The sequence below is a fragment of the Desmodus rotundus genome, chromosome 7 (genome assembly GCF_022682495.2).
Source record: "Desmodus rotundus isolate HL8 chromosome 7, HLdesRot8A.1, whole genome shotgun sequence".
Classification (NCBI taxonomy): domain Eukaryota; kingdom Metazoa; phylum Chordata; class Mammalia; order Chiroptera; family Phyllostomidae; genus Desmodus; species Desmodus rotundus.
The window spans coordinates 12,512,413-12,652,685 of record NC_071393.1 but is presented as its reverse complement, the minus strand read 5'-3'; the positions used below and the strand labels follow the sequence as shown (position 1 = coordinate 12,652,685).

The window sequence follows — 140,273 nt, the reverse complement described above, 5'->3', positions numbered from 1 at the left end:
AGGGTAGAGTGGGGATCACACACTGGTGGCCTGGAGGCCAGTGTTGAGCTAATGACATTCCTTTGGCTAAAGAATGTCTAAATATATGGATCAGCTGTTGACATTGAAAAATGGAGACATTTCCTATAGAAGTCCAGATTTCCAGCTTCTTTTTAACAAAAAGGGAGCTGGCCACACGGGGTCACAGTTGCTACCTGGTAACCCTTTTCAGCATCTAAGGCTGATGCGGGGAGAAGCTGCTCCTTCAGGAGGGCACCTGCGCTCTCAGTCTGCTGGACCCCACCGAGCCCTCCTCCCTCGTTTATTTACCTGCCTGTGTAGCACTTGCAAGAGACGGTCCCCACTTTCCTTCTGTTCCTATTTGGTGCTTCCAAAGTTCTTAGGGTTTTAAAAAGTGTTTTTGTTCCTCTTTATATATAAAAGACCATAAGAGGGTAATAAATTCTGACTTATTCTCATGATGAAATACTATAGAACAGTTAAAAATTAATAAATTGTAGCCACTCATAGCAATACAAAAAAAATGCAAGTTGCAGAGTGGTATGAGAGCATTTATATAAACTTTTAAACACTCAAAGCAAAAGTGTATTTTGCTTATAGCTACACATACATGCAGTAATGGATAAAATCATGTATTGGAAAGACTTGCACCGGATCCCAGAGCGGGGTGGCTCTCAAGAAGGACTGAGGACAACAAAGAGGTCTTCTGACTTTTGTTCTCTAATGTTTATTTCTATTTTTTATAAACATTTTTAAATGCTTCTTGCTTTTATTTTTTAAAAGATTTTATTTATTTATTTTTAGAGAGAGAAGAAAGAGAAGGAGAGAAACATCAATATGTGGTTGCCTCTCGGGTGCTCCCTGCTGGGGATCTGGGCCAAAATCCAGGCTCGTGCCCCGACTGGGAATGGAACCCGTGACCCTTCGATTCGCAGACTGGCACTCAGTCCTCTGAGCCACACCAGCCAGGTCCTCTAATGTTTTTTTCTTATATAAAAAAGTATATGAGTCAGGACAATAAAACTCATGATTCAGAATTAGCCACACATTTTTTTTTAAATGAAGAGTTCTACCAGAAGTAGGATATCTAATCAGAAATTAGGGTATCAACAGTTACAAAAAAAAACCCCATCAGTCCCACCACAACCATCCTGGAAAGCAAACAAAGTTATTTTTCTTTAAAGTCACCTAAGAACTTTTATAAAAAGGAAGGAAAAGAACAAAGAAAGAAAGAAAAAAGCCTAAACTTGCACTATAGCCACTAGACTCAAGTGGCTATTGAGCCCTTGAAGTGTGACTGGTCTTGGATGTGTTATCCATGTGAAATACATACCAGATTCTGAGAACTTAGTGCCAAAAAAGGAAGAAAAAAGAATGCAAGATATTTTATCAATAAACTTTCTACTGATTACATTTTAAAATAACACTTAAAATTCTTAATTTTTTTTATTTATTGACTTTGGAGAGAGGAAGGAAGAGAAAGAGGGGAAGAGAAAGAGAAACATCGACTTGTTGTCTCACTGACTAATGCACTCACTGGTTGTTTCTTGTTATGTATGCACCCTGACTGGGGATTGAACCTGCAACCTTCGGGTCTGAGGACAACGCTCTCACCAGCTGAGCTCCCCAGCCAGAGCTAAAATATTCTAATTATGGTAACACATGTCATAAATATCACCATTTTAACCAATGTTAAGTGTTCGGTTGAGCGGTATTAAGTCCTTCACATTTGGGGGCAACCATCGCCATCACCCCTTCCCAGAACCCTTTTCATCTTGCAAAGCCAAAACTTTGTCTCCATCAAACTCTATACTCACTCTTCCCTCTTCAGTGGCCATGGGCAACCATTATCCTAGTTTCTCTCTCTATGAATTTGACTACTCTAGGGTACCTCATATAAGTGGAATCATACACCATTTATCCTTTTCTGTCTGGCTTATTTATTTCACATAGCATATTTTCAGGGCTCATCCATGTTCAGCATGAGTCAAAATTTCCTTCCTTCTTAAGACTGAATAATATCTCATTTTATGTTTGTAGCACATTTTGTTCATCCATTCGTTTACCAATGAACACAGAGACTGCATCTACCTTTTGGCTATTGTGAATGAATGATGTTGTTCAGAACGTGAGTGTAGCAATACCTCTTCCAGACCCTGCTTTCAATTATTTTGGGTTTATACCCAGAAGTGGAATTGCTGGACCATTTGGTAATTGAATTTTTTTTTTTTACTTTTTTTTTGTTAATTTTTTTTAAAAAATTTATTTATTTATTTTTAGAGGGGGAGGAAGGGAAGGAGAAAGAGGGAGAGAAACATCAATGTGTGGTTGCGTCTCACACGCCTCCTGCTGGGGACCTGATGTGCAACCCAGGCACGTTCCCTGAACTGGGAATCAAACCGGCGACCTTTTGGTTTGCAGGCCGGCACTCGATCCACTGAGCCACGCCAGCCAGGCCTTTTTTTTTTTTTTTTTTTTACTTTTTTATAGAATTTATTGGGGTGACCTTGGTTAATGAAATGATATAGGTTTCAGGGGTACAATTCTATAATACATCATCTGTATATTGTATTGTGTGTCCACCACCCCAAGCCAAACCTCCTTCCATCTCCATTTATGCAGCTTTTTAGTTTTTGAGGATCTGCCATGTTGATTTCCACAGCTGCACCACTTTATCTTCCCAACAACGGTACCCAAGAGTTCCAGTTTCCTCACGTCCTGACCGACACAACCCTTATTATTTCCTGGTGCATATCATCTCAACGAGTGGGAGGTGGTACCTCATTGTAGCTTTAATTTTCATTTCCCTAGTACTAATGGTGCTGAGCATCTTTTCATGTGTTTATAAGTAATTTCACCTGTTTCCTGTGTTTATATTAATTTCACCTGTTTCTTTTTACTTTCTAAATGTGGCTACTAAAAAATGTAAAACTACCTATGTGGCTCACTGTGTGGTTCCATTGTGCAGCACTGAACCAATGAACTAAATTCCAGAGGGTCACGAGCCCTTCCTTGATAAGCCACTCCCTTCCCTGGGGACTAAGCAGGCAGGATTCAAGCTTGCCACCTTCGTGGGATTTTTCTGAGAAGCCATGTGGGGAACTGAGGGTAGGGAGGAAAAGTAGACAGATGTCAGGGCTGTGGTTGGTGCTTAGGTTCCAAATCCCTGCTGGGGCAATCAAGGAACCTGACCCCACCCTCAGGACACCTAAAACCAGAGATGAATGGAAACTAAAACTGCGAAACAGCCCCGTCCTGATTGGCGGGAGGAGATTAACCTCCACCCAGGCTCCCTGTCAACAGTGCAGGCTCCTTCTTGGAGTATTATTATGTACTTCAACCTCTAGCCTTATACACAATGTCTTGCACACAATAATGAATAATAAAACATGCAAAGAAAGAGGAAAATGCGACTCATATTCAAAAGGATAAAAAAAAACTAAGAGAAACAGACCCGCCGAGAACCCAGGTGTTGAAATTAGCTGACAAAGACTTTAAAGTAATCATTATAAATGTATTTAAGTACTTAGAAGAAAAGATGAACCAAACAAATGAGCAGATGGTGAATTTCAGCAGAGCAAAGGGAACTCTAAAAAAAAGAACCAAATGGAATTTCTGGAAATGAAAAAATACTATCGCAAATGAACAATGTATTCGATGGGCTGAGGAGCACCCTGAGCACAACAGATCAAAGAACCAGTGAAGCGAAAGTCAGGGCGGTGGAACCCATCCAAACTGGAAAGAATGCGAGGGCCCCTGAGCCTCTTGGGCGTGATGCCCTCACTGCCCCTCTCTCAGGGCCTCACCTTATGCCGCGGGGCCTGGAGGCAATTTCTCCGCAGAGTCATGTGCTGTCACGCCAGGTGCTCATCCACATGGGCACGAGCCTGCAGGTCCTGCGGGTACCAGTGGTCAGAGACTTATCCTTGCTGAGAGGCTGAGGCTAACGCCCAAGCTCATCCTACCACGAGGCAAAATCCTACAGCACAGTGCCCTGCCCTGTGCTCAGAGACAGTTTCTGATGGGAAGGCCAGAGAGAGCTTCCTGAGTGTCAAAGCTGGACCGGAAGAGCTCTTTCCAGTCTGCATTTACTGTCATTATCTGGCGTTCAGACCAGCCTCGGGTGGCCTGATTGTTCACAAAGTCTTTCCCGCCGTCCCTTTTCTTTCCTTGTCATCCCTCTGTGTTCCTGGAGGAAACGCTGGGGCTGCTGCAGGATCATGGAGCCGCAGAACAGCGGGGCCCCTGGGGCTCTCCTCCCGCCCTGGGCTTCGGGGAGCTGCCATGGGATTGGGACAGGGATGTACTGAGAAGGGCACAGAGGATGTGTGAATCCGGGGCTACAGGAAGGCTTTCAGGAACTTGGGGTACCCCAAGGGCTGGGCACCCCAGCCAAAAGAGCAGAAAAACCTCTGTATCTGCCACTGGCCCATCTTCCTACCAGGAATCCTGCCCCCACACCCCAGCTTAACCACTCACCTGTCTTGCACTCACCTGTGCAAGACAGGTGAGTGGTTAAGAGCTCCTTTTGTGCCCAGCTAATTGTTCAAGCCACTCTCAGGAAGGTAGAGGTCCCTGGGAGCCACAGACCCCCCGAGGGGAACAGAAGAGACAGAGAAATACAGATACTGCACGCTACCCCTGGCAGATGACCGTAGGTGCTCAACACCTGGCGACCCAAGGACTCAGGAGAGATGGGGCCCCTGGAGGGGAAACCAGCACTGGCAGACTGTCTGAGGAATTCTCTGGGGCTGCACACACCTCCATATTGCAGAGATGAGTTCCAAAGCTCTGGGTTCTCCTTGTGGGAGGGTGATGTAGGTGACGAAAGGGACAGAACAAAAAGATTTGGCCTCCCCTGAAGAGGTTCCCACTCCATGGGATCTGTCGTAATAAAAAATGTCCACATATGTAGTGGGTCCTCCCATGAGTGAGGCCCACTCAGGGAAGCTGCAGCTGGGAGCTAAAGCCATTGAGTAGCCAGACATCCCTGGGCCACCTCGATACAAGTTTGGCCAGAGAGCTGTCTTCCTGGGGTTGATGCTGCGGCCTCCTGCCCTGACTGCCTCTCCCGGGTGCTCCCATCAACAATCACATGATTAGTGTGGAAGTAAAATACATCCCTGTGGCTGGTCCAGCAAATAGGCGGGGGCTTGGGGTCCAGCCTTGACTCTCTGTGGCATGCTGGGTAAAAGGGCTTTTCACCTCTGGGGATGTTAGGGGTTTTTTTGTCTATAAAGTAGAGTGTCAGGACAAGATGGTTCCAGCGAGGTCCGAGAGCAGCCCAGGGCTCCAGTTACCTCTCTGTCAAGGTGAAGTCCCCGTCCTTTAAGACAGGCACCTTCTTTAGGGGATTCACCTGGGCAGAGGCATCGCTGAGGTGCTGACCTGCAGAGAGCGCGTCATTGTGGATGGTAAGAGGAAAACGCTGAGTCCTGGGTGGTCTGCGCCCACTCCCTGCAATGCCCAGTCCCCGATTTCATAGCTCTTTCCCAGCCCGCAGCTGCTTTCCTGCATGGCAAAGGCTGGTGGAGGCCGCTGTGGGAAAAGCAGGAAGCTGCTCTGCCAGGTGGTGCAAAATAGGCCTGGACACCCTTTGGCAAGTCCCAGGGGGCATGACATCCCCTCACAGCACACCCCTCTGCAACACAGCTCAGGGTGCAGGGCATGGTGCTGCAGGCAGGCCTTCATACACACCCCACCCGCTGTCTCTGCAACCCTACCAGCTTCATGAACTCACATCTGGGGTGTCAAGTCCAGAGTGGCTGAGCTCAGACTTCCTATGATACCCTTAGTAGGGCCACCAAACATGGAGAAATAGCCTTTTCCTGATACCAGTTTAACTGCACCCAACTTCTACTGGCCCTTCTGTGTTCTCTTGCTCACCTTTCCCTGGGCACTGGTGTCACAGAGCCGGCCCTGCCTTTACGGTCTGCTGGAGCTGGAGCTGGAGCAGTAGCATGCTGGTCCTCCCCACAGCACCCAAACTTACAGCACAGTGCCCCATCCCCCACTCCCCACAGGACTTTGGCCTCTGCTTGAGTTTATCTGAGAGGTTTCTGCTCCTACAGATGCACCCAGAGAGAAGTTTCTGAGTGGCACTCAAGTCGCATCAGTACCCCGCTCAACAGCCTTCTGTGGCTCCCCATTACCCAGGATCCGGGGAAGCTCCTCAAAACCACACACGATTGCCTCAACCCTCCAGCCTCATCCACACCCACAATCCTCCCTTTCCCCTCCCTTCAAACTGTGCCTTCACCAAAGGCACCCTTCCTCCTCTCCTGGTGAAGCACATCTCCCTGTGCACACCTCTGTTTGACATCCCTTTGTCCTCATGCACTCTCTCCTGCCCCACACTCTGCAGAGGAAACCCTTGGGCATGACAAGTGGCCATCCACAGAGGATGCTGGGAAGGGATCATGATTCAGGCAGAAGGGCCAGTGCAAATGCACAAAGGTGTGGTGGGGCAGCGCTGGGTGGAAGGCTTGGCCAAGTAGAGTCACCCTACTTTCTCCTCAAGCAATATGTGGGTTCTACACCCAGATGCCAGGAGCTCAGCATGCCTGTTGTGTCCTTGGGGCTTTGGGGACCTGACAGAGAAACAAATCCTCCCATTCAGGTATAGGGTTCACCAAGCCCCCACAACCCCCTCCTGCTCCCAGTATACCCCATGGAGTGTCCTCTCTCTATCAGGAATAAGAGAAACAGAGGGCAGGGTGAATACTGGCAACGCTTGAGAAGGAGGTGGAAGAAAGGGTAGAAGGGGACTCCTGTGCAGACGAGGCGGGGCAGAGGGCAGGGCTAGACAGTTGGGGCAGTGCCTGCTGTTGTGAAATTTCAGCATTTGGAGACCACAAAGGAGGGACTGCACTCTGTCCCAGTCTCTACACTTGGGTGCCTTAACCCCTTTCTTCCCGGCCTCCTCTCCTTTCCAGCGATCCCCCGTCCCTAGGGCCAGGTGCCTCCCTTTCTCCGCCAGGTCTCTCCTTCTTTCTCTATGACCTCCCCCACTCCGCCCCTTTATGTAGCCTCAGCTGAGCCCTGTCTTCTCTTCTGTGGGACCAAGCAGAGTTTGGAGGATTACCAGAATCTCGGATCTTCCTCGTGGTTCACCTTTTTCGGCAATGGCTCCAGGAAGGAGGTGGCGCAGGGAAGGGTCCCCCTAAGCGATGTTTGGCTTCCCGGTTCCTCCCCGACCTCTCGGTTCCCGAAACCTCCCCCGACCCACCTTTGAGCAGCTCCATGGTGCGCAGCTCAAAGGGGTTGCCGTTCTTCTTGGCGAAGATGTAGATGGTGCGGCAGGGCTGGGACAGTGGGTCCAGGTAGAGCTCCAGGCCCGTGGTGGGGAAAGTGGGACCAAATTCGCGACACAGCAAACTGAGCACTGGGACGCTGGTTGTGATTTGGTGGCGTGGCAACGCCCCCTTGTGGCCGTTCCCCTTGGGACAGCTCCAGGAGCCTGGGCGCTTTGGTCCTACCGCTGGTGCTGCCCGGCCAGACGGGTGGCGAAGGAGTGGTCACCCCTCCAGTGGTCGCGCTGAGGGCCCCACTCCTAGCCCTTTGTGACTGGCTCATTGAATTTAGAATAATGGCTTCAAGTTTTCATCTATTAACATGTATGAGAATTTCCTATCATCCCCATTTTACAGATGAGGAAATTACAGCACTTGGAGTGAATACAGACCCAGAAAGTTTTCAGATATCCTGTATTTATTTCTTTGGGCTATATCCCCAGAAGTTGGATTGCTGGATGTCTCCTCATCATTTTAAAGATGGGCAAACGGAGGCCCAAAGAAGGAAAAAAAACCAGCCCAGGGAAAGCGCTGACAGAGCAGGAACACCGAAGCTGTCAAACCCCCAGTGTGCGGTTGGAGTGAAGAGAGCTGTCACAAAGTGCTCACCATAGTCCCAAGGCTTTGACACCTGCTAGAACCAGCACCTCTGGGGTGTGGAGCTGAGAGCACGGAGTCTGGAGCCAGACTCTCTGGTTTATTCCAGGTGTTCAGAGAATATACGTTGTTTAAACAGATTTCAATCGGTTTAAACACATTGAGATTTTATGGCTTAACTTATGGTCTGTCATGGAGACTATTACACATGCCTTTGAAAGTAATGTTTATTCTGCTATTTTGGGGTTGTTTTTCAAGATTTTATTTATTTATTTTTAGAGAAGGGAAGGGAGGGAGAAAGAGAGGGAGAGAAACGTCAATGTGTGGTTGCATCTCGAGCGCCCCCTAGTGGGGACCCGGCCCACGCATGTGCCCTGGCATGTGCCTGGGTCCTGACTTGGAACTGGACCTGTGACCCTTTGGTGTGCAGGCTGGTGCTCAGTGCACTGAGCCACACCAGCCAGGGCCATTCGGCTGTTCTTGGGTGGAGTGTTCCGTGTATACATGTAGTAGATCCAATGGGTTTATAATGTTCACGTCTTCTATTTCCCTGATGATCTTCTCTCTTGTTATTCTATATATTACTGATAGTGGAGTATTGAAATCATCAATTATTATTACTGAGAGTTTGGTCATATTTAACCCTTAATTTTTTAATTCTTTTGGGAGCTGGGAGGACCCACTGCTGCCCACTCCCACGTCAGACCCTCCGTTCACACCAGCCGTTGCAGGCTCACCAGCCAGGGTGGTGGTTCAGTTCTTTATTAGGCAGAGACACGGAGCTGTGTTCAGCATCTCTCCCAAGGAAAGGGCACCAGAGGGCTGAGCCAACCAGGCCCTGAGGGGTGAGTTGCTCTACTTGAACTTCTGCAGCAACTCACAGATCCTCTCCTTGACTGTTGGATCCAGCGCTGAACAGTCCCACTCATCCAGCTTCACCAGCCGGTTATGGGCCTCATAGAAGAGGTTGGAGCCAATGGTGAGCTCCACCCTCATGCGCCACTCAGCCAGCTTGGAGCTGTTGAGGAAGACATTGTGGTTGCCCCCCATGGGCTGTGGACAGACAAAATAGAAGGCATGGTCAGCCTGGAGACCAGCCTCCCCCCACCCCCACTGTCCTCCTGCAGCCTCAGTCACTCTGCGGATCCCCGAGGACTGGGCAAGGGGTCACAGGCTCTGTAATAGATGTGGGATGGGGAGGGAAGACCCAGAATCCACCAGGGTTCTTGGTCACTGGTCTTGCTCTAAGTCAGTCCCCTGAATCCCTCTCTGGCCCAATTGGCTCCTACTTTTCCAGTGTAAAGCCTCCCATGGGTCCTGCCTTCTTCCAGAGAAACCCCTTGTCCCTAGATAAGGGTGGGAGGAATCACTTCTTCCCCCACCCCCTGCCATTGACCCTCCCTCTGTGGTCAAGCAAAGGTGCTGGAATGGGAGACCCAGCAGGTAGCCTAAGAAACATGCATCCAAGATGCTCAGAAGACCCATAAGAGGGTGGAGTGGGAGAAATGTAAGGGGTGGGGATGAAACGCAGGGGCTACACCACTTGAGACAGAAAATCTGGAATGATTTTTCCTGGTGTTGATCTGCACTGCACGTTGACCAAGGACCAGGTGGCCAGAGATTATGCTGGCCTTGCAAGACACCAGACAGGGTCTAGGTTAGAACTGGCCACACCTCCCTGCATGAAGAAGCTACATGAATGACCCCCATCCAGGTATGCCCCAAAATGCACAATGGATGCTTGTCAGACCTAGAGCCAAAGGAGCTGCTCTGTGCAGCTATCTGGAGCTCTAGAAAAGAGGCACTTCAGCCAGAAGGACATTCTGGAAGCTTCTGGGCACTGCCTGGAGAGTCCATCAGAAGGCTGAGGCATCCAGGATCCTGGCTGACTGACCAAGAAATGCGGTGTTCTTCTCCCTGTTCCAGGCTTGCCCTCCTCCTATTCCCTATTAAGGGATTGTTGTGAAGCATGGATGATAGTGACCCTCCCTGGTTCGAAACTCTGAGTTTCCTGTGGTCCTCGGTTCAAGTCCTGCCACCTAGGCTTAGCTGCCATGGTTCCATGTCTCCCTCTTCACCAGCCTGTTTTGAAGTTATGGCCCCAGTGGTCACAAGGGTGTCCCCCTCTGCCTGGACTCTGTCTCCCCACCACCAAACTCCACACCTGCATCATCTCCACCAGGGCCACCAGGTCTGCCAGTGAGATGCTGTTCCCAGTGATGAACATCTGGTCCTGCAGAAACTTCTCCTCGAAGAGCTGCAGGTTTTTCTTCACCTCCGCCAGCATCTCCTGTGTCTTCTCAGCTGGAACCTCCTCCCCTGTGATCTTTGGGATCAGCATCTGGCCGGGGTTGGGGAGAGGGGGGAAGAGGAGGCTGCACCCTGGTGCCTCAGGCCTGACCCTCCAGGCCTCAGTACCCTTGTCTGCTAGAGAGATGTTGGACAGAACCAAGAATGAAAGTGGTTTCACCTCTTTCAGGAGTTCTGGTTGGTATAAGTTACCTGGGGCCATTGTTCAGAAGAATTTTGAGATCCTGGCAGGAAAGAATCCTGTGATTGATTAGTGGGTGTGTCACAGGTGTAGGATAAGAAAGGACTGGCACATGTACTCGTTACAGACACGCACCGTGATGGAGCACATGTATGACGGTGATCCCATATTATCATCGTGGAGTTGGAAAGTTCCAATTGCCTGGTGATCTCACGGCTGGCTAACGTAGCACAACGCATGACTCACCTGTCTGGGTAATGCCGTGTAAACGAGCCTACCGTGCTGCCAGGTGTATGAACATATAGAACATACAACTATGTATAGGATACAATACTTGATAATTACAATAAATGACTCTCTTTCTGGTTTATGTATTTACTATGCTATACTCTTATCATTTTTTAGAGCGTATTCTTTCTACTTATAAAAAAAGTTGGCTGTAAAACAGTAGGCTGCGTTACACCAGCAATAGCCTCTTGCATCTTGCGTTTATCGTATCTCATGGCTGCATCATTTTTTCTTGTGCTTGATCTAATGTTGCGCTGTTTCACACAGTAACGAGCTGTGCAGGCTTGCATGCAGCCTTGCAGCAGTAGGCTGCACCATGCAGCCTGAGTAAGTAGTCGGCTACACCATGCAGGTTTGTTTAGGTGTACTGTTTGGTGTTCACACAACAAAGTCGCCTAACGATGAATTTGTCAGAACACATCCCTGCCGTTAAGTGGCCCATATCCATGTTCGTCATCTTCACGTCGGTGGGCTGCATGGGCCCTTGCACTCTGATGTCCCCTAGTTCAGAATGAAATTCCTTGAGCCCTCTCCCAGTGTGAGTGAGACGAGCCCCTCCCGGGTGCACTTCCCCTTGTCCCTGTGGTTCACTCCACATTCCTACGAGCTCTGGAAGGCTCTGGAAAGCAGGGGGCACGGAAGCTGAGGAAATGCAGCTCAGGGAGGAAGGGACCCTTGCTCAAGCTCCTGGCCGTGAGCCCCCGCCGTGACCCACTCACCTTGACCCAGAGGATCTTGCTCATGGGCACCTGAATGGCCGTGTGCTGCCAGGCCATGAACTCGTCCACGCGAGCACGCGTGTGCAGGTCTGGCGGGTACCAGTGCGAGGGCGTGCTGTACTTGCGGCACAGGTAGAGGAGGATGGCCACACTGCAGAAAGGGCAGGTCAGGGCACAGCTCTTGCCTTCCCCGGCTCTGCTACGCTGCCTCCCACCCCAGAGTGGCCTGGACCCAATGCAGGGCTTCCAGCCACTGGTGAGCTGTAGGCACTGACATTCTTCCAGGGAAAGGATGAGCCCAAAGGCTCCAGGAAAGGCCATGAGCCCACTAGTCAGCAAGGGAAGGAAGGAGGACCTGCGGGGTGAGCGGGGTTGGCAGATGGCATCAGGAAGGGCAGTCCAGACAGCGGACAGGTGCGGAAATATGGGAGTAGAAAGGAGCATGGTAAACTTGGAGAAAGGAGTCAGAAAGCGTGACTGGGAGAAGGGTGGGGGACATGAATTTGGGTGGGCCAGAGGCAGACTCTCATTGTGTCCCCTCCGAAAAGATTCATTCAAGTCCTAAAGAACAGGACCTCAGAGTGTGGCTGTATTTGGAAGTAGGGTCTTTATAGAGGTAATCAAGTTGAAATGAGGCCTTTAGTGTGGACTCTAATTGAATATGACTGGTGTCCTTACAGAAAGAAGACTTTTGGACACAAAGACACACTCGGAGGGAAGGCAGTGTGAAGAGACACCGGGAGACGGTGGCAATCCACCAGTGCAGGAACTCCTGAGGCTGCCGGAATCTAGGGGAGAGGCCAGGCACAGGTCCTTACCAACCCTTGCAGGGGCATATGCCCCTGCCAATGCCTTGCTTTCAGACTTATAGCCCCCCCAAAACTGTGAGGCAATACATTTCTGCTATTCTACGCCACCCAGCTAGTGGTACTTTGCTATAGCAGCCTTAGGAAAGTAGCAGGCCCTGGTCTGCGGTCAGCTTGGGAGATACACTTTAAAATTATGAGACCACCTGTGAAGGAGTCTCAAAATCAATCAACCCTAAATCTTACCAAAACTCTAGATCCAGCTACCCATTTACAGGAAATGAAGGGACAGAAAAACATGTTCCACGACGCCATGAGAAGGCAACGAGCAAAACTCAGGCTGTGGAAACAGCACAGAACGAAGGACCTGGTTTCTTCAGCCACAACAAAAATGCAGAGGCAAAGGCGGGGCGTGGAGGGCTGTAGATTAAAGGAGGTTTAAGAGACAGATCGACCAGCTGCCGTGCCTGCAGGTTATCTGGACCCTGATTCAAACACACGGACTGCAAAGGGGATAATGAGATAATCAGAGGCTTTGGAATGTGAACTGGATATTGGGTGAAACCTAAGGAGTATTGTTCATTTTATTGTGGTGGTGTAGTGGTCTGGGGTTCTTGTTTTTTGTTTTTCTTTTCAAGGGCCCTCTCTCTTAGAAGTACATTCCTAACTTTACGGATGAGATAGTGGGGTGGCCAGGAGGCAGGGAAATAGAGTGGGGTACAGACGATGTGAAATGGGCCCCTGAGTGGATACCTGCTGGCGCTGGGTGATGGGTACCTGGGGTCACTGGACTCCTCATTAGTTGGTATTCTGTCTACTTCAGTGCACGTGTGAAATTTCCCACAGGAAAAGAAGTAAGCAAGCACTAGCCGGTCCGCTCCAGGTTAACCTCCCAGGAAGAACAGAGACGGATGGCGGAAGGGCCCCCAGAAGACTGTTTCTGATGGGGAACTTGAGTGTTAAAAAGTGTTTAGCTTTAGTTATATAGTTAGTAGGCTTGGTGGTGAATGCATGCAGAAAGCTGTTGTTCCTGGAACTGAAACATACACGGGCCCCACCTTGACTCCAGGACACCTCTGCACCCCAGGAGGGCTGCCAGACGTCACGGTGGTGTCTAAGCCACAGTGCTCCAGGGAGGGACCGGGACACAGATAAAAAGTCACCGGTCAGCAGATGAAAGGATGCTAGAGAAATTGCTAGACTGCCACTTTTGTCTGATTAACTTTTTCCTGAATTCCAAACCCCTTAGTGACCCGCTCCTGCTCTGTATAAAAAATGTCGGTTTGAGATAAGATGTGACGGGCTGTGAGGGCACATAACCGGCTGTGTCCTCAGATCGACGGCCCTCTGAGTGAAGATTCAACCCCTGTCTCTGCCTATTGGTTCTGGTGGTGACAGGCAGCAGCACGAACGCCCACTTCTCTGGTCTCATTACCTTTCGGATAAGATAAACTTTCCATCTTTGAGGCCGGGCAGCTTCCTCAGGGGGTTCATCTCCACGTACTCCTTGCTGTGGTGGTGACCTGGGAGAGGCAGGGAAGGGCTGGGGCTGCTGGCACCCCAGGGAAGAGAGAGCCAGGCCTCCCAGAGGACAGAAATGCCTCCTTCTCCATTTGCTCAAAAGGGGAAACTGAGGCCCAGAAGACATCATTCCTCAACCCAGGTCAGGGCAGGTCAGTGCCGTGGCAGAAGAGGGAGCGGGACCACAACCCCTGCCCCCATCCGAGGCCCTGCCACCCGGATAACCCCTTGGCTCACAGGAGCTGGAGGGTGCCAATCCCACCCCCATGTCTGGGCCTGAAGCCATAGCCCGCTGCTGGCAGCCCCAGCCCTAGCACAGCTGGAGTTCAAAACAGAGCCTTTCACAGGCAACCAGCCCAGGATGGGGCAGAAGTTCTAACTCTCCCTCGACCAGATGTCTCTGGTTGGAGGCATTTCCGGGGCTCTGCACACCCCTTGTTCATTTCTGGAGCTCCTGTATACCCCCCTCTAGGTTCTAGAGCAGTGATTTTCAACCTTTTCCACTTCATGCCACACAGAAACTAATTACTAAAGTTCTGCAGCACACCAAAAAATCTTTTTTTTTTGCCAATCTGACCAAAAAATAGGTATAATTTTGATTTATTTCCACTGGACGGCTATTGTTGTGTTGGCTGTTGTCACTGTTTCTTTTGACAATCTAAGAAAAAAGAGGTCAGCGCCCCGACTACATAGTCAAGTATTGCATTTGAAAAAATTCTGTGGCACGCCGGTTGAAAATCGCTGTTCTAGAAGCTCCTGCAGGTTGAGCTGCTCGAGCCAGCTCTGTGCTGGGGGTGGGAGCTGCTGGAGACCAGGACCCTGAGCCTCAATAGGGTCTGCGTCACCCTGGGTGGGTCTGAATACTGGCGGGGGAGGGGTGCGCACCAAAGCAACATCTGGGCTCTCAGGTGCGGGACGACAAGACAGCTCTGTGACCTTTACCAACCTCAACAGTGGGTGCTGCCGCCAACAAGATTCTAGACTCCCACAAGGAGAAGGTGAGGGCACTGGGTGGGAGCCCATGGGCCCCTCCACAGCTCTTTCTCCCACTCTACCTTCTAAGAGCCTGTTGTTCATCAGAGTAGGGCAGAATCTGTGGGGACTGGTGAAGGCAGGCTGGGCAGGTGGTGCTCAGCCTGCCGTTCCCTTGGGAACCTTTTCTTTCCCTGTGGAGTTTGGAAGAAGGCCATCTCCCTGATCTCTGTCTCCACTTTTCAGAAACACCCCAACCTCAAGTCCTGCCTACTCCTGGCACCAAGCCTGCCCCCGGGGAAGCGGTGGGTCCCAACCTTTCAGCAGGTCCACAAACTGGAATTCGAAGGGGATGCCGTTCTTCTTGGCAAAGATGTAGACGGCGCGGCAGGACGCTGACAGCAGGTCCAGGTAGAGCTCCAGCCCCATGCTGAGACACGTACTGGGTCCCCGCCCCCCAGCCCCAGCCAGCAGGCCCTGAGCCTATATGCAGCCTGAGCCCCTGGTCCTGGGCCCCCCAGGCCTCTCCAACCCAGGCCCAAGACCCTGCATTCTGGAACTTTTTGTTTCACTTGGGGTTGTCATGAGGCCACGAAGCCCGGAATTCTCATAGCAGCAAGGGTTCTGAGGAGGCCTGGAAGTAGTCTGGGGAGAGGCCCTGGCTCAGGAATGGGAGGGGGAGAGTAGAGGGCTGGGGGCAGCTGTCATTCTGCCCTTCCCCTCCCTCGGGGACCTGTGTGTGCCCACGGCCAGTGTCAGAAAAGGACTCACTCGAGGGGATTCCCAGGGCCAGGCCTTCACTGTGGAACGTGACCAGGAGGGCTCTGCAGGGTCCAGACGGAGCACGGGTAATGAGATCTACTCCTGGAAGGGTCCAGAGGTAGAGAGTGGGAGAGGGGAACAGCAGCTGTCAGAACACTGGGGACAATGCCACAGGGGAGTCGAGGGCCAGCCGGTTAGGCTATGCCATGCACAGGAGCCCAGAAACTTCTTGCCTGGGTTGGGACTGGCAGTGGCCAGGCCATGCACCTGGAACTTTGTGCCTGGTGGCTGAAGAATGTGGACACTGTGGGAAGACCCACATTCTCACTCTGCTGTGTGATCTTGGGAGATTCCCTGTCTGTTCAGAAATAGAGAAACCCCACTTCCTAGGTCAGGTGTGAGGCTAAAGACAAGTAGAGGGTACACCACGTGTTTATTGCAGGTAGCAGGGTGCAGGGCAATAGGCAGCGCCTGCACCAGCTCCTGGGCCAGCCAGGCCTCTTTAATGGGGGAGGGGGTTCCCGAGGCTGGAGCACAAGCCCGAGGGCCTACTGAACAAGCTCAGAGCTTAAGGCGGCTTCCACAAAGGCTACCACGCTGCCATCTGGGGCCAGTCTTGGAAGAAGTCACAGTGGACAGCAGTGGGGTGGGAAGACCTGGCAGCTGGCACTGAAGCCTCTGCCCAGTTCAGTGAGACCCCCAGCATGTGAGCAGACAGGAGAAACTAAGCTGCATCAGCTCTGTAAGCGCCATCAGTTCTGCCAGAGACCTATACAGTTGCTAGGAAGGACCTCCCCATTCCAGGTGTTTCAGAGTAGACATCAGCCTCCCCCGACAGCCGCTCCAGCTGTGCAGCATCCACAGGTTGCCTGGGATAGTGGGGCAGGAGAGACTGGGCCGGGAAGAGAGGGCGCAACTTATCTTGTGCTCCTCCAAGCTCCTCGGCCTCCTCTCCCCTCCTCCCCAGCCACTATCCATCAGTGAAGCCCTCTGGGGCTCCATGTGCAGACGGATTCCGAGGTTTCTTTCAGGCTCGGGGGAAAGAGTGCTGTGATGGATTAGCAATGTCTGCCCTGGGTGGTGGAGGGACAGCAGTATATGGGCCAACTGGTCCTTCCCAGCTCTGGGCATCCTGGCTCCTGCCCAATCCTGCACAGTAGGGCAGGTAGGCTCGCCTTGCACAGGTAGACATTGGTGGCGGGCAGATGGCTGGCAGCGTGCTGGCATGCCAAGTACGTGTCAATGTGACATGGGCCTGCAGCCCCAGTGGGTACCAGTGCACCTCCATCTGATACGTACGACTCAGGTATAAGAAGCATGTCATGCTGAGGACAGGGGTGTCAGAGATATCCCCACCCTGCCAGGACTGGGCGGCTCCATCTCTTACAAGTGGGGTGATTTGATGGGGTTTCTCTCCAACTTCACCTCCAGGGGAGGACCTCCTCATTCCCACACCCTCTTCCAGGTGGCATCTCTCCCCCTCCCCCTCAGCCACACTGCTCCGTTCCTCCTCCCTGGGTCCCGTTTCAACCTCTCCTCCTGGCTACTACCTCAACCTGCCCTCTGGCGCCAGGCCCAGCTCTCTGGCATCAGGCTCCCCCCTCAGGGGGAGAAAGGCAGGCCTGCCAAGAACACCTTCCCCAAGGGATCTCCATGTTCTTTTCCCGTGCCAGTTCTCCCTGGGCCCAGGGTCTGGGATAGGGGCTCAGAGGGTCCCCTTGTTTTGACCCCCCTTGGGCTGCTGGCTCTCAGAGCCCAGTTTCCACCCTCAGGCAAGACTCATTTTACATAAAATGGGGCCTGTGGTCTGTGCCCTTCCTTAAAGCCTAGTCCCTCCATGACTGGCTGGGTGCCCTGCCAAGTGCCACCCCTTCTGGCCTCTCAAGAGTGGCAGCAGGTTGGGCTGTGGCCCTGTTGGGGCTTAGTCATGGGTTTTCTAAAAGCCCTGGCCCTCCTCCTCCTTCTCAGGGTGTTGAGGGCCCTCAGACCCTCCCACCGTCTGCTCCTCCCACTGGATGGGGCCAAACACCTGCCATCCTGGGCCACCCTGATCTTTGCTTGGGCCAGCCAGGGCGGCTTCCACCAGCCTTTAAGGAAGGACGACACAGGCTGGGAGAAGCTGGCAGGTACACAGTTCAGGTCCTCAAGGTCTGCTGTCTTCCCTCCCACTATGCCACACACAGACACATCACACATTCACATAGGCATGTGCCCCACCCACCCCCAGCCCAGGCCTCTCCTCTCTCCATACCAGGTAACCATCCTGACATCTTAAAGGCACCTCCCTCTTGACTACCCTCCTCTAGAGCTCCCCACCTCAAGTGTGCCCCCCCACCCTCTGGGGATCAGGCCAGACCCCTAGGAGGCTTTCCTCTTCCTCATTCCAACCCCACCCCTATATCGCCAGGCACTGTTAGGCTATCACTCTACGTTCTGCATTTCTTATCACCCCTAAGCCTCTGGATGGCCTGGCCAAGCTCACCAGCTCCCAGAGCCCTCTACCTCTACCCTGGGCCCTTGGTCCTGGTCCACACAGCAACAGAGGGGATTTCTCAAGTCCAAGTCTGATCCCATGCTCCCTGTGCAGCAGCCTCCTGTGGTGGGAGCGCCACCTCACCCAGTGTGGCCGCACTCCCAGCTCCATCCGTTTGCCTCGAGCCCACACAGGCCTTTCCTTGGACTGCCCTTTGAGCTCCTCTTCTGTCAGGACCCAGGTCTGGGATGCTGAGGGCCGGGTTGCAGACAGGGCCTCCATGGAGCTGGAGGCCAGCCCACAGGGACCTGTGCGGGCTGGGTGGGCCATGGAGTGAGTAGCAGCCAAAGTGGCCCTGGCGCTCCTAGGCACCCAGCCAAGGCCTCCTGGGAAACTGTCCTGGCCCCATTCCGGGACCCAGGAAGATTGGAGCCATTCTCTGGCCTTCCTGACCTCTGCAAGGGGGCCATTGTGCCTTCCCATTCTCTCCACAGGAACTGACATCTGCCAGTGGACAGGACTTTGGGGGACACCCTCTGACACATGCACACGCACGGACTTGCAGGCCCTGTGGCTTGGGCAGGACTGACTTCACCCTCGGTTCCGGGGACAGCACAGAGCCCAGCCTGGCCAGTGATGTTCTTGAGGGGTTGGGAGAACAGGCCAAACCACAGGTACCATTGAACCTGCCATCACACTAAGTTACTTCAGTTAACTACGATGAAGTTTCCTGGGACATATTTCAGTCCATGCATATCATACAACAATGTAATAAAACTGTAGGGTAAGTGGAGGCAGTCTGACTTCCTCACCTAGGTGTCTCGGTACCTAAGGGAAGCGGTGTTCCCATAGCCTTGGAGGGTCTGATAAGTAGTGTTCTCATAGCCTTGAGCCTGGGTCCGATAAACTCTTCCCATAACGTGAAGTGGACTCACATGCGCAGACTTATGTTGCTATGTAACGTTCTGGCATTTTTCTAGCTTTGTTCCCCTCTAGTACTTAAACACATGAGGGCTTCTCACTAGAGAGACATGCAGAGAGACGTGCGAGGGGACAGGTGCCACGATGGGTGCCATGCTGGGGAGCAAGGGCCGCAACGTGTGATATGCAGGGAGACACGCAGCTTGCAGCCAGTCCCTGGCTGCCCCGAGCGGGCTTGCCCACCCATGAGTAAAGGCATGCCAGACATCCCAACAGCTTTGTGAATATTGTTCCATCTGCGCGTATACTATGGACCTGCACGCCCTTGAACATCCGCAACACAAAAACCAAGAATTCGGGACTTCTGGCCAAGATGGAGGCGTAGATGGACACACTGTGCCTCCTCGCACAACCAAAAGAAGGACAACAACAATTAGAACAAAAAACAACCAGAACTGACAGAAAATCGAACTATATGGAAGTCCGACAACCAAGGAGATAAAGAAGAAACATTCATCCAGACCTGTAGGAGGGCGGAGATGGGCAGCCAGGCGGAGAGGACTCGCAGCAAGGTGGCAGCTGGCAGACCCAACGAGGTGGCGGATTGTGGAGCGGGGCAGGCCAGGCTGCAGCTGGCCAGTGAGGCAGCAGCTGGTGGACCAGGTGACAGACTGCACAACCCAGGGCTTCAGCGCGGGGAAATAAAGCCTCAAACCTCTGAGTGAAAACACCCATGGGGGTTGAGGTGGCAGCAGGAGAAACTCCCAGCCTCACAGGACAGTTCATTGGAGAGACCCACAGGGGCCTAGAGTGTGCACAAGCCCACGCACCCGGGAATCAGCACCAGAGGGGCCCAATTTGATTGTGGGTAGCGGAGTGAGTGACTGAAATCCGGCAGAGTGGAGCAGGTGCTGTTGCTCCCTCTCGGCCCCTCCCCCACATACAGCATCACAGCAGAGCAACCAGTGTTACCCCCCACCCCGGGGAACACCTAAGGCTCTGCCCCTTTACGTACAGGCGTGCCAAAACAAAAGAAAGGCCCAAATGAAAGAACAGATCAAAGCTCCAGAAAAAATACAACTAAGCGACGAAGAGATAGCCAACCTATCAGATGTACAGTTCAAAACACTGGTAATCAGGATGCTCACAGAATTGGTTGAATTTGGTTGCAAATTAGATGAAAAAATGAAGGCTATCCTAAGAGAAACAAAGGAATGTACAGGGAACCAATAGTAATGGGAAGGAAACTAGAACTCAAATCAATGGTGTGGACCAGAAGGAAGAAAGAAACATCCAACCAGAAAAGAATGAAGAAACAAGAATTCAAAAAATTGAGGAGAGGCTTAGGAACCTCCAGGACATCTTTAAACATTCCAACATCCGAATCATAGGGGTACCAGAAGAAGAAGAAGAGCAGAAAATTGAAAACTTATTTGAATAAATAATTAAGGAGAATTTCCCTAATCCGGCAAAGGAAATAGACTTCCAGGAAGTCCAGGAAGCTCAGAGAGTCCCAAAGAAGCTGAACCTAAGGACAAACACACCAAGGCACATCATCATTACATTACCCAAGATGAAAGATAAGGAGAGAATCTTAGAAGCAGCAAGAGAAAAGGACACAGTTACCTACAAAGGAGTTCCCATAAGACTGTCAGCTGATTCTCAAAAGAGACCTTACAGGCAAGAAGGGGCTGGAGAGAAGTATTCAAAGTCATGAAAGGCAAGGACCTACATCTAAGATTGCTCTATCCAGCAAAGCTATATTTAGAATGGAAGGGAAGATAAAGTGCTTCTCAGATAAGGTCAAGTTAAAGCAGTTCATCATCACCAAACCCTTATTATATGAAATGTTAAAGGGAGTTACCTAAGAAAAAGATTAAAAATATGAACAGTAAAAATGACAGCAAAATCACAGTTATTAACAACCACACCTAAAACAAAACCAAAAGCAAACTAAGCAAACAACTAGAACAGGAACTGAGTCACAGAAATGGAGATCACATGGAGGGTTATCAACAGGGGAGTGGGAGGGGGAGAGAGGGGGGGAAGGTACAGAGAATAAGTAGCATAAATGGTAGGTAGAAAATAGACAGGGGGAGGGTAAGAATAGTGTAGGAAATGTAGAAGCCAAAGAACTTATAAGTATGACCCATGGACATGAACTATAGGGGGGGAATGTGGGAGAGAGGGGATGGGCAGGATGGAGTGGAGTGAAGGGGGGGAAATGGGACAACTGTAATAGCATAATCAATAAAATATATTTAAAAAAAACAAGAATTCTTTTTTTAAAGATTTTATTTATTTATTTTTTTAGAGAGGGGGAGGGAGAAAGAGGGAGATAAACATCAGTGTGTGGTTGCCTCTCAAGTGCCCACAACCCAGTCATGTGCCCTGATGGGGAATTGAACTGGCAACTCTTTGGTTCGCAGGCCTGCACCCAATCCACTGAGCCACACCAGCCAGGGCTTTTTTTTTTTTTTTTTTTTTTTTTAGAGAGAGAGAAGGGAAAGGAGGGAGAAAGAGAGGGAGAGAAACGTCGATGTGAGAGAAACAGCGATTGGCTGCCTTCCATAGATGCTCCGACTGGGGTCCAAACCTGCAACCCAAGCATGTGCCCTGACCAGGAATCGAACAAGCAACCTTTCAGTTTACAGGATGGCACTCAACCAACTGAGCCACACCAGCCAGGGCACACCAAGAATTCCTGGTTCTGTATCAAAGTGTCAGAATCTTCACTATATGTAAAAGACCGATGATGGCATTTGCTGATTTTCAGTTGCTTTCTTTTTCTTCATGTTATTGAATTTTAGGAGCTCTTTATATACATATGGTCACTTTAAATTTTCTATTGATTACATCTGGTGCACCTGAGGAGCAGCACTGCCCAGGACATTCAATGTCCCACCTGTGAAGAGTTCCTCCAGGAGTCGAAGAGACTGTGACAACACGGAAAGCGGGAGAAGGGGCAAGCAGATGAAAGGGACAAAAGATGAAAAGTAAGAAACAGAATGAATACTACCAATCCTCTGACCCCAATCAACCTTATCCCAGGCCCTTCAGGGGATCCTGGATAAACGAAGCAGCATCTTTGAGTACATCTCTGGGGGAGGATCCAGGATTTTTTTGTTGGCTGCCTGCTCCCGAATGCTCGAGATGAGGCTGTGGGTCTCCCGGCACAGATCAGCACCCAGGAAAGCTTCCACTCGCTGGTGCCAGGCAGCCAGTCGCGGCCGTCCCTCAAACAGGTCACAGCCAAGAGCCACAACCTGCAAGGACAAGGACGGGGAAGTTAGTACGATGCCAGAAGCACTGGTAAAGGCGTCATGCCCATTTCCCAACTTCCATGAGCAGCCCAGGGCAGCATGGCCAACCTCAGGGCTCGAGAGCGCCAGGATGAAACCCCACCAAGAAGGGAAGTAGCGGGTCCTGGCTCCAGCGTCAGTTCAGCCAGAAACTCGCTCTGGATGCTGGGCAAACTCTAGCTTTCCCTAGCCGTCAGCATTGCTGTCTAAGAGGGTGGCAATAAGAGGGATGCTGCCCACAAATGCTGCTCCACCAGCCAAGCTCACACCTGCATCAGCTCCTCCAGCGCCATGATGTCTGCCAGCGTCACCTGCTGGCTAGTGAGGAAGGCCTTGTCCCCCAGGAACTTGTCCTCCAGGCACTGCAGGGCCCGGTCCATGGCAGCCCTGTTGTGCTTCAGCTTCTCCTCAGGCACCTGAGCCCCGATGAGCGGTGCCAGCACCTGACAAAGTACAGGCTCAGTCTGTAGCCCCCGCCCCCTCCCCGACCCCTGACAGCCAATCAATCCCCAGATGGCTCTCCTTACCTGGGCCCACAGGGACACACCAAAGTTGTTACGGATGCAGTCACCATGCCAGCCCAGGTACTCATGGACGCGCATGCGGGCCTGCAGGTCTGATGGGTACCAGTGATCCGCTGTCTGATACTTACTGCTCAGGTAAATGAGGATAGCCACGCTGGGGACAGAGGTAGGAGCAACGGCTGTGAAGACCCTGGCTTGTGGCCTTTATCCCCGGCTGCTCCCCTCCCGCTGTGGGGCCCTGGGCTTCTCTGCATCTGATGGCCTCCCCTCCCCTCCCCAGCTCCCTGGACCCTGCCTCCTCTCTTCCCTGACTGTATCCTCCTGAGCCTCCTCTCTTCTCTGTCTTGGGCACAGACTCTCGACCAGACCTTCCACTTTGTACTTTAAGAACCTCACCTCTGTGATATTCCAGCAGCTGCCCTATGAGGTAGAGACTCCTGTTACCTCTTTCGCACATGAGGAAACTAAGGCTCAGAATACTTAAGTGACTTGTCCGAGGCTGCACAACTCAGAAAAGGCCCCTGGAACTCTGGAAGCCTGCATAGGGCTGGCACACAGTGGGTTCACCTCGCATGCTTGAGTGCACGGGTTAGGTACCAAGAGGGAAAGCATGTCCTCAGATCTGCTGCAGGTCCCCTCTGCCAGGCCCCCAGCCATCACCGCTGTCGTGCCTGACCTCATGTCCTCTTCCTGCCCGGTCTGAGTTCCACCAGGAACTCGGTGCTCAGGCCTAGGCAGACTCTGGGGAGTGTCAGGAGACACCCTTTCGGATTGTATTTGTTCAGCCTCATCTCTGTCCCATGCTGGACAAAGGTCCCATATCCTCTCTTCTAGTGCCCCTGCTTGTGGGGGTAGAGAGGCCCTGGGGAGAAGCAGAGTCTGAGGACAAGAGAGGAGCAGTGACGTGCTACGCCAGCCCCTGGTCGCCCTGGGCTCACTCCAGGCCCCCTGCTCCCATCACACCCTTCTTCACCTTGGCCCGCGGTGCTCGTGGGGTCTGGGAGGGCCTGCAGTGGGAGAGCCAGGGGCCAGTGGGCTGGGGGCTTGGGAGGTGGGGGGTAAGGAGAGTACCTTTCACTCAAGACGAAGTCACCGTCCTTGAGGACCGGTACCCTCTGCAGGCTGTTAGCTGGGAGGAACTCCTTGTTCAGGTGCTGACCTAAGGAGAAAGAGGTCAGAAAAGGCCCGCAGGGCGAGGGGCACACCTGCTCCTGCTCCCTCCCCCCCTCCCCCCTTCCCCTCCCTCTCTCCCTCCCCAGAACAGACCAGAGCCCCCTGAGTGGGCTGGTCTGAGAAACAGCAGGGGGCAGGGAGCGCCAGGTCTGCTCCACTCCCTCCAGGGCCTCCCAGGCTGGGCCTCCTGACTGGGGAGGGGCTGGTCTCCTGCCCTGCTACCTCCCAGACCAGCAGAGGGGCTGGTGGGTGCAGGCAGGTGCTTTGGGTGGATGAAGAGAAGTATTTAGTTAGACAGGACTGGGGTGGGCAAGGGGAGAGTTGGCTCAGCTCTTCCCACCCCTTAATTCTCACCACTGCATGGTGGTCTCCCCAAGGTCTTTAGGGCTTTATGAATTTAAATTCATGCAACTCTGAAAATTCAAGTTTTCTCCCCACCCCACAGAGTAGAAGGTAACATTATCCCCCCTTTCAGAGGGGAAAGCTAAGGTTCAGAGAAGGCCTCTCCAAGGCCACACAGCCCAGGACATCCTCTAGTGGGGACACTCAGGGAGTTGCCAGTCCAGGAGCCTGCGGGTGCAGAGGCCGGTGGGCACCTGGGGAGCACGCCTGGGCCCACCTTTGAGCAGCTCCACGGTGCGAAGCTGGAAGGGGATGCCGTTCTTCTTGGCGAAGATGTAGACGGCGCGGCAGGGCTGGGACAGCAGGTCCAGGTAGAGCTCCAGACCCATGGTGGCCAGGGTGGCAGAGGTCGAAGGCAGCAAGGACTGCAGCGGTGGCAGGAACAGGGTATCTCCAGGAAACAGGGGTTTATTGGCTCCGCCCCAAAAAAGCCAGCGAGAGGCGTGCCCCACCCCTTTCGATTTCTCTGTGGTGTCCGTCCTTCTCTGCCCCTGTTGGTTAAAATACAAAAAAATATTTTTATGTACCTCACCCCGGCTCCGGGTCCCCAGGTCACGAACGGGAGACGCGTGTACACCCACGTGCGATTGCTGGTGGTTAGGTGGCTGGTCGCCTGCCAATGCCTCTCACCAGGTCCGCTTGCAATGCGCGGAGGGGCGCGCGGGTCGGGGGAGGCGCACGGCGGGACCGGGAGCAGGAGATCCTCAGCTAAGTCAAGCTGCCAGCCTCGGAATCACCGGAACCTCCTTTCTTCTCCGCATCTTCCCACTCTCCAGCCCCTCCCCCCACCACTCTCTCCCTCCCCCGACATCTTCCCTGGGGCCACAGTGACGGTGGGGGGCTGGGCACCTGGCAACAGCGGTAGTCCAGCCTTCTGGCCGGTGACTCAAGTGGGCAAATCAGAATGCTTTTCTGGGATTTCTGAACTTGGAACCTAGGAAAGAGGGGGGCCTTTGGGAAGGTAAAGGTGGGCTCAGTGAACTGGGACCACCGCTGGTCACGGTTCAGAGTTCACTTAAGCATCAGGCTGTCCTGAGAAAGGGGGAGTTGGGGAGAGAAGCAGGTTCTGATCCCAGTTCCCTCCCCCCACGGGTGGGGTGGGGGGAGCAGCTACACCTCCCCGTACAGGTGGAGTGGTGCTCTGGGAGACCGCTCGTGGCCTAAACCAGTCGGCATTGAATCTCTGACCAGTAACAAAGAAGCCCCGGAGGACCCAGTCACACAGTGGTAGAAACTTAACTAAACTGAAGCGTACAGATGTGTGGGGGGCAGAGCTCCTAAACCCTGAACTTGGATGTTTAGTTGAGATTTATTTCCAAGCAAAGTGTTGAAGGCGTGACTTGGTTCCTTCTTCCTGCTTATTGTAAAATACGTGAGGACAGAGGGAATATAGGGAAGGACTGTCAGGCAAAAATGAGGCAGGACTTGCTGCTTTGGGAAATCCTCTGCCTATCCTGGACTTAGCCAGTCAGAACAAAGCCCGTCTTACAAAGTCGGGTGGTTTCTTCCTTCAGTTTCTCTATAAGCCTTTTAAACTTTGGCCCAAGGCACAGCTCCAGCCGGTAAATTGAAGCTAATCTGCGTGCTTTCTAGGGATGTCATTAAAGTCGGGGTGTTACTGGGAAGGGACTGGGTGGAGGCAGGCAGGTCTGCCCCAACACGCTTTGGAAAGTGTGGGTTCTTGACTTCACGCAGGACAGATTTCCAGATACGAGTGCAGGTGAATTTTAGGGTATGTTTAGTAAAGCTTGGGACACTAAGACAAAGGAAGGGCTTAGGACGGAAGAAGCCAGATCACAACAACAGGGGCATGAGACAGGGCGGGGCTGCTTTGGCTCTCTGGAAAGTCAGGCAAGAGGAGGGAGGGCCTTCTGAGCTTACGAGAAAGTAAAAGTGAAACCAGAAAAGACACCGACGTCACCACAAAACCCAATAAGCAATGACAGTGATTGAATCTTTTTGGGTGCTTTACTCAGATGGCCAGTTCATACCCTAACAGACCATCTTTCCTTCTCTTTCCAGGCCAGACTTTTTGTAACGGAATAAACAAGGTGCCGTGAGGGCTTTGAAATTCAGGGAGGATTAGGTGAAAGAAGCTGCAACATTCCTGTCCTGGGCAGGTAGCTGTTCCCAGGCGTGGGTGGTCATCTGTCTCTCCCTGGAACACAAAGACCTGGATGCCTCCACTTGTCCCCAGGGGATAATCTTTAGCAGTGTCCCAGGAGATCGGCCTTATCTCTAGTTTCTGAAACAAAAGCTTTAAGACATACATTACTTACCAGGCTTATAACCTTTTACCTTCTAAAATTTTCCAACTCCTGAGTGCCCTAACAAAAGTACACATCTGGCTGCTGTGGCTCAGTGGACTGAGTGCCGGCCCGTGAATCAAAGAGGCGCTGGTGCGATTCCTAGTCAGGGCACATGCCTGGGTTGCGGGCCAGTTCCTCAGTAAGGGGCACTGGAGAGGCAACCACCCCTTGATGTTTCTCTCCTTCTCTTTCTCCCTCCCTTCCCCTCTAAAAATAAATGAATAAAATTAAAAAAAAAAAAAGTACACACCTAGGAAAAGCAGGGTTGGGGGATGTGGATGTGCTCCAGAGAGTGTGCACTGGGTCCTTTGTCTTCAGAGTTTTTATCTGTTTTCTGCAGGTGGCAATTTTAGGGGGGGTCTCAATCAGAATACTCACTAGCTTTCCAGGCATGTCCTTCAATATGCATCAAAGTGAGTGTATAGTGAGGTTTGGGGTCATTCCCTGGTCAGCTTCTCCTTTAATTTGTCTGGCTGTGATTGGGTTTTTTGTTATTCCCGTTTGGCTGGTATTAACTGGGTCTCTGTTATCTATCTCCCTGACGCTACCTGCTCTCTGTTCGGGGAGGTGAGATGTCAACCATCTGCTCCTAAGTGTCTTTGGTTCGCGAGGGTAGGGTCTTGTGATTTATTAGTTGGCTGCTAATTACTCGGCCATTTGTTTAACTGTTTTGTCCCTGTTTCTCATTGCAGCTGTAAGGAATTTTCCTAGTTTAGTAACTTGCCTCCAGGGCACACACAGAAGTCCCAGACGCACACGGTGGTCCCACGGGAAGCTAACGGCTGACAGTGTGAGGGGTCCCCAAACAGGGGCCTGCGTTAGTCAGGCAGGATGGTTGGCAGGTTCCCCTCAGGGCCTTCCCCCCAGTGGGGCTCGCAGTCCCTTCCTCAGGGTTCAGTTGGGCAGGTTTCCAAGACACTGCCTGAGGCAGTCAGCTCCTGATAGTTTTGTTCGTCTGTGACCCCAGTTTATCCACTCAGGAGTGTGGGCGACATCTGGGGGTGCTCCATGTGGAAAGTGCAGGAGCTGGGGCCCCGCTGATCCCTCGTGTCACTGCTCGTCGGGTGTGATCCTAAGCTCACACTCTTGGGCCGTTTTCCTTCAGGAAGAGGGGAAACCTTCCGGAACGAAGATCATGAATGCCCTCCCCTCCCCCATCTCCACACCCTCACCCTCACTTCCTCAGGTGCCTGGGGTTTCCCCCCCTATTATAAAATGGAGGTGGCCTGCCGGGGTCCAGCCTCGGCGGGTCTCAGGGTCCCCGAAGGATGGACAGCGCAGGCGAAGAATGAGGGGTCAGACACCAAGTTTGATGCCGGAGAATGGCCAGCCCTTGTGGGTCTGACTGAACTCCAAGAGTTTAATCAAGCTTTGTTTTTATAGGGATTTGTTATATAACATCAAAGGAACAGGTGCATGGCATGATTTCTCAAGCAGAAAAAGTCTATACAGAAATACCAAGGAAATGTACAGGAAGTTCTACAGATTTGTTCATACTAAACAAAAGTTATTTTGACCAGGAGGGTTATCAATCAGACAACTACAAGTAACTACATGTACAAAGTTTCAAATGGCTATTGATCATTTGATGTCTAACAAAGTTTCCAGAATTTGGCACAGGTCAAAACGATACGCTAGAGTAGTCAGCGATTATATGTGAACTATTAAAGGGTCTATCTATGTGGTTAGGCTTTCTCACTCAGCCATCTATCTTCCCGTCTAGGTTCTTTCTTTATGCACTTTGCAGGGGATGATCTTTGTATTTGTTCCCTTGTGCTTAAATCATAATAGTTCACCTATTTTCCTTGCTTTTTTGCCCATCTAGTTCCGACAATTATTATCCCTATCCAAGGTATAGGGGGGGTTGTCCTAATGTTACAGAACAGGCGGGGGGTGGTTCACGATAAATTATTACAGAAAGGATTCCCCCATTCTGTCTCTGGAGGTTCCCCCCCCCCCACACACACACCTACTAGGTTCGAAATGCCTGACGCCAGAGGAAAGACGTCTCTCAATGCCAGAGACTGGTGAAAAGGAAAGGAACTGTTTATTTAAAAGTTACACAAACTTAGAGCAATGACTTAATGTCTTCAATAAAATACTGAAGTCCTCTAGAATACCCACAGATGCACAGTCCTTCCCTCTCCCTGTGCCCAGTCCGGGGTACTGTGTCTCAGGAAAGGAAGTAGAAGTCCGTGGTTCAGGCTCCCGGCACCATCAGCTGTGTGGCTGCTGCGATCTCCAGTTAATCCAAAACCATGTGGCACCTTCTCATGGCCCAACAGCAAGAGTCCTTCCTCCCCTTTTCTTCCTGGCAGAGTCTCTCCTGCTACCTAAGCCGCGTGGCAAAAAGAAGCACTCCAAAACCTCGTGGTCCTCTTCCTTTCCCTTCAGAACCGCATGGTCCTCTCTTTACTTCACCTAAGCTGCCTGATCCTGGCCCTCTTCCTTTCCCCTCAGAACCTCGTGGTACTCTCCTCTTTTACTTCAGAACCACATGGACCTCTATCTATCTACTTGCTTCAGAACCTCGTGGGTCTACTCTTTCCTTCAGAGCCGCATGGTCTCCTCCTTTCTCCCCCAAAACCTTGTGGTCCTCTCCAGTCAGCTCCACCTGCCAGCATCCCCGTATTCTTCCAGCTTTACTGGGCTGCCATAGTAAGTCCGGGCAGGTGCGGCCCCATCGCGTGGAGCCAATCCTCTCCACGCTCTCACGCAGGCGCTGTAACCAGGGGGAGTTGCTTCCCAGTCCCATCATGGGTGGAAGTCACTCCCATCTCCCTGGCTCAAAGCAGGGCCACAGCTATTTAACATATCTATGAAACCAGTTAAAGGTTATAGATATGTTAAATGACTGTGCCAGGGGTTAGCTGCAAAGCTGTTGCTACCCAAAACAGCTCTGAATGGCCCTGTTCCATGTGCCCCATCCCCTCTGGCTCAGGCTTGTGGGGGTGAGGACATGCTACATACATTTTTCTAATATTGCCTGGGCACCCCGAGTCCTGGACCCCATTACAAATCCCTTCCTGGGGCCCTCCTCTTGGCTGCACCCTGCTTCACAGTCAGTCTACTCATTAGGCATGAGGTCCTCACAGTTTAGGGCCCTGCAGAGGGGTCCTGCACCTGCAGTGTTCCGGAGTCTGTGCTCTGTTCTTGCTCACAGGCATCCGGCCTGCCCCTGTACACAGCAGGGCGTACCTTGTGCTGAGGCTCGATCTGCCCATAGTCAACAGCATCAGATCTCAGCCAAGTTGGCCAGCTAAGATCGGATCTGTAAAATGAGGATTCCAAAAAAGCCAGCAGTTTTCTTTAAGAGACTGCAGCGCCGGACAGCTGAGTTCCAAGTCCAAGTGGCCGGCAAGGTTTTCTTGAGTCCTTTTCACTTTGTCCAACTCATCCAATTGGCCCCATCAAAAATAGACCCACTAGGCCTGAAAATTACTGACCTCAAAAGATCGGACTTCCAAATCGCAAGAGCTCTCGGGCAAACCAGCACTTCCATTTTAAACTCCAAATGCGTGTCTCCCTCCACTTAGAGGTCGCCTCTCTTTTACACGTCATCTTCCCTTTCCCAGCAGCTCTCACGGGCAAAAATCATCAGCTCTGGAGGCTTGTTCTGTTTTCAGTACTCACATAATTTAATTTTAATTAACCCAAAAGCAAGGCACTTGTGTGCCACTAGTACCTTTTCTTTGCACCTTTCCTTTATAGCATTTGTGAGATTAAAGTACAGAAAATTTTGTATCAATTTCGCCAGAGATTTACATGTAATAGCCAAAAATACAAAGCCATTGTAAAAAAAAAGAAAATCTGTCCTTTGGTTCTCATTGCTGATTGCTCAGACCTCTGGCAGTAAATGCAGCACTGACTGAGCTAGCATCATGGGCTCCAGGGAAACACCAGGCTGGAATTTGGGGGGCTAGGGGACTGGAGCTTGGCTGCAGAAGGTTGGAGTGTTTTTCTCCCATTTGCCCCCCAACTTTCCTAAAATTTTGCATCAGCCCTGTGATTCCCTTTTTATTTTTCCCTCGGACTTCAAGGAATGAACGAAGCACACTTATAAACATGTCTGGCCCCTCCAAAGCTTATCTTTGAGAGTTTTGTGGGTGCTTTCTCCTCCCACCTGGAGAAGAAAATAAAAGCAAACATATCAGCTGGGCTGCACTTCCCCGCTTTGCTCTACCCAGCAGAGCCCAGCGCAGCCGGGCCCAGCCAGCCCTCTCTGCTGGGGGCTGGGTCTATCATTCCCCGATTCCACAGGTAACACCGAGCTCTCACGGCAGACCGCTCAGCGGCTGCTCCACACCAGGGAGGATCCCATGGCCACCCCGGCACCAAAAGCCTTCCACACTCGGCTCCCTCAGCCTTCCTTTGCTCAAACAGTATTCCAAGGAGTCCGGATTGTTCTTGCACTTCCCGCTTCGTCTCCCGCTTCTGGGCAACTGAGTAAAAAACTTCTTCCTTCATCACGGTCATTTCCGTGTCTGCGTGTCTTACCATACCTGATTCCAGCAAATCCTGGGTACATTTGTAAACAATATGTGCGTGTATATATGTAAATGTGTGAGTGCATATGTACATACATGCGTGTGAACATGAGTAAGTGTGTGAACTGGTAGGTAAGAGTGGATACGTGTATGCATATTGGGGAGTATCTGTGTGTGTATGTGACAGTGTGTGCTTGAGTGTGTAAGAAGAGCATAGGTGTACATTTGTCCTTTGTGCGGGTAGGTGACTGTCTCTTTTTCCTCGAACTTGCCTGACCCCAAGTGCCTGGGACTCCCCACAGAGACTGTCACTATTTTTTAAATGTTCCAATTACAGTTGACATGCGGTATTGTTAGTTTCCTGTGTATAACATGGCGATCAGACGTTTGTATGACTTACGAAGTGATCACCCCCATAAGGGCCCCGCTGACCCCATACACAGTTATTGCCACATTACTGACTCTGTGCCCTGTGCTGTGCGTCACATCCCGTGACTATGCTTGTGACTAGCAATCAGTACTCCTCCACCCCTCCCCCTCTTTCACACATCCCCCTGCCCTCCCTCCCTTCTGGCAACCGCCAATTTGTTCTCTGTATCTTTAAGTTCGTTTCTGTTTTGTTTGTTCATTTACTTCGTTTTTTTAGATTCCACACAAAAGTGAAACCATACGGCATTTGTCTTTCTCAGCCTGACTTATGTCACTTAGCGTACTAGCTCCTCCGTCCAGCCATGCTGTCACAAGTAGCAAGATTTCACCTTTTTTATGGCCAAGTTACAGTCCATCGTGTGTATGTATGTGAGAGAGGGCCGTTCTTCACCCCTCTGAAGAACGGAGGCAAATGCCCCAAATATTTCCTGACATCTCCCTGGATGCTCCACAGCCCTCTGTGGAGCTGGGGGCAATTTATGTACTTGCCTTCTCAGAGTCCTCTGTGAAAATTCTCATCTTTGCCCAGGAGGCTGTTCCCCCCCACCAATCTGAGGAGATCTGTCAGAAGAAGCCCAGGGTGCTGACCGGGGCAAGGGCCCTGGGGGGCAGGGGCTTTGGAAGTTTATTTTGACCAAGAATATTGGAATCTTAGAGCTGGTTGGGAATGTCAGAGAGAACCTAGTGTGACCCCACAATACAGTCTTTAAAAACCCACAGCCATACTGAGGGACACGGGGAGCCTGACGCATCCTGCTGCTGTGAATCACTGCAAAATGCTGATGCAATACTATACACAGCCCTTTAAAGGCATAGCTGAGGTCATAAAAAGTAAGCAAACCCTCCAGGGGTAAAAATGAAGAGGGAGTGGAAAATCGTGTGGTCTGAATGGAGAAGCGGAGGCTGAGGCTGCAGCTGCCCTGGGGGTACCTGTTCTTCAAGACCTGGAACCTTAGGGCCTTGTTGGGAAGTGGGAGTGAGACCCCACACAGAGCCCTGGCCTCAGGACCCTGCTCGATGGCATAGCAGATGACCAAGAAGTTATGTGTCCTGGCCTAGACTTTTTGTGGGAACAAACAACTCCTGAGAACTTGTAACCAAAGCCTGGGATACAGGTTTGGGCTTATTTATAACTACTTGAACAGCCCAAGTTACTTTTCTGTGGTCTCAAGTTGAGAACACTTTCAAGGCATTTTCAGAGGCCAGCAAAAGTCCTTTTGAGAGGGAACTCCCCCTTTTCCAACCAGGCCTCACAGGATTCCTCCCCTCCTATCAAATCCAGATGCTTCTACACCTCATTACCATGTCACAGGCCAGTGGAGAAGCTAGCCAGCATGACTGAGAGTCCAATGGTAAGGCAAAGGATTCCTCCAGTGACTTCCGATGTTGGAATTATAAAATACGTTAGAATACATAATGACTATGCTGAAATATTTGACAAAATAAAATGTGGAGTTTAAATCACGGGCAAAGAATAAAAGACTATCAAAATGACACAGCAATTTCATCTCTTGCTTTTAAGAAAAAGAAGGAAAGTTGGAGTGTTTTTCTTGCATTCGCTGTTTTCCAGTATCTTTAACTCAAAACAATCAGTATGTCAAAGCGGCCTATTTTAGGGGCGACGCGTTCTAAACTCCTTCGGTTAGGAACATATCGACAATGCAAACACCAGATCCCGGAGGGCGGTTCCCTCTGCGGAGGCTGAGGTCAAAGTGCCGGGAGGCTTCATTTCAGCCTGCCCAAGTGCTAATTCACAAGTGTTTGTACTAATACATTATTCTTTACAATAACAAGTGAAAAACACCATACTAACAAAAAGGTCATTGCAAAAATAAAAACCAAGCCACATACTGTCCTCTTGGATGCGCGCCTCATGCCAGACCCCAGGCACGGCGTTTTGCGAGCCCTCTGTTTGCCCTAGGATCGGGCCCTGCCAGGACTCGCGTCCCGGGACCGCTGGGACGCCAATCACGCCCGGTCGGCCCCGCCCCGCCCCTGACCCCGCCCCTAGCCCCGCCCCACGCGGGGCATGCTGGGGATGGACAGCCGCACCCACCTTGCCAGGCCCGTCCTCAGCCAGTTCCCCGGGTGTGGAGCTGGCTGGGAGAAGGTGGGAAGTAGCGGGCAGGTTGTCCTGGCAACGGACGCAGCAGGCAGCGGGTGTCTGGGCACGCGCTGGTCCGTTAGGCTCGCGCCGCCGGTGACCACAGCGGCCGCTGTGCCCAGGACCTGTGACGGTCCCACTACCGGGCGGCCTCCGAAGCTGAAGGAAAGGGGTGGAGAAACCTCCCGGGATGGGGAGCGTAGGCAGTGCTGGGGCAGCCGAGGCGGAAAGGGAAGGGTCTCGGTGGGGGTGGGGGGAGTCTCAGATTGTTTCCGATCCTGGGCAGAAGGCAAGGGTCGGAGACTCCGGCTGTGCCCACCGGGCCAGGGAAAGAAGCCCTGTGGAGTGGAAAGAACTGTGCAGAGCCCCAGAGGGCGAGCAGGGAAAGGGAGGACAGGAAAGGATGAAGAAAAGAGGGATGAACTCAAAGAAAAAGAAAAAATGGAGACGGAAGGGAGAGCCAGGAGGCCTCCCACACAGCTGACTACGGCACCGCTCCCCAGCCTTACAAACCAGATCACTGAGCAAATCGTGACCCATTTTAGGGAAGTCAATGTGTTTCACGTACAAGATAGGGCAGGGAAGGAACTGCCAGGGGAAAGGAGGGTGGGGGCCTACAGAGGGAAAAGGAACAAAAGCTCTTTTGACCTGAGTCAAGAGCCCCTGAGAGGCTACTTTTGCTTGTAGTAGGAAGTCCAACCAGAGCTCTGCTCCTCCTGGTGCCTAAGGCTCTGTCTTAGCCTGAGACTTACCTTTGGGTTAAGGACGGGAATGGGGCAGAAGGACAGTGGCGATGCCAGGAAGGAATGGCAGTGGGAGGAGAGGAGGGAACAGCGCAGTGGGGGGCCCAGCCGGCTGAGAACTAGACCCTGGTTTTAAGAGAAGTATGTGTCATAAGCACACCAGTTCCCTTGCAGGGCTTCTGAGTGTGGGGGACCACGTGTGAGACTAGGGGGTGTGGAGAAGACCCCTCTCAGTAATCCTTGTCAATTGGGAGACTACCTGTGGGACCCACTTCATGGGCTTGCCCCCCCCCCCCCCCCCCCCCCCGCCGCCCATCTTGTTCATGCTTTGTTCATCCTTTGCCGCAGGGCAACTTGGGGTCTCAACCCACATCCTTTGGGAGGAGCTTGGCGGTCTTGCCCTCTGATGTAAGGCAAATGGTCCCTGGGCCTTTAGTGGCCACTAATGCTGATGGGGAGGTTACTGAGCTCCCAAAGTTTTCCGAGGCTGTTTTGTCCTCTTATGTAATCACTGCTCTGCCCCTTTCTGAGTGTGATAAAGACAATTAGTGAGGCACAAAATGGTTTAAAAGGGTATGGGGCCCTCACATGCAGGGACATGTGATCAGAAAGCCCAATCCACATGGCTTGGGGAATCACTTGGGGAAGATGGGGCTGGAGCCAACCTGTTCAGGCCACAGCCTACTACTGCCACGTTCTTGCCACCCCATTTGCCAAGAGAGCCAGGTCAGCTTAATTGGCTCCCAGGGTGTTTGGCCTCATTCTCCTTGACCCTACTCTGAATCCAGAGACCTTCATTTGAAACCTGGATCTGTCACTTACTAGCTGAGTGATCTCGGACAAGTCATTTCAGCTTTCCTGCTTAAGCAGAAAGAAGGTCTGTAAATGAAACTGTATAAAAACCAAGGCACTTCTAGCTCCGAAGGGAGGCTGCTGCTGTGGGGGAGGAGCCCTGGCTGGGAATCTGATACAGTTCTTTGGTCCCCAACTGGAATGGCCTTGGGACAAAGCATTGTGGGAATCTTGGCCTCGTCAATTGCCTTGACTTCGTCTCTTATGTTACGCTATCACCATCAACACCGTCACCCCCTTCAGCCTTAGGATTGGCCTTGGCCTCAGTTTCCTCATGGGTACGCTGGGGATGATGGTTCCTGTAGGAATCGGTGAGCTTGGGATAAGGACGCCATTAGGTTAGATTACGGTTGAAATGCATGAAGGGGGGGCGTTCGGATCTAGAGAGCAGCAGATGGCTGGCCTGAGAAAAGAGCCGTGGAGGACGTGGGACCCCGTCAACCGACGATAAGAGTCTGACATAAGAACCGGGGGCAGAGTCTCAAGAGGAGAGTCTGTTGGAAAAGGGGCCAAACAGACCAGGCCACTGTCAACACACTGGAAAGGAGCAATCCTTTTTTTTTTTTTTAATTATTTTGAGAAAAGAAATGATGAATTTTACAAAAAAATAATATACAAAACGATCACAAACTCAAGAACAATATCTTGACTTTATCTTTTTAAAACACGTTTAACTTAACTGCTAGACATTACTTCGCCTTTAAAAATGACCTCCCCCCCTTACTTTTTGACTGAAGACTGCTTATTACCTTTTTATGTGACCATGATGTTGTGATATTTCCTACAGAAATAATATTCCGTCAGCTTCCCTTTGTCAGTCAGCCATTTACGCACCGCAATAGCTATAATTAAGTAGACACAGGAGTGGTTTCAAAGCACACAAATATATCCCGCTCGACCCCCACATTCCCGACCTCCCAAGTTTGCTTCCCCCTTAAGCCACCGCCAAAATGCCCACAGCTACTCCCACAGGAGATGCGTGACAGACGGAACTTCCAAAGGAAAGAGACTGTGGGGCTCAACCAACTTGTGAAAGTGTCTTCTGCACATTTTTCAAAAGCACCTGACAACTGAAAGCTTTACCCGGGCCCTGCCCAGAACAAACAGGCCCAGCGGCTCAAGCTCCGTTGACCTCGTTGGCCTCGGCTGCAAAGACGCTTTGAAATAACTGCAGCTGTGCCAGGCTCAAGGTCAGCCCCGGAGAGTTCAAGGGAGGATAACTAAGTCTTTAAACAATACGGGGACTGGTTTACTCTTAATTTTGGCTAGTTTTGTGATGACATCCAAGCTCCCCAGCCTACCTGCCTCCCTTCACCCCTCAAACCTGCAGAGCAGGGAGGCCCCTGAGATTTGTGCTCACCCGAAAACTCTGCTCTGAGAGAAGCAGATTTTCCCCTATTGAACCCACTCTGTCCGCTCTGCAGCACACACAGCTGGTCTGACCTTTGAACCACAGGTGCACTTCCTGAAAGGGCAAGGGGTGGGAGCCAGAAATGCTGATTCAGGTCCCAGGCAGGTCTTTTGGAACCCCGTGCCAGCTCCCCTTTCCCTGCCTGTCCTGTGTGTACTAGGACTGTTGAAAACGCGTCCACAAGTATGAAAGATACATGCCCTCGGGGGAGAGAAAGTGCAGAAGAACTGGAAGGAAAAGGGCCACAGTTGGGAAGAGAGGACCGTGGGGCGAGGGTGGCTGTCTTCCCACCCCCGTACCTGAGGCTGGTACTGCCGTTTGACTTGATGCGCGACTTTGAGGGAAGCTTCCTCCTTTACCTCTCTGGGCCTTGGCTTCCCCTTTCAAGTAGGGCTGCAGATACCCATCAGGGCAGCCAGTGCAGTGGGCTGTGAAAGAATTCACACAGAGAAGAAAACGCAGAGAGCAGAGTTTGTATTCGCTTTCCAGGAAAGGAAAAGGACTAGGTGTGAAGACGTGAGCTTTGAATTGGACTATAAAGGGTGGGGGCTGCAGCTGGCGGTTTTGACTGGGACACCTCGATCAGTTTTGTGGGGGCTTCAGTTTGCCCCAATGTTATCTTTAGGTGCAGGGCCCAGTCACTGTGACTTTGCACCTCCTGTATGGCGATTTTTCAGGACTTCAGCGTCTTTAGGGTATTTTCAGCAATTTTCCAGCCCTGATAATAGGGGCTCAGGAAAACAACAGTTAATTATGGCTGACAAGGTCAAGAAGAGGCCGGCCAGCTCTGGTAAAGAGCGGCGGAAAGAAGCTCTTTGTCCTTTTAATTCCTACCTCACGGGGTAGTTGTGAGGATAGCAAGAGGTAATGTCCGGGGGAAATGGCTTGGGAAACTGGGGAAGGTCACTCACAAAGGACCCCCTCATAATCCCTTTGGCCAAAGGGCGAAAGTAGAGTCAGAGGTCTTGGACCCAGGCCTGGCCTGTTTGGGGAAACTGCCCTGGCCTTTACTCAAAGCTGACCCTGCCTCGGGCAGAGCAGCCCTGCTCAGAACACCCCGCCATCCCCCTGCCCCCGTGTGGGCAGGCCCATCACAGGCAGAGTCGGAGCTGAGTTGAGGGGTGCCCTAGGGCCTGGCCCTTTGGAAAAGCCTGGAAAGCTGAGGAGTTGCTGTTCTGGTCCAGCAGGCCCCAGCTGCCCAGAGTAGCTCAGTCTGCCTGTCCAGGGGACTACAGGGAAGGGGACCAGAGATGGCCCAGGACCAGAGTAAGAAAGCATGTGTGGGGGGCCAGTCAGCAGAGGCGGAGACAGGGTGGGCCTGGGCTGGGGCCAGGTGGTGAGGAGCAAGGAGTCCACCTGAGCAGGGGCTGCTGAGCCAAGGGTTCGCTCAGTCTCTGGGTCCAGTGTCAGGGCACCACCGACACCAGAGGCCCCGCTGCAGGGCAGAGAGCCAGCGCTGGAGGCTGGGGCGTTCGGGCATTCGGGCCTTCTCGTTCCCCTGGTTGCTTTTCCTCCTGATACCTGGTGCTTGCTCTTCTTGCCCCTCCTGCTCCCCATGACCTCCACTCCAAACATATTCTGTCTCTTCAAGGTGTACAGAGTGAGCCCTTTGAGAAACAAAAAGTTTACCTGAGATGAGTCTGGGGTTCGCTTCCTGAAGAGAAAGCATGGGTGTCAGGTTCTGGGGACAAGCTGGCTGAGGGTGGGAGAGCGACGCTGAAGCTGACTGCAGCTTTGAGGAGGAGGAAGAGGAGCAGGAAGCCAGAAGGGCGAGGGTGGGGACACGCGGGGCTAAGTGGCAGGGTGGCTCCGCAGCAGCCTATCGGGGCCTGAGGTGATGGAGAAAGACTGCCACAGGCTGGGCAGCTGGCTCTGCCTCCCCCACAATAGGACAGAGGGCACCACATGACAAGGACGACCAGGTCCCAAGAGAGGACCCAAAGGCACTGAACTAAACCTGACCACTTTCTTTTCCCAAACTCATGGGTCGGAGATATTGCTGCTGCTTGCTGAGCAGAGTGGCTGGGTAGGGACTGAAAGGGTCCCCCAGAGAGGGTGAGGCCATCACCCATTCCATCCACTCCCCCTTTGGGACCCCAAGGGGACTTGAGACTCCCCCACCTAGGCCTTGGGAGGGGTCAGAGCTTGGTGTTACTGAACTCCAAGGGCGAGCACACTGGACCCCACACTAAAATCCCCTCCCTGTTCGCTCACCCCAAATTAGGTCTAACTTCAAAGTCCAAATTTGGCTCAGGTATTCTGCCAAGAGAGAAAATGATGACAATACTCCAGGAAAAAGTCAACACAGAAATGGCCTCTCTATGAATTTCCTGGGGTGAAATTCAAATTAAAAAAAAAAAATTAAATTCCTTTGCCCTTTCAGGTTAAAGTTCAAAAAAATAAAAACTGAAAATCATAAGATCAAAAAATTTAAATCCGAAGCAGTCACAGGAAGCCCAACCATCCGTCAAAGCCCAGTGGCCTTCACTGCCTCTCCCAGACCTACCCACCCACCCAGCGGGCCCGGAGGGCTGGGTCCCTCCCGGAAGGGGGTCCTCCTCCACAATCAGCATTTTAACCTGTCAGAGTCGCTGGGACGAGGCCAGTGGTGACAGCCTCATAGCCTTGTCTGCCACAGGGAAATCCCCCAGGCCACCTACAGGCTGCTGGGTGAACCCAGCATCCAGCACTCAGCCCCATGGGTTCATTCTTCCCGCTGCGTCCCGCCCCCTGAAGGAAGGAGGGGGACAGAGAAGAGAATGATAGCCCAGACCCCACACACACCCTGGGAGGCTGACCCAACGCGGGGTCCGCTTGAGCCCTGTTCAGTCACGTTCAGTAGGGCGGGGAGCAACTTCGACAACCGGGTCCTCTCTGAGCACACCTGTGCCACTCCTGCTTTCTGGCGAATGGGCGTCACCAGCCCCGCGGGCAGCTCGGCTGTTGGGTCTCATTTATACCTGCCGGTATGTTCGAAACCTCGTGATTTCCCTCAGTGTGTCCAGTGCTGAGCTCTGCCTGGTGACACAGAGACCAAGCCTGGGCGCCTCACCGCACGCCTGCGCGTCCTGCCCGGGGCACGTTCCCTAACAGAGCGTCAGGGAGCAGCAGCTGGGGCCCGCTGAGCCTCAGGGCACTGACTGTCCTCCGCTGGGTTTGCGCCAGCCTTGAATGGCATTTATTTCTGTAACAAAGGTCCTGGTGGGGAGGGCTGCCTGTCCCTGACCAAAATTCCCTTTTCTCCACCACACAGAGGGGTAGCCATTTTTATTAGATTCCAGCGCCTTGTCTCCTTTTATTTTCGCTTTGCTTCCTGGCCCAAACATTTACTTTCTTTGACTTGTCCTTCTAGATTTTGCCTCTTGGGGTCTCACGTGGCAAGAGAGAGAAAAAACAGTCAATTCCAGGTTCTTCACAAAGATCCACTATTGAAATAGTCGCATGGCTCACCCCAGAGAGACCACATGGGCCACTGTACTTCGGCCAGTTCCCCTCTGGCACCTGGTCCTGCTCGCCTCCACCCGGGCTCAGCTGACCCTTCTTGAGACCTAATCCATATGTCTTAAAACATACGACCTCAGGCCCAAGCAATCCCTGGACCCCCCACCCACAGTAACAGTGCTGTCCACCCCCAAATCATCTCAGTATCTGACACTGACCTTCATTCTTAAATTGCGACCTACAGCCTCTGAGAGCTGCCAGGCTCGTGGGATGGCTTCTGGTTCTCACCGAGTCCCTGGCTGCAGCATTGACGGGTCAACCCCTCAAGAGTGTTCTGGGTCACCTGGCTCCCTGGGGGGTGGCCCTGCCTCTTCCTCAAAGCTTGCCCTTTCTCCCCGGCAGGAGCTCGCCTGTCCCCTGAGTTGGTCTGTGCAGTCTGGTCCCCCCAAGCGTCATCGACACCATCTCTGCCCAGCCTGTCTCCCACCCCTCACGTTCCCCTGAGGACATTCCTCTTCCACAGCTGGCCTCTCTCATTTCCCACAGCTCCTGCTCTACAAGTAAGACTGTGGTCTGTTTCTCACACCATTCCAGTTCCTTCTGGATCTCCCAAGTAACCCCGACTCCCTGGGACAGATGGCTCCCAGCCCAAGCTTTTGCATGGCCTTGCTAGCTTTGGGGTGTGCGGTGATTTCATCAAGTTGTTTTTCTATCTCATCCCAAGAAAATGGCACATTGTCTTAATGGCCCTGATCCCTTTGAATGTTGCCCATAACAAACTACCAGCATTTCACGGAAGAGGCTTCAGTCTCCCGACTCAGGGGACTAACTCTGAAGAGCCTAGAAGGCACTTCCAGGGTCAAGAGGGATCCTTCACAGCCCCTACTCCAGCAGGAACTTACAGGTCGCCACCTCCTGGTGGGGGCCCAAGATTCCCACCCAGGTGTACTCCAGCCCCTCCCTGCCTTTGCAGTTGAAAGTTCCTACATGTGATCAGGCTGAGAACCCCCCACCCCCACCCTCCCTCAGAAGACTCAAGCCATCTGGAGCCACGTCTACTCCACTGTCTCTGTCACAGGTCAAAGCTCACACCAACCCTCTCACTGCGCACCAAACCCAGCAGCCAGGGCTTGCTAAGGCCTCCCCTAATCAGAGCACAGCTGTGAGCTTGTAGCCACCCCTGAAGCACCACCTGAGCTGCTGAGGCCAAAACCCCACGTAGACCCTGCTTAATGCAGCAGGATGGAGCCTGTCGCCAGGGCCACGAGTTACAAGCCAACCACACAACCATATGCATCAGCTCACAGCACCAAAGCATCGTGGGGAACCCCCAAAGTTCCCAGGAAGTCCCTGTGTGCACACCAGCCTCTCCAAAGCCTTCACAGAGGTTACGGGTGTGGACTCCACACTCAAAGCCAGAGTGCAAGACGTGGGTTTGAAGGGGCCTAAACAGAACACTGCCTTTTTCCAGGTCCAGTCTCGGGGCCTCTGCCATAGAGTTGGCACAAGTCAAGGCACCTGCCGGGGGAGGACGTGGCAGAGCAGGCCTGGCGGGGGGTGGGGGTGGAGGGTTGGAGAGCTCCTGCAGGGATGGAAGCACCTCATGGGGAAACAAGAGGAGATAAGGGGGAAGGGCTCCCTAACCCCTGCAGGAGCACCAGTGGCTAGAAACTCAGGGAGGCTGGGTGTGGGCTGGGGTGAGGGTAGCCCCGGGCATTGGCTGGAGTGGGGCGATTCCTTAGAGGGACAGGGGAATCTGGCAGCACCTCTGTATAGCATGCTAGTGCTGGCTTCCCTTTGTCCTGTGTGTGCGTGTAATCATTTGTATTGTGCACTATTACACACAGAAGAACGCCTATAGTTTAACAAGTATAACACAGACACTTGTAAGAACAGAGAGGAAAAATACCACAGCAGCACCCCACCAATTCCCACGAGTCCACCCCAGTCACAGGCCTCCCTCCCCGCAGTGGGACCACTGCCCTGACTGCAGTGAAAATCATCTCCTGGCTCCCCTCACAGTTCTACCAGCTAGACCCGGACCTCTGAACAATGTTATTTGGGGTTCCCAGTTTTTGGACTTTAAATATATGAAATTGTATTATGGGTATGTTGCATCCTTTTTTTCTTTGCTTTTTTTTTTTTTTGGTTGTTAATTACTTCCAGATTTTTTTACTGTGGGGTAAACTGCAGGCCCATGTGGTGGTCTTCGGCGGGGAGTGATGTTTGGCTCGGGGGGGGGGGGGGGGTTCATGTGCAGCGCAGGACGTGGCGCTCAGGAGAGTCAGTCGCCTGCGCTGTGTCGTTGTCTGCTGGAAGAGAAGATGCTGCGGTGTCTCACGTCCCTGTGCTGGGTTGCTGTGCCTTTCTGGTGACCACCGGCCCTTCCATGTGCTGTAAAAATTGCTCTCAGCATCAGATGCTGGAGCAGAGGACACAGCAACAGCTGAAGGAGGGTGGGTTCTGTCTGAAACAAGACTTGCATACAAGACTCAAACGGGGGAGCTCCTTGCATGCATCTTGAATGCACAAAGGAGACATCTGTCTGTTGCTTGTCCCCCTTTGCCTCCAACAGCTGGAGCTGGGCATCCGGAAGAGGCAACAGCCCTGGTTATTCACTGAAGCTTGCGGGGAGTCCATCTTTCCCGCTGGCTGCCGCAGGGTTTATTGGACCAGTGTAAAGGTCACTTGCACGAAGTTCGCTGCTCCTTTTCCACTTTGTTTTTGCCACCTGCAGGGTCGATTTCTCTGTAGAAACTCCTTCCGTGGTTGCCTCTGCCCTTGCACAACTGAGGATGATGCTTGGGCCATCGGTCCCTGTTCCGGTTCTGGCAGCAGTGCTGGAGGAGGCCTCTTGCACACGGGCGCTGTGGGAGCGTGTGCAGACTGCGGCTCTGCCGGTCAGGGACACTTGTTTGGGGACTGGGCGCTCTGCGCTGATTTGTGCGCCTTGTGTTGTGCCTTCTGACTCTAGAACGTTGCATCTTTTGCTCCACATTTTACGCTTGTGAGATTCGTCCACGGCAATATGAGTACATGTAGCTTGTTCGTGTCACCGCGTGTAGCATTCTGTGACATGAACGTACCACAATTTATTTATCCATTCTATTCTTGATGGACATGTGATGGTTTCCACACGTGAGTTTCTTTAGGGTGCATGCCCAGGAGTGGCTTTGCGGGCATGTTAATTGTAGCCAGCTCGCTGGGCGGTAGTGGTATTTTGCAGTGGCTTTTAACAGCATTTCCCTGATTTTTACTGAAGTCGAACACCTTTTCCATTTGGATATTTCCTTTTGTGAAGTAGCTTCTAAAGTCCTTTGCTAATTTCTTATTGGGTTGTCTATTACCAATTTGTAGGAGGCTTTTTTTTTTTTTTTTAATATGTCCTGGATATCAGCCCTTTGCCAATAATGTGAGTTGCAAATCCCTCAGCACATCTTGTCAGTCTTCTTATGGCGTCTTACTAGTATCAGGTCAAACATGTCCATCTTTTTCTTAGTTGTGTATCCTTTCTGTATCTCATTTAAGAAAACGCTGAGCTGATAATGCTCTTACATGGTCTTTTAAGATCTTTTTTAAAGATTTTATTTATTTTTAGAGAGGAAGGGGAGGAGAAAGAGAGGGAGAGAAACATCGATGTGCGAGAGGAACATCAATTGGTTGCCTCTCACACTCCCCCCAACTGGGGACCCTGCCTGCAGTGGAGGCCTGTGTCCTGACCGGGAATCGGACCACAGACCTCTCAGTTCGCAGGCTGGCACTCAACTCATTGAGCCACACCAGCAGGCTGATCTTTTAAGATCTTTATGATCTTGTCTCCATGGCTTGAATTCATGAGGAACTGATTGTTGTAAGGGTAGGAGTCTAGCTTGTTATTTCCGCCAAGTGGAAGCCAGCTGTCCAGCGTCCCTGAACGACCAGGGCTGCCTTCGTGCAAACGTCGAGGCTGCCCCTGTCACACACCATGTCACGTATGTGGCGAGGTCTGTTTCTGGGGCTTCCTTTCAGTCAGTCTGCTGTCTGCCCCTCTCCTAGTTTCACTGTGCCTTGATTGTGGAGCTAGATAACAAATCTTGACATCAGAAAAGCAAGTTTTCTCACCTTGTCTTCTTCAGGAAGATGTCTTGGCTCCTCTTGGCCCTTTGGGTTCTCATGTAAACGTTAGAATTTGGTTGTCACTCTCGGAGTGCCCCACGCCAGAGCAAACCGTGGCCTTGAACCATCGCCTGGCCTCCGCCCACAGGCTGCAGGCACTGAAGCGGTTGCACAGTGGGGGAAAAAAAATATTTGGATGAATCTATCCAAATATCTGTTGGAAATTCTAGCAACCGATATTTGTGTTGAATCATGAACCAGATGCGGGAGGTGACATTACCTTATGGCCTCCAACTGGGGGTGGGGGGGCGGTACGTGTTCTCTTCATCTCCTTAGTTCTTCAGGGCTCCTCAGCGTGTGAGTTTTCAAATTGAGTTCTGCATATCTTGGATGTATTCCGAGGTCCGGGCCAACTTGTTCTGGGCTTGTTTGTTTCCCTACCTTCCATCCTTTGAATGCGTGAGGTCGTACTCTGTGTGGAGTCTGTGGTCACTTCCCATTCTGAAAAATGTCTGTTTCTGCACTGACACGCACCGCATGTATTGTAAATACCCTCTGTTTTGCTCGTCTGGTGGAGACATTACCGCAGTGATGCCACTTGGGCATTCACGTTAAATCGGACAAATTCAAACTCTTCATGCCCGCTTCGGCCATCTGTACCCACTCGGGGTCACCAGCACCCACATCCACACAGAGATCATCCTCTGTACCCTGGAAATGGCGAAGAGGGACAGCAAAGGCTAAACGTTCTTCTCTGCTTTGCAGTAACTGTGTTTTGTTTGGACTGCCTGCCTCTCACTAAGGAATCAACAGCCCCGTCACTGAATGACTCATTCCTGGAAACGGGGCTTCTTAGCACCCAGCCCTCCTTCAGGTGTTGGTGTTAGAGGAGGAACCCTATGGATGGATGCGGCTCAGAGATGGAGAGTCACTCACCTGTTGCGATCAGGTGTTTGGAGGGTGGGGGTATAATCTGTTACATTGTTCTGCCGACAGATTCATTCACAGTCTTCTCCAAAGCCATATGCTCTTTGGATGGGGTCTAGCTCCTGGTCCCCTGTCCCTCCAGGTTTAATGTGAGAATCGAAGTCTGGGTTTGTAGAGAAGAGTCCAAAGGAGTTAAATCCAGAGGGTCTTTTCACTTCTCTCTGAGCAACAAAGAAATTGGCTTACTTAATAAATAAGAATGTTATCTTGTTAATTATCAGAATGCAAATGTGTGTATGAGGAGACTCACCACCCAAAGAGTCAACTTTTCTCCTAGAGAAAAACTGAAACGCATACCTTTGAGGATCACGTGTCAAAGGAACAGTGGCCTCCGCAGCAAAGCGCCTGGCATGAGATGAGGAAACAAACTTCTCGGGGCGGGTTCTGGCACCACCAAGAGTCCGCATTCGTAAGCCAAGTTGAAAACTGTGGAGTCGGTGCGGCTCCTTTTCCACTGCTGACAGCCTTGTGTAATACGTGAGCACATCACCCACCTGATACTCAAGACGGCTGCGGCCCCTGTGCTTCCAGGCTGCCTGGTGGACGCAGCGGGCAAGTCCCTTCAGGAGAGCAAGACCAGAAGGGCTGACGTTTGGCAGGTGGGGAGGCAGGCAGTGGGGGAAACTGAGGGCAGGTAGGGAGCATCTGGAAGAGGGGAGGGGCCGGGACGAGGACTGAGAGGGAAGGCCCCCTAGTGGGGTGTGGGGCAGTCTGCAAACAAGCTTGTCTGTTACAAATAAAATTCAGAGAACCCATTGGGAGGAAAGAATACAGAGCACAGAAGTAGACCCGAGTACAAAAGGGGATTTGATTTGAAGTGAAAGTGGCATTTCCCCTGTGGGGTAAAATGGGTGATTTAACAGATAGTGAGGGGACAGGTGGGTGGCATCTGCAATAAAAACATGGAGCCACAACTCAGACCTGACACGAGGCATTCCAGACAGAGCAAAAACGTGAATGTCAAAATCACATGCCCTGGCTGGTGTGGCTTGGTAGATTGAGTGCTGGCCTGCAAACCAAAGGGTGGCTGGTTCGATTTGTCTCCGGCACATGCCTGGGTTGCAGGCCAGGTCCCCAGTAGGGGGCGCTCAAGAGGCAACCATACAATGATGTTTCTCTCCCTTTCTCCCTTCCTTCCCCTCTTTAAAAATAAATAAATAAAATCTTAACAAAACAAAATCGCATGAAGTCCCGGGAGAAAGCATGGGAAATCGCTTTGGTAATCATGGAGTGGGGAAAGCCCAGAGATGACACACCCTGAAGAAGAGATTGATAAGTGTGTCTCCAGAGCCTGCCCACAAAGTCAAGCACCAGATGACAAAGCGGGAAAGTATTTGCAACTCATGGCAAAGGGTTAATTTCTCTAATATATAAAGAACTTTAAAACAAAAATTCCACTGGGAAAATGGGCTGGAGGATTTGACTTAGTTCCCAAAACAGGGAAAAGGAATGGCAGTTCACCAAATGAAAAGAGAAATGTAAATTTAAACCTTTTGGCTTGAGAGAAAAGCATCTTCCCCATCAGACAGCCAAAGTCAAAACTTGGGTTGGGAGGGCCTCTAGTGCCCAGCTGCATGGTCCCACAGACCTCCCCCTTGCCAACTAAGAGGGACATCTGGCCATATTAAAACAGCATCGTTGCCTTTGACCAAACAATTGCACTTCTAGGAACCCGTCCTACAGGTATACCTCTGCGTGCGTGGGACTCAGCATAGCTGAGCTAGGTGCTGCAGGCTGGAGACAGCAGAAATGTTCATGATGGGCGCTCGTTGAGTGGAATTGTGGTCTGTCCTAGTCCTAGCCGGGCAAAAATGGAGACTCTTCAAGTACTGAGATAGACGGTATATATATTCCTCACCCAAGGACACTTTCCATTGCTTTTAGAGAGAGAGGAAGGGAGAGAGAAAAACATTGATATGAAAGAGAAACATCAATTGGTTGCCTCCCGTGTGCATCTGGACTTGGGGCTCATAAGTGCCTGGACTGGGGATCGAACCCACAGCCTTTCAGTTACAGGATGACCCTCCAACCAACTAAGACACACTACTTAGGGCAAGATAGACTTTTAAGTTAAAAAAAGGGCAAAAGGCAAAACTTGTATAGACTACGCTACCACTGGGGGGACCTGGGGGCGGGGTTATGCATATTTGCTTGTATATGCATAAAATGCCTCTGGAAGGATTTGCGAGAGGCAGCAGGAAGGAATCCTTAGAACACCTTGAATCGAGCCACGTAAATATATCACCTACTAAAATGAGGATCAAATTAGGTGTGCAAGAAACCAGGTCTCAGGGGGACATGGTCACAGGGGACACGGGGGATGAGACTTCTTATTTGGAACTTTTGGATTCAGAGTCCTGTCTGGATGTTTTGGGGACTAGACCCATGAGACTATGGAGTCCGGACCCTATTGTCCCCAGATTGGGGCTGAGGCTCCAGGAGTGAGGGGACAGAGCCAATTTCTGGTAACTGGCAATTTTTGTCTCTTTTATGTGGGCTTCAAACACAGAAATGGGGCGGTGTGCTCACTTAGTTCACCAGGAGGGGAACTCTGGGCAAGTGGCTGGCGGGTTTGCACTGTGTTCCTTCACACATGCCCGCCCTGATTCTACTGCATTCTCATGGGGAGACCCAGGGGGCTGGGACCTGGCTTTGCAACTGCTCAGCTAGGAAGGGAGGGTGGGCTGGCAAGAGAATACTTTACGGAAACACTGTGTGGGGGGCCAGCACTTAGCTGACCAGTGACATAGTCAGGAAGACATCGGCAGCCCAGAAACGTTAGACACTTCCTAAGCTGCTGGGGGTCGTCCTTCACTGTATCTGTTGCTTTAGAGGCCCTAAGGCCTGAGCCGCCAGCCCCTGTGCTTTGGTGGGCCCCTTGGCGTGAGCCAGGGTCCACAGTGAGGGTTTCAGCTGTAACCCCACAAGAACCTTGCCCTACTCCAGGCCCTCCTCCCCCATCCACCTCCAGCACCGCCCAACTATGGGTGGAGCCAGCCTCCAAGATACCTGCCCACACTCCCTAATAGTGCCAGGAAGGCATTTCACAATTTATCCAAACCTGAGCACAGGCCCCTGACTTGACCCTTCCCTGCCCTCCATGCCCGAGACCGTGAGATGTCCTATCATGCTCCATGGTTGAGCCAATAGGTAGGATGGACATCTGGTGAATCCCTTCATTTCACAGACGGGGGAAACTGAGACCCAGAAGGGGAGCAGAGCAGACAAGACTCTAATTTCTCAAGGGAAGCAGGCAGAAGACTGAGGGGAGTTGGGTGGGGGTGGACCCTGAGGTAGGGGTCTTGGCTGAGGCTGGGGCAGGGGGTGGTGGGGCGTGTGCAAGGAAGGCATGCCTGGGGAGGTGGGAGACCCAGGGGGGCCTGCACTGCTGGGACTGCCGCCCAAAGGTCACAGAGCTGGGTGCGGCCTCCTCTCAATGCCCACAGGATGCTGGAGGACACAGGAAGAGAAACCCTAGCTCACAGGTCCTAGGCCAAAGCCTGGAGGGGGAGGGACTTTGGTGTCAAGTACTGGGTGGCCTCAGGGAAGGTTCCCTAGAAGGGCACAGCATGGGACTCAGCAGATGGGGGAACAGGCATTCCATGAAGAAGGAACAGCACCTGCAAGGTGAGCTGTGCAGCTGCCAGGGCCTGCACACAGTGGCAGAGAGGACTGTGTGTTACCCTGTCATCGTCAGCAGATGACATGGTGCCACTGGAAGGATGGAGGGATGGAGCAGGTGGCAGTCTGTGCCCCTGCCCCGATCCGTTCCACACGTCACTCCTAAGTGTTTGGAGATTAATTTCTGCTGCCGTTCAGAATGTTGACCACACCGCTGTGGGCCCTGGGGTGGCTGTATGAGGAACAGGCTGCTAGGGGATGCTGGAGCCCATGCTTTGGAAGAAATGAGGCTGGCCAGCAGGTGACTGGGGTGAGGTGCAGGGCCAGCTATTAACTCCAGGGAACTTGGGAGCATGGTGGGCAGGGCCAAGGCTGTAGGTCCCTTTATCCTTTCCACGGTGCCACTACCTTGCAGATGCCTAGGCTGGCCAGAGCCTGATGCTTCTGGGTTTATGGCAGGGAGCGGATTAATCTCCACTCCCCTACGAGCCCCTCCAGCCTCCAACACAGCAGGCGCCCAGCCTGCCCTGCCTCCTTGGCCCTCAGAGACCCCACCTTTAGCCGTGGAGACACACTGCTCAGGTGTGGACTCAAGCAAACACACTCGATGGCAATAGTGAGGGTGAACGTATGGCCAAGCCCTGGGAGGCGGCCCACCCAGCAGCGTTGGCCACACCCAGGGAACCGGGGGTCAGTGCTCTCATCTGTGAAATGAAGGAGTTGGACTAAACGCTCAGGGACCTTCGCCCTGCTCCCTCACGACCACATGTAGCACAGGCTGAGAGCCAGGTAGAACAGGGCCTGAAGCAGAGGAAAGAGGTCCTGTCTTAGGAACTGGGGGGCTAGAGGCACACGAGAGCTGAGGCAATGCGACAAAGGCTGGGGCTGAGGCACAGATAGGTAGGAACCTATTAAGTGGCAGGTGCTGAGACCCAAGCCCACAAGCTAGGCTGAGTGGGATCTTTGGCTCCAGCTGGGGCCATGCTCCGGACCCCAACAAGGAAGCGGAGGGAAGGCTCCATGGCTCTTCCACAGAGGACAGAATGAGTCTGAGGTAAGCTGGAGAAAGCCCTTAAAAAACCTTTGTGTAAGAGAAGTGACTCCCCCAAAGATGGGCCACACCTTTCTCGACTCCAAGCTGATTCTGCCTTCTCAGTGCTATTCTGGAAGTGAATCCACGCCACCCCTGGCTGGACTGAGGCTGAGCAGGGAGAGCTTCTTGCTCACGACTGTGGGATGTCAGTGATGCCACAAATTGACACGAGTGCAAGGGCTGTGGGTGCGGGTTGGGCTGGGTCACTGCCTGTGGCCTTGCTTGGCATCCGCTGCCAGGGTACATGGAGGCCCTCACACTGTGGGGTGGGGAAGTATTCTGGCCCAAGGCAACTGGCCTGGGCAAGCAGCACTCCTGGGCTGGGAGGATAGGAAGCAGGGCAGCCAAGGACCCTGTGGTCAAGGGGCATTCGCTGCAAATTGCGTTATCACTACCCCCACAAAGGGGTGATCCTGGCCCCCAATCATATTGGGCCTTGATACCAATTCCCAAAGTTCCAGAACAATGAGATTTTCCAAGTTAAGAAACTGGGATGCCAACCTAGGAGAGAGTGACCTGGGCTGGAGGGGAAAGGCTTTCTTTTCCCAGGATACCCTTTGCTCATCTGGAAGATGGAGCAAAGACAGGCTGAGAGAAGGTCCAAGACCAGCTGATCTCCAACCCAGGCCAATCAGATATGGACCACAACCCCCCCCTTCCCTTCTTCCCTGCCAGACCTAGACCACGTGGTGGTCCTGCACCGTGAGTGGGCATGGACTTCAACTGGAGTCATAAAGCGGCCCTCCGAGGCTCTCATTCAAGTTTGATTTCTGGGTCTGTGGCCCCAGGCTGGATGCCAGCCAAGACTGGACCTTCTTCTAGGGGAGCAGAGAGCAAGGCTGGTCAAAGTACAATGGCAGCAGATTCTTAGGGGGCACCTCTCTGAGCCTTGGTTCCCCAATCACTTCCGCGGTCCCAAACCGATTCCACCACAAGCCAAGTCCAAGGCAGCTGGGGTCTCCAAACCATTTATTTCTCCCGACCGTTGAAGTGGAAGGTCCCTGGGAGCCGGGCGGGCAAATACTGCGGGTGGGCAAATACTGCGGGCGGCGGGGTGTGCAGTCTGGTCCCGGTCCCGGTGGATCGCGGTGGCGTGGTCCTCAGGCGAAGGTGGAGCCGTTCCAGCCCACGTTGGCCGCGTTCATGTCATAGTAGTTGATGTAGATTCTGCGGGGGATGGAAGTCGGGCTGAGCAATCTGCGCGGTCGTGGGCTGTAAGCTGCGCGCCTGGCATCCCCGTCCCCCACTCCCAGTGACCCCAGTCCCCCGTACCTGTCCGGGCTGACGCGCAGGCGCTCGGCTAACAGGCCACACAGCAGCTTGCTGTAGGTGCGGTTCTGCGCGCCGCCAATCTTGCCGATGCTGTGCAGGCTGCAGAGCGCGCACGGCTCGCTGGAACCGCCGAAAACCATGAGCTGGTCCGGAACCACGTGCACCGCGATATACTGGGGGAAGGGGGACGGTCAGCGGACCCGAGCGACTTTGCCAGCCCCGGGGGCCCCCCGACCCTTCCCCGCCCGGAGCCGCCTTCTCCCGCCCCAGCCCGGGCCCACCTCGCCCGGCAGGCACCCCCTCTTCCAGTTCTCTCCCGACAAACCTGGGCGGGTTTGCCCGTGGCCTGCGCCAGCTGCTGGGTGAGCTCGGAGAGGAGCCCGTCCGGCACGGAGGCGCGGGGCACGTTGGTGCTCACCACGAACATCGGCATGATAGCGGAAGGACGACGACGACTAGGACACAGGAACCAACACGCGCGCGACCGCACCTAGGAGACCTGCGCTACGTGAGGGCCGCCCAGTTCCGCCCCAGTGCTGCCTCGGCCCCGCCTCCTGTGACGCCACTGCCGGCGGAGGCCCCGCCCCAGTGACTGGTGACGTCGCCGCTGCGGGCGGGGCGCAGGCGGGACTCGGATAGGGTCAGCCCGCCTGTTCCCCAGCGGAGGCCCCTGCTTTCGCGCTCCTCCTCAAAGCCTTTCTCTACCCGGCAGCCGGGAGTCTGCCTGTCCCTCGTTGGTCAGTCCTTTCATTTAGTCACTGGTGTTTACTCAGGGTCGTTTGTGTGCCAGTCTAACCATCCCCGTTCAAGAATGGTTTTTTTTAAGCTGTTTTTTAAGGTTTTATTTATTTTTGGAGAGAGGGGAAGGGAGGGAGAAAGAGAGGGAGAGAAACATCAGTGTGTGGTTGCCTCTCGTGTGGCCCCCACTGGGGACTTGGCCGGCAACCCAGGCTTGTGCCCTGACTGGGAATTGAACCAGTGACCTTTTGGTCCGCAGCCCATGCTCAATCCACTGAGCCACATCAGCCAGGGCAAGAATGGGATTTTGAAAGAAAAAGTGTGGGGTTTGTGGGGGAATGAGGGAGGGGTTAGTCTCTTGTTCCTCTGGGCTGTTGCCTCAAGGTTTCAGGATGTGAGTGGGGACAATGGGTCAGGTACAGGGCCGGGCTCACCGCCGGCCATTATGGCTGAGGACAGATGTCTCATGGTGCGAGATGGGAGTTTCCATTAAGCTGCCGGATATCAAGTGAGTAGGGGCAACTGAGTTATGAGCAGTCCACTGGGTCAGTCGGGACAGCCGGGAAACTAGCCTGACCCTTCCAGTGACCGCCTGAGAGAATGGGGGACTCTGGTCCCAAAGCCCATCTTAACATCAAGGTGCAGGCAGAGGTTTCGTTTGTTTGTTTTTGTTTTTAAGACTTTATTTCTTTTTAAAGAGAGGGGAATGGAGGGGAAAAGACAGGGAGAGAAATTTCGATCTGTTGGCTCTCTCATGTACCCAACTGGGGACCCCCTCCCGCAACCCAGGCATGTGCCCTGGCCCCGAATCAAATCGGTGACCTTTTGGTTCTCAGGCTGATTTCCAATCCACTGAGCCACACCAGCCAGGGTGCACAGGTCTTCATAAGGAGGGAGAGGGAAAGCAGAACAAAGAGATCGGGGACTGGGGTGGGGGTGGGGGGGAGCGGTGGACGTGCAGGCCGTGTCCTTATTGGTCCCTGTGTGAATTTTCGTGGTCAGTGTCCTTGAGTTGGCCATCTGGTCTTTGTAAGCTGACTTCCTGTGTCTGGGCAGTTGGGGGTAGCTGGGCCCTTGGGGTCAGGGTCACATGAAAACTGCAACTGCTAAACTATAAAGTAAACTTAAAAACTTTTAACATGCAAGTTCTAGTTTTGAGAGAAAAACCAGGTTAGAGTAACAAGCTGGGTTTAACATTTACCGTCTACCACATCTTGGCTCTGAATTCCTGCAGAGAAAGGAGTGCGGGATCTCTTCTGTAGCTGCTTCCTGCTGACGAGGAGTGACGTTTTCCTTCAGAGCCCAGACACCCTCGCTCTCCGTCAGCGGGGTGCTGAGGCCTGGGCATGGAAGGAGCCACGACAGTGTCGAGAATCCGCATTCCCTGCGTATAAGTGAGACTAACCTTGTGGAGACAAATTGTTACAAATCCCAATATTATTGGGGCAAAAGCTAGACAAATTCAGTATCCAGTTTTCTTCATAAGTAAAACATAAAACTTCGAAGACAATGAACTGAACTACAATGTAATGTCCATAACTGTGTATTATAGACTCTATTTTTCTCCCCTAAAATCACCCTCATTTTTAACAAAGAGCCAACCAAGACTGATTCATTTACTGCATTAAGTTCAGTCTCAATTCAGCCTGATTATTTGCATAAACACAGTGAGAACAGCGACTGATTAGATAGGCTTTCTTAAATCTTCTTTGCTGCGATTGTACAAGGAATCTCCAGATTGCGCGTGAATGAGCCTCTCAGGGCAGAGAAGCCAAAGCACACAGCTGCCGTCAGGCTTAGCCTGCAGTGCCTACAGATCAAGTTCTCAAGGTCCCCAAAGTGTCTCGAGGTTCTCCTTCGCCATCTCCTAGAAAAGCAATCTTTGCTCCTTACCTGGAAAGACTTCCGTGAACTGTATGAATAAGCAAGGGACCAGGCGATTTCTCCAAGGGGCTTGTACTGGCCTCAAAGTCAAGCTTCATTCCTTAAAGTTTTCTGGTAACATCCAGAGTCCAGGCATGTCTCTCTAAGACATGGCATTCCAGCCAAAGTTCTGGTTAATAAAACCACAATTGGAAACTGGCTTTATGTGTCCTATTATAAAGAAGTCAGATTCTTAATGGATTCATGCAAATAAACATATTACCAGAAAAATTATAATATTGATGTAGACTTTCCAAATTCTGGAGGGATTAGGTAGGGAGAAAAATATAAATGCTTCAATATTGCTCATGAAAGTATAATTTACCAAATTGCTTTTAGAATAAAAAGTCCACGTCGGGCAGGAGGAAGGAAAGTCCTCGTGCTTTTCACAGAGTGAAAAACTACCAAACTCCAGCTCTGTATCAGCTTGCTTTGCATCCTTGAGTTCATGTATTTAGTTAAATTCATTATTCAGCTTAATTACATAATTTCCTTTCAAGATTTTTTATACTCCATACTTTATTGAATACACTGTAACCAAGACGACACTTTCTAATTTAGTAAGGATATTTAAATGTAAGACTAATTAATTTTTCTCAGGATATTTTGAATAACATTTTATTTTCTTTAAGAGTTTATTTATTTATTTATTTTTTAGAGAGGGGAAGGGAGGAAGAAAGAGAGGGAGAGAAACATCAATGTGTGGTTGCTTCTTGAACTCCCCCTACTGGGGACCTGGCCCACAATCCAGGCATGTGCCCTGACTGGGAATTGAACTGATGACCCTTTGGTTCGCAGGCCATCACTCAATCCACCGAGCCACACCAGCCAGGGATAAATTTTAAAGTGGTATTTCCAAGTTAAGGAAACATGCTTTTGTAGTTTATTGACTATTGTTCATGGTGCGTTTTTGCCAGATTGGGTTGGGGCAGTCAGGAATTCTATGGCTGGTCTTTGATTTGCTACTGGATGGTCAAACAAACCTTCAAAAAAAAAAGTTAAGAATACTGTAATAAAAATTAGACCATGAGCAGCCCCAAATACCATAACAAGAAACATAATCTTTTAAAAAATGTCCTGAAGATGTATCTTTAGCTGCAGATAAAACACACACCCCTATTACTGTTGAAATTTCACTTTGTAACACAGAATAGCCCAGCATACCCAATGCCTCAGCTGAGTTTTGGTATACTGAGGACTTAAAACTGGAAACAAATGCATAGGAAATGTTGCAGAAAAACTGGAAGAGAACCCTATACAAATGACCAGATTAATCATGGGTTTGGAATCAAGATTGACGCTCCAGAGTGCCATGAAACCCATTATTCCTACAACTACAGGAGCAATAGCAAAAGTTACCCACAGGGAGCTAACAGTAAGGAAACAGCAGACATAGCTGTTGATGCGACGGTGACATTTCGAACAGTGTTTTCTGATGATGCAGTATCCTGTTATTTCCAAGTATCTAGATATTTAATCATCTTCATTTAATGTGGGTAGCTTTACATAAGCATAGCATATTCATTCCCAGTTACACCAGGGGCGGGGATACAGCAGTTAATAGGACAGATGGTCCCTGGCTCCCCAGGGGCTCAGAGCCAGCCAAGCAGGTGAAGTCCCACCTCATTCTATCACATGTGCTGAGCCCTTGTGTGTCCCGAGTCTCCACGGCCATAAGTCCCCAAGGGCTATTGTCCTCTTTGCGTGTGTGTGTGTATGTGTGTGTGTGTGTGTGTGAGTCCTTGCTGCAGGTGGGAGGAGGGCTGCCACAACAGAGTCACCATCCAGGTGCTTTGCCTGCATTACCTCCTCCCTGCCTACCCGCCCCAGGGTGGGTGAGGCTGCTGGCAGGCTCCTAGGAGAGGCACTGGAGTAGGAGGTGAGGCCCAGATGGAGCTCCATGGGTCAAAGACAAATTGGCCTCGGGCCCACCCCCAAACTTCAGGTCCCCTGGGCAACTTCTCTGTAGGTCTGGGAACTCCAGCTCCTGGGGAAGCCTCGCCCCAGCCAGGCCCTCTACGGTGACCTCCCAGAGCGCTCCTGGTGAATTCTTCGTGTCTTCCCTGTCAGCTCAGCGGGCATCTGGTGGGCACCAAGCACACAAGACTAAACACTGGCTGAACCATCACTGAGCTCATACAACGTGTATCTACAATGGAGAAAGTTAAGTGTGTTTTAGTAACTATTCAGAAAGTTTTCAAATAAAAGCAAAATGTTTAAAAACAAACAAAAAAAGACTAAATACTCTCAATAAATGAGTGGGTGAATGAAATAGCGATGACGTGTCAGGAAGAGGGCAGGGCAGCAACTGAGCGGGGCCCCTGGCAATGTTGAGAGGGCCAGGGACGGGACTGCAGAACCTGTCCTCACTGGGCAGAGGAACCTGTGCTTAAGCGGCCACCCTACTGCCACTCAAGGAGCCCCACCTCCGTCAGGGTGCTGTGCGGGGGAAGGGATCTCTTTCAGGTGCTAGAGGGGGCATGTTGCATTTGGCCAAGTCCTCAGAACTCGGAAGGAATGTCCTGTGCTTGCTCTCTGGCAGATGCAATAGGTTTAGGTGGCACAGCACAAACGCCTTGGTGACAGCCCCTGAGGCACTGACTGATGCACCTGCGCCACAGCTCCAGCCCGAGGTGTTCTGAGCTCCAGCAGCCAGCTCAGCACTTCCTGCTCTTCGTGTCCCAAAGCAAGTGCGCTACCTACCCTCCCACACGTAATTGCCTACCAGTGAAATGCACCTGCCTCCCTGGGCCCTTTATCCTCACTTCTCTCCATTCACCTCACCACCACCTAGCTAGCTGGCATTGCCTTTGGCCTGGCCTGGACTCTTGGGGGAGAAGCCCATTTCCCTGACCCTAGTGGCAGATCTGGTTGAATGATTTGCCTTGCCCAGTGAAATGTGGACAGTAGTAACATGAGTGATTCCAAGCAGAAGATTCAAGAGCCAGGCCATGGGTTGTTGCTCTGTGAGATACAGTGGGTGACCAGGTGAAGCCTGGCCAGCAAACACCCATGATGCCCCGGAGATGAGCCACGGCCATTTTCAGGGTGTTACTGTGGAACAGGGGAGCTGCTTCTGCCTGGACAGCCTCGGAGCCATTTAACCTCCCCCACCTTGTTTCCCACAGCAGCGAACACTGACTTCCTAAAGAGGTGATATGATTCCGAGTCCCCCCTCTTACTAGCTCAGATACTTGGCTAACCTCTGGGCCTCAATCCCCCACCTGTAATTTGGGGATGCCAGTAAAGTCCACCTTACAGAAGGGTGCTGGGAGGGTCTAGTGGTCTAAACACTGGTGATATTTTCTCTGATACTGGAGGTAGAACGGTCACAATGCCCTGGCGACCTCCCACCCTCCCGAGGCCTGCACTGCCTCTCTTGTTCTCTGGCTGCTGCCTGCGAGTTTGGTGCTGAAATTCAGTTTGCCCACACTTTGCCTCACTAGACCGGGCCTCAGTTCCATGGCAAAACAACAGAGCTCGTGGCTCTGACTTGTAATGCACCCAGCACCTGTCCTGTCCTGTCCTTCCAGGTCATCACATTTCTCCCTGTTATTTAACCCTCTTTTCTATGGGGTGAGTTCAGGAGGAGGGTGAATGTCTCATTTGGCCATTGCTGTCTGTGTGCCTCCGGAGTCTGTACCTCAGTGACAGGCAGGGAGAGGTCCTCTGAATGGGACCTCCAAGGGGTCCGCTAACAGATGGAAAGAACACAGGAGCATCCCAGGAGATGGCTTTTGTCAGAGCCACGGCTAGCTCGTTTCTGGCCACGATGCGGGACGGAGCAGGCACAAGGCAGGCACTGCCAACAGAAGCATCACTCGGGACAACGTGCCCCACACCACAGATACCATGCCAGGATCACATGGTTCCAGGGACCGGGTCTAAGGAACTGGACGCTTTCCCTCCCACACAGAGCACCCCCCGTGTTCCCGAAGACCACACTTCGGAACAGGTCTCCTCCCACCACTGCACATGCAGAGTGCCCAGGGAAGCACCAGGGAACTGGGACAGGGACTGGGCACCGGCCACGGTTCCGCGCCAGACGGAGCAGACACAGGCGGGCAGGACACAAGCCCGCAGACAGATTCTCTTGTGGGGTCAGGCCTGGGCGGCCCAGAGCCTTGCTTTGGCTGAAACTCCCCCACCCCGCCCTGAGGTGGCAAACTCTGACCGAGCGGCTTCGACTCTTAAAGTCTGTGCTAAACCACCCAAGAAGGGAGAGTGACCGCTTCCACCCTAGTGTCATCTGAAGGGGCTGAGTGTGGCTGTGGAGTGTTCCAATGTTTGGGGTTTCCACTTCCAAAGGTTGTTAGGGCGACCTCCTCTCCATGCCACCTGTTAGCATCTCCCGTTGTATCAGGAGGTTGTTGAGATGCTGACGACCTGGGGTGAGAACACAGGACCCAATCCCTGGCTGGGCGGTGGGCGGCCATGGAAGCCCCCGTTTCTCTGCTTGCTCCAGAAGTCTCCACCACTCACCTCGCTTGGTGACCCCCAGGTCACTGACACTCTATGATGGGAGCTAGCATGTGGGCAGCTCTGGGACTCTCCCTGACCTGCACCTCGGCCCTTAGCCTCATCTCCGTGTGTGGTTCCAGAGCCCCACCTTCTCCTTTGGTGTCCTCACCTATGCTCCTGGCCTCATGGTGACAGCTGGAACCAGAGCTGTGGGAACTTCGCGTCCCTGGGTCATATTCCTGACTTTGCCTGGAAGGTGAGTCCTCAGTTCCTCAATTCACTGGGACCTCGGGGGCACTACCAAACCCACAAGAACAAAACGAAGTGAAGTTCTGCATCACCACCCCCAGCCCCCCCAGCCCCAACCTGAGCCTCTGACTCTGTACGTGTGGGGTGGGGTCTGGCTATCTGCATTTTAGCAACACCCCAGGATGGCTGTAAAGGCAGCTGTCAACCTATAGAGAGCACCTTTGCACAAATTTAGAAAAAGTGCCCCTTCTTCAAGACACTATACCGCCACCTGCTGGAGAGTTACTGTATCGGCATACAAATCTTCAAAGGTCTCAACACATCTCTTAGAGCTGTGCAGTGCACAAACTGCACCCACCTACCTGGCCCCCGTCTAACACCGCGAGGTTGGAAAACCACAGCTAAGGTGTTGAAGTCTCTGTTAATGATGCACATTACCAACTTCGACAGCGGGGACAATGGGTCAGGACTCCCACTCTAATATCTCTAAGGAAGATTTTGCAGCCTTCAAAACTAATTACAAAGCTGCCTCTCCTGGTGATCCCGCCATATAGCAGGTAGTCACTATAGGTAGGATATGGGGGGGTCATAGATCTAGATCTTAATCCTGGCTCTACTACTTAATTAGTGGTGCATCCTGAGGCAAATGACTCTACCTCCCTGGGCCTCAGTTTGTTGACCTGTAAAATGGGGATAATAACAGCACAGACCTCATGGGGTTTCCAGAACACGGTAGTGGGTGGGTAAGCAGAGGACCCATCCTCCTGCTCTGACCCCACTCAACACGCTCTCTCTCTTCCCGGAAGGCCGCAGCTGTGCTTCTCCTTGGAGGCTGGCTCCTGCTGGCCTTTAATGCAATTCTCCTCCTGTCCTGGGCACTGGCCCCCAAAGAGCTGTGCCCAAGGAGGGGCAGTGGCAAGACGCTGGGGGTGCGGGCAGCTGCAGGTAAATCCACTATCACACAGTAAGCATTCCAGACATGTTTTGTGGAGTGAATGAATGATGAATGAAAGGAAAAAAAACAACAACCCCAAACCTGTGAGCAGAGTCTGGCCTCCGGGATGCAATCTCAGAGACAAACCCAAGGATTGCAGAGTATTCCTAGTCCTTTAGCAAGCCAGAAATGGGGGGAGGGAGGGAGGGAGGGAGGGAGGGAGGGATATCTTTAACATCACCCTCGCCTGCCCTTGGCTAAGCCCAGTCCTCATAGTCTGGCCCCCTTTATTCCTCTCCTGTCTGTCCGCTTCGCTTCCTCTTTTCCTGGACCACCTCACACCGCTGGGCAGGTTGTGCAGGGCACCAGGCGCCCAGCTGAGGGCTGGAAGGCTGAAACTAGCCTATGCTCCCCCTGCTGAGCCGTAGGGTTGCATCTGCCCTGAAGGGCTGCTTTTCTCTAATGCACACCTCGCCTATGGATGATCTAGCCCAGGCCTTGAAGGCAAAGCACCACCCAGTTAATTCCCCACCATGTCTCACCTGGATTGGAACAAGAGCCACCTCTGTCTCCCTGCTGCCACCTTTGCCCCTTAGAATGTTTGCCACGCCCTGGCCACATGGGTTCCATTAAAGCCAAAGTCAGATCCTGCCACTCAGACAGGTTGATCCACCCTTCCTTGACTTCCTGTCACACTCAGAGCAAAATCTGAACTCCTTACGTGGCCTATGAGGTGCCACCTGATCAGGACCCCCTTCTCTCACCGACCTCCTCTCTTACCCCCTCTGCCAGGCTCAGCGTGCTCCAGCCCCCCCTGGCTTGCTGTCTATTGCTCATTTACATGAAGTCTGCTCCCTCCGCCTGGAACTCACTGTTCTCAGGTCTTCTCCTGTCTTGCTTGCCCACTACGTTAAGGGCTCTGCTCACGCATCACTGCCTCAGTGAGCTACCCTCTCCCTGGATCCTCCCGTGTACTCTGCTTTACATCTTGCACTGCACTTACTACCTGGAATCTCTCCCGTGCTCTCCTGATTCTTGTCCATCACTCTTCACTAGAAAGCCAGCTCCATGAGGGTGAGAATATGTCTGTCTTGATATCACCAGCACCCACCACAGTGCTTTTTGCACATCACAGACACTCACTAAATATTTGTTGACTCAATCGATGGAGATAAGGCCTTGCCCCAGGCTTGCACAGTGGCGCGCTGATGAAGTACATCAGGCATTCACAACTCAATGGGGATTTCATACAATAGGGATAAGCACAGGGTGCCAGGAAAAATCCCGGGAGGGTGAAAGATGTTAAGGAAGGCTTTCAGAAGGAGGCATCACTTGAGCTGAGTCTGAGAGGACATGTGGGGAGTTAGGCAAATGTCGAAGAGCATTTCAGGTAGTGGGAACATCAGGGGCAAAGGCATGAGGACAAGAGAGCAAGGTGCGTGCAGGGAACTGCGGGCAGACCAGTGTGGCCACAGAGCAGCAAGGGAGGCTGAGGGAGCGTCTGATTCTCCTGCACTGGGAGTGCCCAAGGTGAGGGGTATCCGGTCCATTGCCTCGGTGTCGTCAGTGCCCACCACAGCACCTCTGACGGTTTTGATGAATGAACAGGTGGACTGGTGAAGGAAGGAATGAGTGGGTGGGTGAGTGGAGGAACTGACAGATGATGATGGCTATGTTACTGGACGGACGGACAAGAAAAGGGGTAGACTGGAATACGGTTGCATGAAAGATGGGGACGCATGCATGGATGGATGGTTATGGGGGACAGGTGGCTGGGTGGGCAGGTGGATGGATGTTTGAATGAGGCAGAGAGAGGGATGGAGTGAATGAGTGGGTTAGAACACAGCTGAATGAGTGGATAAGGTGCGGGGGTAGTTGGGTGATGGGTGGATAAAGGCAAGATGAGTTATCGCGATATTAACTTTGTGTGGTGACAGCTGGTTACTAGCCTGAATTGTGATCACGTCATAAGGTACATACATGCCAAATCACTACGTTGTACACCTGAAACTAATACATTGCATGTGAACTATACTTTCATAAACAAGCATTGTTAAGGATAGATGAGCCGATAAATAAATGAATGAATAGATGAACGGGGGAGTGGACGGGAAGGCAGGTGAGTGAGTGGGTCTTGGGATGGAACGTGAGCCCAGAGCCCCCTGACCGACATGCTGGCTTCCCTTCTCGCTGTCCCCAGCAACCACCACCGTTGTGGGCCTGCTGGTTTTCCCCATCAGCCTGGCCTCCCCATTCGCCAAGGAGGCCTGCGGAACCTCCTCTGTGTACCGCAGTGGCCAGTGCCAGCTGGGCTGGGGCTAGGTGACTGCCATCCTCAATGCCGTCCTGGCCAGCCTGCTGCCCATGATCAGGTGGCCACGCGTGACCCAGGGGCGGGGCAGGGCCATCCACTTCTCCAGCGACACTGAGAAAATCCCTGTCATGCCCGAAGGGAGCAAATAAAATTTTCCCAGGAGGAGCAAAAAGAGCCCATGTTACAGCTCTATGGAGTCACCACACCCCGGGCGCTGCTCCCCGTGACTTCAGGCCGGCCCCTCACCTCTCCGGACCTCAGTGAGTTCTTCTGTAAAATGGGGGGTGAGACACTGCCTACCCCATCCAGTGGTTATTTTGGGAACTCAGGGACCCTGAGGCCACGACTAGGAAATCACCCCATCTGGGGTGACTGGGCTACATGGTACACACACTGCATGCAAGATGGCCTCACTGACGTCCCTGCCTGGGCCCAACCCCTTTCCAGTATCGGTGTTCAAAGCCTCCTGTCCAGTGGTGGGGTCTGTCTCCCTGCTGTCTGAGGCGGAGTTTGGCCGGGAGGCACACTCTGACCAAGAGAATGCGGTGGAAACGACCTGGTGCCAACCCCTAGCCTAGGCCTCAAGAGGCCGCGCACCCTTCTGCTCGCTCTCTCGGGACCTGCCGTGGTGGCCGTGCAAACAAGCCCGGGAGGCTGATGGAGGACAGACCCATGGCCCAGCCCCCTCCACAGCCCCAGCCAGCAGTCTGCCAAGTGTCAGAAGCCACCTGGCCCAGCCGGCTACTGCCTGACCTAGACACGCAAAGTCCAGCTGAGGCCAGAAGAACCCTCTGCTGAACACAGCCCGTACTGTGGACACGCAGAATCACAAGCTGAATAAATGTCTGTTCTAAGCCACTGGATTTGGGGCGGTTTGTCAGGCGGTGTTATCTTGGGAACCGCTAAGGTACAAGGGATGAGAAGTGACTCATCTGCCTTGAACTTTGTGGGGAGAGACCAGGAAGCTACTGTTTGAATCTGTCCCCACCCGGGGGTGAGTCACTGGGGTGGGAGTGGGAGGACAGGGTCTCAGAAATGAATCTTTCTTTCTTTGAAAGTAAGAAAACTCCCCCAAACACGGATGCAAAAATGACCCAGATTCACGTTTCGCCGTTTACATATATTTTCTCTCCACGCAGACACGGCTTTCAGTAAACAGTTACGAGACGTGCTGTAACACCGAGTACAGGAGGGCACTCCAAGGACAGAACGGCCCCCACACGCTCAGACGCGAGGACACAGTGACAGACGGAGAGCTGAATGAGCACAGCAAGCTGAATAAATAGGAGTTACTCCGAACCACGGCCACGGACGTTTCTCTGGAACACCACGAGAGAGGGCAGAGGAGAAATCTTGTGCTGTGCTGTGTGACCAGCCCGTCCAAAAATAAGAGGCAGGAGACCTCGGACCTGGCTGGGTCTTGCTAACGTAACATGCCCTGTAATGAGCAGCCGTGGGGCAAAATACTCTTTCCTCTGGAGAGGCCTTTTGCACGTGTTTTCCCATCTGGGGAAGTCGGGGGTCCAGGGTGAGAAGATGTACAGTCTTCAGATGCAAGGGCCCTCTGGGCCTCTTCTGTCCTGCCCAAGGGGCCCCGCTTGCGGGAAGGTGGGAGTTCAGATGCAGCTGGAGGTGCTGACAGAGGGCAGAGCCTTCGCCAGCGTGCAGGGCAGGACTCCCCACAGTGTGCTCGGGGCTGCAGGCCAAGCGCCCCTGTGCGAACGCCTCCATGCGCTTTCCGTGTCTCCCCCCTCGCCACAACCCTACCTGCCACTCTGGGGTAGAGCAGTCCTCCCTGACTCTGTTTCTCCCCGATTCTGGAACATGCGCAGACAGAATCGGCAGGCCCGCTTTCCTGAAGGACAGCGGGGCAGGTGAACTACCTAACTCAGGGTCTGTGTGTGGACTGGAGACCCTTTGTGAGAACACACGGCGGGGACCGTTCCCAGACCTGGCCGGCGTGGAAAACACACACACACTTGTGCCCTGGCTGACCTCTGCCTTCCTCCTTCGTCCTCAGTGGGCACTTGGGGAAGAGCTGGCCTCCCTGACCACGTGGCTGTCACCGGCGCACAGTTCCGAGCCCCTGCAGCACCAGACCCAGCGTGTGGAAGGAGAGGCACGTTCTTTCCGAGGGAGGAGGGGCAGGATGAGGATTCTGCCCCGCCCTGGGGCTCTGGGCCAGGCTCAGAAGAGCCTCTGACTGTCTCATGCTTGCAGATACCTCTGCGATCCCAAAGACCCCTTTCTAGACAAGAAGAAAAGCTTCTCCTGGAGTAAAGCGGAGGAGAAGAATGAGAGAACACAATGAATGGAATCCCAAACCTCCAGCGAGGTGTGTGCGGGACTCCGTGTGCTTTTCCTAAGTGGGAGGGAGCCTGGGGACACTGGTGGCTTAGGTGGAGACAGGAGGTCTTGGGAGATATACCGGCAGCCCCGCCTCTAAGCCAGAGGTCTCACATGAGGACATCTGCAATACCAGGGGACGTTGTGGGTTGTCACACCTGGGGTGGGGAGGAGGGCGCTCCTGCCATCTAGCCGGTAGAGGACAGGGACACTGTGCAACATCCTGCAGTGCGCAGGCGGCCCCCACCTGCCCCCAGGAAGGACCTGGCCTGAATGTCGGTAGTGCTGAGGTGCAGAGACCCTGCTCCAGGCAGACCTGCAGCCACGCGCTGGTGCGACTCCAGAGGCCCCTTTCGGCGCCTAGCGGTGGCCCCACAGACATCGCTTATGCCGATTTCTCAAACGATTCCATCCCCAAGACCCATCTGACAAGGCAGTTTGGAGGGTTGGGGGCAAGGAGAGAGAGGAGACCGTCCGGGAGACTGCGGACAAAGACGCTCCCTCAGTCCACCCACTCCCGCGGAGGAGGAATCCCAGACACGGGCAATCTTTGGTCGAACGGGAAAACGTAAGGCCGAACTCAAGGGACCACCCCGTGACCCCACCTGACCGGTGGTCAACATCGGGGCGGTTTCTCTCCCCACAGAAAAGTCCATGCTCGCGAACTGACCCCAGGACCTCACTCCCAGGGTGGCCGGGCAGGAAGGTGGGCAGGACAGGCAGGTGGCGGCTGGGCTCTCACTTGTTCTCAATCAGGGTCTGCACCTTGTACACGAGGTCCCGGGCCAGCTTCAGGACCTGCTTGGTGTTGTGTCGCTCGGCCATTTCTGAAAGAGCAGAGGGCGACAACTCATGAGTCTCCCGTGTCCGTCCTCAGGCTGTCCTCAGGATGCACCACCAGCATCTGGGGGGGGGGATCTCCAGGCTGTCCCCGTCATGTCATCTGGTGTCATCCCTGGAGAGGCTCTGGAAGTGAGACCTTGGGGACGGCCAGCACCTCTGGACCTCAGTTTCCTCATCTGTGAAATGGGCATGGTGACAGTGCCACCTCACAGGGCGATGCTGGGTCAGCATGTGCCTGGAAATGGTAGGTCTCCCGTCCCCTTTCCACAAATACAGTGACTGGGGCCTATTTCAGAAAGAGGCGCTGGGCACAGTGGATGCGTACAAGCATAGGAGGGAGGATGGTACGGGAGGGGAGTGGGGAGGACAGAAAGTAAAATCAATTAATTTTATCAAGAGCCACCCAAAATGATCCAATCTTTAGGGCAGAATAATCCTAAGCTGGGACACATATCATGAAGAAGTCACTTAGCAGAGGAAAAAGGCGGTAGGACCGCAGCTCCGGAACTGGGTGCCGAGGTCCCCCACAGTGCCACTGTGTGCTTGGGAAGTGTTAAGGGAAAACAGCGATGCTCCACATGGGCTGAGCCGCAGGCACGAGTTCACAAACTACGTCACATTCCCATCGATGCCTTTGTAGCTTCGCGCAGCGAGGCTTTCAGTGAGCAGTCGCTGTGAGGGAGGGCAAGCACCGCGTGCAAGTCCCGGTTTGAGAAGCTGCGTGAAGCTGACAGGCGCACACACCCCACTGGGAACTGTACTTATCTCAGAACAGAATAAAAATTCTTTCTTCTTTTGAGTTATTTGTATTATTTTTTCAAATGGCTGCTAAGTTGTTAGGGTGTAAAGACTTCCATGGTTCGGACCCAACTCCTTGCTAAGGGGATGTTTTGGCCCGAGGGGCCGTGCACTGAGCTGGCATGGGGGCCTCTGCAGTAAGTGAGGAACGGCTGCGGGTTCCACCACACCCTCCAACTGAAGACAAACCGGATGCCCGGCAACAGGGTAAGTTAGACACTTACTTAGTCGCTTGAGGTATATTCTGCAGTCTTAAAAAGTGATTGTAAAGAAGGCAGTTTTAAAATGAGTGGGGGAAAAGATCTAGTTATAACTGGATTCTGTGATGGTAATAACATAAAAATATCCACGACTATGGAAAAGTCTGAATGGAAACAATTTTTTAAAAAATGAACCTACTACATGTAATGTGGTTTCCTGGCTTGGATCCTGGAGCATAAGAGGGTCTGGAACACAAACTAGGTGAAACTGACCAAGTCTGCAGTTTAGTTCCTAGAGATGTATCAACGTTAATTTCTTAGCTGTGACAAGAGCACTAGCCGGCATCAGCTACATACTAACATTAGGGGCAGCTGGGGGAAGGGTATCAGGAACACTGTGTACTGTATTTGCAACTTATCTGTACATCTACAATTATTCTATAATAAAAAGCTTGATTTAAAAAACGTTTCCAGGGGAAGGTCACACATAGCTTTTTTCCTCTTTTGCTTTTTCCAAAACCTTCTTTAGTTAAAAAAAAATAACATTATAAATAGTAATAGTAACAACAGCTTCCTGCTCTGGGGCCACTTGTAAGGGCCAGGCATCGCACGGTGGGCTTCATTCCCGTCCTGTTTAATTCTCCTGACGTCTCTGTGACTGTGGTCTTGGCACATTTTTATACCCCAGGAAGCTGAATCCCAGGGACATGAAGTCACTTGCCCAAAGCCCCCCCACCTCCCGAGCAGCAGAGCTGGAGTCAGAACCCACATCTTATCTGCCTCTCTCCTGTCACTTCAACTGCCTTCCTTTGCCTGCCTTTCCTGCACGTGTCGACCCTATAATGCAGACAGACACTGTTGCCCCATTTTACAGATGAGAAAGCACATGTTCAGAGAGAGGGCAAGTGACTTGTCCAGGGGCACAGCTGGGTGGTCGCAGAGCCAGGGTCTGCCCCGAGCTTAGTTTCAACACCCTACTCCTTCTGCCAGATTCCTGAGAAAAACATATCCGCAGCATTACAAGATGTCAATGCATCCGTTTGGGAAGAGACACAGGAAGTGGGCAGAACCCTCCAGCCCTCCCCCTTCCTCATGTGTCAATCTCAGTAAATCTCCTTCCACCACCCAGGGCCCCAGGAAGGGGCCCTCTAGGAGCCCACACCCCTCAGAAGAGCCCCCAGTCATGTGGGTACCATTAAAGAATTTGATGATGTCTGTGAAATCCATGTTGTTCTCCAAGATAATGTCGCGGTAGACCTCCACCAGAGCCAGCGCGATGAACAGGACGTAGTGGGCGGACGAGACATGCTTGGCTGCCCAGATGGTCTCCCAGACAGAGAAGACGTCATCGTAGACGAGTTCTGCCGAGACACCAATGACACACACGCGGGGAGGGTGTCAGCCACAGAGCTCACGGGGCTGCCCACCCTCTGGGAAGATCCCAGGCCAGCTGTGCTCTGAGCTTCTGTCCTGGTGCGGCAGACAGGGCTCAGGCCAGGAGCTAGGAGACCTGGACTCTGTCATTTGACCGTCAGAAGCCTCAGTTTTCCCTGTCTGCAGAACAGGTAAAGCAAATAAAGTGAGTGGTAAGTCTCCAGCTCTGACATCCTGCAAGTGGAGGAACTGGGCATGTGCGGGTTTAACGCTGACCTGTCCCTGCTCTGCCCCTTGACCAATGTCCCCCTCTCTCCCTGTACCCTCCATCTCCTCTAACACCCATGGGGGTATCTCCCCTTCCCCTGGCACACAGAGCTAGCTGCTGCCTCTGGGTCTAGGGAAGAGATAGCATGGAGCAATGGTTAAGGGCAAGGCTTTCTGTGTCCAATAGACTCAGTCTGAATCCTAGCTCCATCTCTTACTACCAAGGTGACCTTGAGCTAGTTACTCTCTTTCCTCATCTCTCATGCAGTGATGCTGACTGCAGTGAAAGACTAATGAGGTAACACACAGAAATGCCTGGCACTCAATAAGCCCCTCCATGTGTGTTAGGTATTATCCTTAGCATCGCCCAAGTCTGCACAACAGCAATGCACTGTGTTACATGTGATTTTTAGGTCCCACGTGAAACATGCTTCATGGGCTTCGGAGCTCTTGGTCTCTGATAGGCAGCAGCATAGAGTGGAAGGGACTGGCCTTAGGAGGTGGACGGAGGGGGCCCGGATCCTGGTTCTACTCCTCCTCACTCTGAATTCGACCTTCCTCAGCCTTAGTTTCCTCATCTGCACACTGGGGACTGTAACTAGACCTGCTGCATTGCACGATGTCAACGCAAGATGGGGCAGGTAAACCAGTCATCAGCACTCACTACGTGGGCGCTGCTCCCCTCCACCAGCTTCTGTTCGGTGGTACCTTCTTCCCCCTGAGGTTCCACTACAAAGGGTCTGGGAACAAGGCCCCAGTTTGAAGTCTGTACCTCGCTTGAAATCCAGCAGGAACCAGCGGTAGCAGAAGTAGAAGTGAGTGTAGTCCCCGTTCTGATGCATCAGCTCAAAGAGCTCTGAGTCCAGGATCTGTCAGAGGAAGCAAAGGTGGGCATCAGCCTCCTGGGAGAAGGCCAGACCAGAGGGACAGCTGAATAAATGATGGTCCATCCCCATACCGGACACCAGGCAGCCCTTAACAACCAGTTGGAGTTAAAAAAATGGGCAAAGCGTTTGAAGTGCAAATCAACCTAGCTCAACCGAACAGTGGTTTCGCCCAAGCGGATATGCAAATGGCCCATGCGCACGCGAGAAACCGCAACGCCATGCGTCATTAGGAAAATGCAAATCAAAACCCCAGTGAGATGCCACTTCACACCCACTCGTTCGGCTATAATACAAGTGACCAGACGGCACAGTTTTGGTGAGGACAGAGAAACCGGAAGCCTCCTATGTCGCTGGTAGGAAGGTACAACGCTGTAGCTGCAGTCACACTCCTAGATATATCCCCAAGAGAAGTGAAAACCTACGTCCAAACAAAAACCTGTACACGACTGTACGACATCATTCGTAACAGCCCGAAAGCGGAAACCACCCAACATCCATCAGCGATGAATGGATGAACAAAGCGTGGTCCACCCGCTCGGTGGCACATGACCAGAGACATCCTGGCACACGCTCACTGTGGGTGAGCTGCGAAAGCATTACGCTCAGTGAAAGGAGCTTGACGGGAAAGCCACGCGATGCAGAGACTGGTGGTTGCCAGGGCCTGGGGAGAGGGGCCGCTGCTACTGGGGACGGAGTTCCTTTCGGGGACGGTGGAAGTGTTCAGAACTTACATAGAGCTGATGGCTTCGCAACTGTAAATGTTCTAAAAGCCACTGAGTGGAACATTTAAAAGGGGTGCATTTCGTGGCATGTGAATTATATCTCAGTGAAGCCGTGTGTGTCTGTGTGCATGAAACACACCCAAACATTACTTAGAGGAAAAGGACCGGCGCAATCAAACATCCTTGTAAAGGCCTGGGCCATGTCTTGTCACTGTGTGGTCACAGTGCCTGGACGGAGTAAACACTCAGGGGGAATGAACCTGGTGCAGCTGATTTGAATTGTTAAGGTTGAGCTCAACTGAGTTTTTCAGTTCAATTCAGAGTGCAGTTGAATGGAGTTTGGAGCTCAGCTCACTCAGCTGGGCTGGGCTGAGTTGAGCTGCATTGCGCTCAGGCAGGACTGAGCTACTGGGCTGAGCTAAACTAGGCGTGGCTATCAGGATGACCTGAGGTCCATTGGGTTGAGTTGGAGTAAGGTGTGTTATTAAACAGGACAGAATTGTACCTGGATCAGTGACCTCATGTTGGCAAAATGGGTGTCCATGGCGCCTCCGTGGGGGAAATTCTGGTTCATTCTCTTCATGAGCTCCGTGAAGCAGCTGAAGGCCAGGGCCTCTGGGAAAGAGCACAGGAGAAACCGTGAGCCCCGCCCCCACCCAGGGAACCGGAGGTCCCAGAGGATGGTCTCGGGCCTCGAGCTGGTTCATAGTCATCAAGGGTTCTGGTCTGCAGTTTCCTATGTGCTTGTCCGGCGCCACTGTCGGGGCACCGACAGCCCTCGAGTAAGGACTGGTCTCATAGAACGAGCGGAGAAGTACTCCTTCCTGTTCTACTTCCTTTGGAAGAGTTTGGGAAGAACTGGTATTCATTCTTCTTTAAGTGTCTGGTAGAAATCACCAGGGAAGCCAGCTGGGGCTGGGTTTTCCTTTGTTCTCATTCACGTTCATGCAATCAATGGCTAGCAAAGGCCTGGCTGGGTGTTGGGCACTTGGCATTAAGCACTGGCCATCCTGGGACAAGAGGCCTTTTTGCTTTATGAGGACCTTGATGAGCTCACCAGACAGGTGTTCTGGGCACCCGCACTGACCCCTTCCACGGACTCACAAAGTTAACCCTCCTCTGCAGTAAGAAGGAACCTGCACCCCCAGCCCCCGGGGAAGGGAAAACACACTCACCGTCATCCAGAATGACCAGCAGTGGAGCCAGGAGGTCACACATGCCCTGGACATAGCCGATCTCAATGTGCTGCCAGATGTAGCTGCGAGCGGGACGCAGAGGCTCAGTGCAGACACCCACAGCCTGCCTCTCCAACCCGCTCCCCCTCTGCCTCCCCTGCTGCAGTCTGGGCCCTCATGCCTCACCTGGGCCACTCCCCCAACCTCCTGCCTGCATCCCCATACCCAGGCTCACACTCTTCAAACACCACACACCCGGCCACCAGGATGGCCTTCCTAAAGTCCTACATGCTCAGACACCTTCCCTGGCACCCAGCGTGTGACGGGCCAAGGCCCACTCCTCAACGGGGAGTGCAAGGCATTCACAGTCTCTTCCCAATCCAGCTTCACGGGCTCACCCTTCGCTTCCCTGTACTTCTTCCTCTCTGCCACACGGAGGTATTCACCTTCGTACAGACAAAGTGCATGCTCACGTCCCTGTGCTTTGGCCCCAGCAGTTCCCTCTGTGTGGAATTCCCATCTGTCCCTGAATAACAATAGCTAATATTTACTGAGCACTTACAGTCTACTCAGCCCACCATACGTGTACTGCAACACTTAATTGTCAAAGCAATCATACAAAAAGGATCCCGTTTCACCAGTGGAGTTAGGCACAGAGAGAAGTGACACACACAGAGTCGTATGCCTAATAATAATTGACAGATAAATATAATAATTGACAATGAAAATGCGCCAGTAATAATAATTGGCACATTTTGAACCCAGACGACTTCACCCCCAGGTATGTGCTCCTAACCTCCAGGCCAAATGGTTCCTTCAGTTTCTCCTAATTTTGCCCAAGTCCATCTTGAATGTCACTGCCTCTCTGAGGCCTTCCATGATTTTCCCTGATGCCATAACCAGGCAAAAATCAGTCTATCCTTCCTTCCCCCCCAAGCATTTTTTCATTTTAATGTAACATTATATTTGTATCTCCTAGACTACATTTTGAAGGGCAGTGATTGGTTAGTTGAGGCGATGCTTATGAATGAGTTAGAGCAGGCTTTAGTAAACCTTTTCGGAGAGGTCCAGGTAGCAATTATTGTTAGCTTGGCAGGTCCCATCTTCTCTGGCTCAACTACTCAACTTTGCAAAAGCAATTAGTATGCAAACAAACAGGCCTGGCTAGGTTCTAAAAAAGCTTTATTTACAGTAACAGGTGATGGGCTGTTGGTGTGGAAAGACGTCCCGGATGTATTATCGAGTGTAAAAAGCAGGTTGTAGAAAAGTAGTCTGTAGTATAATCCCATGTAGGTGGAAACTTTAAAACACGTATGCTATTGTATCCTATATCATATAGCAGCAGTCCCCAACCGTCCTAGCACCAGGGGCCAGTTTTGTGGAAGCCAGTTTTTCCACACACCGTGGTGGGGGACAGTTTTGGGACGATTCAAGTGCATTACACTCAAGCTTACCTTCTGCTGCGTGGCCCGGGTCCTGACAGGCCCGACCGGTATCAGTCCACGGCCTGGAGGATGGGGACCCCTGTCATATAATATACCATCTATTATGTATGCTTTATATGTAAATATAGCTCTGGAGGAATATTCCCTAATATATGAGCAGTAGTTACTTTTTCTGGGTGACTGGAACATAGGAAGAAGTTTCTCTTTAGACCTATGAACTTCCGATTTCCTTGGTTGATTTAGGTTTTTAATAAGCATGGGTCACTTTCCTATTTTCAGAAATAAAAGTAATAATTTTGAATAAAAAGTAATAAGTAGCCCCAGATCTTGGCTTAATGAAATAAAGCACAGATTCTGGAGCCCAAGAGACATGGGGTGACTTCCCACTCAGGTCCTGCCCAGCTGGGGGGCTGGGGGTGATGCAGCACCCCTCTGAGCCCCCTCTCCTGACCTATAAAGGGGGCTTAATGCTCATTTCATAGGCTTGTAGTAAGGACTAAGTGAGATGTTAGTAGAGGTAGAACCTGGTGTGCAGTAGGTGCTTAATAAATGTCCTCTCTTATTATCTATCATTACTGTGATTGGTATACTGTTGTCAGTGCGGGCCGGAATAAGACCCCAGGTGGGCAAGGTGCCCGCTGAGAGGCTCCCCGCAGCCCCTGCTCCGCCATCCCCATCGGGTGCCCCGTTCCAGCCACCTGCACATGATGTTGCGCAGCTTCTCCAGGTTGGCGGGCGTGAAGTACCAGTAGTTGCGGTCGCACCTCTGCACGTCCTTCTCGATGCGGTGCAGGTTCACCGTGTACAGGTCCAGCAGCTCCGGCTGCACGCCCGCGGGAGGGGAGGAAAAGAACAGTTCCACCCAGCTCCTCACAGAGGCTGACTGAAGAGATTCCCCCTCCTAACCCACCCCTGCCTCACGGACACCAGCGTCCTCTGCCCGGGCCGGTCAGGTGTTTGATTTGGGTTTTGTTGTTGTTTTCTAAGCAAACCTTTCACTTTGGATGATGAATACTCTTAATGTTTTTCTTTGATAAAACAATCCTATAAGGTGCATGGACTTAGCAGCCCCATCCTGTAGATGAACAAGCTAAGACAGTCACAATGCAGCTGGAAGGAGGCCCTCTCTGCTGGAAACTGGTCAGGAGAACGGCAGAACTGAACAGAAGCCCAGCTCTGGAAACGCGCCGGGCCTGATGCCTTGACCCAACAATCCTGATGAAATGGCAAGACAAACGGAACATTTAAAGGCCAAAAATTAACCCAAAAAGGCAAGAAAATACTAAGGCTGGCTTCTGCCTTGAGGGAATCTGCCAAATCGGGAAAATTTAAGCTTGGATTTAATGGTGTTACGGTCCCACCTACCCTCAAGGTAAGGAATCTAGTAAGAGACCTCTCCACATTAAGGCAGGACCCCAAAGAGCCTGGGAACTGGAAAAACTAACACCCTGGGGTCTCTAGGACAATGGCCCATCTTGAAAATAAGGGCCCAATTAAGTGTAAAGGGCATCTCCCTGGATCATTAACAGACTCAAGTCAATGCATTAACTTACGCGGGTGGCCCCCCCAATTCCCACCACCCAGAGCATCTAATGTACAATGGCGGGGCGGGGGGGGGGGGGATACGCCCCTGGGTACCAGGAAGGAGCTAAAGAAAACCCTCTCGAGGAATTTACCTTCCCCCTAGGCCTCAAATAGCGTAAGAGCTAGAAGTTTCAAGAATGTTTCAGAAGAGATTTGGGCAACTGGCAAAGAGTCCAGGGTGAGGGTTGTGTGTGTGAATTTTATATATATCAAACTAAGAAGAAAGCAGGGACTAGGAAATGAAAACATTTAAGTCGATCACAATTTTTTGCAGGAGAAAAAAATAAACGCAGGTGACAAAATGGTGCATACATTATATTATTAGAGTAACATAGACTGCGGGCCAGTCACCAACTAATATATGCTATGAGAGAACATACACTATTTGACTGTATTGGATGGGGGGTGGGGGTGGGAGAGGTCCCACTTATGTGGCAAGGACCTGGGGGTGGGGAAGGAAGAGGACCGAACCCTCTTCGTCCATAGCTGGGAGTCAACAGACAATGTCTAAAACTGAAGAAAAACAAAAAAATCAAGAAATAGCATCAAGCATGTTGTTTACAGACACGAGGGTAAACACCAGATAATTTGGGCAGAACACGTAACTGCTCGTGCCTCGGGGGAGGCCTCTCTGGGGGCGTGTCTGCACCCAGCCTCACCTGAGTGGCTGCCGCTTCCAACTACCATGGGCATGCGTGTCTTTGAGAGAAATAACAAGTTCTTCGAAGGAAAATGGATACACAATGTCACAGACGTCCCCTGCCGCTGAGCTCCTCTGGCTCGGACCTGAGTGTAAGTCAGCACACTCACCGCCAGCTGCTGCTGGCTGAGCGCTCACCGTGTGCTAGGCACAGAGGGTACGACGCAGTAACTTTGGAAACAACTCAGGAAGATGAAGCAGCCTAAGCTGGTCACTTTGAACCCAGGACTGTTTGACTGCAAAGCCTGTGTCCCTTAAGTGTTACATCACCTTCTCCCCCAAATGGGTTTCCACGGAGACCCTCCGTGGTGGGGAAAATGCGATGAACCGGAGGTCGTCTGGATAACTGAGGTTTGGGGGTATACTCCCTCCCCCCCGCAGCGGTATAAAATGGAGTGGAGGGTTGTAGGCACTTACTGAGTAGGTGACGCCACTGGAAGACACAGGGGATGCCTCGTTGTTGGCAGGAGTGCTCACGGCCAGGGAAGCCAAGGCAGGGAAGAGGCTTTCCATCTCGGGCTCCTCTGATAGGTTGTCCTCGCTGTCCGCCTGGCTGCGCTTCTCCACCTCGCCGCCCCCCCAGCCCTCCATCGGGGGGCCCTCCTTTTCAGGCAGAGCCACGTCCATGCTGCCCGGGATGGACATGAACTCGTCCATGCTCTCATTGGCGAGGAGGTCACTCTCCAGGCTGTCCTGCACGGCCAGCTCCTCACGGGGCACCTCGTCCCGGGACGTGGTGGCCTCGCTGCTCTGCCCTTCATCCAAGCTGCTGTCCCCAGGCCGGAGCACCAGGGAGGCATTCCGCTGGGGGTCCATGACGCTGTCTTCCGTACTCAGGCTGGGCTCCGAGTGCTCGGAGAGTCCGGAGGAGAAATTGTGGGAGGAAGGATGGCCGGAGTCTGGGGAACAGGTGCCATTCACCAGGTTCCCATTGGGAATCTTGGGCTGTTTCTCCTCCAACCTGCCTTCTGCCTCCACCTGCTCCACTTCGTCCACAGACTCAAACACCTAAAGACAAGGTACGCAAAGACAGATGGACCAGGACGGACCCCGGTGCTGCTTCCAGCAGTAACTTAAATACCCATCAACATGGGATTAGTTCAAACACGGAATAGGCACGAGATGGAATACTACACAGTCAGTAAAAAGGAGCGAGGCAGAACAACGTGTAATATATGCTCCCATTTGTGCAGAATAAAAAAGTGATGAAAACGCACAGAACAATCCAGAAAGAAACAAGGGAGTATTGCAGTTGACTCTGTGGAGGGATTACTAAGGGGAAGGAGAATACCTTTCATCATACAAACTTATGTGCACACAATGTAAGTAAGATATTAGGTAACAACATAAGGATCGGGGTGAGCAGAGCTCATCATATCCATGCGGTTGGCTATTATGGATCAATTTTCAAAAGCAGTTCGATGCACAGACGACCCTTGAATGATGTCAGGGTTAGGGGTGCCAACCACTCACACGAACACCCACCTGTAACTTCCAACTCCCCAAAAACGTAACCAGGGGTCTACTGTTGACCTGAACCCTTACTGATGACGTAAGCAGTTGATCAACACATTTTTATGTTATATGTATTATACACTGTATTCTTACAATAAAGGAAGCTACGGAAAAGAAAGTTTTCTTAAGAAAACTGTAAGAGAAGATGTATTTACAGTACTGTACGTACTTACTGAGGACATCTGCATAGAAGGGGACCTGCACAACTCAAACCCAGGTTGTCCGAGGGTCAACTACACCTCGAATACTAAGGAGAAATCTCCAGAACACATCGCAAAGGTTTGCGTCCTGTGCGTAGATTCCCTCGAGGACAGACCACGGAAGACCAAGTCACGCGAAGCATTTCTTCTCTATGCGGTTGTGTTGCTGACTTGATTTACTGTTAGTTTCAAATGTTTCTGTTTTTTCATCTCTTTTGACTGAATTGCTTTAAATTATGTAAAACAAATTTACCTAACTCCAAAGTCAAAACTAAACAGCAAGGTACATTCATAGAAACGTAGCTTCTTCCCCTCCCCAACGCCTGTAGGTAATCATTCAACTTGTTTTTGGTTTATCCTCCCACTGTTTTTGGAAACAGATGCAAACACATGCACATATTAACATTTCTCCTTTTTACACAAAAAGCGGCGGAGTATGCACATTTCTTGAACTTGGCTTTTCTCTTTTACATTGAGTAAGACTGAATTACCATGAATGAAGGGGAAGGTTGTTGACAAGAAATAAGTATAATAGTGTTGATGTAGAAATTCTAAGACTACCAAACACTGCGACATACTGTCTACATACATCTGCGTACGTAAGGCCTTACGGGGGGTCTGGAAGGAGACACGGCGAGCTGACAGCCGTGTTATTTCGAGGGAGGGCAAGCACGGGTTAAGGATGGTCAAAGCCAAACTTAGCCTTCGCTGCAGTACTTTAATTATTTTTACAGGGAGAATAGGTCCATACGTTACTTGCGTAGTTAAAAACTCAATCTTTAATGCTAGTATAGAAGCTGAAACGAATAAACCAGAAGTGACCCACAGACGATGGGATGGGTATTCAAGTCCACTACTCCGGGTTGCAGGGAGGCGGGTGGGCAGGGAGGGGCGGGGCCTCGGGAGGGTCACCTGTGTGCTGCTGCTGGAGTCGCTCTGCAGGCGGATGTTCTGGTGGCCGGAACTGCAGCTCTGGGAGGACTGAGAGGAAAGAGGCAGGAGGGAGCATGGGTGAGGCTGCAGCATCCTGGCTCAAGGTCCCTGCACTGAGCTCAGGACGGGCTGCTGCGCTGGGAGTCAGGAAGTCTAGTTTTGTCTCTACTGCTGACTAGAGCTGGGCCCCTCTCAAGGCCTCAGGTTCCTATCTGTAAAACGGCAGAGGGCGGGGAGTTTCCCTCCCTGATCCCTGGAGCCTCCTTGGAGGCCACACCAGCCTCTGGGCCTCTACCTCCCACCCCTGCAACCAGAAAACCCCATCTGTAATTGCTCTGAACTTGAGACTGCTAACACTTTAGTTTGACTCACAGCAACTTGTATGAACGGCCCGATTTTTTACCCCCTCTTTGAATAGGTGCTTTTTGCCCTTACAACTTCTAGTTCCTGACTACCCTGATGCTAGGCTTGGCCACATGACCTGCTTTAGCCAATGAGATGCTAACGAAGTTCACAGGGCAGAGGTTTAAAAAGTGCCTGTGCACTCATGGGTCTGACTTTATGATCTGTGTTCAGTATGATAACGCACCCAGGTTAGCTGGCTGGAGGATGAGACGTGGAATAGAGCCAAGTCAACCAGGGCACAGGAAGCTCAACTAAGCATGTCAAGGCCAACTTTTAGTTGACCTTCAGAGTTCAGAACTGCCCTGCTGACCCCCAGACTCAGGAGTGGAAGTAAATGTATGTTGTTGAAGTCACTGACCTTTGGGGGTTGTTTGTTACACAGTATTAGTGTGGCAGTTGGTGGCTGGTACATCACTAGTGAAGAGAATTAACCTTCTTTTCAGTTCCTGTTTTGGGCTAAATTGGAGATGCTGTGACAATAGGTATGTCTGAGTTGGCTGATGAAGTATTCTGATACTCCAGAACATTCCTGACAGTACCTGGTACATGGTAGGCACTCAATACGCATTTGCTGAATAACTGAAAGGTCTAGCCCTGTGGTAGGTGCTTCACGGACACTATCTTTTTTAAGCTGCACAAACCCTCCCTATAAACAATCATTCCCATTTGACCGATGAGGAAACTGAGGCCCAGAGGTTTGGGTGCTTGCCTGAGTCCCCAGAGCTAGGAAATGGTGGGGCTAGAGTTCAAACTCAGGTCTGTCAGACTCCATAGTCACCTTCCTCCCTAAAGCAGGGGTAAGACTCTGTCCCAAGGTCCCAGACACCAGCCCTCACCATTCCGACCTCAGCCTGATGGAGGGGATCCTGGCTTTTATACCTTCCCCCCCACCTCCCACTCCACCCCCATTCCCTGAGCGGACCCGCCCATCACCTCGTTGCTGATGGTGGAGTCCCGGTGCATCATCCGGTGCAGGTGACCATCCAGGCTGGCTCCTGAGGAGCATTTGGCCAGGGCAGCCGCATGGGACTCCCGCTCCCTCTGCCGCACAATCGCCTCGCAGCCCAGCCATTCGGCCATGGTCTGTGCGTAGCAAGCGTGAATCTGCTCGTCCACCTGCCAGGGCAGACACAAGGTCACCCGAAGTGCTGAGATCCCTGGGGAGAGCCAACCCGACCAGGAAGACCAGGGGGCCCTGACCTGGGATCCGGAGCTCTGGAAACACCCATCCAACTCGCATGGCACAGCGTCCAAACAACACTAACTGAGCAACCACTATGTGCCAGGTACTGGCTAGGCCCCAGGGTTACAGAACAGCGAGCAAGGCTACTCTTTTTTTTCAATCCTCCCTCCCTTCCTTCCTATCTCATTAATTCCTTTTCTATTGCTACATGCTGAAAGGGTGACACAGGGTTAAATAAAGTATATTATTAAAACTCATGTCACTTCGATGAAAAGCCACATGTGTGCCATACACGTGTGCCACACACACAAGAGCAGATGCAAAACCTGGGGAAAGTACTAATCGAGTGTGTATTTTAGCTAGTGGTACTCCGTTGACGTTAACGCCCTGGTCTGACAATGCACTATAGTTCAGTTTTCATTGGGGAAAGCCGGGCGATAGGTACAGAGGACTTCGATAGTATTATTATTAGTAGTAGTATTTTAAAAAGTATTTATTTACCCTTAGAGAGAGGGGAAGGGAGGGAGAGAGAGAGGGAGAGAAACAATGTGCAAGAGAAACATCAATCGGTTGCCTCTTGAGCACCCACACCGGGGACCTGGCCCACAGCACAGGCGTGTGCCCTGACTGGGGATCGAACTGGAGACTCCTCGGTTTGCAGGACGATGCCCAACCCATAAGCCATGCCAATCAGGGCACCTCTATAGTATTATTACTGCTGTGTCTCATGAACTTTTATCTCAAAATAAATGTAAAATTATTAATTGCATCAGTTTCTTTTCACTTTTAAAAACGCAATTACTAAAGTATTTAAAACTACGGTGTGGTGTTTGCTGAAGATTACTAATTACAGTGTAGTACACGTCAATGGAGTGGAAGAGAGATCCCGAAGCAGACCCACACACACATGCCCACTGATTCTTGACAAAGATGCCAGAGCAATTCAATGGAGGAAGAAGAGCTTTTCCGTACCCGGTGCTGGCGCGACCGGACCTGCACGGGCAAAAATGAACATCGACCTAAACCACACACAGTATACAGAAATGACCTCCAAGTGGGCCACAGACTGAAATGGAAAAAGTAAAACTATAAAAACTTTCTTAGAAAGTAGGACAAGATCTTCAGGATTTAGGGCAAAAAATTCTTAAGACTTGACACGAAAAACACAATCTATCAAAAAAAATCGATAAATTGAACCTCATCAAAAATTTTAAAATCTATTATGCAAAAGACCCCATTAAGATGAAAAGACAAAATACAAACTGGGAGGAGACACTTGCGGACCACAAATGCAACAATGACTTCGTATCTAGAGTACGTAAAGAACTCTCAAGTCCAAGAGTAAAAACACACCCAATTCAACCAGGAAATGCACAGGGGACACTAGCTGACAGCTCACCAAGGACATGCAGATGGCGAGCACCCACAGGCAAAGATGTTCAATGTCACCAGCCGCCTGGGAAAGTGAAACACCATTTACACACCTGTCTGAAAGGCTGACATAGAAACAGTGCCACCGCCGTGCCGGGTGAGGATGCGGGTGTGGATAACTCATACGGTGCCGGTGGAAATATGAAACGGTACAGCCGCTGCAAAAGCTGGCCAGTGTCTTATAAAACTAGGTGTGCGAGACGAAGCATTTATCAGCTTCTCATAAAACTAACCACAGGACCCGGCACTTGCACTCCCGAGCACTTATCCCAGAGAAACGACAACTGATGCTCGCTCACGTGAAAAGCCGTACACAAACGCTCATTGCACATTGAGTTGTAACAGCCAAAAAACCGGAAACAGCCCACCCACCCACCAACAGGTGGGGAGGTGAACACGCCGTGGGGCGCCGGTCCCACGCGACACTGCTCAGCCTCGAGAAGGAACCAACTGTCGATCCACCCAACAACTTGGATGGTCGCCAGAGAATCATGCTCGGTGAAACAGTCAACCCCAAAAGGTCCTTTACTGTGTGATTCCATTTATTCACCATCCTCAAAGTGACAAAATTATGGAAATGGAGAACAGGTTGGTGGTTTCCAGAGGTTGGGGACAGGGGTGAGTGGGAGGCGCGAGGACCCTCGTAGCCCCAGAAATGCTCAGGTGTTGACTGTGGTGGTGACCCACAAACCTAAACGTGTGATAAAACTGTATGGAAACCCCCCCCCCACACACGAACGAGTACGAGTAAGTCGGGAAGCTGAATAAGATTGGTAGAGCGTGCCCATGTCAACACCCTGGTTGTGATGCTGTACCGTGTGGTTCTGCAAGATGTCACTATTGGGGGAAATTGGATAAAGGATGCATGTCTTCTCTCTGCATTATTTCTTACAACTGCACATGTGCATCTACAATTATCTCAAAATAAAAAGTTTATTTTAAAAAATGGCGTTTGTGGCTTATGCCGTATTTGTTTCAGACAGCACCGCCCTCGAGCTCCCTGCTCCCCCCAACTCTCTGCCCCACATTGGTCCAGCGTGGGACCCTGGCTCCTTTGGTTGTCCATGGGGGTAACTAACCTCCTTCCTTTCTGTTTCTGTCATCCCGAACTGGTAGTGGCCCAGCAGGAAGGGCCACACAGCCTTGCGGATCTCGGGCTGGACGCCCCCGTAGTAGACAAGGCGCAGCAGCTCCTGCTCCTCGTAACTCTGTGGGGGGGAGGGAGGAGAGCAGAGGGCGTGGTCAACAGAAAACCTGGGGCAGACTCTGCGACTGGCAGTTCTGCTTTCCAGAGCTAGTTCTAAGAGATCCTGCCGTGACGGGGCACAGCAGCACGCACCCAACGCTCACTATGCCTCTGGGTCCCCCCAGCGGCCCACTGGCAGGAAAACAGCACACCCCTAACGGGGAGACATCACAGTCGAAAGGGCCGGGGAGCGTCTATGAGCACCCACACGAAAGCATGTTCGATGTGTGTTGTTAGGTGCAATAAAACAAGACGAAGATCACGTCTAGCGTGCACTCATTTTGTTAAGAAAAGCCAGTGTATGCTGAGTTTATATTTCAACGTAATTTTCAGTGAATTTTGTATACCGTGCTCACGTGGGAATATTGTCTTGGAGATTTTAATCTTGCTAAAGCTCTAAGAAAACTGTCTTAAAGCAAATGAATCCACAATGAACACTGGCAACCAGTTCTGCACACACCTAATAATGGGGAGCACAAAGGATGACTTTAACAACTGTTTGTTCTGCTGCAGAGAAGATTTTTCTCTGCTAGTTTTTTAAAACTCATTTCCGGGCAAAGGCTTTGCAGTGGCAGTTAGCGAGGCCGAAGGGCCGGCAGCAGGTCCCGGCTGTGCGTGAGGTGCCAGTGACCGCTGCCAGGCCGCCCTGAAGGGCACTGGGGTCCTGTTTCCTCTCACCGCTTTACTCTATGCTCCAAAATTAAAGGCGTATTTCACACCTTAATGCTAGTCTTAGACGTATCCAACCACAAGGGCAAAAACAACCATTCCTTTTTGTCCCTGCTGGGAATGTTGGTTCGTATTATGTAGATGGCCTTGTCAAAGCTGTTTAAAAACCAGAGGACTAATTTATGGCTAAGGCTGTGAACTCTCCATCAAAAATCCATGTCCTTTTCTCCTGGGATCTATAGCTGGACTCCATTTCCCAGCCTCCCTTGCAGTTAGGTATGGCCATGTGACTGGGTTCTGGCCAATGGGATGTGAGAGGAAGTGATTCCAGCTGTTTCCAGGCCAGGGCTTTGAAGAAGCAGGTGTAGTCCCCTCACACTCTCCCTTTCCCCTCTGCTTCCTGGAGGCAGATGACCCCAAGTCCCTGGAGGACGGTGGGGCCACCAGACCGACAGCCCGCTCTGCAGGGTAGAGAGGTGCCCACTCAGCAGGAATGCCCGCCCAGGAATGTTCAGTGAACAGGAAATATACCCCTGTGGTGTCAATCAACTGCAAGAGCAGAGGCTATTATGTTACTGCAGTTCTGTCTACCCCAATACAACGATGAAACCAGGCACAAGGAAGTCATGCAAAACGGGTTGTAGAAGGACTGCAAAAACGTTAGATGAGAAATACTCGTTTTGGACTAATATATTACATCAGCCCATTTGTCCTCGGACTAGTGTCTTCTAAACGGGGAGATCATTAGAAGCATTTGGGGGACTTTCAGGAAAGCATAAACTCTTGGCTCCACTCCCAGAGATGCTCCGTCAGCAACGCTGGAGCGGAGCCCAGACGTGTAAGAGTCTTCCAGACTCCTCAGGAAACGTGCACTCTCGTAGACGGCAGGGAGGGGGAACACCGTGACCTTTGCGGGAAGCAGGCTGGCACATCTATTTAACTGTTGAATGCACATCAGTCAACTCTGTTTCTAGGAATCTACTCTCAAAATAAAAGCACTAGTACAGAAAGGGTTGTGTGTATAAAGATGTCAACTACAGCATTGTCTGACCTGGTTTTGTAAAAAGGGAGGGGCCGGATGTCTGTCATTAGGGAAGAGTTAGAATGAATAAGGTCTACCTGTTCATGAGGTGCCAGAGCCCTAACACTCAGTATTTCACCTAGAGATCTGAAAGTACATCCTTAATACAGAAGTAAGTTGGTTACTTAAAACACAAGCACGTCACCTCATTCAAAAAACAAGAGTACAGAGCCATCTGTACAGAGGTATCTGTGGGTGCGTAAGCACAGACGACGTCTCATGGGGCCTACACCAACCAGGCCTCTTCAGCGAGGCAGGGGAGCCGAACCCGAGGAGCGGAGCAGAGACGTATTTTTAACTGTGCTGTGCAAGGCTCTCCTGCAGAGCCAAACTGCACACCGGCTCCTCTGAGCCCTCTTGCTGACCAGGCCTCATCCTTGGGCCCTGTCCCCACCTGCCTGGCCCAGGGGTAGCAAGGACCCTGCTGCCGGGCTTGTGGGAATCTCCACCTGGTCACCTGACCAGGGTCGTCATCCCCACCCTTCATGCATCGCTGGTCTGTCTTCAGCAAGAATCCCTACCCTTGACCTGTTAGTGCTTTTCCGTCCACTGGCCCCCTCACTCTGCTCACTGGCCACAGATCAACATGGGTCTGTACTGTAAGTGGAATCAAGCTAAGTTCTATTCTGATATGTTTCCTCCCTTGCAATAGTACTGAATAAAGTCTGTCTTTACAGCCAAAAAGTAAAGCTAAAGATAAAAATAAAAAGTAAAAAAATGTGTACTCCTTATGTAAACTTTGCATTCTTCATTCTTTGAATCGTTCCAGTCAATGGGCGTTCCTCTAGTAATTTAGAAAAGCAATTGTTTTTGGCAAAAATGTAAAACCACCTTTCTGTTTGTCCAGATTTGGGAACTAGTTTGTTTTTCTCACCAAGTCCCCAGGCAATACCACATCAGCACACAGAACGGCCCGTCCCCCCACCGTGGGGAAGCCAGCCCGCACCAGGCGCTCGCCAGCTTGGCCTCCCTGGGCCGAGCGGAAAGGCACCGGCTGCCTGAGCCTCCGGGTTTACCGGCGTGGAGGAAACGGCTGTCTTCCCAATGCCTGCTCTTGGCAGCAGTTAAATCAGCACTTTGCAAAGCGGATTCCTCCTCCACAAGCCACGGGAGGGATCTAACAAAGGCTTCTGGGGCCAAATGCATCTGAGGGGGTGTTCCACATGCCCTCCCAGGCACCCCCAGTTTCCTGAGAGTGGCGAGCACGTTAGCACAGTCAAGGTTCCAAAAAGTCCTTCAGGAAAGCTGTTTAATCTTATTTCCCAAACCACGTGACTATGACACTTTTTTCCAAACATACACATTTTCCTCTCGGGGACATGTGTTAAGTCTAGTAAGAAAATCTCAGAAATCTCCCTGCACGTGAAATATCCAAATGGCAGAATCTCAGGCGCTAACACAGAGGCGGGAGAGAGTTTCGAACGGTGGCGGGGTTTCCTGGGCCCAGCTGTCTCCCTCTAACTTAGCCACTCTCACTGTTCTAAGTAGATTCCACTGGATTATAAATTCCTTCTCACTGGGGCCTCACAGCACCCTGCGCAGGACTGAGCACACAGCTGATGCTTAATAAACGCTTAGTGACTGACTGATTTTTACTCCTTCGAGATGAGCATGTGTATTTTCCATCCTCTTGGACCCTTACCGAAACGGGCGGAAGCAGGCCATGGGTCTTGGAACTCTCAAGAAGAGGAAGGGGTATGCAGAACTCAAAGGTATCAGAGCGTCCTCGAGCCCCCACGAGCAGGGGGATCTATTCCTTAGATGACAAGACGCCCCCACCCCCTGCAGTCTCTGTCCGGCCACAGGCTGCCTGGGCCGAGCCTTACCGTGCTGTCCCGCAGGTACTGCTCCCAGACCCCGGCCGTCAGCCCGCATCCAGCGTCGCTCGGCAGGTCTGCAGACACAATCCTGTGATTGACCAGGGCTGACAGGTGGGTTCTCACGGTGGACAGGTGCCTGCAGTACGCAAGCCCTGTGGGGGCAGAGAGGGACAAGGTCACTGTCCACCACCCAGCCCTTCTGGCCTTGTTGCTTGGAGTCCCCAAGTGCTGTCCGCACCGTACCGAACTCTCATGATCCAGCCAGTTCTCACCATCCCCCTTTCCAGGTAAGGAAGGTTAGGCTCAGAGGGCTACAGTCACTTGCTGGCTTGACTGCTTAACAGCTCTGTGACCCTGGGGAGGTCCTACCACCTTTCTCAACTTTGCTCAGGGTGACGCCACCTCCTCTGCTGGAATCCAAGGCATTTAATGCACAGGCTAGAGGCGAGAAGGGGCTGCTGACCCTGCAGGCTCACTGTGCCCATGGGCACCTCCGGTCCATGCCGAGAGGAGGAGGATGGGGGAGGCGGGACTGGGTCAGGAGGGCCCTGGCAATCAGGACCGAGAAGATGCTGAGGGTGCCGGTTTGCTTTCAAAGACGGCCCTGCCTGCCAACCTTCACCCAATCTACTCTGGGCACCTGGAGGGCACAGCGCCTGGCATACGAGAGGCACTTGGCAAATACTGGCTTGTGTTCATTTTGACTGTGTATATTTCTCCTGCCTCTCTCACCATCGCATCCTGAGAGAGGGCCCCAGGCCTCCCAGAGCCTGAGGACTTGCCCCCACCAACAATGGGGAAGACCACAGTGATGAGGGTGAGGATGAGGTTGATGATAATGTAATGGCTAACTCTTACACAGCATATACTATGTGCCAGGGAGATGTCCCCAGAGCTTACACGACCTAACTCACTTCATTCTCACCACAGCGGGTGTCCTTATTGTCCCTGGGTTACGGATGAAGAAACTGAGGCACAGACTGGTTTAGTCACTTGCTCTGGTCACACTGCTAGGAAGCGTAGAGCTGGGATGGGAACCCAAACTGCCTGGCTCCAGAACCTGGGCTCTCGACCACCATCAGGATGAGCCACATTGTGCAATGACGTCACCCTAGACCCCTCTCCACCCCGTCCCCCTCCTCCAGGAAGCTCTTCCCTTTGGGTTCCATAAATACTCATTCATTGTCTGCTCTGAGCTGGGCCCTGCATTAGGCACTGGGGACGGGCAGTAACAGAACAGGCAAAAACCTTGATCTTGGAGAGCTCACGCTCTCCCCGCCTCTCCAGGCACCCTGGGATATAACCTGCATGGCTCTTTCACAGGCCCATGCAGGACGTGTTAACACTTTCCTACAATGCCACACCTGCTAAGAATTGCTGTGGCAGGGTGGAAGACACAGCACGTGCAGGCAGGCAGGCCTGCATTTCAGTCCCAGCTCTGTGGCTTATTAGCTGTGTAACCTCGGGCAAGTCACTTAGCCTCTCTGTGCCTTAGTTTCCTCATCTGTTACAATGAAACAATCAGAGTACATATATTATGAATTTAGTTTTTAAGTTATTGGGAAGGGATCAGGCCACCTTTCCCTTCTGCTCCTGCCCACGGGCACGGGGGAAGGGAGCTGAAAGCTACTGAGCACCCACAACGTGCAACACGAGGTGCTCGGGGCTTTACACACGCGTCTCATTCAGTCTCGAAAACAAACACTCTAAGGTGGGCACTGGGAATGCAATGGTGATTAAACCACAGCCTTGTCACCAAGGAACCCCATTGTTCACTGCCCTCTCTTAGGACCAAAGGGTAATATTTGTCTCCAATCTGTACATGAGGAAACTGAGGTTCAGAGAAGTTAATGCAACTTCACCAAAACCAGGCATCTAGGAAATAGAGGAGCAGAGGTCGAGGCTCCAGAGCCAGGCTCCTTCCCCTGACATTGCTGGCACACAGTAGGCACTCAATGAGTGCTCCCTGGAGACCACAAGGGCAAATGAGATCACTACGCACATCCATAGAAGGCTCTGGAAAGGATCTGGTACTTCATATTGTCACAGAGAAGCTTCAGGGGAGCCCTGCAGGTGGAGGAAAAGGGAGACACTTAGATCAGATCCACACACAACCCAGGCTTCCTGGAGAGGAGCACGACTCATTGTCTCCAGGAGCAGATTAAAACGAACTGGTCAAGGGGACCATGGGGGTATTGTTTCTACCCATACAGCCTCGTTGCCCTTCTGCCACCAGCTTGGGAGTCACTGCCCAACTCTATCCCAATGATTTGGGTGGGGCTGACTATACCCAATAGTTGACTCAGGTTGGAGTCACAGTGATTGGGTAAGAGGTGGTTACGTGATCCAACCTAGGCCAATGAGAATCAGCCCTGGGACTTTTGGTGGAACTGGGAAACAGACCCTCTTTTCCCTGATTGAGTTCCTAAGCCAATGAGATATGGGGCAGTGGCAGCTGGGATCCATTTTTCACCACTGCACAGAAGGGCCTGCCTGAGAATGAAACCATCATAGGGGCAAACAGAGGCAGGAGCTAAAAAACAGAGAGGTTCCTGTTTTGAGCATCTGGACCCAGCCATACCTAAAGCCACTACACCTGTGGATCTCTCATTTCTGTTGCAGATTTTCATTTTTACTTGAACCAGTTTGAAGTTGGTTCCTGACACCTTCAGGAAGAGTTCTGACTTCTAAAGTGACCCAGCTGACCCAAACAGAGCCAGATGGGGAGTCAGTCTGGCTGACTGCAAAGTTGGTGATGCCTCAGAAATTTCTCTGGCATGGGAACTTTGGGGGGCTTTTTGGCAGAAAGAGGGGAGAGGAATAAGGTGCCAGCATTGTTGGAGGAAAAAAGCACAAGGGCTGCTGAAGGGAGTGCTGTGCATTCTTGCAAAGAACAAAGTAGAGCAATATCTGCAAATTTATCCTCAACTCATCCAGGGGACACCCAGCACAATCCAGGGGACGGAGGAGGAGGCACAGCTGAAGTCCTCCAGTTATACGTGGAGGCATTAAACTTGAAAGACACCCTCTTGGTGCTCTCTATTTCTGGTTTCTGCCTTCGAGGAGCACGAGAGAACTGCACTTCTGGTCCCTTGTGAACAGGTGTGAGTGGAAATAACAGGTGCCTCATTCAGGCTGGAGCACTGAGCTGCTGGTTAGAGTCCCTCCGAGCCACCTTTCCCTCGGTCACTGGGATTGGCAGTATTTAAGGTGGTGGTGGCTCCATCAGCAGGGACCTTTAAGATGGAGAAAGAAGAGTCCCCACCTGACCCATAACAGACACCTGGCTTGCATGACAAATAAACGTTTGTTGTAATAGCCCCTGAGATTTTAGGACTGTTTGTTACTGAGCCACACCTTGCTTATCCTGACTGATGCATATAAGGAAGCTCCAACAGCTAGGACTTGACAAGGATACAATTTAACCTAGACTTGGATGATCCCATAGCTTCTGAAGTCAGTGCAAGGCAAATAATGGGGATCTCCAAACCTTGGTAAATCCTTCCATTTCCTGCATCCACAGCTCAAAGCCCCTCCTACCTCTCATGGTTGCAGCCATTGGTTGAGCTACCATCAGCCGAGCCACTCTGCGAACAGGATGAGCAAGAGGATTTGTGGGGACTGGGCTGCCATAGGGGTGGCAGGTTGCTCACGGAGACATCCATCAGGTCCTGGGGCACTGGGGTGGGCGGAAAAGGCAGAGGAAAGGCACTGAGTGAGCCTATGTGGGTTACAGAAACCTCACCCCAAAACATGCACCTCACTCCTAAGCCAGCACAGGGACAGAAAAAGCCCCTGAATGTCACAGTAGGAAACAGTGACCCCAATCATTGTCTGACCCAAGTCCTTGAGCCCGCCTGATCCAATGAAAGCCACCACCAAGATTTGGGTCCCCCAGCAATGGACAGAGCTGATGACAGTGGAAAGACAGAGGAAGAAAACATGGAGAGAGACCAGAGCCAAGTGAACAGGCCCCATCCCAGAGCAGCAGGCCAAGCCTCATGCCATGTTGTCACTCAGCTATCCCCGAAGGAAGGGGGCCCACTGGGGGCTTCAGGGGAAGGCGCATAGTCTCCAGTCCCCAGCGGCAGACTCTCTGGGTGAGAGTCTCTGCTGGTGAGACAGAGGGAGCCTGACCCATCTGTTAAGACAGAGCCCACAGGGGCAGGAACCAGTGGAGTCCCCCACGGAGGTGGCCTACGCTGTCCATGGTCCTGAGCCAAACAGTGGCTCCACCAACCAGTCTCAGGCAAGCTGGTGACCCCCCACCATCAAGAAGGCGGCTTGTTAAAGAGTCACATGCCTGTATCCCACCCCTGACCCACTGAATTAAAACCCTCTGGCACTACAGCCCTCGAGTCGGCTTCAGAAACCGTTTTGACAGAGCAGCCACATTTGAGAACCCACAAGGCACAAGACTGACTGCTCTCCTAACTCCTGGTGACCCCTGATCAGCTGCCCCCAGGACATAGTGCTCAGTTTCCCTTGCTGCTTATACCGGGGACGCACACATTGTAATTTCTATAGCTAACTTGCTGGCCTCTTGGCAGATTGAGACAGGTGCAAAAAAATTATCTTCCCTAGCCCACGGCTCAGGAAATATTTTCTGCATTGGGCCAGGAGGAAAATATTTTTGGACTTGTGAGCCACGTGGTTGCTGTCACGACCACTCAACTCTGCTGTCACATGCAAATGTAGCCATGAACAAAATGTAAACGAATGAGCGTGGGTGTGTTCTAATAAAACTTTATTTATGGGCACGGGAATGTGAGTTTCACACCATTTTCACCTGTCACAAAATATATTCTGCTTTTGATTTTTTTTTTTCGGTTATATAAAAACCACTCCCAGCTCACGGCTGTCCAGCTGAGGCTGAATTTGGCCTGCAGGCCACCATTTGCCAAGCCCCGCTCTAGCAAGTCAGCAGGATGCGTATTTGCCCCACGTGCCACATGTCCTCAAGGACGGCTGGCAACGCCTGGCCTCTTCCCTCGGGCTCCAAGGGGTGGCGGCATAACAGACTCGGTCCCATTTGTCATCAGAGCTTGGTGGTTGACGGGGTCAGCCCCTACCTGATGACATGGTAGAAAGCAGTCTCCAGAATGAGGTTTTGGGAGCCACCGAAAGTGGCTTGTTACACGACTCCCCCGTAAGCAGACTCTCCACTGAGCTCACAGAGAAAGACCAGCAAGCCCGCATGTTCTACAAAAACTGCCCCAGTTCTTCGTCCATCTCAGGGAAATGCTGATCAGCTGTGCCCAGGTGTGGCGAGCATGCTCTGCCCCCAGCCTTCGCCCCGTAGACATCACCAGTGGACCCCTTCCCCACCAAGCCCACGACCCTCCACGCTGCCTCCTGCAGGGCACAGGCAGGACTGCACAAGGGCAGCGGATTGTCTCTCGCCTCCATCTCCACGGGGACCAGCACTAAAATGACGACATGGCAGAGGTGGCCGGTACCCAGCCCCAGAAGTGGGGGGTCCAGACATTACTGGGGGGCTGCTGCTTCAAGCGCGGCATGGGGAGGGTGGTGTCCCGTCTGGTTTGCGCCCACTGACTGTCCCTGGCCACCACCAGCATGGACCGGCCCACAGGAACCACCATCCAGGCAGGGCCCACGGAGACGGGGGACGTGCTGCCCAAAGGGTCGGCAACAACTTAAGACACAAGACAAAAAGCACTGGTGAGATGGAAGGTCTGAGGTGGGCAGAGCGCTACAGCAACTGAAAGAAACAATTCCTGGGGGCCTGAACCTCCCCCCGCCGTGCCCCCCGCAGCTCACAGGTACTGTGTGCAGTTAGGGGAAGAGAAAACGGTGACATTTGTGAAGTGCCTCCTCTGTGCAGTGGCAATGCCAGGCAGAGGAGTGTCTATCACCCTGAATGACCGGCGAGGGATGCACTTCTTCTCCCACTTTGTAGACGAGAAAACTGAGGCTCAGAGTGATGACCAACTTACTCAGCCAAGGTTCCCAGGCGGTAACCGGCACGGCCACAGCTTTTTGACTGAAGTCCCCACTCTCTCTTCCTACTAACAGCTACCGCTTACTGAGTGCAAGCACGACCCCTTTTACAGATCAGGAAACTGAGGACCGGAGTATTTAAGCAGCATGCCCAAGAGCACCCAGCTGGTAAGTGGTGGAGCCGAGATTCCAACCCAGAGGATGAGACCCGGAGATCCTATCCCCGGGCCGACTGGGGCTCGATTCCCTGGGGGACCTCTGGGAGCCAGGCAGAACACATTTCAGAGTTTTCTCCACTGGGGAGGGGGGAGCCGGGTACTGGTACACCACCCCCCACTGGGCACTGGCTGAGGGCTGCTCCAGGGAGCCCTGACTCCCTGGCACTGCTCTGTGCCCCAGCCATGGGCAGAGGGACCAAGGTGGCCAGAGAAACCCCACAGGCAAAGAGACCCTGAGTCTGGGAGCTGGCTGTGGAGTGGCGTGCACAGAAGAGCGGGGGTGGGCACAGCTGGCCTCTCTCTCACTGGCACACGCAGGGCCAAAGAGGCTACCGTTGATCTTCCCCGACTAAGGGACATCCAGCACCCAGCCTGGCTTCCAGCAGAAGCCTACACATAATTTGTTGGAGGGTGAGCCCCTGTGGAGGGAGTTTTCTGGGAAGGTGGCCCAAGGGCCGTCTGGTCTTCACGAATACACCAGCTCTCTGGCGGGGCTGGGAGCCATGGACAGCCTGGGGTGGCCCCAGACCCCTATCCTGGGTAGGAATGGACATGGTGACGAACACTTCAGGACACTCTGTGGCTCTGAATGACGCAGCAACATGGGACTCTGCTCCCAACTGGCCACGAATGAAAACACACTAACTCACCACGTAAGACCATACTGTCCCACACCCCGATCCACCTCAGTGATGGACGAGGAAGCGAGTACTAAGCGGCCGGGCACAGTTCATTTGACCTTGCCTGGAAGGACGTCTGCTTTCAAAAGAGCCCCTCACTGCCCAGCCGAGGCCACTGAAGCAAAGGGAAGCTCAGAGCCATTACCCATCAAATGGAATCACTGGGGCCACAGAGAGTTAAATAAAATGAGGTTAACAGAAAGAACCTATAACGTAATACTATTTGTTTACGATTTATTTAACAGACATCCATACAGTGCTTAATGAATGTCCGCCCTCCTTCCAAGAACTTTCAGGTATTAATTCACTTACTCCTAACAACAGCCCATAGTGATGATAATCTTAACAGCAAGTCTCCACTCACGGGGCATCCATTTCACAGCGGTCACCAGCAAATCGCTGGGACATGTTAATAATTGTCATCTCCTGTGCTACTGCCAAGTGCTCTGCTCTGCTGCTCTATCATTTATTGAGGGCCTACTGTGTGCAAGGCCTTATTCTATGGGCTTTACACTGATTACCTCAGCATGTCACTGCACCCTTACAACAGGGGTGTCAAACTCATTTTCCCTGGGGGCCACATCAGCCTCACGGTTGCCTTCAAAGGGCCGAATGTAATTTTAGGATTGTATATATGTAACTACTCCCTTAATAGTTAAGCGAGAGCTCGGTGCTGCCACGGGGTAGAAACAAGGTGCCGGGCAGGATTAAACAAGGAACAAGGTGGAGGCCCAGACTCAACCCGCAGGCCTTGTGATTGCCACCCATGCCTTACAACACATTAAAGTACAATTACTTAACAGTAGCTAACACTTGGGTGTTCTCTGCGTCCAGTGCCTTATCTTATTTAATCCTCCCCGAAGCCCTATGAAATAGGTATTATTAACGCTCTCATTTTGTGGATGATGAAGCTGAGGCACAGGGTTAAAGTGACTTGCCCAAGTTCAACCAGGATTCCGGAGCCCATGTCACTGCCACTCCCCCATGCCACCTCCCAGCCAGCAGCATCGTTATCAGCTAAGTAGAGGGTGGTTATTGGTTCTCATTTGGGGAAAATCGATGCCACCAAGATATAAACGCCCCGATTCCAGGCCCCCTGCTGGTCCCAGAATCCAGACCTCTGGTCCCCTATTTGCAAAGGCCTCAGTCGGTTTCAGGGCCGGCTGACGGGCAGCTCCCTGGGCCCAGGGGCGGGGCGGCTTACCGAACTCGGACTGCAGGCTGGGGTAGACGATCCTGAACACGTAATCCGTGGCCTCGTCGTCTTCCTTGTCTGAGGACGTGGACTCAGCGGAACCCTGAGGGCTCCTCTTGCGCAGTTTGGGAAACACTTTGCCCTGAAAGAGCAGGTCCCGCCGCACAGTCCCTGGGACACACCCATCCCCTGGCGGCACGGCCCCAGGGTCTCCGTGGGCTGTGCATGAGCCCATAAAGCCACGTGACGGCCCACGGGCAAGAACGATCACTGCCCACGGCTGCCCCCACCCCCTCGCTTCCCTTTGCCCCCACGATCACTCACCTTCCCCCGCTGAGACCAGAGTGGTGGGTCCAGCTGCCCGTGAGGGAGCAGCCCGTTCTCCAGGCACGAGAGGAACTGCAGGAGGTGCCCTCCCTTGGGGAAGTGGAAGGGCGGCCTCTGGATCCCATCCTGGCTGACCAGCACCACTGTCCCGCCGCTGTCCACTGCCACCGTGACCCAGCACAGAAGACCCAGCAGGAAGTCACTATGAGGAATGGTGACAAGCCCTCCCGGCTGGCACATCCCCCGAGGCACGCCGAGCCAGACACGTGGACTTGCTCTGGGAAAGGCCCGGACCAAGGCCAGGGGCGGTTTTACCTCCCCCAAGTCCCTTTCAGCCCACCTACCATCGTTGTTGACTGGGGGCCGTAGACACGGTCAAGAGGAGCGTGGCTGGCCTCCCTTCGGCCACCCACCAATGCCCCCAAACACCCCGTGCCCCTCAAACACCCTCTACAGATCTGCTGGACCCATTTTTGTGTGGACGCTTCCAGACCGACCCCTCCTCAGGGCAGTGGTTAACTGTCGCTAGCCTGTACGGAGCACTCACTGGATATAAGCACCTCACGTTAAAGGTGCCATCTTATTGTAGTACTCAAAACATAGGACACCTTATTGCCTATTTTACAAATGATAAAGCCGAGGCTCAGAGAGGTTATGTATCTTGCCAAGGGTCACACAGCTAGTAAGTGGCAGGGCCTGGATTTGAACCCAGGTCTCTCATTAAATAAGCTTCAATGTTTTATGCCTTGGTGGACCACAGACCCCTTGTTTTCCAAAGCAGGATGGCTCTCTGCTCGTTATGAATGCACCTCCCTGCAGCTTTAAAGGGACTCTAGTTGTTAACCCCAGATCTGCAGGGCACTGACTTTGGAGCAACAAAGACCAGGGTTCAAGTCTAGGCTGTGGAACTTACAGGCTGAGTGTCTTTGTGCCATGCTGCTTCCCCCGCTGTGAACTAGGAATGACAGGGACCCTAACACTGGATTGTTGTGCTGATTAAATGACAAGCACGTACATTTTCAGAACCATGCTTGGCACTTACAAGCACTGAGTAATAGCAACCAACACCCCGGGTTTGATGCCGAGCCCCTACAAACATCACTGATCCTCACAATCACCCCACGGAGAGGAAACCGAGGCTCAGGGGCAGCCCCTGGTCGGAGGCTGCACAGGCAACGGGGGGCGAGGCAGGCCGGGGGTCCAGATGGAACACCAGCCCCGTGCTCCCCACGGCGGCCCCTACCTTGCTGGTGGCAGTGCAGGTAGACAATCTCCTCCAGGCGGATGGTCATGGCGTAGTCCCAGTAGACGCTGAAAGGGGAGGGAGGGCTGGACCTGCGGGATGTCTGCCCACTCCATCACGGGGAAGGGCCCAGGAGGCCAGAGGACCACACCCAGGGGCTCCTCTACCCTTCCCACCAGGACCCACTTGTCCCCAGCATGTGTTATCACAGTCTTCCCAGACTCTACCTCCCCTTCTTCAGTCCCAACTTTCTGAGGACTCCCTCCTCCTGTGCCCCTAGTCCATGTGGCAGAGGCCTGCCTCACCCACCCTCCACCCCCAAACTCCACGAATGGCCACCCCATGGAGGCCTGACCAATCAGCATATTCCACTGCTCTGGCTTCAGTGATTGGTTCAGGGGTGGTGCCGTAACACAAGCAGAATGGATAAAATTCAATTGTTGGATTTATGTTAGAATTACTGGTAAAGAGAGGCTCCTTTCTGCAGGGTGAGTAGTGGTCAGGATGCTAAAAGTCTGAAGATGTGAGGGGACAAGAAAAAGCCTGCCTGAGAATGGTGTCAACAGTCAGGGAAGCAGAGACAAGAGATGGGAAGTGTCCAGGTCTGCCTCACTTGAGTCCCTGGATCCAGCCCTGCCTGAAGCCTCTGCCCTGAGATTTTTCAGTTCACGTGCACAAATGCTTAAGTCAGCTTGGGTGTGGTTTTCTGTCACTGGTATCTGAGTTTTGACTAACTCTGACCCTAACTTCAGGCTACCCTATGTCCATGGGCAGGAGTTGGGACAGCCACTCAACAGCCTTGACTTCACGGGTCCTAGTAGTGTGACTTGAAGGCTTCACCGAGCTTCAGCTTCCTCCTCGGAAAGTGGGGATGATGAGAATACGCACCACATGGTGTTGCTGTGTGGGTTCAATGGAATCAGGTGTTTGGAAGGGCTCAATGTGGCACTGACGCCTTAAAAAAGCACTTGGCTAATGGCCCCTGTGATTTACTCAGGTTCACCATTTTCAGCTCAAAGCCTATGCTATCTAGAAACAGACTGTTTTTCTCCTCTGAACACAATGGGAGGTGGGGCCACAGGAACTCGGGCTTGGTGGCAGCCACAGGAAGGAACTGCTCGGGTGTCCTTCACGCGACCCCGCTGTGGGGAGCAGAGCTGACCAACGGCTTCAGAGGCCACCCTCTGGGTGCACCACCAGCTTTGTGCCAAGGCCACACTTCCTCCCGGCCAGGATGGAGCGTGCAGAGATGCCAGTGTCGGCCTATTCCTGAGCGACAGGGGACTCTGGCCAAACGTTCTCAGGACTGCACTCTGTCCGAGGCTCTTCCTGCCCAGCCCTCCTTCCTCCCCCTCCTCCCTCCCAGGGTCAGAGCAGCTCTGAGGTCTGAGCACGCTCACTGCCCCACCCGCACATCCAATCCGGGCTTGGCGCCTGCTTCTTGGAAGACCCAAACTAACACGGGCTTCAAAGTCAGACTAGGTTTGAATCCCACTTCCGACACCTCCACTGAACCAGTCCCTCCACCTCTCTGGGCCTCAGAGTCTCCCCAGCTGTGAAATGAGGAAGTTGGAGTAGGAGCTCTAAAGGCCTCCTGTATTGGTCTGTACCAGAACCAGCCTCCTCAGGGTCCATGGAGTGAATGTCCTCGGGGGAAGGTCAAGTACACAAGCGTATTTAGAGTAGCAGCCTCTGCGGAGCCTCTCCCAAGCCCAGCCTTGGCCAGGACCTTCCCTGGTGCCCACACCGGGCCCATCACACAGGGTTGCAATTGCCTGCTTTCTCGTCATCTCCCCAGGGGGCACGGCACGCCTGGAGGGGGGCTAGGTTTTGCTCACTTCTGCGAGATGCTCAGCGAACGTACATGCACAGAGTGGGTGGTGAATGCTAGGCCCCAGGATTCCGGGGAAACAAAGCAACTTTCCAACTCCCACCAACACCAGTGAGAAGGAACTCTGAGCCCACCAAGTCTCCGTGGTGGAGAGGCCTTTCCAGGTGCCGGGCTTCCTGCTGAGGGCTCTGCATGCGTTTTCTCACGGACTCCTCTCCACGCGCCGTGCGGGGGTTCTGTGACCACATCACCGTTTTATAGGTGAACAAAGTGAAGCACAGGGACATAAAGGTGACTGTCCAAGGCCACTCAAGTGGGAAGGAGCAAGAACGGAGTTTCTGTTTTACATGTTTTCACGGCGTCCATCATACAATAAGGATATGTTAAAAAACTTCCGAACGGGCTGGTAGGGCGGTCGTCCCAGCCGCACTGTGCGAGGGCTGCCGCTGCTCCACGTGGCAGGGCTGAGATTCGAGCCAAGCCCACCGGACTCCAGGGCCCAAACACCCACCTCTTCGACGGTATCTCCTCTCGAACGTTAAGAAACTCAGATGGGAAGTTACGCTGCTTGCTGTGCAAGAGGGAGCGCTCATGGGAAAAGGGCGAGAGGCCTTGAATCTCTTCAGACGAGGAATTCGCCCCTTAGCTTCATTGCCCCGTGGTCCCCAAAGAGATACTGAATCCCCTGGGTACCCCCTTTTGCACATGCTAACACCCACATTTCTGACCCCTAACTATTTTTCTTCTCTGAGCTCCAGGTGCCCGAAAGGGAGGGTACCAAGGAGAGATGGGGTCTCAGAGCCCAAGGCTGGGGAAGTGTTTCGTCCCATCGTCAGTGCCCTTGAAAGCGCAGGTTCAGTTGGGACTACATCTGTGCCTGCCATGACCTTGCTCACGGAGGAAAAGATGATGCAGACACCGGGGGTCCCTGATGATTCGGGCTGCGGAGCAGGAGGGGGCTTGGCAGTCACCTGGTCCAGTGCCTCTCCAACAACGGCATCAAAGGTTTCCCGCCCACACAGTTCTGGGCTCAGGTCCAGCCTACACACGAGTCCTGGGGCTTCGATGCTGGCGACACCTCAGTGCTTGAGGCTGCCCTGCATGCAGACCCTTTGGGGCTCCTCCAGTTCTGGGAAGGTCATCTTGTCCAGTCCCCGATTTGACAGAAAGGGGAAACTGAGGCTCAAAGAGAGGGGCTGATGTACCTATCCCTGGCTGTCCAGAGAGGTGAGGACTAAGCAAAAACTTGGTCCCATAACATACACTTATCCATTTACTTATTTGTGTCTCTTTCAGTATAATGTAAATAGAATGTAGGCTCTGAGAAGGCAAAGATTTTCCTTCCCTTTTATGTAATTCCTGTCTCTCTCGTACCTGGCTCAGTACCTAGCACATAGTAGGCACTCAGTTAATATTTAATGAATGGATCCAGGTGCCCTGACTTCCCTGCCTCATTTCACAAAGGTGACCTGCACACCTGTGCTAGTCTAGGGCAGGTGCTGGGGGGAAGACGTGGGCAGGGCCGTGTCCTTGCCTCCACGGAGCTGAGGCTAGAGGGTCAGACAGTCCATATACGAGGAGGCATAGAGTTTGACCATGATCTTGTAAATGCTACAAAGGAGATTCAGGGCTCCATGTGGTCTGAACTCAGCTGTGAGGTCAGGGAAGGCCCGATACCCAGGTTTAAGATAAAAAAGCTGAGATAATGTTCCAGGCCTGGAGCACCCCCTTGGCCCACACTATGGGGTCAGGCTGGAGCCGAATGCTGTGGCCCAGCTTAGAACTAACTGCACCTGCCACTGACCCTCTCTGAGGACAGATGGTGACCTCTGCACAGGGAGTGACCAGCTTAGAGAATAGTATTCACCACACCAAGGCCCAGGGTCACTCACACTGAAGCTTAACAGTAAACAGAGCACAAGACTAGAGCTCTGGTTAGGCTCCCTGAAGAGCCCTCATTCCGTTGAGATGCAGATCTACAGATGAAATCCTGTGACCTCTGCCTGCTGCTGTAGGACGGTACACAGAGCAGAAGGCTGGGTGGACGGCTGTTGGGGCTGGGTGACAGGTACTCAAGTCCTACCTGCCTTTATGTTGGAAACTCTCCTACTCAAATGATTTTGAGAAAGCAGGACAATGTAAAGGAACGTAAGACCAGATGTGGACTCAGAGCAGCAGACGCCAGGGCTTCTCCTCCCCTCCAGCTGCCAAGACTCCTCAAGCTGAAACCGTCCACCACACCTTTGCCCAGTGGCTTCCCTTTGCTCTTCCTAAACCCGTCCCTACTTGTGCCGGGGACACAGGCACTGTAGTGGGGAGTTCCCAGTCCCAAGCTTCTTTGGAGCATGGCCCCCAAGCCTTGGCTGGGTCTCATAAATCCAGGATATCAGAGGAGACAGCCCTGGACCAGATGCCTGCCAACCGACACTTCCTGCCTCCCTTTCGCATTGAGTGATGGGAAAGGTGGCAGCAGATAACAGAATATTTGCCATTTTGGGGCTTGTGAAATCTTTGTTAAGATATTTCTGGGTTGTCTTTTGGCCACGATCTGCCTGACTCCCACACCCTAAGATTCTTCCAGTGGGTTTCCGGATGGTCCCCAGTCCCTCAGTTACCCATGAGGCCACCGCCACAGAGAGGCTGGGCCAAGTGGCTGCAACAACCAAATGGAGCAGCAGGTAGGGTCAGGGCCCAAGGGACAGGGCACAAGTGTCCCTGTGCCGAGGGGAGGGGAGGGACCTGGTGCCCTACCTCTTCTCATAGTCCAGGTCTCCCACAGACCCGTTCATCAGCTGGTTGGGCGTCCACTTCAAGGTCATGACGTCAGCTGTCTGGTGCAGGGACAGGTATCCCGGGACGGCCTCCATGTCGTCCCTCTGCAGAGAGAGAAGGACTCAGGCCTTCTGGGTGGTAGGGTCAGAGTCCACGGTGAACACGACCGGAACCCAGGGGTCGGGTCACTTCCTCCAAGCCATGGTCATCTGGAACACCCTAAGCCTCCTGCTAAGCGGCCACACTAAGCAAAGCCGTTTGCAGCCAACCACCCAGGACGGGCTCTAGAGGTCCAGCTATAAAAGCTGCCCACCCCCAGTGCTCTGACACTCACGCTTCCCTTCTGAGGTCCAGGGGCCCTGCTGCAAGGGCGGGGCTGGGGGATTCTTCAGGACCAGGAAGGACCTCTGCCCCTCTCAACATCCCACTTTCCAAAGCAGGAGACCTTTTTCTACCATCATTTTAGCTAGTCCTCAGGAAGAAAAAATATGACGGCCGAGAGCTACGGCCCCTCCCCTGGACATTACCCAGAAGCCCTTCCCCCAATATCCCGGCAGCCTGACCCTCCATCTTCCCAATGTGCCTCCAGTTTCTCACCTGCTCTACGGTGTCCCAAGTGGGGGGCTGGTGGAGAGGGGTGTCTCCAAGCCTCACCCATAGAGGTGACAGCCCCTCCCCCAAATTCACCTCAATGACATTTGGAGACACATTTACTGAGCAGCTGGTATGCATCCAGCACGGTTCAGGGTCACACACATTGTCAGTTTCCCCACCCGAGCCTGCAGCCCCAGGGGGAGCATGGTGCGTCCTTCATCCACCGTAAGCTCCCATCTCAACGTGCCTGAAATGAGGATGCACCTTATAATCAGCAGCCTCTCCCCACTTGACATGGGCATTGTCTGATCTCACACAAACTGGGTCACGGCTGTTCACACTGTCACTTCCGTTAAGTTTTGTGCATGGTGGTCACTGCACATGCGCAGTGCAGGTGCTATTTACAATGTCTTCAAAAAGGTTACATGCCATTCAGCTTCGGACCGAACAGTTACTGTGTGTGTGGAAAGGCCGGGACCTGCAGGGATGCCCCCAATATGAGACTTTTTGGAAAATCAACAACTGAATGCATCACCTGCAAGAAATGCCACCCCTCCTGTGCTCTGGGTCAGGGTCAGCCAGCTCCTTCTGTGAAGGGCCGGGCAGGGAATGTTTCTGGCTGTGCAAGCAGTACAGGATCAGCCACTACAGCATGAAAGCAGCCACACACAATATGTAAACTAGTGGGCGTGGCTGGGTTTCAATAAAACTTTATAAAAACAGGTGCAGGGCTGAATTTGGCCCACGGGCTATAGTTTGTTGACCATTTCTCCTGATGGAACCGAAAATGATACTTGGTGGAAAAATAAGGACAATGGCTCTAAGTCAGAGAGTGATACAGAAAATGGGATCCTGAAATGTAGGGTTAGGACTATCTTTTTTTAAAAGAAGATTTTACTTATTTATTTTTAGAGAGAGGGGAAGGGAGGGAGAGAGAGAGGGAGAGAAACATCACGGACTGTGTGAGAGAGAAACAGTTGCCTCACACACCCCCAACGGGGGACCTGCCCCGCAACCCTAGCACGTGGCCTGACTGGGAATCGAACCAGCAACTTTTCAGTCACAGGCTGGCACTCAATCCACTGAGCCACACCAGGCAGGGCAGTTTTAGGACCATCTTAACTAATGTATTTCAGTTCTATTTTCCCGTGTGTACAGTTCCAAGAGTAATGTTATTATTTTAAGAAACTATATCCAAATAAATCTCAAAGAGCTCTTCCAAAAAGTATAAAATACAATTTTCAAGTAGTGAGAGAAACATTGCATGTAATTTAATCCGACGTTAATTTCCTGATGACTACGTTTAAAAACGTTCTATATTAAATTCACGGCTCCTTAGGCCTCAGGAAATAGGGTCTCGCGCCCGCTAGATCGAACACTGGCGCTCAGACAGAGACATGACCTGCCCAGGGGCCCCCAGCGACCGGAACCGTGACCACAGAGCTGAAGTGAGGGACAGCTCTCCCTCCACCGCCTCTCAGTCGAGCCCAAATGCTACACCGATCCCCAAGTTGCCGGGAAGGGGACAGCCCGGGAGTTATCCCGTGAGGGTAGCGGCTTCACATGCTTCCTCATCTCCCATCCCCGGGCCTGGCCCAGTGCAGCGGCACAGGGGGTGACTGGAAAGTGGCAGAGACTCTGGCACTAGCTGGCCTGAGTTCAAATAATAACTCTGTTCCTTACTCCACCTGTGTGAGCTCAGTGTTACCATTTATGATAACAGCACCGGCCTCAGATGGTTGTGGTGAGGTTTAAATGAGCTGATGCAATTAAAAGCATTTAGCACAGTGCCTGACACATAGAAAGTGCTTAATAAATATCAGCTGTGAAGATGTTTATTTTGCTATCCTAAGCATCTAGCACTTAGCAGGCTCTGTATAAATGTTTGCCGAATGAGTGAATAATAATGAGAGAGAATGAATGGACAGATAGCTGAGTGAACAGGTAGAAGGACAGATGGACTGGCAAATAAATGGACAAACGGATGGATGGATGGGTGAATGCATATAAATACAGGCACATGGATGAAGGGATGGTAGGAAACGCAGGAACAGGGATGGTGGACACAGAGACTGGAAGAGAAGTGGCTGGCTGGCTGGCTGGAGATATTGAAGGATGGATGGATGCACGGGTGGATTCGGTAGCAGGAAACATTGGCATGTGGACGAATGAATGGGTAAATGGAAATACTGGCATATGGAGAACAAATGGATAGAGGACATATTGGCAGGTGAATAAATAGATGTGTGGGTGGATGGATGAATGAATGAATGAGCAACATGGAGCCAGAGGGAACTTCTCTATAACATGGAGCCAGACCCCCAGTGGAAGATCTGGGCCCGGGACGAACTCTCACCGGCTGAACGAGAACATTGTTCTTGCCATACAGCAGGGTGGCCCGGGAGTTCTGGTGCAGGGACTCCACATAGTCACGGGCAGAGAGGGATGGGCGGTCATCCATGCTGCCACTCGAGTGCCTCTTCTGGATCTGGCAGTGTGGGGGGAGGGAGGGAATGAGGCCTGGAGGGACCTTCAAGGCCCCACTCCAAGGCCCCACTCCATCCCGTCCCCATGTCAAGTCGGGAACTCAGCCTGACCCCCCACAGGGTCCCACTGCCTACCCCACTCACACAGAGGGCTGGACGCTTGGTGGGCGAGTCCTGTCGCAGGTGCGAGCTGTGGATGCGGTGCCTCTGGACAAGCTCGTCAGCGGAGGGATCGGTCCAGAAGTGGTCGGCCGTCTTCATCTTGGTGTACTCCAGCGCACAGGGGCCCACTGCAGAGCAGACAGGTGCTGGCACCCCCCGCCCCAGAAAGTCTGCCCTCCCATCGACCGCCGGATGGGCTCTCATTCCACTGCCCCTCCCCTCCAGCCAGCTACGAGGCTCCAGGGTCCTGCTAAGGAGACGCCAGCACAAGATGCTGGGAGTAAGGGACAAGGAACAGGTAAGTTTTGATGGGGGAGACTAGAAGGAGAGGAGAGGCCTTTAGGAGGTGCCCCGGGGGCCAAGATTAGAAATTTAAAGGCAGCTCAGAGGACCGGACCACTCACCCAGTAAAGACGCCAGGATGGGGCCATCCACGGGGTCCATCAGGAGCGCTTCCTTTTCATAGTATTTGCTAGCAAGGAGGAAAGAGCGTGCATGTTTGGGAGGTGACCAGCAGATGGCGCACAATCCACTATGGCCTGGTGGTTAGGAGCAGACAGACTGGGTTTATGGCCCCTCTTGCCAGGGGGTTACCTCCGTAAGCTTCAGCTGCCCCATCTGTGAACTGCGGATAATAGTGTATCTCCTGCGGTTGTTGGAAGGACTTTCGAGGGAGACAACAGATGTGAGGCACTTCGTTTAGCACAGCGTTGGGCATGCGACTGCTTAATACACGGCCGTAACAAAAGCCTCAATGAGGTAGTAGGAATAACCATTATATAAGGCTGCCGAGGCCTGGCGGGTTCTATCTGCTTCTACCACATCTTCCATTTCAGACAGGAAGTCATTTAGAGGCACAGATGATATCTACCCTTCTAATGTTATTGAGGCAATAAAATGCTTTTTAGCTGTGGTTATCCCAAAGGCTGTATTAATAGGCCTTCCTGTCCAGATAACTCACGTGGGCAATGCTGGGCTGGAACACTCAAAAATGCCCCCTGGCTTCTGACTCTTCAAAACTACATGTGAAGCCATCGATAAATACTGCAGTGTGCGGGCTGAATGTTTTTGGTTTTTGTTTGAGTTGTTCTCTAGTGGTTTCTAAGTCTTGGCAAACTTCACACAGTCTAGACAGTAACAGAATTTAGCATTGGAAAGGGCCTGGTTCTGACCTCCTGAGGGATCTCAGCTCAGAGAGGGTAAGTAACTTGCTGGAGGCCACACAGCAGGCAGGTGCAGGCATGGGCTACAACCAGCTGGCATGGCTCCTCCCCTCCTGTAGCTGAGGGTGGGCGACGAAGGGTCTAGAGTCCTACCACCTGAATGGGGGCCCAGCTCGGCCACTCCCTCCCTCCGGGGTGCCCCTGGGTGGGCAACTAGCCTCTCTGCGCTTCAGGACGAAATAGGAAGGAGGACAGAACTCACCTGGCTGTGCCCAGGCTGCAGGAAGGTTAACTGTCAGCCTGCACGTGCGCAACAGCACAGGCCCTGACACCGGGACGGTGTCGCTCAGTGGCTGCAACGCCACTGTGATTTTACTCGGGTGTTGGATCTGAAGATGGTGCTTTGAGACACTTTCCACGCCATCATTCCATTTCCCTTCCAAAAGTCAGAGGTTACGTGACCATAAACCTTGTACCTGCTACCTTAAAAATCGCAGGGAGGGCTGGGAGCAAGATGTGACTGTAAAGGTACCTGAGGGGGTTTCTCTGGGGTGACGGGTTTCGTTGAAACAGCCCTTCATCCTGAGTGTGTTGCTTACGTGAAACAACACACGCACTGACACTCCATAGAGCCACCCAGCAACAAATGCGAATCTGTGCAAAGACTGGTGAAACCCAAGTGAGGTTTATCGTTCAGGTGACAGTACTGTGCTAATGTTCTTGCTTTGAGACTGGTACTCTGGTTATGTAGAATCTCACTGAGGGGAGGCAAGAACTCTCCGTGCTAATGTTGCAACTTCTGTGAGAGTTTAAAACTCAAAACAAAAAGTTTAATGAAACAACAGGAGGTTGGTATTGCTGCTTAAGTAATTACTAACTCCTTTTGACTGATTTATTCAGTAGGAAAACACAAGGCCATCCACCAAAAGCAGTAACTTCAGAGGCCCTGGACCTATTACGGGGCAGGGGGCAGAGACATGTCACAATTTACATGAAGGTGAAGAGATTAACCTTCCGAAGGTGGAGCCCTAGAGCCTACATTTCTTTCAGTTCCTCTCCTGCCTCAGGGCCTTTGCACTCACTGTTCCCTCAGCAGGGAACACTTTTCCCCACCCCCTTTGCCTGGATAATGCCTACACACCCTTCAACTGGAAGCTGAATTGTCACACCTTCAAGGACACTTGCCATGACCACCTGGAGGAGATTAAACACCACCCATCTGTCTTTATAATATTTATTACTTGACTGTTTTATCTGCTACAATGGGAGCATGATGCGGGGAAAGACTCTGCTCTGTACTTTCACACCTATTTTCCTTGCAAACAGGCAAAGAATAAAAGATGACAGTACCTACTGTGCGTGAAGATGTAGTTAAACAGATACTTTCATATACCAAAAGATGGGGCGATTCTCATCTCTCTCTCTCTCTCTGGCTGAGAAGTGCTGGCTGTGAGGAGTCTCAGATTATAGACTCTTCGAGGGCTCCCCATTGCTCCTGGACCAGCATTATAGGTAGGACCAATGTACCCCAACATCTGGGTTAGTGCCTGGCTCACAGTATTGCAGGAGGTCCTCACGCACTGATCAGATGACTACACAGACAAATGCTCGCCTAGAGGACCCCTTCTATAAAACTCTATGTCAGGTAATTCTGAGTCAGGAGAGAAAATGCAGAAAGAGTCCCCCTGTACTTCCCAGATGCTGGGTACTGGCCAGCTCCTTTTTTAAAAAATATATTATATTGATTATGCTACTACAATTGTTCCATTCCCCTCCCCCCCCCCCGCCTTTATTCCCCTCCACCCTGCACACCCTGTCCCACCCGCATTCCCACCTTTAGTTCATGTCCATGGGTCGTACATATAACTTCTTTGGCTTCTACATTTCCTATACTATTCTTAACCTCCCCCTGTCTATTTTCTACCTACCATTTGTGCTACTTATTCTATGTACTTTCTCCCCCTCTCTCCCCCACCCACTCCCCCACTGATAATCCTCCATGTGATCTCCATTTCTGTGATTCTGTTCCTGTTCTAGTTGTTTGCTTAGTTTGTTTTTGTTTTTTGTTTTTTTAGGTTCGGTTGTTAATAGCTGGGAGTTTGTTGTCATTTTACTGTTCGTATTTTTGAAACGTTAAAGGGACTTATCTAAGAAAAAGGTAAAAAATATGACCACTCCTCTCCTCAGCCTTCTCGAGAGTGGTGGCAAACCCTGGCCTAGTCACCAAGAGAGAAAACAGGTGCAGAGAAACTGAGTGATTTCCCTCTGGCCACATGGTTAGCGAGGAGACTGTGGGCTTAATTCACTGGAGAAGGAAGATCACTCGGATCTCAAGACCCTCATACCCCACTCCGAACGCGAAGGTCCTCCATTGCTGTTAAGCAACTGAATATTCCCAAGGATCTAAGCTAGTCCAGTTCACATTCAAATATCCAGGCGCACGGGCGTGCAATTCCCAAGACTGCCAGCAGGTGGAGGCAGAGTGCACCCAGCTCACCTGCTGTTTTCCACCAGGTAATGCACAATTTTGTCCAGGACCTTCTCAAACAAGGCTGTGCGGATCCACAGGTGCTTGATGGCAAGTGGGGACAGGTTGGGCAGTTTGGGAAGCTTCCGCACATTCTCCTGGAGGCCCTGGATCTGGTTTCGCCTATGAGGTCAGGAAACGAAAAAAGATATTTATAAAATGGAAAATCCAACAAGAGCAATATGCAAATAGAAAAATGTTCAACCTTTATTAGGAAATAAAGAAGTGGCAACTAAAACAAACTATGTTGCTCCTGGTAAATGGGGAAACACTTGAGAAAATAATACCCAGTGAGCGTGAAGGTGTGGTGAGACATTTTCATACACTGTTGGTGGGTAGGCCAGAATCTCACACTGATATTTCTCTCAATATCTACCTACCTATCTACCTACCTATCTGCTGGAAAGGATGCCATCAGCTCCCATCTGAGGACGTGCCCCAAGCTGTTGCTTCTTCCTGCTTTCCCTCCCCGCCCCACACTCACTCTTTAGGTCTGAGCGAGGACACCCCTCCTGCAGGAAGCCCTCTCGGACCAGCCAGAGCTGGGGGAGGACTTGTGCCCCTCAGACTCTGAAGCACAACTTCCTGCTCACTGTTCTGTCTTCCCCTCCGCATGTGACCTTAAGGGCACAGGCTAAGTGATCCAATTATTTTTTAAAATATAATGCTTCCCGAGAGTCCACCACAGGGTAGGAATGGTTCCTCTTCATGTCTGCATCTGGAGGGCCAGGCACAGTGCCTGGCACACAGGAGGGGCTCCGTACCAATGTGCATACCTGAGTGACTGCATGAATGAATGATGGCTCCCCCGTACCCCCTGGCACGGGTATCTCTAATGCCTCCATTAACAAGTCATTCCCAATACTAGGGAAGGCCCATGGAAACCCACCCCTTTAAGAACTTATCAGCAACACCTGGGAATTTAGCAGATGGACTGGAAGGCACCTGAGGACCAGGTGGCTGAGGATGCAGATACCACGTGGGGGCTGGCAATGCCCAGTCCAGAGCCCTGCCCATCATGCAGTTCTGGCCAGCAGCCCTGGGTAGGCAGGGCTTGAAGGAGAAGGAAAGGGCCATTTCTCATCCGGTGAAGGGGGGTGAGCACCCATGGCAGACATGGTAAGCACATGGCATGCATGCCTCTCTCCTTCCCTTGCCCATAACAGACATGGTTAATCGATCCATGCACTCTTTCCGCAGAAGCCCAATCACAGCTTCTGAATTTTTCACACCACCATCCTCCAGGCAGCCACTAACACGAACCGGAGCTGACACCTATCTGCCATCCCTGACCAGGCTCCAGGTTGGGGGATTGGCTGTGTGGTCAGGACTCTGATGGGAGGCGCTTATGGACACACGCCAGGCCAGGAGCCTCCCCCCAACACATACAATCAGCCCCGAAGACGAGGGAGCGAAGCCACCTCCCCACTCAGTGGTTGCCATGGTGTTTCCACGGGAGGCCCATGTGAACAGAGGTCACATTTGTTCTATGACACGCTGGTTGTGCTGCCTTCAGAACAGGGCTTGGCTCATAGCAGGCCCTCACTCCAACACTCGTTCTTGGCCATTTCCCAGGCGCTAGGCTCTCCCTGACGCTGGGGACATAATGGGCAATAACACAGATATAATGCCTGTCCTCATGGAGTTCAGTCAAAAGGGGGAGACAGACAACAATCAAATAAATAGCAAACAAATGAATAATTACAGATGGTGATAACCACTGGGGAGAAAATATACAAGTGGTATGAAAGAGATGTGGGGTGAGGGCTGGAATGTACCCCTAGCTAGGGAAAGGCCTGGGTGATGACAAGGAAGCAGCCATGGAAGATGAGGGATGTGCACTAGGCAGAGGACAGCATAAGCAAAGGCCCTGGGGCGGGGCGAAGGAGCAGGAAGGTGAGCGGAGAGGGTGCTGGGAGGCCCCATCTCACAGAGCCTGGGAAGGAGCATGGCCTGCCGGGGGCACTGCCCCAGCCTGCCCCCTGCTCTGCACTCACGCATTCTCGATCAGCTGTTCCAGGTCCTGGACCTTGCGGCTCAGCTCCTCGGCAGGCGGGAAGGTCTTGCCCACCTTCATGAAGAGAGCCGCGATCTTGTTGCTGCGCAGGAAGCCAGCTGCCCGCCGCCGCAGCCCATGCAGGACACAGGCCTCCACAGCCGCTGCGGGGACACGATGGTCAGCGGGCCCTCACTCCCTCACTGCCCTCACTGCCCACGCTCCCCATCACGCAGCTGGGCTAGGGTTCCAGTCACACAGGCACCGTGCAGAGTCCGGGATGCCCCGAATCACAGCCTTCTGATGACATCACAGGGGAAAGCAGGTGTGCCTCTTTACCTTCCACCCCGGACAAGGAGGGAGAGAGCTCAGGGCTGACCCACACGCACTGCCCAGGGTCAGACCATCTCTCTTCACAGCTGCTCCCAGCCCCTACCCAGCGCTGCCACCAGGGCAATGCCCGCCCCTCCCTGAGCCCACTTCCTCCCCTGTGAAATGGGCACAGTGTGAGCATTGACTGCGTAAGGCTGCTGTTACAGGAGGTGGGAAAACGCGCGGAAAGCATTCAGCCCAGAGCAGGTAGACAGTGAGTGCTTTACGACTGTCACCCATGCCTCCTGTTGATGGGGAGACTGGACCTCAGGGCTGTTGAGCTTTATCTGCGTTAAAGAATTAAAGAATCACATCATCATCATCATCATCACTATTGTGAGTCCAGGAAGAGCTGACACAATGATCTCCTTCAAGCCCCACCCCAATCAGGGACAACCATCCCCATTTTTCAAATGTGGAAACTGAGATTCGAGAGGTGAGCTGATTTGCCCAGAGCTGCAGCAAGTGAGCGATGGAGCTGGGGTTCAAACGGAGGCCAGAGTCCCAGGTGTGCCCACAGCCCTCTCGCTTCCATGGAGGACCTCTGAAAGCGGGTTCAGCCGGCATTTGCCATTTCTCTGTCTGCTCTACAGGCCCTTCCCAGCTCTGGGGGCAGCCTGGGCTCTGCCACTCGCTCCCTGTGTGACTTCAGGCAGATGGCCTTCTTTCTGTGAGCCTCCGTGTCCCTTTCTGAAAACGGGCCCTGTGCAGACTGTTCTGACGGCTTCACTGTCACTTCTGGGAGTTTCAGGAGCCCGCTACTCAGTATCTTCTCACCTTCTGTCCTACTCAGCAGACTGCAAGCTCACTCCGGTCAACGTTTATGGGACAGAGTGAGTACACGGTAAGAGTGAGGACATGGTAAGAGTTCCTCCGTACTGGGCTCCTGCGGGGTGTCAGACCAGTGTTCAGGCTTGCCTTACCTAACCCCTGCGACAGAGTCCAGGACGGGAGAGCTCTGCTCAGCGCCATCTCACAGACAGTGCGCCAGCGACAGCCCAGCCAAGCTCAGGTCGCGCACGAGAGAAACACTGGAAGTTCTGGTTTAACTGCACGTCTCCGTTTTTTGTTGGCAACGACGTCGTGCTGAATGAATGTCCACACGCTGCCTAGTGGCCCATGGGCTTCAAATATTCTGGGTGAGGATCTCTTAAAGGTCTTCGTTTTTGCAGACACACACAGCACTTTCATTGGTCTGTGTTACAGTAAGTGACCAACTGTTCCGGCTTTGTGCACGACGTCTGACCCTGCTGGTGGCTCGCGGGGGCGATGGACCCCAGGGAGGCCCGTTGGGCCCAGTCGGGGCCCCAGACTCCCCCTCAGCAACTCTGATCGGAGTTAGCACTCTCTACTGCTGCAGGTCTTTAATCGACAGGTATGTTAGCAATTCCTGAATGCATACTATTGGCAGATAAAATTGTCCAGGTGAAAAAAGAGCCAAGTGTGTCTATACCCCCATATTTATATTTACATGTGTGTGTATATATGTATATAGCACACCACTGTCATGTGTATGTACACACATGTGTATCTCTGTGTATCTATATCTCTACATGCACACACATACCTATATATTTACATAAACATATTCCACTTTACAAAACAAGGCCTTGCCAAGCCCACCAGCAAAGAAGTGACAGAGGGGGGATTTGAATCCAGGTCGGCCTGGCTGCAAGGGGCTGAACTGATGCCAGTGGGCTCCCAGGTCAAGGTGTGTGCTCAGCACGTCACAGGCCCACAGGTGGCATCCCCAGTCAGCTGGACGGAAGCTGATGGGCCTCTCCATGCGGCCAAGACCGTGAGGGACAAATTACAGCATGCCCTTCATTACGAGACCCTGCAGTCACAAATAAGTAAATAGCTTTCGGGAGGAAAAAGGAACTCGCCCACTTACACATAGACACTGATTATGAGCTGAGTCCTGACTTCGTTCGGGGACACGCGGAACGCATGTCTCTCTAGCCATTAGGAATGTGGGGTCAGAGCCTGGCAGTGCGGCTATTTCTGCCCTTGTAAGTGCAGCTCAAGGAGGAGTCCGAGTCGCTCCGAGCCCTGGTCCTGCCTCCTCCGCTGACCCAGCAGGACATGTCCCTCAGGGTGTGTCCATAGCTCTGACTTAATTCCGTTTTTTTTTTTTTTTTTTTAAGTCCCTGCCCATCTCTTCCTTCACTTGGCAATAGACACAGGCAGAGTGACGAAAGGACAGGGAAACCGTTTCTCAGACGCCAGACCACGGTTGCCAGGGGCAGGACCTGCATGAACTAAGCCCAAGGAGGGGGAGTCAGGCCTCCCCTGTTAACCATGGTGACCCCTTCACGGTGACCCCTTAACGGGTACAGAGGTCATGCGTAACTTCTCCTCTAGGCTTTTCTGTATTCCCCAGCTCGCTAAGGAAGTCCCTTTGGAATCTGAAAATAACTTCAGATAGAAAGTAAAAAAGCGGCGAGAGGAACCTTGCTCAGACACGCCGCTTCCCGAGGGCAGCCCCCAGAGGAAGAAGCCACTTTTCAAGGCCACGGGCCACTGACTCACCACAGAAGGAGATGATGTGGCTGCTGTCTTCGTGGACGAACTTCCGAGTGACGGCCTCCTCCATGATCTGCTTCACCTGGAAGGCAGAGGCAGCTGGTGGGGCGCCCTGCCCCCCACGGTCTGGCTTGCAGACACCAAGCCCCCAGGGCCTGCTTGGGCAGTCTGGGACCGGTTGATACCTGTTTTCCTTCTACTCCCCTTCCACCAGGTCCTCTGCAGGCCCACGGCCTGTGGCCTGAGAGAGGCCACGCTCCACATTTTCCTGCATTATTCTTTCAGACTCCGCATGACACGCTTCTTCTCGGGTGTCACACAAAACGGCATCTCCCCACTCCCGATCATGTTATCTAAGGCAGCCCTCCCCCGCTTGCCTCCATCTACCCGTCATAGTCTTCCTTTTATAGGATACTTACACATTCCTGTCCTACGTGTCTCTTTACTGCCTGTCTCCCCCTTCTAGAACATACACCCCCTGAGGGCAGGGCCTCCTCTGCCTCCTTCACTGCGGTATCCATGGAGCCCAGAACAACACCTGGGGCATACTAAGCGCTAGATGAATACTTCCTAAATGAGCGGAGGAATGAGTGAATGAATGAGTGAGGGAAACAGGTATGTAAAAGAACCAGGAGGGTGTCATGGGAAAATTCAGCCCTGGAACCTAGCAGACCTGGTTTCAGGCTCCCGATCAGCACTTACCAGCTGGATCTGTGGCCTTATTTTGGGAGACAGAGGCTCAGGAAAGGGAGGCAGCGCACCCAGAGAAGTGGCGCGGACCCCAAGCAGAGACAGAGTTCCAGCCGGTCTGACTCCCGGCCCACGTGCTCTTCCTACCACAGGAAGTCACTCAGTAATCACTTCTCAAGCACCTCTGACGTGCCAGATGTGGGGACCCAGTCTGGAGAGGGCAGCAGCCATGCCCCTGTTCACGGAGGTGACTCTACGGTGGCCTGAACACCCGCCTGCTCTGGTGGGGCTTTAGCAAAGTATGTCTCTTCTCTGGGCCTCAGCTTCCCCACCTTGAGGCTAAGGAGGTCAGAAGGGACCATCTCAGAGGCTGGTCTCAGCTCTACACCCTGGAGCTGTGATGTAGGGTGAAGGGAGCCAGGCCTGAATCCCCACCACCACCCCAACAGGCCCCTCCCCACTTCCTGGATGTTCTTTGGCCCACCCAGACCCAGCTGGGCGGCAAGCCTACGCCCCCACATGAGAGCACTCTCGGGTTCTCCCCATCTCTCCCCTCCCTTCTGCCTCTGCTCCTTCCTGGAGGTGAGAAAGGTCACAGAGCATCCCTGGCCATGCTCCACAGAGAAATACGTGGCAGTGCCCACCGAGAGCAGGCATACCACCCCTGCCGCACCCAACCAAGTCAGCCCCCTCCCACGAACAAGCTCCAGGCCAGGCTTGGCCAGCAGCATCTCTACGCCTGAAAGCTACCCAGCCAGGCCCGTGGAATTGGCCCTATTTACAGATGTGGAAATTGAGGCTAAGGGAGGCAACCTGGCCCACCCAAGTCCACACAGCCAAGAACTGGCAGAGGTGGAATTTCAATTTACAAGTTTTTCCATCTTGGCTCCAGCTGCCATATCCTGGTCCCTCTAGCTGTGTTTCCTCAGGCACATCCCATCACCTCTCCGAACCCCAGTTTCCCTACTGGGTAAAGGGCTGATAGGAATGGGACCTGTCTCAAGGGGCTGTGGAGGACTGAACAGGGGAACGCAAACCATGTGCTGGGCACAGAGCCCGGCACACGGCGTGCTTGCACTCAGTGTTGGCTGCACGCATGCACTGCCCTGCCTAGAACCTCACCTGGCCTCCTTCACGGTTATTCTGGTCTCGGCAGAAACATCACCTGCTCAGAGACTCAACTCCCCTGCGGCTGCCTTTATGATGCCCATCAGATTTACAACCAAGTCAGCAACACCTGCCCCCTCGCCAGGCTGTGGGCCCCATGAGGGCGAGCACCCTGTCTCCCCGTTTTATAGCTATGCCTCTGGCACCCTGTGGGTGCTCAGGCTCCTGAGCTGGGAGTATTTACAGGGAACCTGCGTCACCTGGATCTGGCACTGCCAACCACTCCCTGTGGGGGCCTGTCAGGGGCAGGGGGTCCTCAAAGGTCAAGATGGTCAGGAAGCTTCTATCTCTGCCTGGCATCCATTCTCAGGAACTCCAAGAGCGGCTCCCATCCCTCCTGGGACGGGGCTCTCACTCCTTTCGGAACTGGACTAGCTCCAAGGACAGGACGGCAGGAGGCAGCAGAGAGGGGCTAGGAGCCCGGAGTGTGGAGTGGGTGACCTGGGTGGAACCCTTGGCCACTCACTGCCTGCCTGGGGCTGGACCAGTTACCCATCTGTAAAATGGAGCGGGTGGTGGTATCAGCAGCCCTGCCTCACAGGACCAATGGGGGGCTTGAATGAGATCGTGGAGACACACTTGCACCTGGCACCCAGCCGGAAGTCACACACAGTAGCGACTCTAGAGCTGACAGTAACCATCAGTTCACTGCCTGGCCTGCAGTGGATGCTCCAAGTCAGGGCCCTGCAAACCTCTGGGGCGGGGCCGGCCTGGCCCCATCCCTCCACCTCAGACCTCTGAGTACCCGCCGGCCCCACCTCAGGCCCCACCCTGCAGACCTACTGGAAACCAGCCCATCCTCCCACCACCCCTCCCTCTACCTGCAAATATTTAAACAGCATAAAAGGAGGATTACTCTCAGCAGGGAGTCAGACAGAGAAATCCTGGCCAGTGTGTGAAGCAGGAAGGGGGTACTCCGGGGGCTCCCAGGCCTGCCCTGTCTAATCCCCTCCTCACGTCTGCCACCTGCTCACACCCTTGGGCTGCCCACCTGGAACCCTGCCAGGTTCCAAATCAACTTGCTGCTCCTCCCTGCCTCCCACACTGCACCACGTCCACGTCCTCTAAACTGTGGAAGGAAATGAGTGACCCAGCGCTCAGGGCCATCGTAAGGGTTACGGAAAACACAGGCAGAGGGCTGCAGCAGGGCCTGGCGCACAGCAGGCCCCTTGCAAAGGGTGGCACTAGAGCACTGAGGAAGAACGTGAGCTGCACTAGAGCACTGAGGAAGAGCACTGAGGAAGAACGAGTCCTGAAGTCACCCAGCTAATGCAGAGCTGGGGTTCGACCTGCTGGGCCCAGGTCGAACCCCAGCTCTGCATTAGCTGGGTGACTTCAGGACTCGGTTTCCTCATCTGTGAAATGGGGATGGCACCCGCACCATCTTTCAGGGCTGCTCTGTGAGAGTTCCATAGAAACACGCGCCGGGCTCAGACAAGGGGCAAGGGCTCAGACCGCCCTGTCTAAAACAGAGTGTCCGGCTTTATGCTCGTCCTTGGAACTTATCACGGTCACCTTTTACTCCACACCCGTGGGTTTGTCCATTTCGTGTCTGTCTGTCCCATGGAAGGGATCGGTTTCGGGGTCACTCTGATTATACTGATGATACCAATACCGACAGCAATGCTCACTGTGCACAGTTCTGGGCAGCGAGCGGCCTAAGCCCCTCTGACACCCGACCTCGTTCGCTCTGCCTGTGAGGCTGCGTCGGCCAACCCTTCTGTGAAGGGGCAGCGAGCGACTACTGTAGGCTGTGAGCTAGAGTTGCCAGATAGAACACGGGTGTCCAGTGAAACCTGAATTTCGGATACTTTTTTTAGTGTAAGTATGGACCAAATGTTGCACAGAACACACACAAAAAGATTGGTTGTTTTCCTGAAATTCAAATTTAACCAGGCATTCTGAATTTTTGTTTGCTACATAAAGGTGACAAACCTAGTTTCAGGCCACATACAGTCCATTTTGCATAGTCGTGTTCTTACAATGTTTTAAGAACGGAAACCCATTCCTAGCTCGGGGGCCACACACAAACAGGCTGGATTTGGCCCCCGAGTCTGAAGCACCGTCACAGTGCCTGTGGCACATGGCAGCCCTAAATGAACATCGCCAAGGCTGCCACCTGCTCCTCAGTCCTGACTCAGCCACCCCCGTCCCACCTGGGGGCTCAGGTGGGGGGTGTCTGGCAGTGCAGGTGGGTGAGTCATGCTGCGCCAGCACTGGCCTGTGAGAGGGCGGCCCCCAGGCACCCTGAGCTCATATTTGTAAGAAACTTGGCAGTGATGGGGACGGTTAAATTAGGATGCCCGGAGCACCTTGGGTGGCTTTAAAAATAACTCTCAGCATGTAAGGAAAGTGGGAAAAGAGGGATGACGCAAAGGCCCATCCTCGCCCTGGAGTTGGACAACCACTGGGGCAGGAGGGGTGAGCCGAGGATGGCCGTGCCGCTCTGCAGCCACCCCAGCTGCTGAGAACAAAACGAGCAGGCCTTTGCAGGCCAGCAGCTCCAGCCCTGCTTCAAATCCCTGACCCTTGAACACGGGCCCCAAAGGGGCTGCCATGGGCTCACCTCCTTGCCTTTGGTTACGTGGTGCCTCTGGCCAGGTGCTCCTCCAAGTGTGCTCCAGCTGGCTAACTGCAACTCAGGCTTCAGCCAGGTGTCACCTCTTCCTGGGAGCCTTCCTAGACTATCCACACCCCAACCAGGAGTAAGTGTGCCTCTCCCATATTCCACTATAACACCCACCCTCCCAGCATTTATCACATGAACTGCAACTGTTGTTCACTCATTTAACATTTGTCACCGCCTCCTATGTGCCTGGCTCCAGGTGACAATCAGATAGCGTCCCTGTCCTTACGGGGATCACAGTCCAGCAAAATGTAAAGACATTAAGTAAGTCACATGAGTGGGTAATAACTGCAAAATGAGACCAGTTCTCTTTAGCAAAAGAACCTGGTTCTGTGGAAACAAATAACAATGAAACTGGAGGGTGGGAAGGTCACGGGGGGCTTTCTGGAGGTGCTCCAGAGCTGAAGTACAAATGAACTCTCTGGGTAGCAGGTTCCCCAAGTCTAAAGCAGAGGAAAAACCGTCCCTGCGCCTGCCCCACGGAGCTGCCTTGGAGCTCAGAGGACAGCACAGGTGCCAGGCCGCTGGCAGGGAGAAGCACTACACGAGACAGCTGGCGGCTCGTGATTTTCTGATTTGTCATGGGCGAGGCGTGCAGAAGGTGAGAGTTGGGAGGGGCTGGAACAGGGCTGATGGTGGGTGGGCGACGCAGGAATAGTGCAGGAAGCTCCAAAGCATAGACACAGACAGACGTGGTCCAGGGGGTGGGGGAGGGTGCTGCCACCCTGCAGATGTGACTGTTTCCATGGTGTGGCCCGATCTTCGCTCCTGCCAAATACTATCCCTTCCCCTTCCCACATCCCAAGCTCTCGTCACATGTGTCCTTCCGTTCCGTCTGTGCGACCCACGTGATACCCCCACCTGGCCTTTGCTTGCACAGTCTCCTCCACCTGATATCCGCCCCCCATTCCCACCTCCAGCTCCAGCTCTGGAAACGCCACCCAGTCCTCAGGACCTGGTGTCCTTGTCTTCACTCCCTCCTTAGGCCTCCAAAGTTCATGGGATCCCTCCTCTGCCGAGCTCCCGGAGTAACACCCACTGCATAGCGGTGAGCATCGGGTTCTGGAGTCTAGCTTCCAGAATTCAAACCCCAGCTCTCGCACTCACGCTCTTGGGAAAATGAGGGTCTTTCTTTGGGCCTCAGCGTTCCCATCAGCAACACTGGAAATACAGCGCTACCATGTGCCTCACAGGTGCAGGGCAATGGATCAAAAGCACCACACGCAGCAGCCACGTGGTTTGTTTTATGTAGTGACAACCAGCGCTGATTTATAAAGCTTTCCCTGTGTGCTGGCACCATGCTGAGCAGCACTATTTCACCTGCTCCTTGGGGTAACTAGGAGAGATGGGTACAGTTACCCTCTGCCTTTAACAGACAGGGAAACGGAGTCTTGATGAGGTTAAATGACTTGCCCAAGAGCACACGGCTCCCAAACAAGCAGGGGGGAGATTCAAACCCATGACTGTCTGCCCTGCACAGAGCCTGGCACACGGTAGGTTAATTCCTTCACTCAACAGACATCTGAAAGTGCTTCCCACAAGCCGAGTAGGAGCTTTGCATGCACGAGCCCAAAGACTCAGAAGAGCCGAGCACTGTGGGTACCATCACTATACTCCCACTTTCCCGCTGAGGTGGCAGATCTGGGAGGGGCCGAGGTCACCTGGCCTGCAGAGAGGCTGGGATGTGAATCACGGTCTCCTGCTCCTCGGACCCAGGTCAAGGTGGGGACCCAAGCAGCCGGGTGGCCAGTGCGCCTGCTCCCTTAGCCCAACTCAGCCGGGTGTCACAGCCACAGCCAACTCCCTGCTCTGGGGGCCAGGGTCCCTCAGTGCCTGCAGCTCCACCTCTGTCCCGGCCATCACCTTTGACCATCTTGCATTGTCTCTCCCAGGACCCCTGGGGCCTCCTAGCTGCCTCTCCCTGTCACACATTGTGGTAAAAAAAAAAAGTCCAACCTGAAATGCTTACTACAAAGTGGAAGCAGCCAATCTGCGTGACTACACACGGTGCGGCTCCATACACGAGGCTCTGGAAAAGGCAGGACTGTGCGGAAGTAAAAGGCCCGCAGCTGCCGGGCGGGGGCAGGAGAGACGAACGGGCAGAGCGTGGAGGAACTTGGGGCAGTGCAAGTGCCCGTGTGATACTGCACAGTGGTGGACACATGTCGTTATCCATCTGTTGAGCCCACAGCGCGGACTCTGCCAGGAGGGAACCCGAAGGTGACCGTGGACTCCGGGTGATAATGACGCATCTGTGCAGGTCCAGGGGTTGTGACGAATGACCCACTCTGGTACCGGGTGTTGACAGTGGGGGAGGCTGTGCGTGGGGAGATGGGAGGTGGATGAGAAATCTCCCTACTTACCACTCTATTTTTAACAGCAACCTGAAACTGCTCTAAAAAAATAAAAGAAAAAAAGTGTCCTTTCCTCGCTCTGCTACTGATGGAGGATGTCAGCAGGGATCTCAGCCTTTCAGCAGATGCGCTAAGGGCCTCCCTCCAGCTGGGTTCCTCCTCACCCGCATGCCCAGCCCCAGCCCCGCCGTGGCCCCCTGGGGCTTTGGGCCTTCCTGGAGCGGCCCGAAGGCGGCACTCCCAGAGCTCAGCCACCACTGGTAAAGGCTCAAACCTTCCTTTTCTGGACTCTCTCGCTCAGTTCCAGGACAGCCTCGCCCCCCCGGCTCCCCCCCCCCCCCGCCCCGCCCACCCTCTCCATCCTGCCTGCAACATCCACGCAGATAACCAGGGCAAAGCCACACAAGTGTCCTCCAGGCGGTGCATCCCTGTGATGCGAGTGAGCTGGGACGGAAAGGACATCAACCATAAAGCAGTGGCATGTGGACCTTCAGAGCGTTGGCAAACTCCTCCCTCTTCACCTGCCCTAAAGGTGGCTGCGGGCCGGCAGGAGACAGGAACACCGTTCCCTCCGCTGCTGCCAGCCTGGCCCCAGTTAATCATTTACCGGCCTGCTATGCACAGGCGCCAGGCCTTGTGCCCGAACAGCGTAAGACCTCACAGGCCCGCCACGGCCTGGATGGAGCTTTGCTCTGCAGCTGAGGCTGGGGTTCCCGTCAATGGGCCTCCCACCGCTGCCCTGCACACGTGTCACAGACACCCCGACAAAGGGTTCCCCCAGTGCCTGATTCCGGGGCATTCACCCGGGGGCACCTGGCAAAGGTCCTTCTGGCCAACACTGTCACGCACAGTCACTGCTGGAGGTGAGGCGGCTGTGAAGACTCCGGGCCACCAACCCCCCCACGCGTAGAGAAAACAGCCAGCTTGTTGCACGTTCCCAGCCCACACCCTGGAGACCAGCCAGCTTCCTCCTGGGTGCGCTGCCCACTGCGTGTGGCGGCTGCCCTGGCAACAAGCCCCACTCCCACAGACCCACGTGCCTCGTGCATGAGGAGCACGCATTCAGACTCTCAAGCGTACCTGCGTTCTCTGGAAGGCTGCCCAGACTCTGGCTGGGCAGCTACAGGAAAAAAGAAAGGGAATTTCTAGATGAGTGCTGAAAACACACACAGCGTGAACCAGAGCACCTCTACCCAGGAGGGAGAGCAGCCAACGGTCTGAAGACCGATTAGAACCCCGGCTCCGCCTCCTACTGGCTGTGTGATCTCGGGCAAGCGACTTGGCTCTCCCTGCACTTCGCTTTACTCGCCTGTAAAATGGGATGATAAGTAGGACCTACCCCTCTGAAGTTCTTTTTCTAAGATTAACCATGCTCATGAGTGTAAAGTACTTAGCACAGGTTCTATAGAACACGATAGAACCTTCTGGAAATGCCCTAACCCTGTGCTGTCCAACTGTATCACTAACCACACATGGCTACTGAGTACTTGAAACATGGCTGGTGCGACCGAGAAAGCATTTTCAATCTAATTCTACTTAACTTACATTTCAGGGGGCACACGTGACTCATCACTCACATTGGACAGTGAAGGGCTGGAATACAGTAGGTGCCCAGTAAATGCTGGTTATGATTATTATAAGGGGTTGTTGTGATTGGAGGCTCCCTGGGTTAGAAATGAGGAGGCTCCACCTCACTGCGGAGCACGGCGCTGTACGGTCCTGGCCTGTGCATCCTGGCACCTCACACGGTGATGCTGACCCGTGTTTGAGCGTTTGGGTTGGGGCCCAAGGAGAGGTACTGGTGACAGGGGCGGAGCCTCTCCACACAGCAAGTACAGAATGTTGGTACATTGTCAGGGCTTTGTACACGCCCAGAGTAGAAATCTCTCATCGGCCGGCACCTGGCACACAACAGGTACCCAGGCAGCACCTGGGATCACAGCCAGGCCTGGAGCACAAGAGAGGATCCTTCCACCATTGGAGGCGGAGCTCTAACGACAGGCACCCTCACTCCTTCAGGATGGACATTTATGGCTCATCTGCCTGGTTTCCATCTCCCTGTCTGGTCCTTTCTCCTTGACTCTGCCCTGGGACCCCTCTTTGCTATTAAGAGAGCTGCCTCCACTTAGTCCCTCAGGTTGGACCAATCAGAGCACTCCGTCCCATGCTGATTGGCACAAAAGAAGGATATGACCCAGGCTGGTCCAATGAGGCCTAATCCTAGGACTTTTGCTAGAACCACAGGGAAGGGGAAGCTCTGTTTCTGTTGTAATGCCAAGCTGGCAGATTGTGCCCTGGGAGCTACTGGGCAACATTCTGCCTCCCCAGAGAGAGACACAGGGCACAGAGCCAACACAGAGAAAGAGAGCACAGAGAGATGGAGAGAGACGGGGTCCTAATGACATCACTGGACCCCCTGGATATAGCCACACCTGAAACCTCACTCCAAATGCCCCAAACCCTTGAACCAATAAATCCAGTTTTTAGTGTCTCTTTTCCTTTTTACTTTATGTTGACATATTCATTTATTTGTGTAGCTAGTTTTATGAGCAATTTATTATCCGACTCGAAATGCACGGAGCTCGCTAAAATATCCTGTTCTGCTGCTTCTCAGCTATGTGACCTTGGTCCAGTTTCTTAACCTGTCCGAACTTCAACTTCCTCATCAGTAGGGAAGAGCTGCTGTTTGTACCTACTCTATGGAAGGACTGCTTTGTGGATTAAATAAGATAAAGTGAAGCACTTACAGCAGTGTTTAATAAACGGTAGCTGCCATAATTCTAACTTACTAATTAAACATAATTCAGTAAATAACAATAAGTAAAGAAGAATTCAGTCAGTGCCCAAGTATCACCAAGTCTCTTGAACTCCTGGGACTTCAGTTATCTGATTTTTAAACGGGGCCTTGGTGCCGAAGGACCTGTTACTGTCCTTTATACACACCGACAACCTGAGTTCCTTCAAGGTTTTGCAAAGAAAAGGCACAAACGCCTATTCATCTCCTGTCCTCTTGTGCTACCAAAAGAAAGAAGGATACGCTGCTTCTGACAGGAGCACAGCACCCTTGGCTGCCTCACCCAGCGGCTCCCAGCGGCTAGTGGCGGGCCAGCAGGCTCACGAGGCTTTCTGACCTTCTTAGGCTGAGGGCTCACCTCCAAGGGGCCAATGAGCAACAGGGCCCAGAACGGAAGGTCCGGCTGCCCACCTAGGGTGGCCCTACAGCCAGTCAAGACTCACCTCTCCTGATTCCTACCCAAGGGCTCGTCCCTTTGGAGCCCCTTATCCCTTCCCAGCCTACGGCACTGCTCCTGTGGCCCTGGGACCCCTGCCCAGGGTCTACCAGGGAGAAGGAGATCCCACACTGAGAGTGCCCACAACTTCAGATGGGACCGGAAACGGCGGCCCAATGTCCTTATGCAACCGAGCCTATCTGGTGAGCCAACACAGTGCCTGGCTCACCCATAATGCTGTTGAGTACCTGGCCACAGGGGGGGCACATCAGCGCGGCTGTGTGGTAGGTGATGCCCTGTGCTGTCAGATGCACAGGGGCGCTGAAGCCGGAGAGGTTCACTCACAGAGAGGCCACTGAAGGACAGGCCCACGACCTGACTCAGGACTGTCCAGCTCCAAAGGCTGGCTTTTCCCCGACTCCACACTCTCAGCATAGCTCAAAACCACGTGTGGGTCACTGCTTTCAGCTCCGGGCCAGTACAAAGCGGGGTTCTGGAGCCAGACCCCCAAGCTGCACAACTGACAGGCTCCGTGCCTTCGGCAAGTCACTTGCCATCTCTGTGCCTCAGTTTGCTTATCTGTAAGGGAGAGCCGGTCCACCTCAAGGGGCGTTGGAGTAGTTAAAAGAGGTCATCCATATAAAATGCTCAATAAGTGCTGTTTAAAAAAAAACAAAACTTCCCCCCATTAAACTGGTTTTGGTGGAGGCTTTGGTTGCCTTGAGTGGAGTACAGGCTCCCCCTAAAAATCCTTATCAGCTGTAGATTCTAATAAGTCTTAAACACAGACTTGGCAAATTTCGAAGACAGAAAATATCAGGGAAGCTTGGCTCTCAGAGAGGGATGTCAGCCAAATTAGAGACTCGAGCCTCTCGGAACCCTGGAGCTTGTCCAACCTTGTCACTTAGAAAGCAGGAAATGAGACAGGGGGCACAGTCGGGACAAGGGGTCGGGTGTCCTCATTTCTCATGGTGATGACAGAAGTGTCCTTCCTACCTGCCAACCAGCAGCAAATGCTGCCGCCCTCCCCAGGGCCCTCACGAGGCTACGGCAGCAGCGGAGACCCAGCCAGACTGCAGGGGAGGCCGGGCCAGGCAGGGAAGCTGCGCGCTGCCGCCCTGCCATCACATCGAGCTGGGGGCTAGAGCCCAAGCCATACGTCCCTATCAGAAGCTCCTGGAAGCTGCATTGTCAGCGACCTGAAAAAAGCATCAAAATGCACCTACAGCTATGGCTGCATTATTCATGAAGAGAAGTTCTGCCGTCTTAAGCCCAAAAGCGTGATACACAGACGCAGTTTGAGTCAACCCAGCTGGCATCAGAGCCCCGAAATATCCCATCGGAATGTCTGCATTCACTCTGCAAGCATTTCTGGAACCCCCACTTGGCCCAGCAGGGGAGGAAAGGGGGAGCTGTGACTTCGAGCCCAAGAATGAAAGCTCAAAGAACAAGATAGAAGTTTTCTCTGTGGCTGAATGACTTCCCCTTGCTCAGAACCCTCTCAACAGCTCCTGTGTCGCTCAGACTAAAAGCCAAAGCTTTCAAGGGGTGACCAGCCTCCTGTTCCTTCTCTGACTTCATCTCCTCCTCCTACGTCTTTGTTTACTACCTTCCAGCCTCACTGGCCTCCTCGCTACGCGCTGCTCCCGACTCCAGGCTGTAAATGCTGTCCCCTCCGTCGGGAACGCCCTTCCTGCAGCTGTCTGCATGGCTTGCTCCCTTACTTCAGGTCTCTGCTCCAATGCCACCCCATCGAAAGGCCAGCCCTGACCCTCCTCTGGATGGTCAGCCCTCCCCACTCCTCTCCAGCCCTTTCCGGCTTTATTTTCCTCGTAGCACTTGTCGCTCCCAATAGATATTTGCTGCTTATTAATCCGTCTTCCAATTAGACCGTAGGCTTCGCGAGAGCATATGCACAGGGATGTTGCTTTGCTCACTTCTCCATCTGCAGTTCCTAGAACAGTGCCTGGCACATGGTAGATGCTCGATAAATATTTGTGGAAGGCAAAAAAAAAAAAAAAAAAAAAGGGGGAAAGGAGGGAGGGAGAGAGGAGAAAAGGGGAAGAAAAGAGGAGGGAAAGGAAAGGAGGAAGGAAGAAAGAAGAGAGGGCGTTTTCTTCTAAGAACCGGCAGAAAGCGTCCATCCCGCCCACCGCCATCAGCTGACTTCCTGAAGTACAAGTCTGAACAAGACCCTCTTTGCTCACACATCCTCCCCAGCTCCCCAGGGTCTGATGGGGCGAACGCTGCAGCCTGGCAATCAGCGCCCTGCACAAACCAGAACGAAAGGAATTCTGCCGCCTCCTCTCCTTCCCCTACACACAACGGACCCCCGCGGACTCTGCGGAAGCCCGTGGCTCCCTACCACTGCCCTCTGTGAATCCCGGTCACGAAGCCACCCTTCGGAGCCTGACAGAGGGGGACTGAATTCCGGCCTCTCCGTGGACTGCCTGTGTAACCGTGAAGTGAGCTGCTGATGTCCCTGTGCCCCTGGCTCCTCGCCGACCCAGGGAAGGAGACAATCACTCCCCTCTCGGGGCTGGCTACTCCTCTGTGGCGGGGGCATCCTGTGCGCTGCAGGAAGGCGGGCAGCATCCCTGGTCTCTACCTACCAGATGCTGGTCGTAACCACAGTTGCGACAGCCAGAAATGTCTCTAGACGTTGCCAGATGTCCCCTGGGGTAAAGCTGCCAGATTTATCAATATATGCTTATACTAAAAATGACTCATTATCTGTAATTCTAATTTAGTTGTGTGGCCTATATGTTATTTGGCAACCTTACCTGGGGGGAAAAATTAAGAATCTTCACTAAGAACCACTGGGGGCCCAGTAGTAACATCAATTGTTCCTCTCATCTTCCTCCAAACTTCTTAGCGTGTCCCGCAGACCTCCCCAACCACACTGCAGCCCACCCAGGGATGGGCCACTAGGCTGCCCCAACAAGCCCCGCTCAGCCTGTGATAACGGCTCTCGGGCTGGCCCTGCTACCAGTGCGTCTGCAGGGCTGATGTGGCTTCCTCTCCAGCACCCACTTCAGCCCTCTCATCCTTACTGGGGTCTGTGCTCGCCAGCAAGCCCCGCCCTGTCCCCTGCAATTAAGAAGCCTCCTAGGCGCAGCCTAGAGGCAGGAAAACAAGTCACTTAGTCACTTTGCTTCCCTTATCAACTCAAGTCATGTGGCTGGCTCCTTTAATGGACGTTGTCATGGCAACGGGAAGCCAGTGCCTGCTCTCTCTGGGAACCAAAACAAAATTAAGGGGCGGAGGTGGGGAGGGTGAAGGAGGGAGTCAGGAAGGAGCCTGGATAAAGCCGGTAGGATTTAACTGGAGATCATGCTGAGGCCACCCTGTCTCTAGCTCTCCCGTGGTGGCACTGGGGAGACAGGAAAAAATAAGATGCCTGCCCTGGTGACGCTCAGGCCAGCATGGTGGGTGTTTTCACACTGTTTATCCTGACAGCTGAGTAATTTTCATCTCCGTTAGGAATAAACGGAAACCCAGACACTTGTGAAGGTAAAGCGGGTTGCTCATCTGAGACTGTGCAACTCACAAGCGATCAATTTCAGCTCCTCTCTCTCCCTTCCATATTCCCGAAGTCCTCCCCACTCCTTCCCCCTTGCTTTTATAAGAGGTCCAGGGGCTCCGTCCCCAATGTATCCAGCACTGTTCTCCTTTCTCTGGGAACTCCTCCTACTCCTGATACTCCCCTTCCTCAAGTTCACAGTGCTCCCTGCAGCCGCATGTTTTCACAGATGCGGTTCCCTCTGCCAGGAATGCTTCTCCTCCGTCTCTCCCCACCTCATGCCTTCCTCTAAAAGGCCTCCTCACCCTTCCCACACCTTCTTAGACACGAGATACGTTCACGGTATGTAACCGCGTGCAGTTCTCCATTGTGTGTTCTTGGCTGCAGAGCCTCTCCTGCAGACCCTGCTGCACAGCCTGTAATTACCTTTTCAATTACACTCGGAATGCCTGTCGGGGTCTGTCTACCACACCGGGATGTCAGCCTCAGGAGGGAGGGCCTACCTTGTTCAGCCCAGCCTCACCACACGAATGCCCCCATAAGTGAACACGCCGGCATGTGAACCCAGCTCTGGCTGAGGCCAAAGCTCCTTCTTGACCTGCTTCATGGTGCTGGGCCCCTGTGGGGGTTCCCTGAGTCAGCACTGGACAGAGCTTCCAGACCCACAACCCCTGCTGGCCTTGTGGCTTCGGTCGCTCAGGCAAAGCCTGCAGACCTGCCTGGCTGAAACCCAGAAACTGACTATTCAGCCACCAGAAAGAAGGATGTGAGGAGCCTCTGGGCAGGATGTGACAGGCACGGATGTGGCTCCTCTGAACCCAGATGGTGAGGAGAAGGAACACCTGATTGACCCCCAGGTTTTTACGCATTCCACTGGAGACTGGCTCTCTGACCTTAGGGGCAGGTGGTCCCCAAAGAGGAAGGAAAGGAGAGAGAAGTCTGCTTTGGAGGGAACAAGCTTGTCACTAGCCCCTTAGGGGGCGCCCATGCCGAACAGGGCAGCTCACAGACAGAAGACTTGAACTTGTTCCCCTTCACTTGTCTACCCTTGAAACATCACTTCCCCTTTCTGAGCCAGTTTTGTCCTCTGCACCGTAGAAACAATACCTCCCACCCAGGCCGAAATGACTGCGCTGTGTACCTGAGAATGGGCGTGTCTGTGATACAGAGTGGGAAGGGCCTGGCTCTTCTGCCAGACAGTCCTGGGGGTCAGTCCCCAGCTCTGTCCCTTCTTGGCTGTGCGCTCTTGATCAACTCACTCTCCTTCCCTGAGCCCGTTTCCTTGTCTGTAAAACGGGGCCACCTCACTCTCCTCATAAAGCCCCCGGGAAATGGGTGCTCAGATTACTAAAACGATGGGCCCTAAGAAATGCAAACTTTAGGAACAGCCATCATCTGGAGGCTGGTAAGTCTGGCCTCCTGACCGCAGATAGGGAGTCAACGGGTACTTGAGGCCCTTTGTCCAAACCTGCAAGGCTCAGCCCCGCCCCCCTCAGGTACCAAGCAGGATCCCAGGAGGTCCCTTTGGTCAGATGGTCTTGGCCCACAGCCGGGCAGAAAGGTTATTCCTTACCCCAAACCTGGCCCTTCCCAGGAGAGAGGATGCAGGCCAGACCACTGGCCACCTGGGACAAAGTGTTCCCCAGCCCAGACAATAACCCGACCCAGACAGATGTGTTGGGACAGCCAAGGGCACCAATGCTTCCTTCTCCAGTTGTGCAAACAGAGCCTTGAGAAGGAAAGGGACTTGTCCAGGGCATCAGGGGAGCTGGTGGCGGAGCTTGGACCAGGGCCCTAGCTGGAGCCTGGCCCAGGTGCCCTGCTGACAGTCTTCTGCCTGCAGCCCCTCCCAATGGAACCAGCCAACCAGCCCCTTAAAAACACAGCCATTCCAGGGGCACACATCTGGGGAGCAGAGATCACATCTAGGTTTGGTTAAACAATGAACAGAAAGACTGCAGGTTTGTAACTGGAAGGCTTTGGCTGGGTGAGGGGGGTGTCTATACACACCCTCCCCCCAAATAGTCATCAGAATGGGTGGGTCTGTGGGTTGTGCTGGAAAGAGGGTCTAGACAGTTTTCTTCAGGCCCCCACAGGGGTCTCTACAAGGCTAAGCTGAAAAGTTCTGGGCCTTTCGGAGGGATCCGTGTATCCTGTATGTTTCCTTATCCAGCAAGGCCAGGATGTGCAACCAGCTGTGGAGCTGATCCTTGGAACCACACGGGCACGCCACACACACACACACGCACATGTGTGTGCAAGGAGGGCGGGGCGGCAACAGGTTGCATGCAGCCTGGAGGCTGCCCTTGATGGCTGTCTGTCACCAAGAGGGGAGGGACTTCTTAATGTTCAGCACTGACACCAGATGCCGACACCCCAAACACACAGTCGCACCGGGATCAGGCCAGCCCCAACGTCTGCAGGCTAAGGACTCAAGATACACCCCTGTTGCTGGCTCAGCAGCAACGGGGTCCCAGGCTGAGGGATGCGGGTGGCCTGAGGGGAGCAAAACACATAGTCACAGCCTCACACATTCACACGTCACATGCACAGATCCACACACAGTCACAGCCTCACACATTCACACATCACACACACAGATACACACACAGTCACAGCTCACCATTCACACATCACACGCAGATACACAGTCACAGCTCACCATTCACACGTCACACACAGATACACACACAGTCACAGCTCACCATTCACACGTCACACACAGATACACACACAGTCACAGCTCACCATTCACACATCACACGCAGATACACAGTCACAGCTCACCATTCACACGTCACACACAGATACACACACAATCACAGCTCTCCATTCACACGTCACACACACAGAAACACACAGTCACAGCCTCACTCACTCACACAGATTCCTGTATCACACAGACACACATCATACTCAAAAGTACAGACACACACAGACACACAGATATGTGTACACACAGTACACAGAGGTAACACTGAGGTATCTCCACACAGATGCACAGACATTCTCAGATGCACATGCTCACAGCCACATGCTTTACCCACACAGGCGTGTACATACATACACACACGCAGAGTCCAGTCATCCAAATGCTTGCCCGACACCCATCCCTATAGATTTTCCCGTCTGCACAAAGTCATGGGCTATTAACCCTAAAGGCTAGACTGGGCTCCCGGCCGGCCCCAGGGAGAAAGGGAGAGGGGCAGCAGAACCCTGTCTGACTCTCATCCTCCTTCACGGGTGTAGGGTGAGGGCCCCTGTCTGCCAGGAGAGTGCGGGCACATGCCCACAAGCGGATTAACCCTCTGACCAGGGACTCTCAGCGATGGAGTCCCCTGGCTCCTGGGGGTGGCTCCAAAGGTTGAGAATCCGGAAGGGGGAGCGTGGGGATGTGTGGGGAGAAGCTTTATTTTCCCAAGGGGCTATCTTTCCCCTTCCCTGAAGTCTAGTCCTCCTGTAGCTCCATCCAGACTCCCCCCTCCACGCCCTATCAGCCCCCCACCGCTCTGCTGTCTCAGTGTAGCGAGACCCACCCACCGGCTCCTGCAGGTAGGAAAGGGGGTCCTACCCAGACACAGGCAGGAGTGCCCCACAGCTGGAGCCTGCATGCTGCACCCAGTATGGCACGCAGCAGAAAAACATGCAGAACCCCCACCCCCAAACTCACCAGCCTCCTCCAGTCCTGCTGGAGGTGAATACCCACCCAGGTGAGCCCCACAACCAAGGTGGCCGCCCCCTTCCTCCAGTGACCACCCCCACCTCTGAGACTCCTTCTTGGGGGTGGGTGGCCATGACTGTCCCCACCCCCAGAGGTAGCGGGGCAGGGGGCGCCCCCTCCCCCACCTCACCACCTACCTCCTTCTTGACCGTGCGCAGCAGCCTCTGCCGGGTCTCCGGCCCTGTGGGACAAGACAGGAGGGCGGCTATTCAGCTGCGGGCCGGGGCCAGGATCGGGGCTGTCCTCCCGCCGCCCCCACGCCCCGCGCCCCCTCACCCGCGGGGACCGAAGCCATGGCTGGGCACGCAGCGTTCCAAGTCCTGGCGGAGGTGGCGGATCCTGCTCTCCCGCTCCAGAGCTGCGGCCGCGGTGGGGCGGGGCCGGACCGGACGCCCAGTGACGTCAGGCCCCGTCCAACGCGTGGCTCCGCCCCCCGGAAACACACTACCGGGCCTTCCAAGTTTCCTACGCGAAGATCCAAGATCCTCCCCGCCCGAGGCACCTTCAGTGCGGACCTCCCAAGGACCCTCACCTTCCTGCCCAACGCCAGGGCCCCACCCGCTTTACGCCTCACTTACTCAATGTCTGCCCTGTGCCAGGCTCCAGGAAGTGGCGGAGATGGTGGGGCACACTCTCCGAACCTCAGTTTTCTCAGCTCTACCACGGGTATAATAGGACTACCTCATGGGAGTGATAGAGACTTAAATAAGATATTGACTATGAAACGTTGAATGCAGACCCAGGGAAAAGAAGTCCCGCACCTGGAAAAGGTCACTCCAAGGGTTCTTTGGCTAAACCCTCACCTTCTTTCACCCAGTCCCCCGGCCCACCGCTCCCCCTAACAGCTGGCAGTCCATTCCATGCATCCACGCCTCTGTTTCTATTTTGTTACTCAGTTTATTTTGTTCAATAGAGTCCACATATACGACCTTATGTTATTTGTCTTTCTCTGACTGGCTTATTTCGCTTGGTGTAATAGCCTACTGGTCCATCAATGCTGTCACAAAAAGTAAGACTTCCTTCTTTCCTTCTGCTGCGTAGTATTCCATTGTGTAAATGTACCGCAGGTTTTTGATCCACTCACTTACTCATGGGCCCTTAGGCTGCTTCCAGATCTTGACTAGAAAACGCGGCTATGAACATAGGGGTGCATACGTTCTTTTGAATTGGTGTTTTGGGATTTTTAGGGTATAATCCCAGAAGTGGAATTGCTGGGTCATAAGGCAGTTCCATTGTTAATTTTTTCAGGAAACTCCATACTGCGTTCCAGAGAGGCTGCCTCAGTCTGCATTCCCACCAACAGGGCACTAGGGTTCCCCTTTCTCCACATCCTCGCCAGCACTTGTTTGCTGCTTCATCGATGATGGCCATTCCCACAGGCGGGAGGTGATACCTCCTGGTAGTTTTCATTTGCATCTCTCTGATGATTAGTGACATTCAGCATCTTGTCATGTGTCTGTGGGCCATCTGAGTGTTCTCTTTGGAGAAGTGTCTAATTCAAGTCCTTTGCCCACTTTTAAACTGGATTGTTTGTCTTTCTGGTGCTGAGTTGTAGGAGTTCTTTACATATTTTGGAGATTCATCCCCTTATCAGTTGTATCATTGGGGAATATGTTCTCCCATACAGTGGGGTCCCTTTCCATTTTACTGATGGTTTCTTTTGCTGCGCAGATGCTTTTTAGTTTGATGTAGTCCCGTTTGTTTATTTTTTCCTTTATTTCCATTATCCTAGGAGACATATCAGCAAAAATACTGCTCTGAGAGATGTCTGATATTGTACCGCCTATGTTTTCTTGTAGGGTTTTTATGGTTTCATGACTTACATTTAAGTCCTTTATCCGTTCTGAGTTTATTCCTGTGTATGGTGTAAGTTGGTGGCCTAGTCTCTTTGTTTTGCAGGTATCTGTCCATGTTCACCTCTTCTTTGCCAGGTACCGTTGTGTCCCGTGGAGAAGGGGCAGGGAAAGCACATGCAAGCCCCTTCCCTCGTGGCCCTTCTGTTCTGTTGGTGAAACACCAACAATAAACAGACATGCAACTATAAGGTGCCCAGGAATAAATCTATCACATGCCCTGTAAAACCAGAGGGCAGAAGAATTGTACAACTTTTCTGGAAGGCATTAAAGAAGACCTACTGGAAACAGTCCCAAGTACCATGAAGAGGTAGGTACTCCCTGAGACATGCAGTCCAGGTGCGACTAACACAGACTTAGGAAATATTTTCTAGGAACCTGCTACCCCTGAGGACTGGGCTGGACTTGGGGCAGGACACCGAGTGAGTCCACAAGTGGTGTCTGGGTGTATCATATCCAACCCAACACTCCAGAATTTTCTCCTCTGACCCTCCTCTCTTCTCCCACACCCACTCCCCTGGGTTGCCCTCCATCAGACAAACCAGAATCAAACAAACCAGAACACACAGCAGCCTTGGCCACCACCCAGAAGGCACCCAGGGCAGGGTTCCGCAGCTAAATCTAAGCAGTAACTTCCCTGGAATCACTTACGAGCACAAGGATTTTCCAGGAAAATCTTAGCGAGACTGCAACCTGGAGGAACTAAATTAATGTCTAAATTCAGTCCAACCCCAAATTAATGGACAACAGCCTTTGTTATATTCTGGAACTCAATGCAATGATTCTAAAGTTCATTTGAAAGAAGAGCCAGGAATTTTCCAATGCTTAGCAGATTTAGCTTTCTCTAGTCCTTAGAAGTTTTTTCAAGATAGAGCAAATTACATTGCATTACAGCACTAAAATTCTAGACAGATATCCTCAGCATTGCCATAGATTCGGCAGGACGGGAAGAATGTACAGCTCGCGACTGTTTCTTTTCCTGCAGTGAATTTTGTGCCTATCAGTGTTGTATGCCGTCTATATTTTAAGCTCGTGGAGAAACAAATGGAGATCATTATTCACTAGTCAAGTCAATGTAATTGCTTTTCAAATTTAGACAGTACGTTTGTATACAACAACAGTAAGAGAACTAGGAGTTCTAGGAACATCTTCTCGGGCTGGTCCATCGCTGCGCTGAAAGGTCGAGGAGCTCCTTGGACATCTCAACGTCACCCACACTGTCCTGTCCTCACGGGTTATCACCACACAGGCGCACATGCTGGCATTTGCCAACAATTGCCTGATGCAACTAAACCTCAGGTCTGATTCTCCAACTTGCTTCTCTTTTGTTTAATTTTTAAATTTCTATTCACTGTGCTAAAAGCAATTAACATGAGATCTATCCTCTTAATGTTCTTTTTTTTCAAATCCTCACCCAAGGATGGATATGTTTATTGATTTTAGAGAGAGAGAGAAACATCGGTGTGAGAGACATCAATCCGTTACCCCCCATACATGCTCCAACTGGGCACTGAACTTGCAACCTAGGTGTGTGCCCTGACCGGGAATCAAACCCACAACCTTTTGGTGCACAGGTCGATGCTCCAGCCAACTGAGCCACCTGGCCGGGGCTCAACATACTTGAACTCATTGAGACTTTGTATCTGTTAGTTAGCAGCTCCCCGTTTCCCCGGCCCTCCTGAAAACCACCGTTTGTGGCCTTCTCTGCTGCGATGAGCTTGTCTATTTTAGATATCTCACGGAAGTGGACTTACGCCGAATTTCATCCTGTGACCGGCTTATTCCACTTAGCATAGTGTCCTCAAGGTCATTCATGTCGTTGCCTATTGCAGAACTTTTTAAAGGCTGAAGAACATTCCACTGTACGTATACACCGTATTAACTTTATCCATCCGTCTTGTTGATGAACATTTAGGTTGTTTCCATGGTTTGGCTGTTTTTAATAGCGCTGACATCCCTCTGATATCCTCATTTCAATTCTTTTGGACGGATACCCAGAAGTGGGATTGCTGGATCATATGCTAGTTCTGTTTTTAATTTTTTGAGGAATCTCCATACTGTTTGCCACAGCAGTTGTATCATTTTGCCATTCCCACCAAAGTCTGTGTTCCAATTCCCGCACATCCTCACCGGCACTTACTGTCCTTTGCTGTTTGATTGTTTTTGACCGTGGCCATCCTTAGCTGTGTATCCATCCTTAGCTGTGAGGTGACATCTCTCGGTGGTTTTGATTTGCATTACGCTGTTGATCAGTGACCTGAAGCATCTTTTCATCCACCTTCTGGCCATTTGGATGTCTCCTTTGGAGAAAAGTCTATTCAGGTCTTTTCTCTTTCTCCAAGTGGATTATTACTTTTATTTTTTTCTATTGAGTTGTATTTCCTTAGACACTTTAGAAATTAACCCCTTATCAGACACATGGTTTGCAAATATTTTCTGTCATTCTGTTAAAAGTTGCCTTTTAACTCTGTTGATGGTTTCCCTGGCTGGGCAGAAGCTTTCTGGTTTGATGACTTCCCACGTGTCTCTTTTTGCTTTGTTGGCTGCACTTCTGGTCTCGTATCCCTGAAATGACCGCCAGGACCAATGACACGAAGCTTTTGCCCAGGGTTTCCTTCTAGGAGTTTTACGGTTGAGCGGCTTACATGGACATCTTAAATCCATTGTGAATTGATTTTGTGCATGGTGTAAGACAGGGTCCGGTTTCATTCTTCTGCCTGTGGATATTGAATTTTCCCATTACCATTCATCGGAGAGACATCCTTTCTCCATTCTGTTTTCTTGGACCCCCATTGAAGAGTGCTTGAATGTGTGCATTTATTGCTGCGCTCTCTATTCTCCGCGGGTGTGTCTTTAGACAAGTACCATACCGTTTTGATTATTTAGCTTTGCAATACATTTTTGAAATAAGGAAATGTGATGCCTCCAGCTTTGTTCTTCTCCGGACTGTTTTGGCTCTTCAGGGTCCTCTGCGGCTCCATACAAATTTGCACTGTTATGCAATTATTGGCCTTGTAAACTATGTAAGTCTGAATTAATCTCACAGTGCCATAAAACAGTGTGAGAGCCTTTCCCAGTCGCTGTTAGTAAAAAGAAGAGATCAGTGCTTCTGAATCACAATAAAAGCCTATCTGTGGAATTTTTCACGTGTTGTCCCTTCAGTCAGCATTTTGATGCCCTCTAGAGGACAGGAAGTGTAGTGCCAGGTGGTCCCCAGACAAAAAACGTAGAGGCGAGGGAACAAGGCTCCTGCTTTGAAGCATCTTGTACAGGTAACTGATAAAACAGGACAACTCTACCAGAGCAGGGATGAAGGAGGTGCTAAGGTAACCACTGATGTGGACCCGGGACCCGTCGGGAAAGGCTGCTGGGTAACACGCCCCTTTTCTGGCGACCCGTTACTAAAGGAATATTGTTTGGATACTTTCGACATCTTTTCTACTCCAAACGACCTCGACAGTTTTACTTAGTAACTGGGGTTTAATATTAACCTTTCTAGTCACATCTCTCTTTTTATTGTATCCATTCATGGCTTTCACGTTTACTTGTACATAGAAGAACTTCAGCTCCCAGGGGGATTACAGACAAGGCGCTGAACAGGCGGAAGGGTCACCGGGGGTCCGCCCACACCTCGTGGTGAATGCTCCGCAGCACTTGGACCACGGTAGAGCGTCAACGGCCGGTGTGCTGGCCAGACGGTCCAATTTTATGGAGTTGTTCGTTTTTAACCTGTTGGTAGCATGCACGTTTGTGTTTAAGAGTCTATAAAGCTTCGTATCGTTACTGTAAGTGGAGGAACCCTTTCACTTTTTTGGTAATAACATTCGCTTTTGCAGAAAGGAAGACTTGCCGTATTTTGCTGTGTATAACGTGCACTGTTTTGCTCAAATTTTTGAGGGAAAAATAAGGATACGCATCATACATGGTATAATGATTACACACCATGGGCATAATGATGGCGGCGGGCATAGTAACCCCACGTACAACACGCACAGAAAGGTAGGTGCGCATTATACATGGCAAAATACGGCTTTTTATTTTAGTTTTATTTTTTTATTAGAGAAGGGAGGGAGGGAGAAAGCGAGGGAGAGAAACATCAATGTATGACAAAAACGTCACCTAGTCACCTCTCTCACACGCCCAAGCACCCCAAGCGGGGACCAGTCTGCAACCCAGGCGTGTGCCTGGCCCAGCATCGAACTGGCAGCCTTTCACCTTGCAGGATGGTGCGCAACCCACTGAGCCACACCGGTCGGGGCTGAAGACTTATTTTAGAGTCCAGGATGTTCTCTCTGTTCTTCTCTTTTCCTGTTACAGCTGCTGATATAGCATGACCCAGGTCTTTGATTGTGCTGAGGTTTTCAAAAAAAAAAAAATCTAAATGTTATTACATACAGTGACTCTTACCCCTTCCCTCCACCTTTTAGGAAGCCTTGTGCTGCAGAGGTTCTGTTCTACTTTGACCTCTTTTTACTGCTGTTAAATATTTTAATCTTCTATTTTAACTTGCTAAGTGTATGATTGCATAAGGCTTCGCTTAAATTGGTGTTAGGCATTCTGGACAGCAGGTACTCATGTGTTCTTGAACGTCCATCGTGACTGAAAAAGGATTTCTAGGTCAAACCTCACATCGCCTTCTCACCAGCTGCCCGAGAAGCCACGTGCATCGAAGGAGGACTTAGGAAGATGGGCCTTGCCGTGTGGTGTGAACTTAACATGCCCAACAGACTGATTATGTGGGCACAATATTTAGACGAGACGAGACGAAAGTCAGTGCAACACAGTGATGGGGAGCAAACCCTGTTTGAAAGCCGTGTGTACCTGCAGCAGCCCCTTGGCCATTCTCTGCGATAGGGAAAGGCTAACAAGACCTGCTTACTAATAATATACGGCTCAAAATAAATACAAAGCCCGAAGAAAAATGGTCAGCGCTTCGTAAGTGCCACCTACACAGGTGTCCAAGTATTAAAGGTCTGGAGCGAGCGAGAATGTAGCACCGTTTGCCTCCAGAGGTGACGAGACAGGAGCATAAAACCTCACGTTTCCACGCTGACATGATTGAGAGCTCACAGAAAAAAGTCTGTTATATGTTGCAATGTTCACATCGGCACTGTGGGGCGAGCAGAGTAAGGGCTGTGATCCGTGGTTTATGGTTCAGGGCATCGAAAGTTAGAGAGATGAAGTGTCTTTCCCAGAGACACAACACTGATGAGTGACAGGTCTGAGGCAGGAGATATACATGTTCCCCGGGGACAGAGGTCCCTGAACCTAAGGTCGCTGGACGTGAGTTCATGCCCGGGACCAGAAATAGGAGCTTTCCTCACTAGCTTTTCCACGTATTCCTGCTACAAAGTTGCCGCAGGGAGACAGCTTGTGCCCGGAGCAGGCGCCCGGCCCATGAGAACAGCTCACATCCCAACTCCTGGCCGCATATTTTGATCCTCGACCCAAAATACAGTGCCTTCTCTCCCAATGAAGCCCCTCCCCCTTGATGGACTGGGGGATCCAAACACGCATCCCTGTTTCCCTCACTTCCCCCCACCCCAGCGCTTGATTCTATTGGTTGCCTTGCAGTGGGACTTCTGGTGGTCAGGTGACTGCCCTGGGTGACCAGCGTCTGATGCCCAACTCACTTAGAACCCAGGATGTTCCAAACATCCGCCTGCTTGACGGTTGCACAGAGAATTAGCTCCGTCTGCTACTGACCGGACCTGGACCATGACCAGACGCCATTGATGGCCTGGGAAAGGGGTCAGCTGGGCTGGTGCTTCGGTGGCTTCATGGACGAAGAGCACACACCTGCAGGGTCCCGGTGACGGCTGAACTGAGCAGCCAGGGCTGAGGCCTGGCTGAGCACAGGCAGCGTCTGCGCTGGCGGTGAGAGTGCCTCTTCCCAGCTCGCTCCTCCCTCACTGCACTCCAGCATTTACAAACTCCTCCTGCCTCCCCAGACGCTGCCAGGGCGGGGGACAGAGACCCCTGTCTTCACAGAGGGACCCCTCTGGGCCCTCTCTGAGAATCACCCAGCCCTCCTCCTAACTAACCTCTGGCACCAGTGTTAATTCCCCCACCTGATGGCACTGTCCCTTCTCACCGCTCCCCCAGGCAGCACTCAGGCCCACGGAAATCCTGCCACGGAATCACAGCCCGTTCCTTTCTACCACTCTCAGGATTTAGACTGCTGGTGTTGGGTTTCAGATGCTGACATGTCCCCCGGGAGGGTGACCTGTACTCCCCCTTCACTATCATGTCTGTTGTAGGTGGTATCCAGATCCCTCGATCCGGTGGAAGCAAGGCCGTGTGTTCCCTCTCGATCCCTCCTCTGGAGACACGTGTTCAAGACTGACGTTATTTCTATCTTAAATATTTGGTCGAATTCTGAGGTAGGGGAGGTTGTCTCACCCCCTGCTGGGGACTCAGCACAGGTGAGTTGCCGTCCTGGCTTCTCTGCCAGCTTTTGTCCCAGCCTGTAAAACTTTCTCTTCCAAATGTCCCCGTGACACAGTGCCTTTTCCTTCTCCTCCACTAGATGCTGCTCTGCACCCACCTAAGACCACCACTTTCCTGAACCTGTGGTCCCAGGGTAGCTGAGACACAGAGGGGATGCAGTCGCTGCTCGTTTTCCAGAAGGTGATCAGAGACCCGAGCGCTCGCCAGGGGTCACTGGCATTGTGGTGACAATGTTCACTCCAATTGCTGTATGTAACTTGCTGAGTGCTCAGCATGGGCCAGGCTCTGTTCACAGATGAGCTCCTTGATCTCCCTCAGGCCCCCATGATGTGAGACCCATCCTACACAGGAGGAAACTGAGTCTCGGGGAGACGATGTGGCATGCTCAGAGTCACACAGCACAGACGTGGACAGGCTGCGACTCAACAAAGTCCAAATGCCAGAGACATAATACTGCCTTGTTGCCCACAATGAGCCCCTGCTGTGTGCTGGGTGCCGTGTGAGGCTGGGAGAGTACACAGATGAGTAAGACAGACCTGTGCTGGGGGCGGTTCGCCATGTGTCCACTCTCCTGGGGACCTTGAGGGCGGGGCCCTGTGTCCCCAGCTCCCGGCGCAGAGTGTGACTCGGAGCACGACCTCCATTAATGCTGGCAGAATGAGTGAGCAAACAGACGCAGGCTTCACACCAAACACTTACGGTGACTGCAGCTAAAACATCTCATTCTTGGAAATGAAATAAAAATGTAGCCATCCACCCCCTTCAGTGCATAATGCCGGCCAATTTTCCATATGGAAATGTTGAACCTGACCTGAAACTCATATCCAAAAGTCCGCCCCGGCTTTGTTGTGGATGTAGTTTTGCAAGGTGGGAGAGTAAACTTCTAGAATGCCAGAAAGAAGAGAATGTTTTCATGAGGCTGGGCGTAGGCGAAGATGACGTTAACGAGGATAAACGGTGCTGACCGTGAAGGAAAAAAACCGACTCCTTTAAAATGAAAACACTTCTCTTCATCAACAGACACGACCAAGAGTGAAATGACACGCCGTGCAGTGGAAAAGCTTTCTGCACACACGCGTCCAACAAAGGATTTGCGTCTGTAACAAAGAGAGAGAACACGGGCAAAAGATGGGAACAGACTTCTCACCAAAGAGGATATACCCCTCACTAAAACTCAGATACGCGTGTGTTCCACCTCATTCGTCTCCAGTGAAATGCAATCTGACAGCCAGTGGGACCCTACCACACGTCGCCAGGATGCCCCAAATGAAACGTGTCAGTACCTAGTGCTGCTGGGGACATGGACAAGCTGAGGCCCCACTCTGGACGGCTACGGCCATGTCTCCTAAAACAGAGTGTATTCAGACCCTGGGACTCTGCAGCTTCCCCCCGTCTAGTGCCAACACAGATGAGTCTTTATGTTCACAAGTGCACCCACACTGGGATGTTCGCAGCGCCTCTCTCCCTAAGAGCCCTGGACGCAGAGCTGGCCAAACGCACACGGGCAGCGGACTGGGTAAAGTGCGCTGTGTGCCCAGAGTGGGCACGACACGGCACTGAGAACGAGCAGAACAATGTGGACTAATCCCACAAATACAGAGCAGGCAGGACCAACACCAAGGACCCCACTTTGTTTGCCAGGGACAGTGGTCCCCCTGTCTGCAGGGGATGTGGTCCACGACCCCCACGGATGCCTGAACTGTGGGCAGTGCCGAGCACCACTGTGTTCTCCTACAGAGACACACCCGTAATAAAGTTCACGGTTCCTCTTCGGCATATCTGACTTAGCAGCATCACTACCCTTGAACGTTGGGCCATCGTTAAGTAAAATAAGGGTTCTTGAGCACGAGCACTGCAAACCACGAGAGTCCCTGTGGTAACCCAGACGACGACGGTGCGGTGGTGAATGGGTGGGTGGCGTATGCAGTGTGGGTGTAGCGGGCGAGGGACGACAGACACCCGGGGCAGGACGGCGAGCGACTCCATCATGTTATGCAGAATGGCGCACAATTTAGAACTTCTGAATCGTCTGCGTCTGGAATTTCCCATTCAATATTTTTGGTCACAATTGGCTGTAGGTAACTCAAACTTTGAAAGGTGAAATAGTGGATGGGTCAGGGGAGCTACTGTGATGTGATAAGCAAGTTACACACGTGATCTCAGGGCATCATCACAAGACCCCGAGTCACTATGATTACCCCACTTTGCATACATTAACATGGAGGAATCCTTTAAAAGCCTGACATAAATATTAACCAGAATATTTGGCGAATCCTGTTCCCAGTTTACAGAAAAACCTGTTGGTCACGAAGCTTCTCGCTCGTGATGCTACCTACTTACCCCAGTCATTACACGGAGAATGGAGTGTAACAAAGCCAAAACCTCAACTTCAGCTCATCAGGGCTGCCTGGCACATTCTAGTAACACGATAAACAGGACAAGGTGCAGGGGCACCCCGACCGATCCAACAGACCTGGTCCTGAAATTAGGACGACCAACAGCCCCAGCCGGCCTGCAAGGGAGGAAGTCCCAGACTTGAGACTTGGAGCGCTAAAGTTCTTGGCAAACTGGGTGCATCCATCTTCCTACTTACAATGATACAGGTTGGTCAGACCCTACCTAGCATGTGGGATAGAGCCCACCCACCCGCTCACCTGACACTGCAGGTAAGCACTGATGTTTTTCCGGTCCAGACACTCTTCCTCTGGTCAGGACCCTGTATCATTTGACCTTGGGTTCAAATGTTGGTCCTAGGGGATGTGACTGACTGGGTGGCCCTGCCCAGTAGACTCCTCATCTGTCCCCCACCCCCCGCCACCCTCCCACTGAAGTCCCTCTGGCCTCTTATCCACACTGCAGCCAAGGGATCTTTCAAATCAACAATGATGTCAAGACCCTGTCCTGCAGGGCCAGGGACCGGAAATCCTCCAACGTTCCCCAGGATTCAGTTTACCAGTCCCCTGGATGGCACCAAATAGACAGTCACATTGGTTATGACCAGTATTTGAACCAAGAGCCAAATTATTTGAGGCCCTGGCAATAGGACACTCGCCTGGGATGGAAAAGAATCAGTTCTCACATAAAGTACCAGGAATAACGCCCTGGGGTCAAGAGCAAACCCCTAGGAAGCCACACAAGACGAGGCTTGGCCTCTGTCTGCTTGTTACCCAATCACACACCACGTTCTCGCCACTCATCCTGCTCCAGCCTCCCCAGGTGTTTGCTGATCCTTCTCCCTCGGGCCACGGGGCCTTTGCTCATGCTGTTCCCTCCGCCTGCAATGTTCTCCAGGCCTCTGTCCTGCCAACTGATGCCTGTCCATCCTTTAGCTCTCAGCTCCTGAGCCGTTCTCTCAGGGAAGCGTCTCCTGACCTCACAGCCCACAGCCCACCCCCCCCCCCTGCCCCCTGCAGCACAGCACCCGAGCACCTCTCCCTCACAGCTCACAAATTCACACGTGCCTTTTGTGTGCATCTGATTCATTCCCATGTCCTCCAGCAGCTCCTTAACAGGCTGACTCTGCCTCTTTCAATTGACATTGTATTTCCAGCACTACCACCAACCCTGGTAGGTGTTCGATGAGCTCTTGTTATTGGAATAAATGAATCGTACGTGTTTAATATATATTTGAGATTTTTTTGGAATGGGGCAAAACATTACTAGGACTGGAAAGTTAGCAACATAACTCTTATTGCATCAGTCCCAACTCAAATTTCCCCTTAGCCTGGTCTTCAGGGGGCGTGGTCCTAGATCCTGGATTTAGGGGTCCTAGGTTTTGGTGGGGGATGAGGAGAAACAAGGGCATAAGAGAGCAAAAACTTTAAATTTTGATTAAGGGCAAACAACATACATACATCCACCATCTACACTTTTATAAGAGAAGGACCATCTTAATATCTAAAAAATAGGAAGGACTTAACGTCAGAAAAGAATCATACCCCTTCACAAGATGGGGCGGTTGGTATCTTTACTCTGACATTTTGCTACAGCTTTGTATGCAATACTTCCCAGCTGTCTGAACTTGGGTAAAGCAGCTTGACCTCTCTTGTTCTCACTGCCTCTTTCTTGGGGTCATC

The 140,273-nt window shown here is 52.5% G+C and overlaps 6 protein-coding genes and 1 long non-coding RNA gene across 16 annotated transcripts in view; 1 reads left to right on the top strand and 6 right to left on the bottom strand.

The window, feature by feature from the left end:
• The window catches only part of GSTT2B (glutathione S-transferase theta 2B), an 11,152-nt gene extending 2,793 nt beyond the window's left edge, over window positions 1–8,359 (bottom strand). Inside the window, 5 exon segments of the mRNA XM_053928166.1 lie at window positions 3,807–3,896; window positions 4,640–4,703; window positions 5,301–5,388; window positions 7,229–7,486; window positions 8,347–8,359. Coding sequence (XP_053784141.1) covers window positions 3,807–3,896; window positions 4,640–4,703; window positions 5,301–5,388; window positions 7,229–7,486; window positions 8,347–8,359 — 513 coding nt within the window.
• A 385-nt stretch (window positions 8,360–8,744) lies between these two features.
• GSTT4 (glutathione S-transferase theta 4) lies at window positions 8,745–15,115 on the bottom strand. The gene is made up of 5 exons (XM_024566982.2): window positions 15,004–15,115; window positions 13,629–13,716; window positions 11,388–11,538; window positions 10,054–10,230; window positions 8,745–8,942 (listed from the first exon to the last, which is right to left on the bottom strand). Exons 1-5 carry the CDS (start codon window positions 15,113–15,115, stop codon window positions 8,745–8,747), a joined length of 726 nt encoding a protein of 241 aa, XP_024422750.1.
• A 6,018-nt stretch (window positions 15,116–21,133) lies between these two features.
• LOC112310706 (glutathione S-transferase theta-2B) lies at window positions 21,134–25,003 on the bottom strand. Of its 2 annotated transcripts, none has more exons than XM_045201050.3 (6): window positions 24,874–25,003; window positions 24,461–24,734; window positions 23,740–23,827; window positions 22,672–22,822; window positions 22,414–22,587; window positions 21,134–22,108 (listed from the first exon to the last, which is right to left on the bottom strand). In XM_045201050.3, the coding sequence occupies exons 2-6, from the start codon at window positions 24,570–24,572 to the stop codon at window positions 21,899–21,901; spliced, it is 735 nt and encodes a 244-aa protein (XP_045056985.2). In that variant the 5' UTR covers window positions 24,573–24,734; window positions 24,874–25,003; the 3' UTR covers window positions 21,134–21,898. The 2 variants fall into 2 exon arrangements, with proteins under 2 accessions (XP_045056985.2, XP_024422742.2); XM_024566974.4 differs by having other exon boundaries at window positions 24,825–24,989.
• A 3,395-nt stretch (window positions 25,004–28,398) lies between these two features.
• On the bottom strand, window positions 28,399–33,400 carry LOC139441032 (uncharacterized). The gene is made up of 2 exons (XR_011651404.1): window positions 33,320–33,400; window positions 28,399–30,675 (listed from the first exon to the last, which is right to left on the bottom strand). It is a non-coding gene; the product is annotated as an uncharacterized lncRNA (long non-coding RNA).
• A 17,367-nt stretch (window positions 33,401–50,767) lies between these two features.
• Window positions 50,768–51,629, bottom strand: MIF (macrophage migration inhibitory factor). The gene is made up of 3 exons (XM_024566984.4): window positions 51,413–51,629; window positions 51,088–51,260; window positions 50,768–50,982 (listed from the first exon to the last, which is right to left on the bottom strand). The coding sequence occupies exons 1-3, from the start codon at window positions 51,518–51,520 to the stop codon at window positions 50,916–50,918; spliced, it is 348 nt and encodes a 115-aa protein (XP_024422752.2). The 5' UTR covers window positions 51,521–51,629; the 3' UTR covers window positions 50,768–50,915.
• Window positions 51,630–58,266: 6,637 nt separating this feature from the next.
• Window positions 58,267–61,855, top strand: LHFPL7 (LHFPL tetraspan subfamily member 7). The gene is given in 5 exon segments (XM_024566709.3): window positions 58,267–58,333; window positions 58,336–58,377; window positions 58,380–58,465; window positions 59,265–59,403; window positions 61,593–61,855. Coding segments are annotated over 5 exon segments (597 nt in total).
• A 952-nt stretch (window positions 61,856–62,807) lies between these two features.
• Window positions 62,808–128,268, bottom strand: SGSM1 (small G protein signaling modulator 1). Of its 9 annotated transcripts, none has more exons than XM_045200689.3 (26): window positions 128,171–128,268; window positions 128,032–128,075; window positions 110,590–110,665; window positions 107,687–107,849; window positions 105,660–105,812; window positions 102,404–102,471; window positions 101,973–102,127; window positions 101,708–101,839; window positions 98,737–98,861; window positions 94,155–94,246; window positions 92,909–93,072; window positions 92,594–92,726; window positions 90,022–90,186; window positions 88,071–88,209; window positions 86,533–86,597; window positions 84,537–84,682; window positions 80,794–80,922; window positions 78,034–78,216; window positions 76,675–76,743; window positions 74,465–75,055; window positions 72,462–72,586; window positions 70,319–70,401; window positions 69,649–69,758; window positions 68,307–68,403; window positions 67,087–67,254; window positions 62,808–64,879 (listed from the first exon to the last, which is right to left on the bottom strand). In XM_045200689.3, exons 1-26 carry the CDS (start codon window positions 128,187–128,189, stop codon window positions 64,791–64,793), a joined length of 3,483 nt encoding a protein of 1,160 aa, XP_045056624.2. In that variant the 5' UTR covers window positions 128,190–128,268; the 3' UTR covers window positions 62,808–64,790. The 9 variants fall into 9 exon arrangements, 7 of the variants coding, with proteins under 7 accessions (XP_045056624.2, XP_045056627.2, XP_045056626.2 ...); XM_045200692.3 differs by having other exon boundaries at window positions 94,155–94,222; XM_045200691.3 differs by having other exon boundaries at window positions 101,982–102,127.
• Between the last annotated feature and the right edge of the window lie 12,005 nt (window positions 128,269–140,273).

Excerpts from the sequence above, each read along its gene's own strand:
- LOC112310706 (XM_045201050.3), bottom strand. The coding sequence starts at position 24,572 with ATGGGTCTGGAGCTCTACCTGGACCTGCTGTCCCAGCCCTGCCGCGCC. Across the intron at positions 23,828-24,460 it reads CACCGTGGAGCTGCTCAAAG|GTCAGCACCTGAACAAGGAG; the intron begins GTGGGCCCAGGC and ends CTTTCTCCTTAG. Across the intron at positions 22,109-22,413 it reads CGCTGGAGGAGCTGATGCAG|GTTGTGGCTCTTGGCTGTGA; the intron begins GTGTGAGCTTGG and ends TTGTCCTTGCAG.
- GSTT4 (XM_024566982.2), bottom strand. The coding sequence starts at position 15,115 with ATGGGGCTGGAGCTCTACCTGGACCTGCTGTCAGCGTCCTGCCGCGCC. Across the intron at positions 11,539-13,628 it reads AAGTTTATCTTATCCGAAAG|TGTGGCCATCCTCCTCTACC; the intron begins GTAATGAGACCA and ends CCCTTTCTGCAG. Across the intron at positions 10,231-11,387 it reads GCAAGATCCTCTGGGTCAAG|ATGCTGATCCCAAAGATCAC; the intron begins GTGAGTGGGTCA and ends AACCCCGGCCAG.
- SGSM1 (XM_045200689.3), bottom strand. Across the intron at positions 102,472-105,659 it reads TACCTGGTGGAAAACAGCAG|CAAATACTATGAAAAGGAAG; the intron begins GTGAGCTGGGTG and ends CCTCCTTGCTAG. Across the intron at positions 84,683-86,532 it reads TTCCAGAGCCTTCTATGGAT|GGCTTGCGTACTGCAGGCAC; the intron begins GTGCGTAGTGAT and ends CTGCCCCCACAG.
- MIF (XM_024566984.4), bottom strand. The coding sequence starts at position 51,520 with ATGCCGATGTTCGTGGTGAGCACCAACGTGCCCCGCGCCTCCGTGCCG. Across the intron at positions 51,261-51,412 it reads CCACGGGCAAACCCGCCCAG|TATATCGCGGTGCACGTGGT; the intron begins GTTTGTCGGGAG and ends CCCTTCCCCCAG. Across the intron at positions 50,983-51,087 it reads CTGCGCGTCAGCCCGGACAG|AATCTACATCAACTACTATG; the intron begins GTACGGGGGACT and ends CATCCCCCGCAG.